This window comes from Carettochelys insculpta, chromosome 1 (assembly GCF_033958435.1).
Source record: "Carettochelys insculpta isolate YL-2023 chromosome 1, ASM3395843v1, whole genome shotgun sequence".
In the NCBI taxonomy this organism is placed as follows: domain Eukaryota; kingdom Metazoa; phylum Chordata; order Testudines; family Carettochelyidae; genus Carettochelys; species Carettochelys insculpta.
In genome coordinates, this window is record NC_134137.1 from 59,360,236 (window position 1) to 59,504,414 (window position 144,179).

The 144,179-nt window shown below is 42.9% G+C and overlaps 1 protein-coding gene and 1 long non-coding RNA gene across 2 annotated transcripts; one reads left to right on the top strand and one right to left on the bottom strand.

The window, feature by feature from the left end:
* The first annotated feature begins 263 nt into the window (after positions 1 to 263).
* Positions 264 to 88,951, top strand: COG6 (component of oligomeric golgi complex 6). Its single transcript, XM_074987057.1, has 19 exons — positions 264 to 448; positions 3,222 to 3,365; positions 4,236 to 4,307; positions 13,253 to 13,311; positions 31,555 to 31,666; positions 35,183 to 35,265; positions 35,503 to 35,573; positions 41,545 to 41,638; positions 48,677 to 48,805; positions 48,892 to 48,983; positions 51,878 to 51,942; positions 64,009 to 64,100; positions 65,773 to 65,890; positions 69,218 to 69,349; positions 72,974 to 73,141; positions 75,995 to 76,102; positions 79,868 to 79,921; positions 82,842 to 82,921; positions 87,777 to 88,951. Exons 1-19 carry the CDS (start codon positions 302 to 304, stop codon positions 87,922 to 87,924), a joined length of 1,968 nt encoding a protein of 655 aa, XP_074843158.1. The 5' UTR covers positions 264 to 301; the 3' UTR covers positions 87,925 to 88,951.
* A 47,407-nt stretch (positions 88,952 to 136,358) lies between these two features.
* Positions 136,359 to 140,952, bottom strand: LOC142004885 (uncharacterized). Its single transcript, XR_012643036.1, has 3 exons — positions 140,827 to 140,952; positions 139,756 to 139,924; positions 136,359 to 136,447 (listed from the first exon to the last, which is right to left on the bottom strand). It is a non-coding gene; the product is annotated as an uncharacterized LOC142004885 (long non-coding RNA).
* Between the last annotated feature and the right edge of the window lie 3,227 nt (positions 140,953 to 144,179).

Here is a 144,179-nt window from a genome sequence, read left to right on the forward strand (position 1 = left end):
CGCATCCCTCCCCCACGACGTCTTCGTGGAGCCCCGCCCCCAGCCCCGCCCTCTAACACCACGGAGCCCCACCCCCTCCTTCCCTCGCGTCACCAGGGTGCTCCACCGCCAGTCTCTCCTGGTGTCACAGGACATTCTGCTCCCCGGGGACCTCGGCAGCGGAACTAACTGCCTCGGCGGTGGTTGCCGGGGGGGGGGATATTTTGGGGGCGCTCCCAACAGGTGCGGGCGTCTCTGCTCCTTGTGAGGTGGCGGGGGTGGGGCTGGCGCAGTTAGCCGGGTTCCGCTGGGGGCGGGCAAGATGGCGGAGATCCGGGCCGAGGCGGCGGCTCCGGTGTCGGGCCCCAACCAGGGGCTCCTGGGCAGCAGCGGGACCGCTCCCCCCAGCAGCAACCCGCTGTCCCGTAAGCTCCACAAGGTCCTAGAGACGCGGCTGGACAACGACAAGGTGAGAGCGGAGCTCGGGGCCTCTCTGTGCGATCGGCACCGCCTGAGCGGCGGCAGGGCTGGGAGTTAGGCACCGAGGGCAGCAGGCCGCCCAGGCCAGAGGGAGAGTGGGGAGAAGCCTTGGCGGGGGGGGGGGAGTGGGAGGGGATGCGCGACAAGTGGTGGTCCAGGGAGGAGGTGAATCTTTCTTGAGCGATCTTCAGTGCATGGCACGGTCTGGTGGTCGGAACTTAGTGAGACGCTTTCATGCAGCTCCAGAGCAGGTATCCGCAGCTGTTCATACGCTGCCCCGCTGCACTGGGCCTGGCAGGTTACCGAGCCAACCTGTGGATAGAGTGCCTTGGTGTTGGAGTGAATTGGTGACGCTGACTGCCGTAGCACAGACTTACACTCTTCTTCTCTTCTGTCTCATTTTCTTACTGGAGTATCAGAGAGGTAGCTGTGTTAGTCTGTATCTTCCAGAACAACAAGAAGTCCTGTGGCACCTTATTGATTAACAGGTATTTTGGAACAATTCCGTTAGACATGTGGCGAAAGAAGGCTTCAAGATCACCACAGAATTGTATTAAGTTCTTGGAGGAAGTAGGGCAGAAGGAAAGACCTCAGAATAAGAGAGACTCTTCTGCTGGGTTGAGTTGGTAGCAGGAAAGGTTAACAGTATTGTTAGTTGAGCTGTCGTTATTGTGGTTGAAGTATCCTGAGGTATGAAGTAATGTAGAAAATGTATTCTCTTTTCTTTTTTGTAGAAAGTGGAAGTGTGTTTTATAAATTTCTTGTAAAGGCTTCAAGGTCACCACAGAATTGTATTAAGACATATTTTGGAGCATAAGCTTTCGTGGGCAAAGACCCGCTTCATCAGATGCATGCGTGGTGTGGTTTCAGAGGGGTATTATTTAACTAGTGGAGTCCCTGTAAAAGGGAGGGCCAGAACTGACAAGGTCTTTTCAGTCAGGGTGGAAAAGGCCCTTTATGGGTAGTATGCATGAAGAGAATCAAAAACAGGTCAGATAAGACAGGGGGTATATGGCCCATTGTCAGTCAAATGTGGAGATGTTAACACCTAGGTCAGAGAAGCTCCTTTTGTAAGGTGTGAGCCTCTCCCAGTCTTTGTTTAATACTTGGTTCATGGAGTCAAATTTGCAAATAAACTGCAGCTCAGAGATTTCTCTCTCCATTTGATTTTCGAAATTTTTTTGCTTCAGGACTGCCACCCTTAAATCTGCTATTGAGTGTCTGGGGAGATTGAAGTGCTCTCCCACAGACAGCCTGCCAACCTTAAACAAATCCTCACCAGCCACTATAGATCACAAAACAGTAACTCTGAGCCTGGAACCAATCCCTGCAACAAACCCTGCTGCCAGCTCTGCTCACATATCTACACCAGTGATATCATCACAGGACCTAACATCAACCATACCATCAGGATCTCCTTTACCTGCACATCTGCTAATATAATGTATGTCATCATGTGCCAGCAATGTCCCACTGCAGTTTACATTAGACAAACTGGACAGTCTCTACGTAAAAGAATAAATGGACATAAATCAGACATCAGGAACGGTAATGTACAGAAGCCTGTGGGAGAGCACTTCAATCTCCCTAGACACTCAGTAGCAGATTTAAGGGTGGCAGTCCTGAAGCAAAGAAATTTCCAAAAATCAAATGGAGAGGGAGATCTCTGAGGTGCAATTTATTTGCAAATTTGACTCCATTAATCAAGGATTAAACAAAGACTGGGAGTGACTCGCACCTTACAAAAGGAGCTTCTCTGCCCTAGGTGTTAACATCTCCACATTAGACTGACAATGGGCCATATCCCCCCTGTCTTATCTGACCTGTTTTTTCCTCTCTTCATGCATACTACTGATCATGGACCTTTTCCACCCTGACTGAATATACTTGTCAGCTGTAGTCCTCCCTTTTACTGGGAGCCCACTCTTTAAGTACCTCCTCTAAAACCACCCCCCACAACTCGTGCATCTGATGAAGCAGGTCTTTGCCCACGAAAGCTTATGCTCCAAAATATCTATTAGTCTATGAGGTGCCACAGGACTTCTTGTTGTTCTAGTGGAGTATAAGTACTCAAGTGAGGTGCAAATCTGCAACTCTGGACACTTCTACAGGCCAAACGTGGGATATTGTTGGTAAATTTCTCTAGGAGGCTATATAATGGCATCTACATCCCTTTCCAGGAGACCACCAATAAACTTTAGCTGTGAAGCAAATGTTTTGAAGTACACATTTACTCTTTTCATTGGAAAAATGTGTTATGAGGTATTGGACGGTTTAGTTTTAGTGAGGTATTGCAATATTTTCAGTTTGCAACGAAAATATTCATCAGGCAATTGTTATATAGCCCATCGGAGAAGCAAAAATGGTCTCTACCTTATGTGCTTGTATAATAACTTTCTTTTCTGACACTTTATTACTTGACCATTAAAATTCATTTGTATATTATTTTAAAATTAACCTGAAGAGTTACCCTCCATTTTTTGACAACAAGGAAATTCACACTGAAGAACACTTTACAGTTAATTATTTGTGTTAATGTAAACGTCATTTGGTGCATGGCACGTTCATATAAATATTAAGATAATGCTTGAAAGTGATGAAGCATGTGACATGAAAATCTGAAAAAATAACATAGCAATCATCTAACTGGTTGAGGAGTTCTCATTTTTAAGATACTGTATTCATGTAGATGGTTAAAGAATAACATCAGTGTCTTGTATGTCAGAACAGAAGTTTTAAATTAATTTTCTTATATTGTACAGGAAATGCTTGAAGCTCTCAAGGCTCTTTCAACCTTTTTTGTTGAAAATAGTTTGCGCACCAGAAGAAACTTACGTGGAGACATTGAGCGACGTAGCTTAGCCATAAATGAAGAATTTGTTTGCATTTTCAAGCAAGTTAAAGAGGTAATATTTTTGTAAATTACCTTAAAAATCTACAATTGTTTTAAGCTTGTTCCTCGCCAGTACAAGATGTTGTCTCACCCATCTTCTCCGTCTTGTATTGATTACATGAAAACCAAGCCTTAAAGAATTTTTCCTTTTCCAAAGCAAATTTATCTTCTTAGAATTGTTTCAGCATTTTCTGTAATTGAACCATTTTTTTCATGTAACATGTTCATCTCTTTGGCTTGTGAACATAAATACACTGGAGTTAAGGTGCTCAAAAAAGATATGATTCAGTGTATGTAAATATGTGGTTGGCTAGAGACTTCAGGTAACTGGATGTGAAATGAAATTGATTTCACATTAAAACTAAGCAAAACAGATGCTCTTTACTGAGTTGTCTCACTACTACAATTTTAAATTTGTATTAGTATGATAGAGTGACATTGAAGAACCAAAGCAATGGCTGACATGGTTCTGTAATAATAAAAGGTCCTTCATAGTCTGCTGAGCACTTCAGGAACTTTAGTGTACTGAACACTCTGCATGGATGCAGATACATCATGGAATATAAGAGTGCGTGCTGCTTCTTAGAAGCTAGCATGGCAGTTTTGTCTGTTCTTTAATCCCAAAATCCTCACTGGTATTCTTGTTGAGTGAAATTAAACAAATCTAGGAAAAGTACACCCTAGAAGAAAACTGTACAAGATAAATTATACTTCTGAGACAGTAAGGAAAGGGAACTATGGCTGAAACATAGAAAAATCACACGTCAACATTTTGGAAACTTGTGTAGATATATTCAAGCTGTAGGCTGTTGAGACAGCAGGACTGTTTAAAAAAAAACAACACCTCAATACAAATAAACTTCCAGTCTTATTCTGTTCTTAGGAGCTTGAAAGTATAAATGAAGATGTTCAGGCAATGAGCAACTGCTGTCAGGACATGACCATTCGTTTGCAGGTACTATAGGAATAGATGTCTGTTTTTCCTCTCTTTCACAAATGCGTCTCGACAGATTATTTATTTGTTACGTTAACACAGTAACTAAAGAAGATTATTCCATTGACAGTTCTGTTGAGTCATTGCTAGAATATTATTGCTATTATGTAACTTTTCTTAATTTAATAACTAGTGCATTTCTCCTTCTTAAGAAAAGCCATTTAACTACTCTTGGGGGAATTGCATATTACTGCTTCCATTTTAGTTATGGGTGTATGTTTGTTTGAATATCAAGGTATTCAACAGCTTTTTATGTGGTGAAAAACTGATTATATGAGGAATGCTGTATTTCAATTTTGAATTTAAAATTGTACTATATAGTATAATAATCTGGTCCCTTAATGAGTATATGAAACTATTATGAGGTTTATTAAATTCATGAGCAACAATGTTCTATCTTGTTCTAAGTCATTTCATCAAACACAGCTAGTGCTATCAGTAGATCATGGGGCACATATAATGCTAACTGTAACTCAAGCTGGATAATGTGGGAGGGATATTGACAGTGTGAACAACACAAATAGAGGGTATGGCAAGGAATATATTTTCCCTTTTAATTGAATGTCTGATAAGTTGCTAATAACTGAATGCTGTGGGATCCCTAGATGTTTAGGCAGTCACTCCTGGAACCCCTACATGAGCTACTGTGCCTGTGCTGGAAAGAGGGTGAGGTTCCACAGGATATGCGCGACGCTAACATTGTAACGTTGTATAAGAACAAAGGAGACAGAAGCAACTGCAACAACTACCGTGGAATCTCCCTCCTAAGCGTCAGTGGTAAACTGTTCGCTCGCGTCATCCTTGGCAGACTCCAGAAGATTGCTGAGAGGGTGTACCCCGAATTGCAGTGCGGGTTCCGTGCAGAGAGGTCTACCGTTGACATGGTCTTCTCTCTAAGGCAGCTGCAGGAGAAGTGCAGGGAGCAAAGGAAGTCACTCTACATAGCCTTCATTGACTTGACCAAGGCCTTTGACTTGGTCAGCAGGGATGGTCTGTTCAAACTGCTCCACAAGACAGGCTGTCCTCCATGGTTACTCAAGATGATCCAGTCGTTCCACGAAGACATGAGAGGAACCATCCAATATGACGGCGCATTATCGGATGCTTTCAGAATCAGGAGCAGTGTCAAACCAGGATGCGTGCTTGCTCCGACATTGTTCGGGATCTTCTTTGCACTCCTCCTGAAGCATGCCTTTGGATCTTCAACGGAGGGCATCTTGCTGCACACAAGAGCCGCGTCTACATGTGCACGCTATTTCGAAGTAGCAGCGGCAACTTTGAAATAGCACCCGTCACGTCTACACGTGTTGGGCGCTATTTCGAAGTTGAAATTAACGTTAGGCGGCGAGACGTCGAAGTCGCTAACCCCATGAGGGGATGGGAATAGCGCCCTACTTCGACGTTCAACATCGAAGTAGGGAACATGTAGACGATCCACGTCCCGCAACATCGAAATAGCAGGGTTCTCCATGGCGGCCATCAGCTGGGGGGTTGAGAGACGCTCTCTCTCCAGCCCCTGTGGGGCTCTATGGTCACTGTGTGCAGCAGCCCATAGCCCAGGGCTTCTGGCTCCTGCTGCTGCAGCTGGGGATCCATGCTGCATGCACAGGGTCTGCAACTAGTTGTCGGCTCTGTGTATCTTGTGCTGTTTAGTGCAACTGTGTCTGGGAGGGGCCCTTTAAGGGAGCGACTTGCTGTTGAGTCCGCCCTGTGACCCTGTCTGCAGCTGTTCCTGGCACCCTTATTTCGATGTGTGCTACTTTGGCGTGTAGACGTTCCCTCGCAGCGCCTGTTTCGATGTGGTGCTGCCCAACGTAGACGTTGAACGTCGACGTTGCCAGCCCTGGAGGACGTGTAGACGCTATTCATCGAAATAGCCTATTTCGATGTATCGTGCACGTGTAGACGTAGCCAAGATCTGATGGGAAACTGTTTAATCTTGCAAGGCTGAAAGCTAAGTCTAAGGTGTGGGAAGTCCTCATCAGAGACATGCTGTTCGCAGACGATGCTGCTGTAGTGTCTCACGCAGAAGACCAGCTTCAAAAACTGCTGGATCAGTTCTCCAAAGCGTGCAAGGACTTTGGGCTTACCATCAGCCTAAAGAAGACAAACGTACTCAGTTAGAATGTTGCTGAATCCCCATCAATCAGCATTGACAACTATATGTTAGAGGTCATCCACGAGTTCGTGTACCTCAGGTCCACCATCACTGACACCCTGTCATTGGACACTGAGCTAAATAGGAGGATCAGAAAAGGGGCCACAACTCTGTCCAGACTTAGCAAGAGAGTGTGGAATAACAACAAGCTGTACACTCACACCAAAATGCAAGTCTACAGAGCCTGCATCCTCAGTACTCTCCTTTATGGCGGCGAGACTTGGACCCTGTATGCCCGCCAGGAAAAGAGGTTGAATGTCTTCCACCTGCGCTGCCTCAGGCACATCCTTGGAATATCATGGAAGGACAGAGTGACCAACACCGCCGTCCTTGAGCAAGCTGGAATCCCAACCATGCACACCCTCCTCAGGCAGTGTCAGCTCCGCTGGCTTGGCCACGTCCACAGGATGAATGATGGAAGGATTCCAAAAGGCATCCTGTATGGTGAGCTAGCCTCTGGCAAAAGACCTCCCGGGCGCCCCCAGTTGTGCTACAAAGATGTCTGCAAGAGAGACCTCAGAGAGGTAGACATCGAGCTGGACAACTGGGAAGAACTAGCAGACGACCGCAGCAGATGGAGGCAGGGGTTACACAAGGGCCTTCAGAAGAGCGAGATGAGGATTAGACAGCTAGCAGAGGAGAAGTGAGCACACAGAAAGCACACTAAGGACTTGCCAGACACCCACCACATGTGCAAGAGGTGCAGCAAGGACTGTCACTCTCATGTGCGTCTTCATAGTCACAGTAGACGCTGTAAATGAAGTCCTCAATTGAAACTATAAAGGGCGCGATCCATAATCTATGCAGACTGAAAGATGCCTACTACAACAGGAGTGACAAAGATGGCCTTTTCCCCCCGCACCCCCCCCCCCCCCCCCCCGGGACAGAGGAATGTGACCCTTTTTCAGATACTGACATTGCTACCATAGTCTGGGACAGGGATACAATGTAGCTAGTGGCAGAATTGAAAAAGGAATAGGTAATGAATTAAGAGGTTAAAGAGTAAATAGGAATTTGAATTAGTAGGAGTAGATAGGGAGGAACTAAAAGCACTGAAATATTGAATCAACAAGGAACAAAAATCAGCTTGTTTTATTTTGTTGGAACGCCTCCTTTTACTTATTTTTTAGTTCTGTGTTACAGAAATCTGTGTCTATCATTCTGACCAATATTGACTCATTAGTTCCTGGTATTTCCCCATTGGTCTGTGTGAATTTGTTATCTACTCTACTCTTGTTATCTTGTCTACTCTACAAAGTTTGTCAGCAAAAGCTGTCTTGCCAACACAGCAGGGAAGGTGTACGTACAATAAAGCTACTTTTGGTGGCAAAACGCTATTGTTTTGCTAACAAAACAAAAAACCACCTCCACGAGAGGCATAAAGTTTTTTTTTTTTTCTTCCCTCTGCTGCCCTGCAGTATGTGCCCCCCTCATCCTTCAAAACTCCAGGAAGTATCTGACAGTTGGGCTTGCTGCTTCCTCTTGGGGAACAAAGACTGCTTTTCGCATTGCTCATCACAGAGAGTTTGCCAAACTGATTAGGATGCTGCTCCCAGGGAAATCACAGGACCATAGTTAGAAAGGCAGGCAGACCAGACTGCTGTGGGAGAGACTGCAGTGCAAATCATAGTTGAGGGCTGAAGGCGGGGCGGGGGGGGTGTCCCCATCCCCCTACCTTGGGATAGGCCAGTCACACCACCTCAGACACACCACTCTCCTTTCCCTGCCTCCCTTCCCCCACACTCTTAAGCTGCTGACCATCTATTAGCATGCTCCTGGAAGGATAGAATTGAGAAACCTGTGTAATGTGACACAGCGTGTGCCCCATGAGGCATTGTAAACTGTTCCCGAAGCAATCTGTGGCCAGTTGCACAGTGGGATAGGTACCACAGTGCACTGATCACTGTGTTGATGCAAGAGTTGTTAGTGTGGATAAACGCTGCTGACACAAGGATCTAGTGTGGGGACACAATGGTGGTTTTAATTAAAACAGCATAACTTTTGTAGACAAGAGTTTGTAGTGTAGGTAAATATAGTGTGATTAAAATCTTTGAGGCATCTGGTTTATTTGTTAACTAGTTACACTTCTACATTTCTATGGCTGTGTCTACACTACTACCCCCTTTTTCTCTATATTTTGGTGTTGGTATTGCTTTTAACAATTTAGATTTTAGTTCTAAAAGGAACCTTGGATCTTAACTTCTCCAAGAAGTGTTCTTCGAAAAGGAAGCTGATGCTTTCTCCTGTGTCTTGTGGGGTTCTTAAAATTAAAATATGTAACTTTGAGAGGAAAAATGTGTTTAAAAACAACAAAAAAACAAAAAAAACCCTGTAACAGTAGAGGAAAAATCTGGGTAGAATACAGTGTTTCACAAAATGATTTAGACTAAAGTCCTCATTCCTGATTTTCATTTTAATGACTTTTAAAATCTGCATTTTTTTATTGTTCTTCTATTCTGATCACATTTATGAAATGTCCTTCAGACATTAAATTTATAATCCAGCAATACAGAATTATATTTTGAAAATACTAATGAATTTAAGAAAAAATAAATGATTTTAAAGTGCTTTTTGGAATAAAATCTTTTTTAAAAAAAAAAAAAAAAAAAAAAAAAAAAAAAGTCATGCAGATTTTAAAAATTGTACTTTGCTTTATTATCCCCCCCCACCACCCTTTTTTCTCCCTTTAAGGCTTATCACACTTTCTCTACATTAGGGAGGATTGAATTCTGAAGGTCAGTTTTTAACAAGTATGCACTATAACCTTTTTGACAATGGCTAGTAGTACATTTAACTAATCAGATTGGAAGAAAATCTAATAGTGCATAGTGCAAGGATAGACAACATTATACAATCCGATGATCTATGCCTGGCCAAAGTCCTATCCCAGTTCAACTTCATCAGTAACTAAAATGTCTCTTTTTCCTCTTCTCCCCTTCCATCACCACTCCTCTGATGAAAAGTACCCATTGAGCGCATGATAAGTAAAGGTGGTTTGATGGTGGGGATTTAGTACACAGACTGTGTTACTTGGAGATTGAATGAGACCTCTGAAGAATATTATGCTTCATTTTTATATGTAATTTTTATATGTAATATTAGAGTACATTTGTACATGCTCTTGAAAATTTACTCCTTTTTTATAAAAATCCCGAGGCCTCTTCTCTGTAAAGTCCCTGCCTGCTGTCCCCAAGAAAACAATCTGTTGCTAAGACGTACATTATACCTTTGTGATTAGTTGCCCTTTACTTTGACACATGCCACATTGAGGTCTCTGGATTATGACTAATCTATTTCCATACCACTGGTAAAGTCTAGGAGCCGTTCTCACAAATCCTTTAGCTGATCTCAGTTGTTGTGGTGTAACTGTTAGAATAATTTTTATAGGAATGTGGGTTTGAAAAGGATCTCAGTATCACCTAGTCCAGTCTACTACACTGAGACAGGACTAAGTATCACCTGGGGATGGGTGTACTTTTTGGCCTGAGGGCTACACCAGGTGTGAAAATTTGTATGGAAGGTCATGAAAGCTCATAAAATTGGAATTAGGATGCAGGTGGGGGTGTGGGCTCTGTGGTGGGGCCAGATATGAGCTGAGGGTGTGGGAGGGGGCTCAGAGCTGGGACTGAGGAGTTCAAAAAATGGGAGAGAAATCTGGGCTGGGGCAGGTGGTTGGAGTGTAAGGAGATGTGAGGGAGCGTGCTGGCTGGGGACGAGGGGCTTGGAGTGCGGTGGGGATACTCTGGTGCTATAGGGTGTGGAGGATGGGAGGGGGATCAGGCCTGGGGCATGGAGTTCCTGGGTGGCAGCTCCAGGCTTTGTTTACTTCCTCAAGCGTCTGAGAAGCTGCAGCACGTTCCCTTCCAAATGGCTACTTACACAGAGGCGCAGGCAAACAGCTCTGTGTGCTTCCCTTGCAGCTCCCATTGGCTGTGGTTCCCAACCATTCTGAACTGTGGGGGCAGTGCTTGGGATAGGGCAGTATATGGAGCTCTCTTGCTACTCCTGTGCATTGGAGCTAGAGAGTAAATACGTTGCCGCTTTTGAGAACTGTGCAGAGCCATGGCATGTGGGGAAAAGAGAAAGCACCAGATACTTCTCCCCTTCAGGAGCTTGAGGGTCAGGTTAAAGCAGCACACAGGCCATACAGATTGCTCACCCAGTCTAGACCATCCCTGACCTTTTTTTCCAATGTGATGGTCCCCAACCTTTTATGTCCAAGATTAGCTTGTGTTTCTACCTTCACATATAATGTTGCTCTGTGCATTTCATCATGGTATTAATGATCAGTAAATTTATGAGTTTTTTGAAATGATACCTCACAAGGTATGCGTTGTACAAAATTATTACAACACTTTTTGCAACCTGAACACAGGGATATATTCTGTTACAGGTTTTCAGATTGTTTTTTAAATAAAGACCGTGGACCTATTTAAAAAAAAAATGCAGATTGGAGACTCTGAAAACTGGTAGGTAGGGAAAAAACTTATTGGTAAAGGAGTTCAGGAAACAATACTAAAGGCATGACAGCAAACTAGCCCAAAGAAGAGGAAAGAGAGGCAAATATTGGTCTGTCAGGAGCTTTTCAATGATCTAACACTCAAAAAATAGTGCGATTAAAAAGTGAAAACACAAATACATTACTAAGGTTGAGAACAAAAGAATAGGACTAGCACGCAGCAACAGCAGGGGAAAGCAACAAAGAACAAAGGGACTAAATGATTTAAATCTAGCAAGGGTCATAAAAAGGCAAGAAGACATTCATTAAACATATTGGGAGCAAAAGAAATATTAAGGAAAGTGCAGGTTCCCTACCTGTTGGTGAAAGAGAGTTAAGAGGTGGCATTAAGAAAGCTGAGATGTCTAATGACTATTTTGTTTCTGTTTTCACTAAAAGTAATAATTGTGACCAGATTCTTAAAACAATTAATATGTATAATGAGGAGGATAGACAAGTCAAAATAGGGAAGGAATATTAAGACTATTAATAAATTAGAAGCATTCAAATTGATAGATCCTGATAAACTGCTCCTGAGGGTATTTTAAAAACTAGCTGAAAGAATCTTGGAACCATTAACAATGTCTGAGAACTCATGATAGACAGATGAAGTCCTAGAAAACTGGAGAAGGGTAAACGTGCCTTAAAAAGTAAAATAAAGAGGACCTGGGAAATCATTACTTGGAACTCATTATTAAGTATTCAGTTTGTAAGCTCCTACTGAATTAATAATGAGGTGTTTAAATAAAAGCTGAACATGGAGCTGTTAATAACAGATCATATCAACCCAACCTGATTTCTTTCTTTTACCTATTGTGTAGAGGGGGCAGTAGATGTGACATCTTTATTTTGGTAGGATATTTACAGGGTCTTGCATGACATTCTCATAAACAAACTAGGTAACTGTGTTCTAGATAAAAGTTCTATGAAGTAGGTGCAAAAGGGGTTGAAAGACCATGCTGAGAGTAGTCATTGGTAGTTTTCTTCAAGGTGAGATGAACATACCAAGTCAAGTCCTCTAGAGGTCTGTCCTGAGTCTGGTTCTATTCATTTTATTAATGACTTGGGTAAGCATATTCTTCAATTCATTATAATTTGTGGATGATACTATCTGGGGAGGGGTTGCATGCATTGTGGAGAGCCAGCATTGGAACTGATATTGACAAATTGGAGAAGTGGTCTGAATTTAACACCATGTAATTAAATAAATGCAAATGCAAAGCACTGCATTTAGGAATTAAAAAGTCTTCAGATATGCAAAGGACTGTTAAAAGGAAGATCGTGATAATTTGTTCTTCATGTCTACTGAATGTCCTGACAATCTTCTGCAAGGGCAATTTAGATTAGATTTTAGGATGTAGAAGAGTTTTACTGTAAGAATACCTAACCATTGGAATAAGCTTCCAAGAAAAGTTATGGAATCCCTGATATATTGGGTATTTTGTAAGCACAAATTAAACCATCTGTCATAGGTTTCTGTCTAAGTACACTTGGACCTGCCTCAAAGCAGGGGACTGGACTAGGTGACCTCTTAAGGTCCCTTCCAGCTTTACGTTTCTGTGATTCTTTCCTATCATATCTTTCAAGTTCTTTTTTTCCAGTTCTTCTCTTGAGAGATTGTTCCACAGCTGATACATCCTCAGGAAGGTTTTCTAGCTATTCAGCCTAAATCTTCCTTTAGGGTTTCCTCTGTCACTAGACTGGCATCCACAATTTGTAGAGGGTACAACAGTAATGAAATACAGCACATTACCTTATGGCTCATGATCACATCTGTGTTCTGTTTTGTTTTGACATAGAGAAAGCAATAGGTCTGGCTGTAATCTGTGTGTGTAGCCCTAATGGATCTCTTGTGTTGTGACTGCCCAGCAGTCAGAACCTATGCTGGGCATACTATACCTGAAAGCTGGCAGGGAACAGGGTTGTACAGAGTTAGAAAGTACTGCTGAAGGCCCAAATAAAATAATTGAAACCAATTATAATATGTGATCAAATGGTTCTGTAGGAGAGCTCAAGAATGTTAAATGGAATTCCTTTTTTATGTCTAATCATGCTTAAATATTGAAAACTAGGAAATAATTGATTAATAGTTAACAAGGCAGTTCTCCTTCAAAGTACTCCATTAAAATGGATTATAATTAGAGGGCTTTTAAATTGAGATTTTTAATAAACAGTAGAAATTGAATTAGTTTGTACTATATGTACATACATTAGTTTCATATAACTACAGTGAATCCAATTATATTCTAGGCAGCGAAGGAACAGACCCAAGATTTGATGGTGAAGACGACAAAGCTACAAGCAGAAAAGTATGTATACTATCCTATCTGTGATTTATAATGTGTTTTGGATTGCTTTTTAGCTGGGTTCTGCCATCTTTATGTTCAAAATTCCCTTTTTCCGAAGGGGTCTCAATTGAAACTCAAAGAATTGAGTCCTAATTATTATGATAAGATAACAGGAGGCTCATTAACACACTACTATATGTTATCAAAAGTCAGCATTTCCAGTAGAAAAGAACAGTTTACTGTGGCACAGCGTGATGAACAATAATGTCTTTATCTGATGCTTAGCTGGTATCCAACACTTACATGTCAGTTTATGGTACATGTCGTCGTCGTCGTCGTCATCAACCATGGGCTTGGCACATGTTGGCATCTGATGCCTTTCTCGTTCTTTTCTTTTTCTGTCCAGTGTGGAGTGGCTTAATTTCTGTAGACTAGCTCTGTATCAATATACTATAATCTACCCATTCTCTGTGGTTCGTGGTACATAGAGGATTCATAAATTCAAAAAGTAGAGTGTCTGGCAAATTCCTTAAATTTTAAAATGTAAAGTTAGAAGAATTTTGATTTGGGCTCTGGCTGTTGGGAAGGGAGCCACTTAATCCTGGTTGGTAACGTGCAGAGCCCTTCTCCCAACTAGCCAATGTCTTACAGGCACACTGGCCCCGTTATTTGGATGTATAACTGTCCCTTGTGCTTGCTGCCTCCCGTGGTCATTCTGGAGCATAAATGTCCATGCTATCAGACTCCTTTCACTTTAGTCATGAACAATTGGATTCCAGGCACATCCCATTTTTCTGGCACAGCCAGACCCTGACCTTTCCTTAAGTTATGAATAGAGGCAGGTGTACATAGCTAAAACAAATTAGGAAGAACAGTGCTTTCAAAAGCAGGGCTTCCTTTCGAAAGAATCCCATCTGCACAGGTATTTTGCATTTCGAAAGCAGCACTTTCGATGTGGCAAGTGGCCACCATTATGGAAATGAGGCACTGAATATTCATATCAGCCCCCCATTAGCATTTTGATCTGCTGCATTTACACACCCCTTCTGAAAGGAGGGGATAGTATAGATGCAGCCAATGTATTAGGGAACAGGAAACCTGTTGAATGAATGTGAAATGTCTAGTTTTTGAAGAGACCTCAACCTGTCTTTAGATACACCTAATAAGCAATAATGCATGCTCATTTGGGGGGAGACTATATCACATGTATTAAGAAATATCTGGAAAATCTACTTATCCTTGACCTTTGGATCTAGTGTTGGTAATCGCTGTCACTTATGCATGCAGATGATTTTGCAAGTTATTTTCCCCACTTAATTTTGCTTCCTTGCATTTTCATCCTCTTCTATGAGTGGTGTGATTTTTTTTTTTTAAATGGGTTAGCATTGATACCGAATAAGGATATATTTTTTTATTACATTCTTAAGAATATTTTGAAGAAATGACAAGTAGAAACTCAGTGAGGCTTACCTCATGCCTGGTCTGTTCTCACTTACAAGCACATTTTGTTAACAGGTGGTATAATTTGTATTGTTTGAAATTGTCTGGCAATTAGATTTACTTTAAAACTAAAAAAAGTTAAACAATGGAATGGCAAACTTTTTAAATTGGGTCCCACAAATACAAACAAAATGTTTGTTTGAAGCATTTAGGTAAGACCTCTCACTTCCTCTTAATTTATGACATGTTGATGACCTCACAAGCATATAGACTATCTCACAAAAATCAGTCTTAATACTCTCCTTGAAAGGTAGCTGCTTAGGTTTTGCAGGACATATACCATGTTAGAAAGGGTAGGCAATTTCCCTAGCATATCCAGTGAACAAGAATGTAAAAGAGTAATAAAAGAGGAATCTTTGAGTCCTCCGAGACTTCAGCTGGTACTTTCATCTTCGCAGATTATTCCTGTTGATATCTTCCGAGTTAGTTGCCAAGAATATTGACTCAGTGCAGGGGCCCTGCAAAGTTATTCAGTTATGCTTTATAGGTTAGTTGTTTATTTTTTCAGTTTGCTTGAAGATGTTTTGACTTCATTCCTGATTAGTCACAAAAATTTGGAAGGCTTTTTACCTGACCATGCCACTTATTGATAACTAACTTTTTGACTTGAAGAAATTGTTGAAATCTGTAAATGAAGGGCCCTCCTCTTGAACACAGTGCCTAAGAAAAGAAGTTGACTCTTTTCCTTTATAGATTCTTCTGATTCTATGAGCTTGGCTATAGCAATGAGGACAATTGGAATTGTAGGCTGTTGAGCTCTTTTGAAATGTGAACAAGTATTTTAATCAGCTCAGTCGTAAAGATTAAGGGGCTTGTTTACACCTTACATCAACATGGCATTGTCTCGAGGGCCTAGGTTCTGTGGCATCTTTCTAAATCTGCTATTGTGGGTCTGTCTAAACATGCCATTCTAATAATTCTTCTTGTGTACTTGTTTAGTTAGGTATCCTTTTAATTTTGTTTAACTATTTTGAAGCAATTTCAGTTCAGATTTTCTTGGAGGCCTCAATACAGTGGTGAATCGTGAACATTAAATGTGTTGTAATGCCTAGATATACCTGATAGGCTAGGATTAAAATAGCAATACAGCAAAGAAATTCCTTAGTTTTGCATATACTTAAGATGTGTTTGGACATTTTAATGTAAAATATTTTTTAAAGATAGTAAGCCTTTCATATATTGCTGCTTGTTTTTTAGTGAACAACCCTGTATTTGTTTTAATACAATAAACTCTTTCATATCCAGCGTCCTATTATCCAAAAATCTCAAATAACCAGCTTTTTAACAAAAGTAAATTTTAATTACGTTTTCCATAAGTACAGTCTAGTGAAAGCAAATGCAAATAAATACAGCAAATACTGTACAAGTTAAAAGTGTACATTACTACCGTTGTTGGTAAATAAAGTACTTTGCATACCTTTTTTGTTTGTTTCTTAGTATCTGATCTTGTTTTTCTTTAGTGTTACACATGACTAGGTATACCTCTCTATTATCCAGAATATTTGACTATCCAGCAACCTCCAAGTCCCAGGGCTGCTAGATATGAATGAGCTTCCTGCAGTAAAATTCTGAAATTTGATGCCTCTGTGTGTTGTTAACATTAACCTTGGCTATCTTATAATCAACAAAAATACATTTTTGAGTCTGACAGTGTGTGATGATTATTTGAGTAGTTAAAGTAGTTGGATTCAGTTCTTCCTGGTGCTATATAGATAGAAAACATTTTTGGTCAGATAAAATACATTATGATTTTGTGACACCAGGATTTTTCAGTGCAGTATTATACAACATTGTATATTTATTACTACCCTGCATACCACTTTGAAATAAGTAGACTACGGGTACGTTATCTTCTCTTTTTCACAGAAAATTCATTATTATAGATGAGTGAGTATTATGAAAAGCTGTGTTCCATATAAGTGTTCATTGTAGCATGATTTGAATCAGACATGTCTGAAACAAGTTACTAAGGTTTTTTTGTTTGGAGATAATGCCTCTGCTTTATATTTTATCAAAATTTTAGCTTGCAATATGAATTACTGTAAGGGTAGAGGACAGTAGTACCTAGTGGCACCGTAAGTATAAGATAAAGACAAATAATGGTGTCATCCAAAAGATGACGGTGTCATCCAAAAGATGACAGTTACAGTAAACCCTTGATTCAGTGGACCCCAATTTAGCGGACTTTGGAAACAATGGCTGTCTGCCAGCCCCCATCCCCAAGAAAGTAAATGCTGGTGACTCACCAGAGCTGTTGCCATTGCTGGAACCGACGCAGCTGGGTCTGCGAGAGTGTCTAGGACTGCTGCATTGGCTTGGGCCACCAGAGCAGCTGGAGGAGCTGCCATTGCTGCTGGAGCTGCCACACAGTCCTCCCACCCGGGGTGGGGCATGTATGTGGGCAGGTGGCACTCGTGTGCACCCCACCCCAGTGGGAGGAGAGCATGGCGGCTCCGGCAGCCCCAGCTGTGGTGTCTCCAGTGGTGGCAGCAGCAACTCTGGTGAGTCACCAGCATTTGCTTAGAGGTAGGGGGTGTGTGCTAGGTGAGCCTGCGGGGGCGGGGGGAGGAGGTGCTGTGGTGAATACAGTAGGCCCTCGGATTTACCAGACTTTTGACATTAACAGACACCCCCTCCAGTAGTCGTTAACTCGAGGGTTTACTGTAATGTTGTAATTATGAAAATAGCTAAGAAGGTTAAAATGCATACTGCATTTATTTCTTTGTCAGCTCAAATAAATGTTTTATTACACTGGAGATAAAAACTGAAGAGCGCTGCTAATCAGATGATATACTTGTGGAAAAGCCTATTGGGCAAGATTGTTGAGGCTGAGCTGCTGAGATCATTTGGGAAACAATTGAATGCTTTCTTGGGAAAAACAAAATACTGAAAGCAATGAGCCATAATAAACTGATTGGCTTTTTCTTGTCTTGGTCTTTATGTCGCTTTTGTTTATAAGTTCCATTTATAGATTTGTTAGGAATCATGAAACATTTAATTCTTGGTTAAGAATGGCTAGAATCAGTGACAGCATAATTTTTTTCCACTGCCAAGGTGGATGTGTATTTTGAAATAAGCATCCTTAAATTATTAGCTGTTCAGTTCAAATATCAAATATTTCTTTAAGACAGTCACATTTACCATATAGATATACTTTTTAAACCTTGCCAATCTGATTTATACCTCAAAAAAAAAAACCATGTAGTGTGATTTTTGAAAGAATACCTTATTAATGTCTACCTGGGTAAAGAAAGTAACTATGTTCAGCAAAGTTACTATATAATATTATAACTGAAAAATCTAATGATTAGTTATTCTAATGAATAAAATAAGATTTCCTTTCCTTTTCCTCTTTTTAACGCTACAAAGCCAGTACAGCTATGGTAGAGTGAGCAGAATTCTTTTTTGGTCCATGTATCTTTAACAAAATTATTAAATTCCAAATGCAGAATCTCTTCTTATTAATGTTTAATGTGCAACCTTAAAGTACCCATCTTGACTTTCGTCAAAAGACCACACAAGCGTAAGGACTGGAAATAGATATGAGCTGATGAAAATGAAGGTCTGCTGAGAAGAGATTATATTTGCCTGAGTGCTAACTGAATGTTGGCAATCTTTATTTTAAGACACCTTTAAAGGGTATAGTCATAGAGACTGTTCCATCCTCCTTTTCTGCATACTGAGTTAACCTCCACTAGTTGTGGTTGCTCTTAATTCATTCTGGCTATGTCTACACTTGCCCCCTTCAGGGTCAGTGTAGACACAGCCTCTGGGATGCAGTAGTGGAACTTTGTGGGGATAACCAGGTCTTTTCCTATGTCATTTTTTACTTTAAAATTCTGTGCATCTCAGCCCGGTCTCAATTGTGATGAATTTTGTGTTTTGGCTGTGTTTGATCTTGAGGTTAACCAACAGCTGGACTTACCTAATAAATGTGTTGGATATAAACACTGTAACAGAATCTAAAATAAACTTCCATCTCTTATTATGGGAGAAAGTAAGTCCTGTGAAGTAGCAGAAGGTGGACAAACCTGTATCTTGCTTACCTTTACTGTGTGTTATGATTTGATTTCACTTGTCATGTATTTGTAATTCTGATGCATCTGCCAGTCCTTCTGATGCAAATATTGCAAACAATCTTGAGAGTGACAGCGAAGTCCATGTGACTGACCTCTTTTTTATGTATAAAGTGGTATATACAGGATGAAAAGTTAGTAGTATGTTGTTTTTCACCAAAATAAAGAATTTTTAAGAACTGAGCTACTAGAGGCTGACACATTATTTATACATTTTTTTTATGTTGGTTGTCAGGAAGTGACATAACTGTTTTGAAACTACAGTGTCCCTTTTTTCATTCTCCATACCTTCAGGACAATTTTTTTGGTCCGTCATCTTTTCTACTCAGAATACACAGGAAAAATATCTGCTGCAATATGGCTTTAACACTCAGTATATGAAGATAGGATTGAAGGAATTCCTTGAGCTTGTTTCTTTTTGTTTTGTTATTTGAACAGCTCTTTGTTTAAGGTAGGAAAATATCTAAGTCAGGACAGACTTGTAATTTACAGATTTTTGATATTTTATGAGATGTCTTTATGGGTGCTAATCTTTGCCTTATGGTACAAAAGCTTCATTTATGTGTAATGTTGCTACAAATTATCTTTTAGTTTGGCCATCTGTTTTTTTAAAAACATACTGTAGTGACCTACAGGATCCCTCACAAGAAAACCGTTCTTCCTGTATAAATCAGACAAAAGGGATGAACTAGAGCCTGGTTTCTGCTTGGATTTACTCCCTGCATAACTCAGATTATTGTCAATAACCATGAAATTCAGCTTTCCATTTTAATATATGCTAAGTGAGGGTATATTACTAACATACTGATTCCATCTATTGGAATACATTGGTAATGCATGATTAGGATAAGGAAGCACACATCGAACCACTCTAGTCTGGTACTCTCTCATCTGGCAACATCGGTAGTCTGGCATGATTTTAGTTAGCCGTACGACCATTCACCATGGCTGCGGCCAAGTGTCCTGTGGTCCCATAAAGTTTGTTTCCAGCCACCAATCCTGGTTTTCAGTGTTCTGTGGTGTAATTTAGCTGTAATTTGCTGCAGACGTCTTCTGAGAGAACAGTAAGCAGTGGAAGTGTTGGTAATGCTGCTAAGATGATACTGACTTTGTGTGGTCTGGCAAATTCTCTATTTTGGCACTGGTCAGGTCCCAACCGTGACAGATTAGAGAGGCTCAACCTGTAGGAAGAGAGAGAGCATGAGATAAAGATAAAGTATGAACAATTCCCACCAATTTACTAAAACAGCTCAACATACAAGCTTGCTGCTTAATCAGGTAAGGGACACATACATGACAGCTGCACGGTGACCTTGGCACCAAAGTATCTGTGTGTGTCAAAGAAGCAGCTCAGATTCAAAGTTGCTTCTGATCTGCAACCTGCTAGTAAGAAGATAAAAAGGGTACTGTTGATTCCTTTGTATTGTGCTTTTATTGTGTTCCATAGAACACTCTTTAAAACACTTCATTGCTATTTAGGCACATTTGAATCAGGCCAGTCCAGAAAAGCAGAACTAAATTTAACACAATAAAAGGTTTCAACCTTGTTATGTAAGTATAATTAAGTGACTTGAATGCTGTATTGTATTCTTCTACCCATCTCTTCTCTCACACGTCTAATATTTTGCTTCTCTTCTTAGTTTGTTCTCCAAATATTTTGGAGGAGACAGTGGGGGTGGGAGTGGCGAGCAGTGCTTGACACTGTGGTGACCTGAACCTGATTGGGGTTTCTGTGTGAAAGTACACATAGTTTATTATAAGAGGAAGTAGCAGCACTGCCTATAATTGTTTGCCCACCACCTCCTACTAGAAGACTAGTTTTCAGTTGCTTAAAACTTTACCAAACTTTTACCCTTTGAATGAATTTTTTTTTGTGCTACATTCCTGCTTTAGGCTAATTTATTTAACATTTCAGCAATTTTCAAGAATGAGATTAATTTAAAATATATTGTTTTCCCATGTGAAAAAAAAGTAATTAACTGTGTTGTAATGTATGCACCTACCGGAGACAAATTTAGACTGCCAGAATTAAGCATGTGGACTCAATAGCTAAACCTTGAATGCTTGACTTTGTGACCTTAGCATTCCTTTAATATAGTTTAATATTTTATGTCCTTTTACACACACACACACACACACACACACACACACACACACACACACACACACACACACACACACACACACACACACGAGGGAGAAGGGTTTCATAATTGTTGAGAAACTAATGGGACGTTCAGTGCACAGAGTGAGGTACACATCATATTGCAATAGGCCCAAATAGCAACTATGCAGGAGAAACCAGACAAGCACCACACTTTTGAATGAACTAGCGCATAAAAATAGGATAAAAACATCACATTACCTGTAGGCATACACTTACAACAAAATGACCATGCTATAACTCACCTCTGTCTTCATCTTCAAAGGAAATCTTTATGACTTCTTCAAAAGTTGAGCCTGGAAGCTTAAATTCCTAACCTTGCTAGACACTAAAAACACATGGCCTTAACAAAGATACTGAATATATGGTTTATTTCAACCATGTCTCCCTTTTTTTGTCCTATTATGACTGCAAAGGTGTTAACTGGGCACTTCTCTTTAAATGGTTGCATAAAATATATATATATACACCTGGTGCTACACTATACATTTACGTCAGTATGACTACATCACTCAGGGTGTAAAAATTCATATCCCTGAATGATGCAGGTATACAGACCTAACAGTAGGTGCAGATACCCTTTTGTCAATGGGAGGACTTCTCACCTCTCTTCTGGGAGACTTTTAACACTTGAGTTGGTAATGGCAGCAGTGACTGGAGAGGTTTGCTAGCACAATGTGGAGTGAGAAAGATAAACAGTAATGGATTCCTTCCCTTTGGTAAATATGCAGAAGAGCAGTGTGCTTATCACTAACACCATCTTTAGGCACAATCACATGGATGCACTTATGGTCAAACAATGGCACCTGGTCAACTGTGTTATCATTTGCCAACAAGACATCTGCAATGTCACAATTACCAGAGCAATTCATGATGCAGAATGCTGGACAGACCAGACTGGTAAGAGCAGTGCTGAATTAGTATATAGTCCCTTCACAGTGCAAGCATCCCAAATTACTTAAAACGACCATCAACATAGCAAAACTCAAGCAAGGCCAAGATACCAGAATGCTTACAAAAAAGAACTTATTCACTGAAATAAAAGCTGGTTCATGATCAGAAAAAGATTAATTTCAGTGAATTTCTTTGCAATGAATAATACACTGAATATAGAGCCACACTACAGTGGAAGATCAACCTGCTCAGGATAGATCTTCCACGGTTTCATTTCGTGCCAGGGGTCAATATCGACCACTGTACTCCTTGTGAGAGGAAAGGAATAATGGAGGTCGAAGGAAAGTTCACCTTCTGCCTTGTGAATAGACATGGAAGTCAACTGTGGATAAATAATTTTAACTACGCATTTAGCATAGCTAACGTGGCATGTTGGTGGTTGATTTCTAAGTCTAGTGTAGACATAGCCTCATAAGTTGTATTTCTAGACCTTTTTAACCATAGTGGAGAAAGGAAGAAGTTTTGTGACATTTCAATGCTGTTAATACCATCTGGAACCAAAAGTATTGCTTATGGTTTAGCTTGCTTCATTTCACCTTTAAAAATTTTATAATGGAAGGTTAGTTTCTTCATGCCAGTGCTTAAGCAGATCTATGATATTATAAATTAGACCTAGCCATCTTGCATTGTGTATGTGGTATTGTAGCCATGATGACAACAGGATATTAGTGAGACAAGGTGGGTGAGGTAATATCCTGTATTGGACCAACTCTTTTCAGTGATAAGAGACAAGTTGTTAATTTATGCAGAACTCTGTGTAAGTTCAAAAGCTTGTGTCCCACCAGCAGAAGTTGGCCCAGTGAAAAATACTGCTTCACCCATCTTGTCTTGTAGCCTCTTGCATGGAGGCTACTTAGTATGATTTTTTTCTGTTTTCACCTTTGTGTAGTCTTCTGTTATTCTTGGTGGTCACTTGATAATGAGTAGGATGTCTTCAAATCACCTTCCTGTTATGTCCTATGAAATTTACCTGGCATTGCTCTGGTTCTTCAGGGCAGGGGACTGGGGGAGTGGGTGGTGCAGGAGTCAGGACAGGGGCATGCATATGTAGGAGTTCAGGGCAGGGAGTGGGGAGTGCTAGAGTCAGGACAGTGGGGTGGAAGATGTGCTGAGGACAGGGAGTTGGAGAGTAGAGGATTCAAGGCAGCAGGTTTGGAGGCGTGCATGGGAGGGTCAAGGCAGGGGGGTGCAGGAGTCAGAAAAGGGAGTTGGGGATTAAGGGGCTCAGGGCAGGGGCATGGGAGGTGCCAGGGTCAGAAAAGAGGGGGTTGGGAAGTGTGTGTGGGGGACGGGCTGCACTGCCCAGCCAGAGGCTGTTCACTGGGGCAGCAGGGGCTGTGCTGCTGGGCTGACAAATGTCCCCTGGGTTATGCTGGTGTGGTGGGGACATGGAGCGAACAGATGGCACTCCTCACGTGCAGCTTTCAGGAGGAGCTGCATTTAAAGGCTCCAAGAGCTGCATGCAGATCAAGAGCTGTGGGTTGGCCACCCCGGTATTCGCATGTGGTGAGTAGCAAAGGTATTGGATGCTGCAGGTTTAGGAGGAGTTCTGGAACAAACTTTCTCATGGCTGGACTGACAGACACACCAACTCTCTGAAATATGTAGTAGGTGACTTACTACATGAATACATTCAGCAACTAATAGTTCTAATCTCTTATTTTGAAATATGTGCTTCATACGTGAAATAGAAAACACTGACATTAAAGGTGCATTACCACTCCACATTTACAACACTAATTTTCCTATTTGCAGTCATTTTCCTATTTACAGCTGATGTATACTTGAGGTGATGATTTCCTTGCAATTACTAGTGTATCTAGAAGAAGTCATATTATGTTTGTTTTTATATTTCTTCCAGTATATTTTCCCCTGAATAATCAGTGTAAAAAATGTTTCTAATTACTGAGGGAGTTTAAAAATCTCTTAAGTCTCTTTTCATCTTTTTTTCCCCTCATTTAAAAAACATCGATCTTGAAACCTGTAAATTTCAAAGCTTTAAAATATGATGAATCCTCAGTATGTTAAACATAAATTAATTTCTCCAGAGATAAGAATGTGCTGCTGTGGCTCTGCATATGAGGGAGACTAACAGAATACCTGAAAATGTTTGGTAGCAATATAAACGCGAACCTCCAAAAAGGCAGTCTCTCCTCTGCCTCATTCTTTGAGGAGTCTAGGGGATAATCCTAACAAACAGAGCACTTTTGTGTTTGGTTCAATGGAAAAGTGCATGAGGGGCATAATTTTCCAAGCAGTTTCAGTGCTCTCACTGAAGTATTCTGTTTCCATGGTAACTTGTAACTGGGAAATTGCTCTTCACTGATTTCCCCAAGAGCTTAAAGTGCAACACACAGTTTGGTACTTCCCCCTTTTGCATTGATGATATGTTCCCATGATATGTTAGTTTAGTTCTTTTATTCAGAGTTGACTTTTGAAAGAAGCCATTGTATTTTGTATGGCAGTACAGTATTTGCAGTCTCTGCTTTGCTGCACATGGTCAGCACACAATTTAAAAATCATCTTCACATTTAGATAAAACAGGAAGGCCTGAGATACTGTGCCAGGTACTAGACAAATCTCTTCTATTGTGTCATGTAAATAAAAGATGCTCCTCTGTCTAATTTCTCTTGTTGTACATACTCTGCAAATTGCATAGCACTTTTACTAAATGCACTGTTAACACATGCATTAGCATTATCTTTAATTGTTCTTGCTTGCTGTAGTGTGCTGAATTGACGGCACTTGGAAGTCTGATACTAAATTCCACATTTTATTTTAATTACAAAGTTCACGTGCATGCTCTTGTTCGAGAAAATATACTTACTTTAAAAAATTCAAAGACCTGTAAGTGGCTTTATATTAATGCTGCCATATGGAAGTCATTTGTTCATTTTCCAATAGGCTGCTGCCTAGGTTACGTTATTGTTACATTATTCATTTTGAAGTCACTTTCATAATAAAATGACCACTTTCATAATCAAATACTAGTCAACATAAATAAGCCTGAAAGGATTTAGATTTTTGTCAGTAACTGTCACTGAACATCTATTTTGCAGAATGCTACAACCCAGTACAAGTATTTCCATTGATGATTGAATTTTACAAATAGGCAAATCAAGAAAATGCTATTTGATAACCTCAGAATTCAGTGGTCTAGGCTTTAAATAGGTTTGTTACAAATGAATTAAAGAATGAATAAGTATATGTTCATTTATGGATGTTTACATTTTATATTTTCATATGTGATGTTGACAAGTTGTTTTCAGTTGTTTATAAACCTTTTAAATTTTTGAATCTCAACATCTGCTGCCATTGTCTGCCCTCACCATAATTTTGCACAACTGTGAATGTTTAATTAGGTACAAATAGGGGAAAAGTGCTTTAAACATACATCAGTGTTCTCCATTAAAATTATAAAACAAGTAAATATCAAAATCTGCCAATCCTAAATATGTGTGTCTTAGTCTGGATCTGGACCTAGATTTAAGAAACTCACTTAAATCCCTTGGAAAGGGAAGAAATCTTTAGTTACACAACAGTCCTTTAAAGCACAGTATTAACTTGTTTTGATGGAAGATCATCTTTGATGTGGGAAACAAATGTATAATTTAGAAAGAGGGATTTTTAAATACATTAAGTGAATTATCAATTGAATGTTCAGTCTAATTAACATAATGTGTAATCAAGAGGGTTTTAACAAAAATCAAATACACAAACTTATAGGATCTTTGTTTTAATGGTTTTCCACTGTAATCAATTAGCATATTGTAAAATAGGTAAAGCACTGCTGCCCCCTAGAGGCTCTTTCATACTTTGCTGAATACAGTATGCAATGCTGATATTCAATAACCCAAATCCATAAGTTTTACTGAAGGTGATTGTTAGTGTTTAAAGTGGTTCAGTTTCTTGTTTTGTCAGACAGTCACTAACGTACTGCTGAGGCTAGAGTGGACATAAAGTGTACTCTTTTGGGAGGAACATCACTCCTGTTCCTGGTGACCGCCCTGCAGATATGGGAAAGAATGGAGAGATTATAATATGAAATGAGGACATTTTGAAGGTGTGACGTTTGAGTGGGTGGATGGTTGCAGATGTATTGGGGATATGAATAAAAAGTTTATGAATGTGGTTAGTGAACCCTGATATCAGATGATTGCCACTTTCCCCATTTCTTTTGTAACTAATGGTGGCTGCTTTCACAGAGTAATTTTTATATTTTCTTTTGAAAGATACTGTAATTCTTTCCAGAGCAATTACATTTTGCATAGTGTCATGTGACCTATTTCTTTCAAATATCCAAGCCTTTAACACTGCAGTAATAATGGTGGCCTAAAACTTCAAATATGACTTGATTTTGAGTACCTCAGTTTTTCTTATTGGTCAGCCTCAGACAAGTTTGAAGGGGCTTTTTTAGTGACAGTGTGGGTATCGGTATTTTTGTAAATTAGCCACATAAAGGGTGTGTCTACACTAGCTCCCTACTTCAAAGGCAGCATGGTAAGTAGGGTGTCGGGAGATTATTAATGAAGTGCTGTGCTGCATATCCAGCACTTCATTCAGCTAATTCTCCCCCACAGCAACTTCGAAGTGCCGGCTCGCGTGTGGCTGTGGCTAACCTGCCAGTGCTTCGAAGTCCCTGGGCAACTTCGAAGTCCTTTTACTCCTCAAATTTGAAAAAATCTCAGTGGAAGATAGCCACAAACAGACTGTTCAGTCTAAATCTGATCAGCTTTTAAGCAGAAAGTAACAAAAAATTTCTTTAGAGCTCAGTGAACTCAGACCAGCCATAAAGTGAAGGCAGCTTAGTTTAAGTTCCCTGCCAATGCTAATGAATCTGCTGATTGACACTTTGTAGATTCTATACATCAGTGTTTCCCCACGTGGCATTCCATGGAACCCCAGGGTTCCATGAAGTGAAAATAAGGGTTCTGCGAGAGAAATTCCATTACAGTAGCATTTTATGATATAAAAAATTACTATTTAAGCATTTAGGAATTTTATTAAAAACAATTTTCATTCCTTCCCATGATAAATGTCCCTGTGTAATGCTAGCTGATCTGGAGTGATGAAGCTGCCACTACTCAGCGTGGTGCACACAGTTAGTCAGTGATGCAGTCGTCTGTTTATATATCTCTGTAAATCCCTGTATTCACTCAATTGCTTCAGATGGCCAATTAATAAAAAAAAAATTAAAGAAGTTTCTCTGCTTATGTTTTGGGGCTGCTTTTGTCAAGAACATTCAGCTTTATCAAGATGTGCAATTCTTCATTTGTTATCCTTCGCCAGGGCATACTGAGCAAAACTGGGTTCTCAAATTATGCAGCAATAAAAACGAAATACAGAAATCAACCGAATGCTGTGCCAGTTATATGAATTCAACTTTACAGTATTCAACTGAATATAAAAAGATTTTGCCAAGAAGAAAAACCACTCTTCACATTGAAAACTGCCAATATGTAATGCATATTAGTTTTTGAGCTTTATTTTTTGTACATGTTAAATGTGATTTTTGTTTTTGTTTTTAAATATGTGCAGTTAAACTAAATGTTGATCTCATGTCATTGTTTAGCATTTATTTATTATTATCCTTGTTTGTGGTCTACTTTTTAAGCTCCGTATATAAGACTGTTATCAGGGGTTTCACAAAATTCATTCGCTTTTAAAAGGGTTCTGTGACCAAATAAAATTGGGAAACACTGCTATAGATATACTTCCCAGGATACTGATGTGGAACAGATACTGTGTTGCTGGGAGTGCCGTCTTTTATTTAGATGAAATATAAAGCAGAAGTCCTTACTACTTGCTGTAACTGAAGATGCCAAAATTCCTTAAAAATAGAATAATTAACTAGTGTACCAGTCAAATTTCAAATACATTTTACATGCCTTCAGGGCTCTTTTGGGTCCTTTTTTTTAATTTTGTTATTTTGTAGTATTGTTGTCTTATTAAACTGCTTTTTTCATTAGATGCCGTGTTTCAGTATTGAATTGAATTATTTCTGTATATCCATTATCTCCCTACAACAATATTTTGAGGCTTAATATTTGCAAAGTTCTCAGACTCTTTGGCTGTGTCTACAGTATGAGATGATAAATTCTAATGTATGAAAATTGATTTTGTATCGCTGGATTTTGTAAATTTGAATTTGAGTATCCTTACCTCCCCACAGGCTCCCCATAAAGTCAACTTATTAATGCCACACTCAATTAGCAAACATCAACTGTTGGAGCATTGCATTGTGGGAACCTATCCCACAGTTCCCTCATCCCTGTAATATTCTGGGTATTTTTGCTGGAGCAGCATAGGAAAAAAATGCCCTGCAAGTGGTTGTGGGTATTTGACCTCATCTTCCCACATTACATTGCCCTCATTCCTCTCCCATGGAAAGCAAACATCCATTTTTCCAGGCCGAAGGAAGGAAAAGTAGAGCATCAACAAAGATTGCTAAATTAACAGAAATCTCTTGCTTCTATAACTGAATTGGTTCTTAAAACCCTCCCCCGCTCCTTCCCTGCGTGGAGGGGTCCAAAGTTAGAAGAAAGACGATAGAAAAGCTTAGAAAAAATGGCTTTTGTCTTCCCTCTTCACAATACAGACATTGTCGACATGAGGAGGATGGGGCTCACCAAATTTCATTGCCATAGTGGTGGGGGTTTGTATTTGGGAGGTTGAATGGCCAGTTGACATGGTCCCTGAAAATCTTTTTGGGCAGTGAAATGTGGGGTCTGGGGCTTGAGAGCCACTTGAACTGTTTCTCCCCAGGTGCCTGCCAGGCCCCACAATTTGTAGCTGATGGGGAAGGCTTCACCTCATGAACAGCTAGCTCCCAGTGTCCTCCTTGTACCAGGGGCACGGGAGCAGTTGGGTGGAAGGCCAGATGAGGTGTCCCTGCCCCCTCCACCCCACCCCTCGGGCGGCAGCTTGGCCCTGCAGTTCATAGTTGCCAGGGGAGATTCCCACCCCCCCACCCCCAGGCAGCTTTAAGTCCCTGAAAATCTTTCCTGCCCTTGAAGCCCTCACCGTGCACAAGCCAGGACATGGTGCTGCCTGGGAGCAAGGTCAACACTGAACAGCAGATGCGTCCTTTTATTGGGTTGGGGGCTAGCCATGTGATAGGGCTGAGCGTGGGAGCAACCCTGACTGCATGTCACCTGTGGCGGGGGAGCAGAAGTGGGTGCATACAAATGTTAACCACTGAGAAGAAGTTTCTCAACCTCCCATACAAGCATGACCCACCCCCCGCCCCCGAGCCTAGCTGCCACGTGGTACGGTGTGGTAGCAGCTGGCGCCAGGCAGCGCAGAAAAAAAAATAGTGAATGTTCAGCTAGCAGAGGTAAAGAACAGAACCACAAACTGCGTGCTGTGGCTATTTGTAATGGGTAGGTGCACTCACAGCGTTAATGGCAAAGAAGGGCAGACATTTCTCAGCCTCTCATGCAAGCATGACTCTACAGCCATAGGCTTCCTGGCCCCAATTTGAAATTCAGCTGGAGAACAGTGAAGACAGAAGTGGCTATAGCAGAGATCTGTGGGGCATTGTGGGGTATGTACGGGACACCTCTTGAGGCTAATAAATTTGATTTAAAGATATGGCGCTTCCACACGAGCTTTCATTTGAACTTTTAGATTCAAACTACACCCAGCCAGTTTCGGTGATGTGATATCGATATTAGTGCTCCTTAAATCAAGCTAATGGTATTTACGGTGAAGACAGTCACGTAATATCGAGCTAACTGCCTTAAATTCTAATTTACCTCATAGTGTAGACATAGTCTTTGACTCCACAGAGGAGCAAACTATTCTTAGTATCCCCCTTCTGTTGGTGCATTCCCACTGCTTTGTTCTTTAGATGTTTGCTTTTGTGTTTTTGCTCCTCTGTCTTGCAGCTCTCTTGTAGTATAGCTTATGATTGTCTGTCTTTTATTAAATACTACAGGTCTGTTCTGGTATGGCTATGGTCTGAAGAAGTGGGTCTGTCCCACGAAAGCTCACCTAATAAATTATCTTGTTAGTCTTTAAAGTGCTGCTTGACTGCTTTTTTTGTTCTGAAATGCTTGGCGCAACTGAAATAGCAAGAAGAGCCGTATTTTTTCAAATTTATTTGCAAAATCAATACTGCAAGAGTCACAATGTATGTGAACACCAGACAGTCGTTAATAAATAATGTCAAAGCGTACTTTTCGTAGCTCGTGTTTTAAGAAGACCTCATGCACAATGATTTGTACCAGTTAGAAAGTTGTTATCCCCATCTCCAGGCTTTATCCGCCTCAACTCCCAAATCCACCCCCTATCCCCAAGCTTTACCCCCATCCAGCAAACCTGCCCCCCACCCATCCCCAGGTTTAATCCCTCTCAGCTCCAAACCTGCCCCACCCCTGTGATTACCTACCTCAGCTGACAAGGTCTGCATGCTGCCACTGCTTGTCCTCTGCCTCTCCCCCGCTTCTTCCCTCACCGCTGCCGCTTCAGCATTGCTGTGCAGCTCCAGTAGGAGTAGGCTCAGCCACCACCCACCTAGATCTCCTGCAGGCTGAGCTCCCGCAGGTGGAGCACACAGGCAGCTTCCTCCCCGGCCGGCTTCCTCTTCCGGGGCTTCCTGCCCTGCTTGCTTCCCCCCGCCACAGCTGACTGCTCAGTGGCTCCGTATGCTGCCACTGCTTAAACAAAAAAACTAAATTCCACTTTAATTCTGGGCATTGTTTAAGTGGCGTCAGCTTCCAGAGTTGCAAATGAAGTCAGTGGCAGTGGCGCTTGGTGCCACAAGTGGCTCCTTAAAGAGCCGAATGCGGCTGCAGAGCCGCAGGTTGCTGACTCCTGTGCTTGGTCAATGGAAATTCTGTAGTGCCTATATCTGTAGAATCCAAGAATGTGAATCCTTTGCTCAAGTTTAGCACAGTTGCCTATTCCTGCAGAATGTAACTCCATGTGTTGTTGGATACATTCAAGGCCTTGTATTTTTGCCCCAATGTGCAGCTAGATACAGCCAACTCAATTATTTTTGCATTTAATTGCTTCTGAGATTTATTTTGAAGGGGTGGGGCAGGTAGGGGACAGAATATGGGAATGGCTAATATTTTTAAGAGTGTATGCAATTGGTTAAGTATTCTTGATCCTGTTTACTTAAATAGAAATTGGATCTGCTCTCCAGAAAAGCTTAATTGATGTATCAATTGGTGCAGTTCTAATATCCTCAAGTTCATGCATATTTCTCTCTTGATGAGCTTCTTGCAGGAAAATGACAGGCAAATATTGAACTGTGGTAGTGTGGGCTACCTCTGCCAGATAATCTATAGTCTGAATGCTAATGGATAATTTTAATAACTCCTTAGTATTTTCAAATACATGACTCGCATTGTTGAGTAAAATTAATGTGTGTGATCTTAATAGGTAATTATATAAGGTATATGCTATTACAGCTTAAGTATCAGATGTCAAGATTGCATTGTTAGAAGCGAAGAGAGCATTGATTTATAAAATGCTAATATTTTCAAAGCTCAGTACATGCAAAATAAGTTGGCGATAAGAAGCTAATATGCAATACTAATGTCCTTGACACTTTTATTACAGTCAGAGACTGGAAATGAAAGCACAAGTTGCAAATGCTTTCATAGAAAAATTCCAGCTGACGCCAGAAGAAATGAGCCTCCTTCGAGGCACAAGAGATGGCCCAATTACTCAGGTAACTGATAATGTTTTATATTTAGTTAAAACACATTAGTACCATTATAGTACCATACACAGAACCTTTCTTGCAGACCACTATTATGCTTTTCTGTAGAATGGATTCATCACTTAATTAAACAATGAGCTTCTAATAAATTTCAAGTGTGTGTAAGTGTTGAATTATCAAACCATTTGTAAAATTAACCACACTAAATTTTTCTGTTCTAGTTAATGACTTTGGTGAGGGGCAATAATGTGATATTTTAATGTTGTATTTGTCCTCCACCATGAAAAGATTTTTTTGAAGTCTCACATTTTGCATTTTTACTTGTTAAAACTGTCTTGACCAGAAAAAGAAGCTGAACAGTTCATGGTACTTTAAGGTCATGTAGCACCACTATTGTGTGTGTATATTTTGCTTGGCTACGACAACATATATATTGTTCATGTTGATTTGAAGTGGGATTTTCCCTTTGGTTCATTTGTTGTTGTTTGAAATATTAGGTGCTGACTTGCTTACTTTTAGTCACTTTCTAAACTAAGTTTTTAAACATATTGATATGTTTTTGCTTAAGCAGCACATTGTTCTGTGGTGAAAGCAATTAAAATATCCAGATAATTGAGTATATTTAATAACTTTTATTATTTTAGTTACATGGAAACTTACTTTGACATACAGTATACCCGCTGAGACTCAGTATCTCATTTCCACAGACATCCTGTTAGTAGTGAGAGCGTTATGAGAGACCTGGAGCAGATAGCTATAAACCATACTAATGAAAGCACAAATGAAAACATGTTAAATGATCATCATGCATTTGAATAATTGACATGTTCTCAATAAAACACCACGTTACCTTAAAAGAAACCTTTCACTTGTGACAGAAAACAGTAAGTTCAAAGTGCAGACATTTTCATAAGAGTTTTCACAAATGTTTACTTCTAATGGGCTTTAACTAAAAACTGCTTGGGCATGTCTACACTAGTCCCCTCCTTTGAAGGCATGTAAACGTTTTGGGAGTAAGGGCACTTTTGAAGTTGCGTGGGTACTTCAAAATGCCTGCGGCTACGGACCTTTCCGGTGCTTCAAAGTTTGTGTCTTCAAAGTTCCCGCAGCAAGAATTAGCCTAATGAGGTACTGCATATGCAGCACAGTGCAGCGCCTCATTGCTGTTCTCCACTCCGGCTCATTTATATTCCCTGTTCGAAGGATGAGGCTAGTGTAGATAAGCCCCTTGAGCCTTTTTATTTACTTTTGTGGATTTTGGAATTTCTCTGGTGCCTTCCTTGTTGTTTTCCTGGGAGAAATGTGTATTTCCTTCTGGCGAGCTCTCCATCAATGACAAGAAGATTATTTCTAAGTGGAGTACGGGCTGTGAGTTCATGCAACTCTTTTTAGGTTTTATCTCTTCTCTTTATGTAGGTAGGGATAGAGGAGAGTAAGGGACATGAGCACCCACATCATTGAGGCTATGTCTACACAAATGCTGAAACTCAAAATAGGCTATTTCAGCATTTTGGCACTGTCTAAACAATGCCAAATGTTGAAATAAAGCACTATTTTGAAACATCTCTTACTCCTCCTGCAATGAGGACTACAAGGGTGCTAAAATAGCACACCTGTTATTTCAGAAATATATTTCAAAATAACGGGTGCACGTCAAAGGCACAGAATAGCTATTTTGGGACGCTGAATTACCCCAAAATAGCTCCGCCATCTAGACATAGCCCGAGTGATTTACTCAGCATCTAAGTCAGGGCAGAGCAGGGAACATTCCTGTGTTGTGCATTCTTTTTAACGTGTGGAAGTTGGGAGAATTCAGTTGTAGGTGGGGTACTGAAGCAACAGACTTGATGATGTACAATTTGCTACAAGTCTGATAATATGTACCTGGACTGTACAATGCCAGTGTGTTTTAAAGTAATATTGTTTTAAGATTCTAGAATGCATTCCTCAGAATTGAAAAACACAGTTGGCAAAACTGTCTCAGAAGATCATTTTATTTGATTCTTACCTTTAACAAAGGTGCTAATAAACAACACTAGTTGGACATAAATCAATGATTAATTTATGTAGACAAAACTATTTTTAAATTAGCTTTCTTGTGCGGAAGTATAATGGATACATAGTGGACAACAGTGACCTCATGTGTCCTCCAGTAATAGTAGAGTTAATTCAGAAAGTTACTAGACCACTGCTGTGCACATTAGCAGAGAACTTATACTACATGTTTGCCTTGATTTCTTTGGTTTCATTATTTTCTGTCAGAAGTTTATTATTTTTATGTAGCTTACAATGTATGAATTTTCAATGCTGTTCGCAGATCCCCATTCCCCTACTCATGTGTTTAAAAACTTGAAAATACTAGCCTTTTTAATCTGAAAATATCTGTAAAGTAATTTTTAAGCTCTTTTCTAAGGTCATTATGACATGCATTCACTATAAAGTACTATGAACTTCTTAGGAAATAAAAAATTGACACACATACCCATGTGCTCTACTTTTTCAGATTTAGAGACAGTGACCTTTTTAAGTGACAAAAAACACTTCTGAAGTTGTTTCAAATGGCAGATACTTTCTCTGGAGGGACCTTGCAACTCAAAATTAATCAAAGGTTAACTTTGTCTTTTACTTTATCTAAATGAAAGCCTATATTTTTCTACGACATCAGTTATAAATCCTCCAAATCAGGGACAGTATTGGAAATATGGTGCATCTTTAATTGTAACATGAAATGCAACAAAATGCCTATTGTGGGAGGTATTTTAACTGATGATGATGTATATTATTGGCTTTTATTTTGATATGGAAATGATTTACAATTAAACCCTGGATTTTATTTTGTCCACTGCAAATATATAGTTTCCTTAGTGGATTATTATTCCTTTCATATGTGAAAAAGAATTAATGGACAGAGAAGAGGAATAGGGAGGAATGATAAATTTGGTTTTCCTCATACTTGATTTGCAGTTACAATGGGTTCTCCAAGTGCGGAAGCAAGTGAGGCTGTTGGAGATGTGAAATTGAACCTAAGGTGGGAGAGGTCAGGCAGTAGACATAAAAAATGTTTGCTAACTCTAGATATGGCAGAGGTCACATAGTGGAATGTGTGTAGAGCAAAGGTTTCCTAATTGTGATCCACAGAACATGTGCTGCTGTTCCAAACATGCTACTTATGTGCAGCTGGCTGTTGCCATTTTTACCACCAGAGAAAATCCAAACAAAAGAGCCAAAGAAGACGGTCCAATTATTCTGTTTCAAAAGAGACAAAATGTTCATTGCACAAAAGTCACTCTAGTGTTACTTTCCCATAATGTGGTTGCTTTGGATGCCGCATGGGCATCTGTGAAATCACATATGAAAGAAACACCTGCCCAGTTGCATACACCACTTCATCCAAAAATGTTGACTCCTAATATCAAATCGTTGTCAGTGCAACCCTCCAGTATAGCATTTTAATATGGTTATTAAGCTTATTTTTCTTCATTCGAAAACTGGAAATGCTTTAAATCATGAAATTTATTTTTAAAGGATTTTTTCAAGGCCTTAGGAAGAGTAAAGCAAATTCATAATGATGTCAAGATTCTTCTCCGTACAAACCAACAGAGAACAGGGTGAGCTTAATCTGAATTAACTGCAAAGTAGTCATTTTAATATTTAAAAAAGTAACTGTATGGAGATGCCTTATTTGTTCTTTCAAATGATGATGAAATGTGCTGCAAATATGGACAGATTGCATAACTAATATAACAACAATTCATTTTGAAATGTCCATGTCTTTATAGTGCTAACATTTAAATGAGATTTCATATGTTTCTAAAAACATCTAATAAAATATTTTTATTTCGTAGACTAGAAATTATGGAACAGATGGCTTTGCTCCAAGAGACTTCATATGAGCGACTTTACAGATGGGCTCAAAGTAAGGTTATGCTTCTTTTTTTGTTTTGTTTTTGTTTTTTCCCCCAAAGATTTAGATTTATGAAGTTGGGATTTATAATTTTTTAATTCTTTTTAAAATGGGGGTAAGCTCAGCTAGAACCCTTTCTTTGACTAACTCAGAAAGAAATATAAGCCATTACACTGTAGAGAATCCTATATGATCGGCCAACGGCTGGGAATCAAACGGGTCACTAATGCCATGTCTAAAATAATCTTTCATAAAATGATCTTCCAAAAGATCTTTGTGTGAAAGAGTGCATCCACGCACAAAAAAGCATATTGAAAGATCAATCTGCTCTTTCAATAGAGAGCCTCCACACAGCCCCTGTTCTTTCAGAAGAACAGGCCGGAGATCAAAAAAACCAGCTCCAAGAGGACTGCTTTTGGGGAAAAAGGGCCAGTGGCGCATCTACACATGCTGTTTTTTGAAAGGAGGTGTTCTTCCTGATCTAGGAGCAAAAGAGAGCTTCCAGAAGAAGAGCCGTGGTTTTTCGATTTTGGAGTGAATGAGCACATTTTGTGTGTGAATGTTCTGTGTGTTCTTTCAAAAAAGCTCCTGATTTTCCAAAAGAACTTACTAGTGTAAACATGGTCTAAGAGATTCCGTTCCTCCTTTTTAAGCTGCCATTATGTCAGAGGGCTGACTCTCTTGCTAAAACCAATTTGTTGTGAGTCAGACTTCCATTGGCTAGCATCCTAAATTAATAAAATTTGGCATTCCAGGTGGATGTGATATCCCTTGACTACAGCAAGGCTTTTGATACGGTCTCCCACAACATTCTTGTCCATAAGTTAAGGAAATATGGATTGGATCCTTGGTCTATAAGATGGATAGAAAGCTGGCTTGATGGTCGGGCCCAACGGGTAGTGGTCAATGGCTCAGTATCTGGATGGCGGTCTGTTTCAAGCAGAGTGCCGCAACGCTCGGTTCTGGGGCCAGTGTTGTTCAACATCTTTATTAATGAGCTGGATGAGGGACTGGATTGCGCCCTCAGCAACATAGTGGATGACACAAAACTAGGGGGAGAGGTAGATTCGTTGGAGGGTAGAGAGAGAATCCAGAGGGACCCGAATAAATTGGAGGACTGGGCCAAAAGAAATCTTATGCAGTTCAGTAAGGAGAAGTGTAGAGTCCTGCACCTGGGGCGGAAGAATCCCAAACATTGTTACAGGCTGGGGACTGACTGGTTCAGCAGCAGTACGATGGAAAGGGACCTAGGGTTTATGGTGGTTGAAAGGCTGGATATGAGTAAACAGTGTGCCCTTGTAGCCAAGAAGGCTAACAGCATACTGGGGTGCATTAGGAGGAGCATTTCAAGCAGATCAAGATAAGTAGTTATTCCTCTTTATTCGGCACTGGTGAGGCCACATCTGGAATATTGTGTCCAGTTTTGGGCCCCTCAGCATAAAAAGGATGTGGATTTGCTGGAGCAGGTTCAGCGGAGGGCAACAAAAATGATTAAGGGTCTGGAGCACAAGACCTATGAGGACAGTCTGAGGGATTTGGGCTTGTTTAGTTTACAGAAGAGAAGACTTAGAGGTGATTTCATAGCAGCCTTCAACTTCCTGAAGTGGAGCTCTAAAAAGGAGGGTGAGAAACTGTTCTCAGTGGTGTCAGATGGCAGAACAAGGAGTAATGGTCTGAAGTTGAAGAGGGAAGGGTGTAGGTTAGATATTGGGAAAAACTACTTCACCAGGCGGGTGGTGAAGGATTGGAATGCATTGCCTAGAGAGGTGGTGGATTCTCCATCCCTTGAGGTTTTTAAGTCCCGGCTGGACAAAGTCCTGGCTGGGATGACTTAGTGGGGGTTGATCCTGCTTGAAGCAGGGGCTGGACTAGATGACCTCCTGAGGTCCCTTCCAGCCCTGTGATTCTGTTATGCTATTGGTATACAGAATATCACATTCTGGCCTTTTTTTTTTTTTTTTTTAATGGTTGCAAGAAAGAATGAAGAAGTGCTGTGATATACCACAGAGTGTGTTTGGTTTTGGGATTCTCTTTGTCTCAATAGTAGTGTTGTACTCTTTCCTCAAATAAGTACTTTGCCTTACAAGAGTGAAGATTGCCCAAAACATATTGACAGTATAAAATGTAAATGTTCTGTATCTGTCTAAGATATTAACAGGGACATTCCTTGAACTAGCTGATAGTCAGTGAATTCTGGCTTTTCATCAACAACCTAAATTTATATTTATCTTAGGTTACATGAAAAATGAGCGTGAAATTTACGGCCTGGTCCTTAATGGAAGTTTATACATAAGAAAAATCAAACTATGCAATTTGACATATCTATTGACCTTTTTGCATGAATTACATAAGGCTGGAAAGCAATCGGTCCATCTGTCACTTAAAAAAAGCCACTGATGTATACTGGTGATCAGAACTAAATGTACTTTTGTTTTCCATTTTCCCAACAATTATCATGGAGTCTGGGTCTACATTATGGAGTTTTGTCGACAGAAGGGGCCTCTGGGAGCATCTACGCTCTTAAAGCATTCTGTCGACAGATTCTCGACAGAACTCTGTATTTGCCTCGACAGTATTGTCCCTCAAAAATTTGAGGCATAACATCTGTCAGCAGAGTACTGTCAACAAAAGTGCAGTGTAGACACTTCTGTCAACAGGGAGGGCTTCCAGCTGTCAGGCAGCCCTCTTTGCAGAGCGGCCATTCCGCTTTCTGGAACCAGAGGGCAATGCAGTCTGGCAGGTCTCTGGCGACAGAGTGAGTTGCGTGCAGATCTGTTGACAGAGGTTCTGTCGAGACTGCACTGCCGACAGGTGCTTCTAGTGTAGACATAGCCATAATGTTTCAGTTCGTTTTTAACAGATAGAGTTTTGCTGGTTGGAAGTTTGCCTACATCTTACCTACATAAAAAAACAAGGCTATCTGAAAGGCCCATTTGTGTCTCACTTCCTGGAGAACCTGATAACTTTCGAAGTTCCTAAGCATTTGCTGTTTCCATTTATTTTTGTTGGCAGTTGTGGGTGCCCAGAACTTCTAAAAGAACATAAGTTCAATACATACAACCTCAGGCATTCAAAATAAGTGGCAAGTGTGAGAATTTTGCCTGTAGGTGATATTTATTCCTTTTTGAGTTAGCCTTTTTCTTGCTGCATAGGAGTGCCTGGTTATCTTGTTGTAGGCGCTGTTTCATTTAAAATTGAGGTACAATGCAAAATCTAAAAAAACCTGTACTGTGGCCCCTTTTCATCTTGAGAGACAGTGGTTAGCAGTGGTGGTAACAATATATGGGCAGTGTTTGAGTCTGCAGCTTCCCTTGTGGCTTATCTGTCCAGTATTGGATTCACATAGTCAATTGCAATAACCACGTCAGTCTATTTCCGAATTCTTGTGTGTTAGAGTTTTTCCTTCTAAGACAAAGTTGTTTTGCATAGCTTGCACGTATACTATCAAAGGATGATGTGCTCTCATTGCAATCATCGCCAGGTATTATGATCTGATGATGTAGATTGACGCGATTTTGAATCAAAGTTGAATTTTTTCATGGCTTTTTGCATGTACCCTTGAATCTTAGCTTTGGTCTTCCTCTTGTTCTCAACCCACATGACAGGTCACCAAAAAGGATTTCTTTGGGAGGACATTTGTCACCCATTTTTCTCACATGACTAAGCCATCATAGTCTACTGGTGAGGATCGCTATGAGGCTGGGAATGCCAGATCTTGACAGGACATCTGCCATTGAAACTTAATATTGCCAGTTGATATTCATAATTCTGTGGAGGCAGTGAAAGTGGAACTGTACAATTTTTAGTCCTGGTTTGAGTAAGTGGTCCATGCCTCAGAACCATCTAGCATGATACTCAAGACACATGCCTGATAGATTAGTATCTTTGTTTTCACTGTCAGCTTAGGATTGTTCCATGCTCGTTTCATAAGTCTGTCAAATATCTAGCTGCCTTCCTGATTCTGATGTTCAATTCTTTGTCCATGGATAGGTTTGCGGTGACATTAATCCAAGGTAACAGAATTGTTGAACCACATCTAATGAGCTGTTATCCCAAATGACATTAAGTCACTGAGGTGTACCTTAAGTGAATACAACAGTTTTCTTCATGCTTATACCTAGGGAAAACAACTTGCAGGCTGTGGATAGAGAATCCATCAGTGACTTCCTTATGAGCAACAAGTGCTGCATCATCTGCGAAGAGGAGCTCCATGATGAGGACTTTCTTGACCTTAGTTTTGGCCTTGAGACTTGCCAGGTTGTAGAGAGAGCCATCTAATCTTGTGTGGAGAAATACATCGTGGCATGAGTTTTGAAATGTGCAATTTAGTGGAACTGAGAAGAATATGCCGAAGAGGGCAGGGGCAAGAACACACCGTTGTTTGACTCTGCTGTTCGTTGCAAGCAGTTCCGATTTAGATCCATCATAGTGTACTGTTGCTTTCATGTTTTCGAGAAAGGTGTTATGAGCTTGAGTAGGGTCGGTGGGCAGCCAGTCTTGGTTAATACTCTGTTTATTACTGATCTGTTGACTGTCAAACACCTTTAAGTCCAGATATGCTATGAGTAACAGCTTTTCTTGGTCTCTACATTTTTCCTGTAGCTGTCAAAGTGAGAAAATCATGCCCCTTTTTGACCTGCCAGCCCTGAAGCCACACTGTGTTTCTGGATAGACTCAGTCTGAGAGTTTTTGCAGGCATTTGAGAATGACACGGGTAAATGCTTTGCCTCTGATGCTCAGTAACAAGATGCTCCTTAATTGTTGCAGTCACCCTTGTCACCTTTGTTTTCATAGAGAGCAATGATGTTTGCATCCTTCATGTCACGTGGGACATCACCTGCTTTCCAACATTTAAGGAGTAAATCGTAGAGGAAGGGGGAGAGCACAGCCTTGTTTGCCTTCAGGACTTCAGCTGGAATTCTGTTGTTTCCAGATGCTTTTCCATTGGAGAAAGCATCAAGAGCTTGAGAAGGTTACTCCACCGTAGGGTCTGAATCTAGCTCAGACATTTCTGGAAGAGTTGGAATGAGGTTGTCAAGTTCAGGTTGTATTGTATTCTCATGGGAATAAAGACTTGAATAGTGTTCCACCCATCTGAACATTTGTAGCTATTTGTCTGTGATCACCTGTCCATTTAAATGCTTCAGTGGGGCGACTTTGGTCGAAGTGCTAATGTTTGGTCCAAGTGCTTTCTTCAGTCCATCATACATCACTTTCAGGTCACCCAAATCTGATGCCTTTTGAATATTAGAAAATAGGTTGGCCCAACACTTGTTTGCACACTGCCTGGATTCTCTCTGAGGAACAGATCTTGCATGTTGAAGTTGAACTCTTGTGCTTTGAGATGGGCTCTCTGTGTTATTCAGATGTGCCTTGTGTTTTAGTTCAAGAAGAGGCCTAAGAATGTCCGCATTTTCATTGATCCAGACTTTGTTAGAGAATTTACATGTTCCAAAGACAGATTTGGCACATTTGTATATTGCATTGCTCAGCATGGATTGTGTTCCATCAATGGTTTGTTGGTCAGGTTTTTGTTCCATTTTGGGAGTGAGATCATCTGTGAAGACAGAGCATTTCAGCACATCTCTGGTATTGAGGGTAACCTGTGTAATGCTCTTTATTTAAATACATATACAGCAATAGTCCTGGTTTAAAAAACAGAAGCTTGATGGCATGCACAAACCTGTATTCATCAAGTCTCATTTTACACTTCTTTAAAAAACTGTTAAGAATTGAGACTCACACCACTCACAGAAAAATAATGCTCTTGGGAAATTATAGTGCTACAGCCGTGCACCCACCTGTAACCTATTCTGAAAGTTATATTGTAAAATAAGGAGATTCTACGTGAAGCCTAATATCTTTCTGAGACTTTCTCGTCAAACTCCTTTCATCTCACACATGATGGCCATATAGAGATGTTACACAATCGTTACTGTCTAACTAGGATAGGTTTATCTGATAGTGTCTTGCTGTTTTATAGGTGAATGCAGGACTTTGACACAAGAATCATGTGACATTTCTCCCGTTCTTACCCAGGCCATGGAAGCCCTGCAGGATAGACCTGTTCTATATAAGTAAGTAAACATTCACATTATTTCTAACACATCTTTTCTTCTCTGAGGATTTAGATCCATGTTGAATGTGTAACACAGGTACATATATGTACAAAGCATTGTACTGAACATCATGTTTATTAGTTTGGCATCAGAATTTAAGAAAGGTATGTTTCAGCATCTCTAAACTTTCCATATCTTCTTTGTGCAATCACTGTCGAAGTCTCACTTCTCGTCTCCTGCAAATGTATTTCGGCTTTATTTCAAATAAAATGTTATTACAGCTATACCTTCATACCTTTAAAATGTGAATGTGTGTGCTTTCTTCTAAGGGTGGTTGGTTTAGTTTGGTTTGGTTTGTTTTAGTGGAGCTGATCTAGGTTTCCTTTGTCAAAATGTAAGGCATCTAATAATTACCCCATTTACAGGTAAAATGTAAAAATTTGCCAAAGCCACCTAAAATTTTATCCAGATTCTATCAATACTGAAAGTATTTCTTATAATGTAAAATATAAGTCTGTTAAAAGCACTGCCTTATCTATAAGCATTCTTTTCATATAAAGGAGACACTTGATGATATTAGGGCTTCCAGGTCAGTGCATTACTTAAAAAGATAATGTTGAAATGCAAACTACTATGTGTGGTTTAAAATGGAGATCATCTGATAGCCTCATTTCCTGCATTATTGGACACTCCAAGTCAAGGCCTCAGGATTTGATTCAAAATGCACAAGTGCATCTCCTTACTAGAACTGGTGGGGGATGAAGTTGAATTATGTGTACTCTCCCAGCTTTCATCTTGCCCACATACCCTCCTCTACTAGTCTATGTTTAGCAATTCCTACCAACATGAATAAAGTTAATTCTGTTTTTTCCTCCCTAGCCTTTGATTGCTTTAACTTTTTTAACATTTTCATAAAACTAACTTTTTAAATATACAGTTCTATGTTTTATAAAGAAAGAACATTCTGTTGGCAACTATTGATTATATGTGCAACAGTTCCATTGTCATCAAGAAAACTTAAATTGTGTGTTCATTTATGGCACTACAGTTAAAGGGTTGTACAAATTAAGATAACTATCTTCTGTGGTGAATGCTTAATTTGTGATCAGAATTTTCTAACAGGACTTTTCAAACCTAAATCTTAGCTGCTAACAAAGGTAAATTAACCACAAGATGGCGCTATTAGAACTGTCTTTGTTATTTTTCTTGGTATGCTCATGTTATGCATGTATTCCATTTAGCCTGAATAAAGCAAAATACTTCTGTGTGTCGAATCTTAAGTACGTGATTAGTTATTTTGACTTTAATATGACTACTTAAGTGCTTAAAATTAGGTAGAGGCTTAAATTCTTTTTCTGAATTAGGGCCTTTGAGCAGTATTATGTATTGGAGAACTGAAAGAAAATATTCACGCTAAATATCAAAGGCTTGAAAAACATCAGAAGTCCATTATCTTTTTCCAGCTTTCATGTTGTTGTTCGGTGACCCGAATGCAGTATTAATTTTCAGTAACTATGTGTAGAAGTAATTTGAAATGAAAGTAATTTTAAATAGAAAGAAAAAATATTTTCATCTCCCTTTAGCCCCCAAAAGAGAATAATTTGAAGGTTAACAAATGTTTTACAGTGCTAATTCCCTATACTTTTAGAAGCGTTATGCAGTATTTGTTGAATGGTGAGTAATGATGGTGGAATCAGACACTTATAATTTTGGCCTTTATTATATTTTAAAGTAACTTTTTGTGCTGTATTTTTTGGTAGTTTTGAATTTTTTTTGGCATCGCTGTGGTTAAATATATAGTGCTAGATTGTGTCTAAATTTTAAAGTGTGGTCATATGTTTGGGAGAATCATAGGTTTCAAGAGGATGTACAGCTCAAAGGGAGCTCCAGTAAACTTAGAAGGGAGTGCAGGATGTACAACTCCACATGCCCAGACAGCTGTGCAGGCTTACTTGAAGGAGGTATGGCCTTACCCTGTGCTTCCCCAACTTTTACTGAGGGCAGCCATTCATTACGTAGTGCTGTGCTCTCTAACTATATTATGGCTGGTGAGTGCATAAAAATGCAGCTGGGCACGAAATAGATTCCCTGCATCCTCTCCCCAATGCTGTTTTCAGGCCATGTTAGGGAAGCTACACTATTGCTCACTATATTTCATTAGGGTCATACTGTACAATACTTTTACAATGAATACAGGGTTGTATTTAAATTGTCCTGCTTCAGAACCTTGAAAAGTGCAGAGATGTCTTATTAACCTTTACAGAAGTTTTCCAACCTTTGTTAACGCCAGCATGACTGCTTGCGGAAAAGATATTTCTGATACCTTTTGAAGGTTCTTTGTGGTCAAGACAGATGTCTGATTTTGCTGCAAAATTAGGAGTGTGAAAGAAATTGTTTCAAATAAATGAAAAGCTAAACATTAATGAAATGCCCTATTAGTGCTTCACAGTATCTCAAAGAGTAAATGCTAACGTTTGCTTCAATTAAGAAACTCTGAATCTCTTCTAGAGACAATAGTAGGATTAGACAAAGAGAACAGAGCTGGTAGTTTGTAATATAATATACTGGCCATAAACTTTCTACCTAAGAATAACATTTTAATTATGGTCAACTTTTTTTTGGAGTGAGATCGTGTCTTTACTACAAAGGCATGTTGAGTTACAACAAGTTTTCCCACAAAATGATACATTAAGCTAGAGCTAGCTAGGTGGGGAAGAGGAAGGAAGGTTAAAAGGCAAGTTGGTAGTGCAATGGAAGTGTACTAACTCTAGATACCATAACTTTTCTGCAGCCAATTATCTGTGTTATCTGATTCACTTTGTAACTTGACTGTGATTTTAAACTATAGCCACTGGAACTGGACTAGTACACGTACCTCACAAGTGCTCATTGGCACCAACTAAGCTCTGAATAGGTAGAAAATTATCAGTTTTTTATTTCAAAAATGGCAATGTCTGTCATCATCATATTTTATGATACAAAGAGGGCACTAAAAATGTGTTTGGTTTAGTCTGTAAAGCCAATGTATTTTGGAAACGTTGTCGGTATTTTAGAGACTTGGTTGCTTGTATTCTAGTGTTCATATAATATTAAATTTGAGAAATATGTTAATACTTTCACCTTGTATTGTAGTTTTGATTTTGTGAAGCCAGGGTGATGTCAAAAAAGGAGAAAATGTACATAATGCGATGTACTATATTATGGTGACTTGAATTGAAGGTTATATTTTTTACTTGTTTGTTTCATTTAAAAACAAACAAAAAACCCCACAGCCATTCTTGCACACAACACAGTAGTGGAAGTAACACTTCAGAAGTCTTCAATCTGGTATTGTCCTCCTTGATGAGATATTCAGAGATTTAAACAGTACTGTTGTGCAAACTGAAAGTCATCTGTCTTACCAGAAAACTTGCCTTTGCATTTAATATAGCTTCCTCTTGAGACAAGCAAAAGTTGGGAAAATGGGGATGAGGCAACAGTTAAAAAAATAAAAACACTTTTGCTTTTAATATTTTGAGTTTTTGTTTTTGTTTTTTGTTTTGTTTTGTTATACTTAGTTAACAAAAGTTAAGAGCAATCCTGACGTATTGTTCGCTTCCTGGAACTGCAGCCAGTCCAGAGCAACTGAAATAAATGCTTCATCTGGGTATTCACTTCCTCCTCCCAACTAGAATAAAGATAGTTTTGAAAACTGTGGGTTTTGTAGATGACGCATGAGCAGCCACAGCAGGGAGGGACATTTCCCTGAAGATTTTTTCAAGGTTTTCTCCACGTTATTCCCTCCCCCATCTGCAATTATGGCTCCACTGGGAATTTGGCCTATTGTTGGAAGAGAAACTAAGAGAATCCAAATACTGTTTTCCTGCTCCATAATGAGTACTTATTATAAAGCTGTAGTAAATGCAGCTTTTTGAATGCAAATAATAATTAGTGCTGAATTTATATACAATGCAGAATTATGTCCATGATTATAATGTATTGTATTCTATAGAGGGTAAAAATTAAAATATAATTTTCTGTTTCCTCTTATAAACATATTTATCAGTATGTTGTTACAGCTCTGAAAACTGATGAGCAAAATTGCAATATCTTGTCAATTTCCCATATCGCTAATACTCCAAAATATTATTGCTTGTTTGGAAAAATGAATCAGCTTGGTTTGTGCAGAACATCTGTGGTCTAATGCTATTTTTTCAGGGTGAGGCACTGTTGTCCCGGTTCTGTGAGTAGACATTAGCTCTCTACTACTTTAATCAGATACTCTAAGTGACAAAATTCGTTAAAAAGTATACCTTTGACTAGACTCCTCAGCAAGCACTGACTGGCATGTGTTTTGTTTACATTTTTAACAATGGTGGGCAAACAGACTTAATTTTGGGGTTAAAATACAATGGATTATGCAGAAATTTAGGTATCTTTCAATGTGCTTATTTTTTGCAAAAAAAAAAAAAAACTAGTAGTTTATAGTCAAGATAAATAAAACTTTTCTTATTGATCTTTTCAGAGCAGGGTAGCACTAACCCCACCACCTGTGCAAAAGAATAATGGTTTGTGAATGGTAAAAGAAAATATTTTAAAAGCAAACGCTCTTGCAATGTCAGTGTTTATTAAAGAAAAAAAAAGCTTTGTACAAGTACAAGTCGTCCTTAATAGTATGGCATACAGAATATAACTCTTCTCAATGAACCTTTGAAGTATTCACATTTCTTGAAAATGTGGTAGAGATTTCTTCTGCAGGAGCAGTAATCATTGCCCCTATTTAGAACATTCTGATAATATGTAATCACTTTTTCTTTTTGCAAAGAGACAAGGTTTCGAAAATTTGTATGACATTTCAAGATGCATTTGTTTTCAGTGCTCACAAGTTTAGAGGGAAAGTAAAAGCAGATACATAAAAATAAATCTGAAAAAGAAAGAGGAAGTAGTAAATAATATAAACACAGAAGCTAAGAATTGTAGAAAATTATGAAACACACAAAAATATAAGGAAAAATCTACGTCGAGCTGAGATAAGAACCCTTCGGAGGAATTTATGTATACAAAAGGAATTATAATAGTGGTGTTAGTCTGTTGCTAGTTGGAAATGGTAGAATTGTCAATAATGATGCAGAAAAAGCTGACCTGTATTTTGGGGAAAGCTAGATAATATAGTCATACCATATTATGATGGCATACTTTCCAGTTGTAACTGGGGAGGATCTTAAACAGTAGCTACTGGACTAAAGTAAAACATCTTTAAAGAATCAGGTCTGGAAAAGCAGCCAAAAATTTTAGAAGATGCGGTCAAGGAGCTCTGTGGACCTTGAATGTTGATATTTAATAAGTATGGGAACACTGGGGAAGTTCCCAAAAACTGGAAGAAAAATAGAATGATTCATATAATGCTCTATTAATAAAGAATTTAAAGGAAGGTGTGTAATGGTGTGTCCCTCTTCCACATGAGCCTGGAAAGAGTTAATGTGGCCCCAAATGGGTAAGTAACCTGATAGGGAAACACCTGAAGAAGAGTCAGGCTTGATGAACAAGAATCGACTGAGAATGGAGCTCATCTGAGGAGGAACAGATGGGACTAGTAGAAAGCCAGGAAATATGTCACAGAGGCATACTGCATGAAGGCCCGTAGCAGTTCTGGATGTGGAGAAAGAAAGGAGGAAGTATGGAGAGAATAGAGCTCTTGGTTCCTGGTCCTTAGGGAAAGGTGTGCACTGGGGAGACTGCACAAGCATGCCTGATATAACTGGAATTAGGAAGGGCCCAGGAAAGCAGTAGTAATGTCAAGGATGGAACAGAGCTGCTGCCCTGATGCACCACATGGCAGCAAGGCTGTTATGGGGGTCGTGCTTGCATCAGAGGCCAAGAAACGTCTCAGAGGTTTACATTTGTGTGCACCCCTTCCCCCACTCCTCCATAGGCGCCATGCAGTCAGGGTCTTTGCCACACCCAGCCACATCATGTGGCTAGCCCCCAATCCAATACAAGGATGTGCCCACCATTCGGTGCTGACCATTCTGCCAGGCAGCACCATGTCCTGGGTTGCGCACGGTGAGAGCTCCAAGGGCAGGAAAGATTTGTGGGGACTTACAGCCACTGGGAGGGAGGTCTCCCCCAGCAGCTACGATTTTTGGGGCCTTTCTTCTGCCTAGGGGGACTACTTCAGCTGGTCCTTCACTGGAACCCCCCCTCCACATCCACTGCCCCAACAAGGACCTGGTGGGGCTAGCCACCACAGAGGGAAGTCTCCCCCAGCGGCTACGATTATCAGGGGCTTTCTTCTGCCCAGGAGAACTACTTCAACTAGTCCCCCACTGAAATACCGCCCCCCCCAACAAGGACCGGGGGGGGGGGGGGCGGCTAGCTACCGCTGCAGGGAAGTCTCCCCCGGTGGCTAAAATTTTTGGGGCCTTTCTGCCACACAGGGGCACTACTTCAACTGCCCCCCCCACCAATTAAGCACCTCCTATGCCCCTCCCACCCCAGCAAAGATCCGTGGGGCTAGCTACTGCCAGGGGAAAGTCTCCCCTGGTGGCTAAGATTTTCTAGGCACTGCTGCCATCCACCCATGAAGGCAATTCCTGTGTAGTGAAGAGAGAAGACACACTTTTTTTTTCTCTCTCCTAGCCTTTTCTATCCTCTTTCTTCTAACTTGGGACCCCTTCATGCAGGGAGGAGTGGGTGGAGGGCCAGATGAGAACACAAACTGTGCACAGATATTGTATAATGAACTCGGAAACCAAAAACCCTCCCCTCAGCAACTCTCTTTTTTCCAAATCTTTACCATCTGCTCAAATTCAAATTCATAAAATTCAGCGTTACAAAATCAATGTTAAAAATATTTGAATTTACCTCATCGTGCAGACGTAGCCTCCGATTTCTACAGCTTAAATCTCATGCCTCAGAGCTTGGACTGTGTATAGTGGAAACATTGACGCAACTTTATATATAGCCAAATTAATGGGCATTAGTGCATTGCTCTTAATTTAGGCTAATGTAAATTGAGAGAGAGAAAATTTTTTGTTGGTTCTTTTTCCCGTAAGTGTCTTCATGTTTCAATTATAGGTATACGCTGGATGAGTTTGGAACAGCTAGAAGAAGCGCAGTAGTCCGTGGCTTTATAGATGCTCTTACCCGAGGAGGTCCAGGGGGTACTCCCCGACCTATAGAAATGCACTCCCATGATCCTTTGAGGTAGGATATTAATGATATTGTGCATTACATAATCTTTTGGTCAATCATACAATAAATCCTTTGTGGAAATTCTTGTATTTATGCAGATATGTAGGCGACATGTTGGCATGGCTTCATCAAGCTACTGCTTCTGAAAAAGAGCATCTGGAAGCTATGTTGAAACTTGTAACTACTCAAGGTATTGTTAGATTTTAATGAATATTTTGGAGATCTGTAGAAACAGAAGTAGTGGTGAGCAATATGCAAGAAAACTACTACAAAACTTCTAGAGTGGGCTTCAGTTGCTCCACTGAGGGTGGCTGGAATCGTAAATACTTCAGAAAATGTATTAGTTCAGTATGTTAGGCAAAAAACCATTAATCAAAATGGATAGTCCAGAGCTCAGTAATGTATGTGTTTTCCTGCCCTCTTGGCATATTTAGAAGGGAACTTTCCATGCATGACTTCAGAACACAAGTTCATTTCTGAAAAAGGGCTTTGTAAAATTGCCCTTATAGGATGCCCTGCTTGTATCTTGGAAATGTTGATGTCGGAAGGCAAGGGGAGAGTGAGGAGGATGGAGGTTTCATACTGATGGAGGAAAAACTGTTGAAGGCTCAAGTGACACATTTGAAGAAAAATGTGAAAAGTCTAAGCTCCCATTTTAAGAAAACTGCCTTTTGTTTTTGAATAAAAATTGTCAAATAGTACATTATCCTATGGTTAAAATATTTTAAAACTATTTGAAAGCCTTGGATTTCAAACTCTTAACTTCTACTTTAGTCCAATGGCTGGGCTATTTTAAATTTTAAAGGGGAAATGGCAAGTACAAAGAAATTTAACCCCCCACATCACAGAGCCAGAACAGAAGCCAACTGTTCCTCCTTTGGATCTTAGTTGCTCCAAAAGAAAGAAATAGCAGGGACTGTCCTCTATTGCAGAGTTTCTGAGCTCCACAGGAAGGGAGAATTTCAAGGATTTTGATAAATGGAAGTAACAGAGACCCCCGCATCCTGTGAAGTTAAAAGGACTTATGGGAAAGCAGCAGCCAAAACTGAGTAGGAGCAATATACTTAACTTGTTCTTGCCTGTTACTCACATCTGCTTTCTGCCACTGTGCAGGTGCTAAAGCTCTGGGACTTTGGGAGTTATTAAAAAAAAAAAAAAAGTATTCCGTAACCTTTTGGGTCAGCGTGGCAGCTGTTGTGCAGTTAACAGAGCTGGAAGACTTAATTATATTAAATGAACATTGCCAAATGAAAAAATTATCTACATTAATGCCTGTCTCTACATGCAGCATGAACAGATCATTGTAGCTGTGTGTAAAGTATTACTACCTCGATTTTCTGTAACTGATTTTTTTTTCATTTTAACCTTTTTTTTGTACTAATGTGTATGAGGGAAAGTATTTATTTTTCTGCCGATGAGCACTAAAGTGTGCACTTAAAAGGAATAATGCAGAATTAGGTACATCTCTTTTAGATACTAATAGTTCCAAAGTAGGTGTACCATACTCTGTTAGTTGATTTTCCTTATTGTCAGTGTTTTTGTGTTAAATTTCTAAGTGACTGTTGATTTACCAATTTATGGCATTAAAGCTCTTTAATACAGTGCAGTTGCCTCGTTTTAGTTGCTTCTGCATCAGCAACCTTTCTCACATCAGTATCAAATGATGTGGTTTGTCTGTGTTCTTGCTTCCCAAGGATTGCAGTTATCACAATTTGTGTTTTCATTTTGTGGCTAACAGATCATCTGTTTTGGTGTGAAATAGGGAAGTAACATGTGGCCTAGGGTCACCTGATCTTTATCACATGGCTTAACCACAGTTAGTTACAATTTACCACATGGGCCTAATCTGAGGTTGAACTCATGTTGATAGGTTTTAAATTACAATTAGAGATGTTTTGACTCTGATAATATATTTTGAGTCGAAATTAAATTCAGACCTGTTGGGCAGCTATTTCTAGTTGGATAAATTTGTGACAGTACTGATTACTATGTTTCATGACAAGATAGGACGATAGGGATTTTTGTTGGCTTGTGATGAAAATTTGTTTGCACTGTTCACTCAAACTAGTTAAGGTTCCAATGAACAAGTATCTGTTATAAAACAAAGCAAGCAGTCCCAGTAGCACTTTAAAGACTAACAATATTATTTGTTAGGTAATGAGCTTTCGTGAGAAAGACCCACTTCTTCAGATTCTGGAGCATAGTATGCTATGGCAGGAAAATAAGTATGCGATTAAGACAGCCTATGCCTACGCTAGAGAGTTTTGTTGACAAAATTTGCGTGGTATCCACACACAAAATGTTTTGTTGACCTAACTTGGTACTTTCATCGACAGCCTTCTGCCTGTCCCCGAAAAGGCAGGACACCTTTCTTGACCGAATCGACAAAAAACCACGTGGCTGCTCCTGGGGGCCCTCTGTCAACAGACAGGACTTCTGGGTCACAATTCTGGCAAGAGAGGGTGGGGCAGTCTGGTCACACACTGTCAACAGAGCAGATTGCTTTTTCGATCTGCTTTCATGTGTGGCTGCACTCTGTCAACAGAAGTTTTTTGGAAGATCTCTTCTGACAGTGACTTGGTCACTATAGTGTAGACATAGCTGTAGTGTAGATGTAGCTAACGTTGATGTGGACTCCTGCTTTTCCAGTTCTTACCCTGCCACAAAGGTAAATTATACTGTTTTCTGAGCTTCTACAGCGGGAAGTTTATTTTTGCCCATTTTCCTCAGTAAGTTCTGAAATTTGGAGTGGCATCATGACAACTTCTTGCTAGATACCTTTAGTTTGATTTGTTGTGTGTTTTCTCAAGCCCTAAATATATTTCCAAAATTCTGCTGTGAGTATAGAGTACTAAAATATTCACTCAACGTGTTGTATTGTGAAGTAGGAAATTTGGCTTTCTGCATTGCTTGAATAGAGAATCTCAAAATTAACATGGACTAGTAGGTTTCATTGTTAGTAGGACACACACACATTGCTTTTAGTAGAGAGATATGACCAATGATTAAAACCAAAATCAGCAAATCTGAGGAAGAAAAGAAATTAATGTAAATTTGCATAATGCATGATTTTTTTAACTGTAGGCGTTGAAGAAAATATTCAAGAAGTAGTTGGGCACATTACAGAAGGTGTCTGCAGACCTCTGAAGGTGAAGTATTTTGTTTGTGCGTGTTTGTGTGTGACTGCCATTTATTATATTGTGTTTGTGTTGCAAAAAGCATCTTATCGTATATCTCAGCTGAAGACAATAACAGTGTATTGCAAGAGAAGGTATATTCCTCCAATATTCTCATAAGAATATTGAGAGATTTTATCAGGGCCCTGCCAATTTTATGGCCATGAAAAATGCATGTTAGATCATGAAATCTAATCTTTTGTGTGCTTTCACTTTAGCCACTTGAGGAGGGTGACCATCTGTCCCGTATTAGGTTTGACAGTCCCGTATTTGGGATGCCAAAAAGGCATCCTGACTTATTTTTAAAAAGGACAAAGTGTCCTGTATTTAGGCTCTCAGGGGCTAGGAGGGGGATGGGAGTGCCCATTGCTGCTGCTTCCTGGGGGCTCCAGGGCAGAGCACACCCACTGCCCCTGCTTCCCTGAGGCTCCGGGCCGGGATTACCCGCTACCACTGCTTTCCTGGGGCTCTGGGCAGGGAGCGCCCATTGCTGCCGCTTTTCTGGGGCTCCGGGGTGAGAGCACCCGTGGGTTCTGCTTTCCTGGGGAGGAGGGAGCGCCCCATGGTTGCCACTTCCCGGGGCCAGGGGGAGAAGGGAGTGCCTGCAGCTGACGCTTCCTCAGGGCTGGGAGAGGGGGAAGCACCAGCTCCCCAGGGCTTGGTGCAGCCGGGAGTAGCCACCCCTTCCCCCCACCCCCATCTCCCTTTCCCATTTTTGGGACAGGGCAATATGGTCACCCAACACTTGAACCTCTCTGGTCTGGTGGCTTTGAGAGGAGACTGGCTCGGAGTACAGCAGTAGAAGGCCAGTGGCAGGAGTGCAGAGCTGGGCTGGTGGGCAGAAGCCTGGCTGGGGCTGGGAGTGGAGCTGTGCTGGCAGCATGGGAGCTGGGAGCAGAGCCCAGTGGCCAGAACTGACAGGTGGGTCAGCAGTCAGGAAAGGTGCCTGGTAGTGGAGTTGGTGGCCAGGCGGGGACCCAGGGGCCCTGGAAGATCCCAGAGGACAGCAGGAAATGGGGCCAGCATTGACCTCTCCTTGTCTGACAAACTCCCTTTTCTGGGACTGGTCAGGTCTTGACAATGGTGGACCAGGAAGTGCCAACTGTACCATACAGATTTCATGGGGGAAGATCAGCTTTCCTCTGATTGGTGCTCCTGACCCAAAGGAAGTTCAAGGGCTATTTTAGGGGAGTCATGGTATTGCCACCATTACTTCAGCACTGCTTTCAAGGCTGGATGGCTAGAGAGCAGTGATTATTTGTTGTGTGCCGGGCTCCAAAGGCAGTTTAAGAAGCATTACCAAAGTAAAGGTGGCAATAACATACCATGCCAACTTTATTTTTATGCTGCTGCTTTCTAGGCTGGAGAGCAGCCGCTGCTGACCAAGGTCACAGCTTTGCATGCAGCAGAAATAAGGGTGTTAACAGCATACCGCACTATCTTCTGTACTGTAACAGAGAAAGCCGTGCTAGTCTATATAATATCAAAACAAAAAAGCAGTTAAGAAGCACTTCAAAGACTAACAAAATAATTTATTAGGTGAGTTTTCATGGGACAGACCCACTTCTTCACAACCTATCCTTAATCAAGATGCCACACTCCAGAAGGCCCTCGGTGACAGGCCCGTTCTCTCCTACAACCTCCCAACCATAGGAGGATTCTCACCCACAACCACAGTCTGTGCTGCAGGAACACCAGTCCTGGAACTTTTCCTTGCAACAAACCCCACTGCCAGCTTTGTCCACATATATATTCTGGAGATACCATCACTGGACCTAACCAGGTTATTCACAGAATCACAGGCACATTCTCATGTTCCTCAACTAACATCATATATGCCATCATGTGCCAACAATGCCCAGATGCTTTGTATATTGGACAGACTTCAAACTCTGTTAGACAAAGAATTAATGGGCACAGAACAGACATCAAAACACTCCTGATCCTCAGATCGGTCAGCTGACATTTTAATGGAGTGGGCCACTCTGTTAATGACTTAAGAGTTTGTGTGTTACTGGAGAGGAATTTTCACAACACTCTTGACAGAGAGGCTGCTGGACTCCTTTATATTCAAATTCGACACATTAACATGTGGTTTGAACTGGGATGGGAATTTTCTGGGTCATTGTAGGGGCTCTTTTGCATAGTTGTCTTAATCCAATTCTTGACTCCCCCACCCCACCCTTCTGCCCTCTACTCTCTGATTTGATCACCTTGATAATTTTTTTTCTGATTTGTCAATCTTGATTACTATTTTTGGTTCTTTGTGCCTTAAATATTAAGTCTGTTCTTGTATGGCTATGGTCTGAAGAAGTGGGTCTGTCCCATGAAAGCTCACCTAATAAATTATTTTGTTAGTCTTTAAAGTGCTACTTGACTGCTTTTTTATCTTCTGTATTGCTTCTCTCCAGGCTTCTGCCTGGCCAGCAGCTGCCAATCCCCAGTTCTTCTTCGAGTGTCCCCGTGGGTGCTCCACCATAGGTGACGGCTTGGCCAGCGCCGCAGATCGGATCTTCCAAGCAGTTTCTGCCGGACCGCGCATGCGCCGGCGCGCGCCGCTCCCTGGCGCGCTCCTGGCCATGTGCGCGATCCGGTCCCCGCCAGTTCCTCTTAACCGCCGTCGGCTGCAGACGGAATCCGACTAGGCTAAAGCCACATAGCGTATTCAACGCCTTTATTTGTTTTCTCTTTAAAGTTTTTCAGTTCTTTAGGATACCATAAGTAACCGGTTGTTATTTTGTAAAAAAAAAAAAAAAAAAAAACAAACAACAAACAAGCTACGGAGGGACAGCTCAAGCCAGTCCCAGTAACAAGCGCCGGAGGCCGGGAGCTAGGGCCATCAGCCCTCCTGCGGAGGCAGGCCATCGGACGGGGAAACAGCACAAAGAAGTGCTAAGTACCCACAAACAAACTCAAAGACTCACCAACAATGTCCTCCTCAGGCTTTAAAAAATGTGAGTCCTGCCGAGAGGCGATGCCAGTGTCCGATGGGCACAGTCTATGCATAAGGTGCCTGGGGGAGTCCCATGTGGCACAAAAATGCGCCTTCTGTGCAAAATTAACGACCAGAGCACGGAGAGACAGGGAGATGAGAATTAAACTGCTGCTTCTTGACAAGGCCCTCCAGCCAGACGTGCCGGAGCGGCCGCAGCAGGAGGGACCCTCCGGGGCCCTTAGAAGGAAAGCTGCCTCCCTCACTCCATCAGCGCAAAAACGGAGGAAAGTTTCTCCAACCCGATCCCTGCCGGCAGCAACAGTGAGCGGGACGGGAGGAGCGAGCAGCCCCCAGCCGCAGCAACAGCTGATCGGCGGCGGCACGGAGAGCCACGTGGAAGCGGCTCAGCCTCCGATGATCAGCCAGCCGCCCCGCACCGCAGGCAGGGCGGCGGCTAAGCAAGCGCCGGTACCAGCGGCACCGCAGGCAGCGGCACCGACCCCCGGGGAACCGGCGGTGCAGAGCGCGCAGGCACGTAGCCTGCAGGCGCAGAAGGACTCCGCACGTGCGGCACCGCCCTCCAGCGTGCCTAGCACAGTGCCGACGGGGCCGGGATCCCCCGCCCATCAGGGGGCGGAGTTACCTCCTCAAGGGAGGGGGAAGGCTGCACACAAGAGGAGGCACTGCAGCCCCTCTCCAGACAGGGCTGTGGAGCTCTTTTCTCACAGCCCTCCGCTCATGTTGCAGACTCCAACCAGAAGGCAGGGGCCCCCCCCTAGACTACCCGGAGCCCCCTTCTCCTTTCCTGCAATCAGCCTCCCCATGGCTGGCACCACCCTCGCCCTTCCTGGGATTTGAATCCCTGGACTATTATGCAAAATCGCTCTCTCCAGTGTCTCGACGATCCCCCTCTCCCAGACACACAGGGTACGTGGAAACGGAATGGTCAAGGTCACCTTCCCAGGAACAGTGCCTATACTGCCATGGTCGTCCCTACCACGCGGGGCATGGACACCATCGGCAATCTACCAGGGAGAGATCCCCACATACTACCTCGTACCCCCGAGGGCAATCGCGATCGGGGACGGAGACTCAAGCATCCCAGGGGGGACTGGCCGTGGACCCACGAGATTTTCCCTCGCAAACCTCCTGCGAGAGGGCGCACCGTCACCATCAAGAACCGGAAGGGTCCAAAGAAATGTACCCCAGCGGTTCCTCGTTTTCCTCCCCGGATGAGGCCACGGCCTTAGGGGACGTCCATCCCAAGGACGATCTCAAACAGTTTCAGGAGCTGTTTAAGAGGGTAGCTTTCACGCAAGGCATCCAGACAGCACAAGTGCAAGAGAAACATCATAAGCTCCTTAAAAATTTGAGCTCCCCGGCCTCCTCCAGAGTAGCAATCCCGCTTGATGAAGCGATCTTGGAGTCCGCCACTACCATATGGCAGACCCCGGCAACTATTCCGCCTGTCCAAAAGAGAGCGGATAAGAAATACTTCGTGCCGGCGAAGGGCATGGAGTTCTTGTTTAGCCACCCCCAGCCAAACTCCTTGGTGGTGGAGTCCTCGCAGCAAAGATTAAAAACATCTCAATTTAAAACAGGGGGAACGGACAAAGATGCCAAGAAGCTAGAGCTGTTCGGCAGAAAGGTCTACTCCTCCTCCACTTTAACCTTGCGAATGGCAAATTATGCAGCGCACTTGGCGAACCATAATTTCGACAACTATGCCAGATTAACTTCCCTCATGGACTCGCTTCCAGAGGACAAAAAGCCGGTCCTCAAGGCCATAGTGCAAGAGGGCTACGCGGCTGCGAGGATGGAAGTTCAGATTGCTTTGGACGTTGCAGACACGGCAGCACGTTCCACAGCAACTGCAGTGGTGATGCGACGGGAGTCCTGGCTCCAGACCTCGGGCATACCGAGAGATCTGCAGGCGAAGATAATCGACCTTCCCTTCGACTTGCAGAAGCTGTTTGCTGAATCAACTGACTCGGTCCTTCATTCCAGTAAAGATTCAAGAGCCACACTCAGGACCCTGGGGATTTACACCCCTCCATACTCAAAGAAAAGGTACTACCCACAGCAAAGGCGGTACCAATACCAGCAACAGCGCCCCCAGTATCACAGGGGTTACGAGCAAGGGCGGCATCAGCAGCACCAGCAGTACAGAACCCCCAGGCGACGCTCACAACAGGGCCGTACGTCCTCGGGGCGGGGCCAAAGGCCACAAGTTTGACATACAAATCCAGGGCTGCGCCATCACCACCATTGCACAAGATCATCCGAAACGACTTTTTCACCATCGCCTCCGACCATTCTACGACCAGTGGCAAAGGATCACCACAGACAAATGGGTGCTGGAGATCATAGCCACGGGGTACGCCATCCCCTTCCAGTCGCTCCCACCGCCGCGACCCCCGCCCAAGCCCCACCCCCAGGAGGCCTCCCATGTAGCCAGGCTCAGGCAGGAGGTGGCCCACCTAGAGTTCATAGGGGCGGTGGAAAAGGTGCCGGAGCAACTGCAAGGGAAAGGGTTCTACTCTCGGTATTTCCTGACGGAGAAAAAGACAGGAGGCTGGAGGCCCATCTTAGACCTTCGTGGCCTCAACAGGTATCTGCGCAAGCAACGTTTTCGGATGATCACTATTGCCTCCATCCTTACAGCACTGGACGATGGAGACTGGTTCGCAGCCCTCGATCTACAAGACGCGTACTTCCACATAACCATTCATCCGGCTCACCAACGTTTTCTCCGGTTCATGGTGGGCAACGAACACTTCCAATACAAGGTCCTACCGTTTGGCCTTTGCTCGGCTCCCAGAGTCTTCACCAAGACCTTGGCAGTGGTGTCAGCCTACCTGCACAGACAGGGGGTGTTTATTTTCCCGTATCTGGACGACTGCCTGCTCAAAGGGACCTCGAAAAGGGAGGTTCTCCGCATGATACGCGTCACAGCAAACATGTTCTCCTCACTTGGCCTGGTTATCAATCTGGCAAAATCAAAGATAGACCCCTCACAGGACATAGAGTTCATAGGGGCTCGCATAAACTCGGTCTTGGCGAGAGTATACCTACCAGAGGCTCGCTTTCGAGCCATCGGTTCCCTCGTGCAGGTCATCACCTTCAGCCCTACGGTGCCGGTCTTGACGTGCTTGCAGCTGCTGGGCCACATGGCAGCGGCTACGTTTGTGGTACAGAACGCCAGGTTGCACATGCGCAGCATGCAACATTGGCTGGCAAGTGTATACAAGCCGGCAGTACACACCGTTCACAGGGTGGTGTTGCCCCCACCTGGGGTGCGCGAATCCCTGCAATGGTGGGTAAACCCCGGGAACTTGCTAACAGGGGTACCCTTCCATCAGCCGCAAATATCGGTTTTCCTCACTACGGATGCCTCCCTCATAGGGTGGGGAGCGCACATGGGCGAAGAGGTGGCTCAAGGACTGTGGTCACCCACGGAACAGTCTGTACATATCAATGTTTTAGAGCTCAGAGCAGTGTTCAACGCCTGCAAACACTTTCGAGCCCGTATACAAGGCAAAGTCGTCGGGATTAGTACAGACAATACCTCCACCATGTTTTACATAAACAGGCAAGGAGGAGCTCGATCCCGTACCTTATGCGCGGAAGCAATCCACCTATGGAACTGGTGCATCGCCCACGATATAATCCTGAGAGCCTCCTACTTGCCGGGCACGCACAACGTGAAGGCAGACCAGTTGAGCAGACGTTTTGCGCTCACCCACGAGTGGCAGATCCGTCCCGATCTACTACGGCCGATTTTCCACGCATGGGGGTTTCCCCAAATAGATCTGTTTGCCACTCAGCACAACAAACAGTGCCCACGATTCTCCTCCAGAGCAGGGCTGGGCCGGGGGTCCCTGGGGGACGCGTTCGCGATCCCGTGGGGAGGCCCCCTGCTTTACGCGTTTCCCCCCGCAGTGCTGATCCACAAGGTTCTGCAAAAAGCCAGGAGAGACAAGGCTCGGATGATCCTGATAGTCCCAACATGGGATCGCCAACCATGGTTCCCCCTACTCCTGCGCCTGTCGGACCGCCCACCGATGCCTCTTCCGGTGGCGCCGGATCTGCTCACGCAAGCCCAGGGGTCCATAGTGCATCCGCACCCCCAAAGCCATCTTGGCGTTCAGACATGAGGAGGGAGGGCACACGGTGTCCGCCCACCCTATGGTTACCAGGTTCCTCAAAGGGTTGGTAAACCTATACCCCCCTCGGAAACCGATTCCACCTTCGTGGAGCTTGGACCTGGTGCTTACCACACTCATGGGACCACCGTTCGAGCCCTTGGCCACGGTTCCCCTTCGCCTCCTTACAGTAAAGACGACCTTTCTTCTTGCAATTACGTCAGCCCGTCGGGTGAGCGAGCTTGCGGCAGTCATGGCAACGCCACCCTGCACTGTCTTTTCCAAGGAGGCGGTAACCATACGGCTGCATCCAGCCTTTGTTCCCAAAGTTTCTTCCGAGTTTCACATCAATGAACCTATTGTTCTACCCTCGTTCTATCCAAAGCCTCATAACTCCAGCGAAGAGGCGCGCCTACACCTCCTGGATGTGAGGAGGGCGCTAGCCTTCTACGTAGACAGGACCAAGTCCTTCCGAAAAACGGATAGACTCCTGGTCTCCCTCGCTCCCAAATCTAAAGGAGAAGGTCTCTCATCGCAGAGAATCTCAAAGCACATTGTATCCTGCATAAAAATGTGCTACGAGCTCAGAAAGACTCCTTTGTCGGCCACTCCCAGGGCTCATTCCACCAGGGCGGTGGCAGCATCAACAGCCTTTTTCAAGGGCGTTGCATTGAAAGACATTTGCAGAGCGGCGACCTGGTCATCCTACGACACGTTCGCCAAACATTACGCCCTTCACAGGGTATTCCAAGAGGATACCCGTCTCTCTGCAGCGGTCCTCTCGGGGACCAGCTGCACATAATCCGATTACCAACCACCTATCTGGGTTACTGCTGGGTAGTCACCTATGGTGGAGCACCCACGGGGACACTCGAAGAAGAAGGAGAAGTTACTCACCGTAGTAACGGTGGTTCTTCGAGATGTGTCCCCGTGGGTGCTCCACTTCCCGCCCATCCTCCCCGCTTCAGATCTCTGTTAGTGTTTTGCAGGGGCAACCGAGGCGGTTGGTCGAGGAACTGGCGGGGACCGGATCGCGCACATGGCCAGGAGCGCGCCAGGGAGCGGCGCGCGCCGGCGCATGCGCGGTCCGGCAGAAACTGCTTGGAAGATCCGATCTGCGGCGCCGGCCAAGCCGTCACCTATGGTGGAGCACCCACGGGGACACATCTCGAAGAACCACCGTTACTACGGTGAGTAACTTCTCCTTGTCCAACTCTGAGGCTGTGTCTACACTTGCATTCCTCTTTCAAAAGAGGTATGCAAATGAGGAAAATAAAAATGCAAATGAGATGCAGACTTGCATATTTTGGCACCTCATTTGCATATTATTTCCAAAGAGCTTTTTTCGAAAGAAGACGACCAGTGTAGACACTGTTCTTTTGAAAGTAAACCCCATCTTCGAAAGAATCCTTCTTCCCTTTTTTATGGGAAGAAGGGTTCTTTCAAAGGTGGGGTTTACTTTTGAAAGAGCAGTGTCTACACTGTTTTTCTTCTTTTGAAAGAAGCTCTTTCAAAATAAGAAATGCAAATGAGGTTCCAGGTGCAAATCTGCAGCTCATTTGCATTTTTGATTTCCCTCGTTTGCACACCTCTTTTGAAAGAGGAATGCAAGTGTAGACACAGCCTGACAGAAGTGCCACCACCTGTAGCAGTACACAAGTAAGGTAGCAGTCTTGCAATCTCCTCCACAGTAACCTTGTAAATCTTGCCCCTCCCCACCCCCGGCACATAACTTCTTTCAGATCAGGATCCCTACAATTACAACACTGTGAAATTTCAGATTTAAATATCTGAGCTCATGAAATTTATGATTTTTAAAATCTTATGACTGTGAAATTGATCAAAATTAACTGTGAATTTAATGGGGCCCTAGATTTCATTAAGTTTTTGTTGCATAAGAAAAGAGATCTTCCCATTTTATATATAATTCTAAGGCATTCTGATCCATATCTGGTATCTTCCAAGATTCAAGGGTACTCAGATCCAGTGTTCAGACTTGAAACCAGTAATAAAAGCCTCCATTTTCTTTCTGGAAAGGAAAAAAGAGGAAACTTCTCCACTTGGAGTTAAATTGATTTACAATATTGTGTCTTGTATTTTGCATTCATAGGTACTTTTGGGTGAAGCACTGAATTAAGAATACATTTAATTGAGATTCCTAACATGTAAATATGCAACAAATGGGAGATTAATGGATTCCATATTGTTTTAAATCATCATTCTGCCACATTCCATGGAAGAGAAATAAACTCTGCTCATTAAGGCTGTGTCTACACGTGCCCCAAACTTCGAAATGGCCATGCAAATAGCCATTTCGAAGTTTACTAATGAAGCGCTGAAATGCATATTCAGCGCTTCATTAGCATGCGGGCGGCAGCGGCGCTTCGAAATTGACGAGCCTTGCCGCCACGCGGCGCGTCCAGACAGGGCTCCTTTTCGAAAGGAAGCCACCTACTTCGAAGTCCCCTTATTCCCATGAGCTCAGGGGACTTCGAAGTAGGCGGGGCCCTTTCGAAAAGGAGCCCCGTCTGGACGCGCCGCGCGGCGGCAAGGCTCGTCAATTTCGAAGCGCCGCTGCCGCCCGCATGCTAATGAAGCGCTGAATATGCATTTCAGCGCTTCATTAGTAAACTTCGAAATGGCCATTTGCATGGCCATTTCGAAGTTTGGGGCACGTGTAGACACAGCCTAAGTGTAATGAAAAATGTACAAATCCGATCCATGACAATGCCATGCTTATTATAATTAAGATTCCACACAAAGAAAACAATGAATTAGGGATAATTAACTTAAAATTAGTTAATGTACTAATAAGGCTTATTTGCATGTAATCTGTAAAACAAGTGTTTTTAAAGTAGAAAAATTAAAATAAAGTTCCTGGAAGTCACCTGTCTGAATAGTTGACTAACACGGTAAAGTAGCTCATAATATAAATATTAAAAGACAAGCTGTGCCTGACATATTGGCATGTTCTTGACTGAATAAGTGAAAAATGAAGGGAAGGATGCGGGGGTTGGGAGGGGAGATTAAAGAAAGGACAAAGAGGAAAGTACCGGTAATCAAGTAACAACAGACACATTTCATAACTTCAAAACTTGCTTCTGCCAGTATACCATGGCATCCTTCTTTCCCTAAGCGTTTGAGTGCTAGAACGTAGCACTTATTTTAAGATAGACTTACTTTATTTTCCCTGCTTACATCTGACTATATATAGGATTGCTTATGATTTTTGATGGTTTAGGCTTACTTGTAAAAATGTCTCATTCCTTGCAATTTCCTTACATGTAATAGGATTTGCCCAGCTTTACTTGATGATATTGTATTTGTAGATCTTAAAGGTTACAGTTTTTGGTCCTGGGTGCCTAAAATAAGTTGAGATAAAAAGTAAAGTGATTAATGCAAAACAGATGAACTAGATTTTAAAAAGTCACAACTGATCTGAGTTAGTAATTAAATCTCTCATTTCATCATAGAGGAGACTGTGGTTAACCATCACAATGTATTTTTCTTCCTGATTTAAGATGTTTAGCTATTCTACTAAGGACAATTACGTGTCGATCACATAGCATCCTATCTGACCTCCCAAAACACACAACCAGGAAAAAAAAAATCAGAAAGTGTGTCGATGATGGATGTCAGCCTGGCAAGCTTTGCCTATAGCAGGAAGAAGAGCTGGAACTCCCTTGTAACTTTTAACCCAGTATTTAGGTTACACACCTGGGATGTGGGAGACCCTGGATCCAGTCCCCCATCCAGTGATTTTAAGTATGGGCTTTGATGTCTCTGAGGAGTACCCTGAGTACAAAGGAGGGCTTCATCATAACTTCTTGCTCAAATGTGTAGCTGCTTAATGCCAAGAGAGGCTTTGCAGCTGAGACTCTCAAGTCAAAGAGATGTCTCATTGCAGACCAAAAATAAGCTCTTGTCCCAAAGAGGGTGAATTTTAGTATATGTCCTTCACCTGGTTCCTCCAATTGACTAGCTTAGGTGAAGAGCTGCCCATTGTGCTGGCTTTTGTAAATCCCATTCTAATGCACCTATCTTTTCCCAGTCATTAAATAGGGTTCCTACATGCCGAACTCAGGATTTGTGGATCCCAGTGACTTTCTAGGAACCTAAAACACGGGCCTGGTAACACTCAGTGTTACTATGCCTATTTTTATGTATGAATCTGGCCCTGGGATGCCACACTGAACAGCAAACAAATTATTTGGAAGGATGAGGAATGTTTTGCAATGTTTATATAGATTTGTCACGTATAAGCACTTGGGGAGTGATGGTCACTGACCACGATTGCTTCATAGATGCTTAAAAAACAAACCTTCTTATGACTATGGTTAGGCTGCATGCCATGAAGACAAATGAAGACTTTTTGTGCTCTGTAATTCAGCACTCTTGACCGTTTCAGCATTTCAATAAATATATTGGATTAGATTCAAATATATTTGTTTACCTACCATTAGCATCTCTTTTCAAGATGAACACTGGCTACAGCTCATCACTAGCAGGTGAGATTAAATTAGGTAAAATAACTTAAATAAACCCCTTCATATATCAGTTCTAATTATTCTGTGTCTTTGAGTGCTGCCATTGATAATCTGTTGTAGTTAGGGAATTATGCAGCTGTTTTTGCTATGCAGAGTTATGTGGAATTCCAATATATACTGATGCTAATCCACAAAATAATATTACGTAGAGATTTCCTGCAACAATTTACATACTAAACTGTAGGAATCGGAGCCATTTTTAAGGAGTGGCTTACACCTGCTTGTTTTCTGTCCTATAGCTTGCTACTAAGTGTGTGGTTCAAGAGGAACCCTTCAGCATAAGTGCAGAGTGTGATATCTTATGCTTCTTGCAAAGTTCATTTGTTGATGAATATCCCTAATGCATATGAGAGCATAGAGTCTGATTTTCGGAATATATCTATAACTAAAAATGATTATTTTTTTTCCACAGGTCAGAATTGAGCAGGTGATTGTTGCTGAACCAGGAGCAGTTTTGTTATACAAAATATCTAATCTTCTCAAATTCTATCACCATACAATCAGGTATATCAAATTACTAATCATATTAAGTAAACCACCTATATGAACATGCACCAATTCTGGGACAGTAAAACCACTGTCTGGTTTGATTTGGTTTTATTTTGTTTTTGGAATTATGCTTGTACTCGGCAGAATATGGAGCAAGGAGGAAGACACAACCCTGACCTGAGATAGTAATCAATGATTTTGGTGATTTTAATAAAAATCTGTCTGGAAATGGAAAAATTGTCCACATATAGTTAAAGTTCATTTCTATGTGGCATTGTAGAAATTAAACTGCACGCAAAACTTAAACACTCAGATTATGAAATGCCAGAACTAAAGTTACCTCTTCAAACCTTAGCATCAACTCAGATGCTTTCCAGCTGTGAGATTTATATTCAGAGGCTTATATCTTGGTAGTTTTTCATGGGAACGGTAAAAGACACATCCCTGTCCACCAACCTGCCAAATTTCATGTCCCTATTTTAAAGCATGAAGCAGTACAGTTTCTCAGTAAAACAGTTGTAAAATTTTGTTTTAACGTAGACTTAACAGCATGATTATCTTAATCTTGTTTTGAAGATGGCTGAACTATTTTTGCTAAAGCTTCCCAAAAGTAGGTGAGGAAGACAACTGGAATAGATTTTTTTTTAGACCAAAATCTTAAAGGTTTAGTAGTTAAGCAACTGAAAACACACTTATAATGAGAAGTATTTGACAGCCTTAAGTATAGGTACTGCTGCCTGTAATATATTGTTTAAAGATCAGAGATAATACCACTTATTCTATTAGCCAAATGGTTTTATCAAAAACAGAGCAAACAGGTCTAACTACTGTAGTATGGGCTAATTTGAGAGGTGGTGATTTTAATGGGGCTGCTGGTGCTTTGAAAACCAAACTGTTTTATAAGGAGATCATATATAATAGGTTTTTACTCAACGCAGTCTGTAACAAAGTCAGTTTTAGTTTAGACAACAAAATCCTATGCAAAAGTGGACAGAAAAGTTGTACAGCATAATGAGTATAAAACAGTTGTGGTAAATCTAATGAACAAATTTTACATTTCCAGTAGTGAAGTATGTACTCTGTAACACTTAAAAATATACAGTTTTGTACATGAAAAGAAACATTTCACCTGGAAAGTAGTGGGGGTGGAATGACACTAGCCATATGTTTTTTCTCATTTAGATTTTGTTCTCTGTAGCAAAACCAAATTTGAGTGTTTTTCCCACTATTTAAAGAGACAGTAGCACATTGAACGGGTAAGCATATTAACCTGTTGGGGGGGCCCGGAACCAACTTCATTATGTACTGCATTTTTGCTATATAATTGAAAATTTAGATTATTTTCCTTCCTTATTTGTTTTAAACATTAAAACAAATAAAAACCCCATCACGATATAAACCGAATTGGATGTTTAAGAAGTTCCCCCCCTTTTTTTTCAATGCTGTTATTCCAATATTATTTTTAATTAACATATTACTTTATATAGGCTATAGGTAAGATAGCATCTAATAGCCTTTTATCTTGGCTGGTCTTGCTTGTTCTCAGTAATCATCCTAACATACAAATTATTAAAATTAGTTAGACTTTTACAGACAGTGTTATATTTTTGATCATTATATTGCCTAAAGTATCTGGACCCTTTCTTTCTTTCTTGGATGTAACTAAATATTTTCTTTTTGATTTCAGTGGTATTGTGGGAAGTAGTGCAGCCACATTGTTAACCACAATTGAAGAAATGCATTTATTAAGCAAAAAGATATTCTTCAATAGCCTGAGCTTACATGCAAGTAAACTAATGGAAAAGGTTTGTTGCAAGAATATTAGTTTTCATAATTTAAAACAAATCCTACAGTTTTTCTTTAAAGTAAGAAGACTAATGTAGTAAAGGTCTGTTTTCATTTAGTTTCGTTATCTTAAAGTTGACATTTCATTTTGCTATGTTCTCTGCCACCCAGTTAAGAGAGCATGAGAGAAATTTAATATTATCATTATTTATGTTATTAGCCATATAGATTGCCCAACTGTAGATGTGTGCATGCTTCTATGCACTTCTAGCCAGATATTTTTTGTTAGCAGTGTCAAATAATCCAGTTACGTTGATTTACGTAAAGTAATCAACATCTGTTGATTATAACAGAGATAAATAATTAAAGACAATACAAGTAATATCATTTAAGTGTCAAGCAGTATATACACATCTTTGATCTTAAGGTTAATTGAGTACAAGCTACAGATAGATGAAAATAATAGCATCCATATTTTCCTTGATCTCTTATCAATACAAGTGAATGGGCTGGTGCCTGCTTAGCCCATTTAATATTCCTGTGAGACATATAGTTGAATCGGCCTGACTACGTTTCAGTGCACTTTGACAGGCCTTTAAAGATTATATACAGGTGAAGTGGCCTGTTAATTTTAATCTGAGCTGGTTTGGCAGCATCACACACTGGCTACATCTACACTAGCACACTATGTCGAAGTAGCCTAGCCTATTTCGACGTAAGAACATTGAAATAGGCTACTTCGATGCGTATCATCTGCATGTCCTCCAGTGCTGGTGCCATCGATGTTCAACATCTAAGTAGCAACGGGGAGTGTCAAAAGGAGCCGGCCCAAAAGGAAATGCAGAGTGTCCACACACACAAGCACTCCCCATCAAAATAAGAGGCCAGCAAAGCCCCAAGCCGCTCCCTTAAAGGGCCCCTCCCAGGCACACTTCACCTGCACAGCATGAGATCCACAGAGCCAATGACTGGTTGCAGACCCCATGCATGCAGCATGGACCCCCAGCCGCAGCAGCAGCCAGAAGCCCTGAGCTAAGGGCTGCTGCACATGGCGACCATAGAGCCCCACAGGGGCTGGACAGAGCGTCTCTCAACCCCTCAGCTGATGGCCGCCTTGGAGGACCCCGCTATTTCAACGTAGCAGGATACGGATCGTCTACACATGCCCTACTTCAACGTTGAACATCGAAGTAGGGCGCTATTCCCATCTTCGGATAGGAATAGCAATTTCGACGCCTCACCGACTAATGTCGATTTCAATGGCAAAATAGCGCACGGTGCATGTAGGCGCAATGCATACTATTTTGACGTTGTGCCAGCTACTTCGAAGTAGCTGACTAGTGTAGACGCACCCACTCTGTCTCAAGTTCCTCAAGCTTCGGGGTGACCATTTATCTGTGCCAAAGTTCTAGGCCTCGCATCCTATGCTAAATATCTTACAAGATACAGGGCTTTAGTTTTCTTGAATTACTACTGAATATAGTAAAAGCAGAATACAGGCTGAACCTGTCTAGTCCAGGACTCTCTGGTCTGGCAACATCCATAGTCTGCAACAATTTTAGTTAGCCAGATGTCCACTTCCCTTTGTTCCTTCCAGAGGCACAGTCAGCAAGAGGGAGAAAGAAAATCTAGATCAAAGGAGAACTGATGGGCAGGATATACCTTCTGGCTGGCAAAAGCAAGGAAGGTCCCTGGTGAGCCCATAGCTCAATGACTTTCACCTTTTTGGTTTTGCCTCAATGTATTGGATAACAAGCAAACCCCAAGGAAAGGGACATTTAAAATTACTAAAGTTTGTGGCTTTGTTTTTATTCCTTGACAGATGAAACAGCCAAACTTCTTACTGGCTAGTATTCTTCTGGATTTCTTTTGCTACTATATTTGTAGTTTGATAAGTACTTTCTTTCCTGCAGCTTTTATCTCCTCTTTGAGGTTGCGTCTATATTCACACGGAAAGTCAACAGCTGATACGCAATTTTAGGTACGCCAGGATTTTACAGGGCCTGATTAAGTAGGATTTGGGAACAACAGAGGGCTGGTAGACGTCGTTTGTTCCCAAAGTCTGCTAAATCAGGGTCTGTAAAATTCAGCGTTTACTGTATTTTTAAATGGAAAAGTTTTGCGATGTGGTCTAAGCAGGTTTATATTATTACCAATACTGGTGATATTCCTTATCACCTGAAAAATATTCTGTTTAAAGTAATCAGAAAATCAGGATCTGGTTGAAAGATGGTTGATTACCCTGAATGTTGTTTAGATTTCCATTGATAAATTCACAGAATCCCTATACATTTCTTTATAACTTTATTTGGAAAGCTAAAGTAGATGAAAATTTGGGCTATATCTTTCAAGAGAAATATGATCTAAATTTTGTGTTTGTTCAGTCTGTTACCACTAGCAGGTAGATACTCACAGTGCCCTAAATGTTTCCTAATATACGATTATGAAACCATATGTGCAAGATCCAGGGAAGAGGAAAATTGTCCTTTCTTAACCATGATACTCCTCTTCTTTGGTGCTGATTCTATTCAAGCAAGTTTTGTTATCACAGCCTCTGTGGAGAGATTTGTAGCACTATCATTGTGAGGGTTCCTTCCCACCCCCACACACACCTGATCATCTCTGTTTGTTTGATTACGTCTCTTCCCCTGGAGACTATACAAGATATCTAAATTATTTGCCCATTATGTGCAGGCCATGTGAAAGAACTTCGTCTTAGAAGGAAAAGCTCTAAGACTCAAGAACTCGGAAGTAGACTGACATGTGGTTATTTTAATTGACCATGCAAATCCACTGTTGGACAGATAAGCCACAAGAGAAACTGCAGACTCAAACACTGCCCCTAGATCCTCACCACCGCTGCTAACCACTGTCTCTCGAGACAAAAAGGGGACATAGCATCAAGGATTGTATAACTATATAATGAGCTAGTGACTCACTTCCAGCACTCCAAACTTCAATAAAATGACTTGAGTTTGTGTTATCTTTCCCCTCCGTTTTAGCTTACAAGCCCACTACAGATTTTAATTTTGCTAATTTCCCAAGCAGCCATGATGCCTGTTGCTAAATACTAACTTTAATGCTAACTGTGACTGAGATGCTCAGGGAAGGTTGGTTTTATTTATTGTCAGTAAGTAATAAGTGGTATTGTAACACTGCAAGTTATAGGCAAGTATATTTTAGAACAAGCTATTGATCTGTCCAGTGTCAAAATATTGAACCCCATCTCCGCTTGAGTCTGTTGTGACTTCACCAGCAGCTGATTGATTCCTAGTAACTTGGATATGCGCTGCTTATTATATCCTGTGGCTATCACAGAAGTAGGGAACAAACAATCTGTTATCTAGGTTGAACTTCCACCACCTGATCTTGGACCAAGCTCTGCATTGAATCAAACACTCACATTGCTACGTGAGGTCCTGGCATCCCACGATTCATCTGTTGTGCCCCTGGATGCTCGTCAAGCTGATTTTGTGCAGGTATGGTTTGTACAATTCATTTAAGCACTCAGAAACATGCATATAACCAGCAGATATACCTGGTGTTGCTCAGCTCTTTGTCTGAAGTAATTTTTTGAAAATAAATGAAAACTGTGCATGCTTTTTTTCAATGATAATATTTTTCAAAAATGAAGGCTGGAGCTGAGGGTTCAGAGGTAGAGGCTGGAGAGGAGGCACGGGGCAGGTGGCTTAGGGCAGAAGTGGGGGGGTCTCAAGGCAGGAGTGGGGGTACAGAAGTCAAGGCAAGTGAGAGGTGCAGAATTTAGGGCAGGAGTCTCAGGACTGGGGGCTGGGAGATGAAGGAGGGTACCGGGGCTACCTGTAGTGGTAAGGGTGATGCTGCTACAGGGGCAGCTCCTCCCAGGGGGTCAGAGCAGTGCTCCTCAGACAGCAGCTCCTCTCGAGAGGGTCGGGGCTGCGCTCCCCATCCAGCCACACCACCTGGGAAGGAGGGATCTGGGACTGCGTGCTTGTCAGGTGGTGGCTGGGGCTCTGCAGGCTGGCCCTGGCCTTCAGCTGTCCCCGGCAAGCAGCATGAGGAGGACAGCACTTCACTGCTGCCCCCCGGCCTTCAGCTTGTCCAGGGGGACCATGCTGTCCTGCAGCCTGTTGGAGGCGGGGCGGTGTTCTGTGGGCTGCCCCTGGCCTCCAGTTGCCCCCACCCTCTGAGCCTGCACTGCTTTGGGAGGCAGCACTTTTGGGGCTACTTCCAGCCTTCAGCAGCTCCATCCGTCCCGCAGCCTGTTTGGTGGGGCGCTCCAGGGGCTGTCCAGGCTCTGATGGCTGCCCTTCCTTCCAGCTGCCCGTTAAGATGTTGCAGTGGGGCTAAGCTCTGGAAGCTGCCCCCAGCCTGCAGTAGCCCCCATTCGGCTTGCAGGCTGTGAGGGGAGCAGGCTCTTGGAGTTGCCGCCAGCCGCCAGGGGGCTCCTCCTCCCGCACAGCTTGCAGACTGTCTGGTGGGATGCTGGGGTGGGGCCAGGCTCCAGATGGCTGCTCCCTTCCCCTGCCCCTAGCAGCCTCTAGTCTGGGGCTGCACCCTCTTCAGCTTCCCCTACTCCCACCATGGTCTGCAGGCTGTCTGAGTGGGGCAGACTGCAGAGGCTCTCTCTTCTCCAGTGGCCTCCCTCTGCAGCTTTCACCCCACCCCCCCATGGTCTTCTGGCTGTGTAGGGAGACAAGTTCCTGGGACTGGGACTCCTGCAGCTGCCTCCTATGGTCTCGAGCTGCCTGGGTGTGGGCCAGGCTTTGGTGGGCTGCTTGCCCTCCAGCTGACCCCCTTGGCCTACAGACTGTTGAGGGGGGCAGCGTTCAGGGAGGTGCTGCTCCTCCTCCCACGGCCTCCTGTGGCCTGAAGGCTGTTGGGTGGATGGGGCAGCATTTGGTGGACTGCCACCCCTTTAGCTGACACTCCACTCCCCATTGGTCTGGACTACACCCCTCTGCAGTTAACCTCCCTCTCCATCAGCACCCTCATGGCTTGTAGACTGGGGGCTGCTCCCCACTCTAGCAGCCCCTCTGCAGCTTTAAGCTGTCTGGGGTGTGCAGGCTTTGGGTTTAGGGCGGGCAAGCTACTTACCCAGTAGCTGTGCAGGTAAGATGGTGGAGCCCCAGCCTTGCTGGCTGCTCTTGGTGCTGCAGCTGTCCTCTGTGGCCACTCTGAATATGGTGCCCCTCCTGTCTGTGCCCCTCTCTTTCACCTGCCCCCTCCTTCTGCCCCTCCCCTTCCATGTTAGGAAAATTCTGGGATTTCAGGCATTTTCAAGGCACAGCCAAACCCTGAGCTTGGTTTAAGTTGCCTACAAAATGTTGTGGTCCTAGGTCTTACAGTTTTAGAGGGAAAAATTTAAGAGGAGTTCTTAAACAAACATAGCACTGACAGACAAACACAGGTAGGTAGGTCTTGATGTACAAAATCCAGAGGAGGCATGAACTTCTGTCTGCAACTGATTTCAGGATTCCTTCTGCCTCCCCTGTTCTCCCTCCAGATTTTAACACTAAGATTGCGCCTAATAGAAAGGATAGTAGTAGTACCCCTTGAGGTCCCTCACAGCCATACATTTCTGTGATTCTACACACCACCAGTTTTCTCTTCTGTTCCATCTCCTACTAGGGTAAAATCTGTTCTTTTCAGGTTCTTACATGACACCCACCATTCTGGTAGCTGGCCAAGAGTTATTTTCCACTAGATCACGGGAGGGCAAAATATGGCCCATGGGCCGGATCCGGCCTGTCACTGCCCTGCAGCAGCCAATGGTGGGGGGTCATGTGCATCACTGTGCGTTGCACACCCCAGAGGAGGAGGAGGGTCTTGAAATGGTGACCCCGTTTCTAGCACAACCTCTGTTTCCAGCCAATGGGAACTATGTGGGCCATGCCTGCCAGCCTCCCTCCCCCCCAAAAAGGGCACACGGTGTACAGAAACCACATAGCCCTGCAGCTGGTTGATTTGAGTCGCATGTGGGGGCATGACACAGAGCTTGTCTGCAGGTTCCACTGGGCTGCTGGCCGGGAGGTACCTAAGATAAGCACCTCCAATCTAAAGCCTGCACCTGGCACTCCACACTCTCCTGCACCCCAGCTCCCTGCCCCAAGTCACAAACCCTCTGTGCCCCTCTCCAGTACCCCTGCCCTAGGTCACAATCCCTTCCCAGACTCTGCACCCCCTCACACCTCTCTTCCAGATCAGAATCCTCCTTCACCCATACCTCTTCCTGGACCCTGGACCCCCAACCTCCTGTCCCAGTCACAACCCCCTCTTTCAGCCAAACCCTGTCCCAGACCCCACACCCTCATCCTACACCGCAGTCTCCTACCTCAGACTCCCTGCTGCACCCAGCCTCCATTCCAGTCCCTCCACCTCCTCCATTCATATCATGGAAAAGTGCAGCCCTTGACCGCTTACTAGATTCTTGGAGCAACGAAGGGTCCTGTGGCACCTTATAGACTAACAGAAAAGTTTAGAGCATGAGCTTTCGTGAGTTAACTCACTTCTTCAGATGCTGGTCCTGGAAATCTGCAAGGCCAGGTATAAATAGGCCAGAGTAAGGCTGGGGATAACGAGGTTAGCTCAGTCAGGCAGGCTGAGTTGTATTGTCATCAGTAGATCTGGAGGTATTTAAATACCTTTTGTATTTGTATTTGTATTTAAATACAAAAGCAGCTTTCCCTCTCTTGGAGTTCACACCTCCAGATCTACTGATGACAATACAACTCAGCCTGCCTGACTGAGCTAACCTCGTTATCCCCAGCCTTACTCTGGCCTATTTATACCTGGCCTTGCAGATTTCCAGGACCAGCATCTGAAGAAGTGAGTTAACTCACGAAAGCTCATGCTCTAAACTTTTCTGTTAGTCTATAAGGTGCCACAGGACCCTTCGTTGCTCTACAGATCCAGACTAACACGGCTACCCCTCTGATACTTAGATTCTTGGAGTGGCCATCAAAAATTATTGCCCACCCCTTCACTAGATTCCCACAGGGGACCTCACGTTTCTTTTTGTTTTGCTTTGGGAAATAATTAGATGATAAAGAAAAAATGGTCATTACCTCGAAAACCTAAAATCTCATGAAACATTTTTCTGTCTTATTCATATTTTCCTGTAGGTTCTCTCTTGTGTGCTAGATCCATTATTACAGATGTGTACTGTGTCTGCGAGTAATTTAGGCACAGCTGACATGGCAACATTCATGGTAAATTCACTTTATATGATGAAGACCACTCTGGCTCTTTTTGAATTCACAGACAAGCGTCTTGAAATGTTACAATTTCAGGTAAGTGTCAACAATAAGTAGAAAGCTGATTTCTCTCTTTTTTTCTTTTTAAACTGGTAAGATGTGAATACCGAACCAGCATTTTCAAATGTGGGGGCCTAATCGTAGGATTATAAATCCAGGCACTTAACTGAGACATTGTTTTCATGGGTGCTGAGCACCCCCTCTGCTGCTGTGATTAGTGACAGCTGAAAGTACATAGCATCTTTGAAAATTATACCTCTTTTATTTAGGCACCTAATTATTGATTTTAGGAGTTGCATTTCAGGCATCCAGGTTTGAAAATTTTGGCTTCTGGTTTTTATCTGAATGTAAATCAATATAAGTGAAAGTATTTATTATTCCAAGGCACTTATTTCTTAAGACAAATGATCTGAGATAGTTAAGTAAAACAAGTGTAAACGTCAGTAAACAAATCCCTAATGACCTGCACCTGCAGGGAATTCTGTACTTCTGTGTGTGCACATAATTAATGTGCTGTGCACATTTTTAGTGGATTTTTTTTTTCCAGAAAATAGCTTTTGCCTCTTGTCCACCTGATGGTGTTACGGTGCTAGAACAGAGCAGCCACTCCTTGCCAGCCATGGAAGAGAGGTCAGGGATGTGGGGAGACGGACACATGAGGCGGCTGGGCGGGGGGTGTCACAAAAAGAGGATCATAAAAGCTAGAGGGGGAAGACAGAGTGGGGCAGGAGCTGAATGGAGATAGAAGTGCAGGGCCACTGAGGATAGCAAGGAGGGGTGCAGGGCCACATAGGGGTGGGGGGGGGGTGGAAAGATTCATGGGTGGGTGAGTGTGCAAGGACACAGGCAGCACAGTTGCAAGGGAATTCTTTGGACAAGTTTCTTAGTGAGTTTCCTGTCATATTTCAGCTGGTTATGGAGGTTATCTGTTACTCTTGTTCGTTATCACCACTGTGCCATTAACAGTACAAACTGTGGCGCTTGAAGCTGGCCATTTAACTGATAAACAAATCCACTTTATTTAAAACGAAACTAGTGGTGGGTGTTCATCAGATACTTCTGGAATCCACTTATTCTGCAACTCAAGATCTAGAGACTAGGGTGGGAAACATTTGCTACCAATTCAGATTCACTTGCTGTAAACATTTCACAGTTAGAATTAAATTGGAAGGGATATCTTGAGGTCCTGCGAAAGAGGTTACTGATTTTGAGAGAGGCAAGTGTGGAACAGAAAGAATCGCTGAAGGTATTTATCAAGAATAATTAAATGAAGAGGAAAATGGAGACCTTTTGAAAAGTATTGAAATAACTACATTCAAATACTAGGCTTTCCTTAGAGATCAGGAGGAAGAGATGTATTTTATTATATTTCTAGTTTTCATAACTTCATTAGAAATTAATGGTCGTTCTCTTGAAATATGAAAGGTGTCTAGGATACCTAATGAAGTGTCTGTATCTATCAAATTGAATTGGACTCTGTGTGTTGTAATGGAAGTTTAAGTTTCTTGTCTATACCAGGAGAGAAATAAAGCAAATGGAGGGTTATATATTAAAAAAGGAAAAAAGTATATTTCTTCACCTCTCTGTAAAGCCACTCAACCCGAAGAAGAAAATTGCTGTTCCTTTGGTTCAAACTGATTGGATTTGAGTTCTTTATTTTTAATCTCAAGCAAAGTTGCAGTTATAAAAAAAAATTGTAAAATAATTCTATGAATATACAGCATTTTTGATGTCTCAGAGGCAGGGTTCCTGCTAATTTTTTCCATCCATATGCAGAATACTTTTTGTGTGCACTGAAGCATGTGTAGGTTTGCAACCACCATTAGAAACACTTGCAGCTGGTTCTGGGCATTCTGGTATTCAGCTGGGTGGCACCTGAATCTCTCCTGGGTAGCTGTCCAAGTGCTCAGCTTACAGGGGGAACACAGCTCAGAGGTAAAAAGGAACCTTTTTCTGAAGATGATAAAAGCAGAGCTGACAGTTATTCATTTCTTCATTGTCTGCATTGTCTGATTTTTTGAATAAGTGCTTCTAGTTACCTTTCTCTGAATACTGCACTGATTGTTCTAATATGGTTTAGGTGCCAGATTTATTTTCTTCATGAAACTTAAGGGTGTCATTTTATTTTTTGTTTGATCAATAGGTATGTCTTATACCAGAGGCAGGTAATAAAAAGTCAGGCCTGGCAGGCCACCACCTCTGTATTTACCTGCAGATGCCCAAGTAAATCTAGAGATGGGGGCCTACCAGGGACTAACCCGGGTGGACCAGATCTAGCCTGTGGGCTGTTATTTGTCCACCCCCATCTTGTGCTCTTCAGCATTTTCAACACCAAAATTGAGTAGATCTGTCAAGTAGCTGCAATGAATTATATCATTCTATTTTTGTTATATATTTTGATATAACTCTTCAAAATGTTAATTAAATCATTAGTGTTTTGTGTTTTCTGGCAATGCATTTTTCAGATTTGAACATTTAGGCCACAGTGTTACAATGTGGGCAGACCAGTGTGTCCAAATCAAGCACCACTGAAATTAGTGAGTTTCATCTGGGCGCAGGATCTGCCTCATGGAACTCACTGCAGCACCTCAGCATTGAGCATTACATTTTGTTTCACTGACCTCCCTGGTAATGCAAAATAGTCAAAGTCCAGCCTGGCTTTGCAAATTAAACTTGTTAAAAAGTATAAACCACAGTCTCTTTTCATTCGTGGCTTTCTTTAGTGCATGCGATTTGAATGGACAGATATGTTACTGTATTTGTTTTATTTAGGAGCTCATTCTTTTATTCTGAATTCATTTTATGGATGACTACTAAAACGTCACTTGGTAACTTACAAACAGCTTTTATTTAACATGTCTTAAAGTATTTCTTATCTCCAAATTTCAGATTGAAGCACACTTGGATACGCTAATAAATGAACAAGCTTCCTGTGTATTGACTAGAGCTGGTCTAAGTTCCATATACAAGTCTGTGCAACAGCACAAACCAGAGCAGGTATTTACTTTCTCAGCAGCCGTTTTGCTTGAAACGGTTGAAAGCATGGTGCTATCTGTTGTGGACCCTGAGTTCGAGTAGTGAGGGCGGGGAGATTGACAGGTTATCTAAGGTGTTTGTACACCAATGCCAGAAGCCTGGGTAACAAGCAGGAGGAATTAGAAGCCCTGGCTTAGTCCAAGAACTATGACTTGATTGGAGTAACAGAGATTTGGCGGGATGACTCGCATGACTGGAGCGCTGCCATGAAAGGGTATAAACTGTTCAGGAAGAGCAGGCAAGGGAGAAAAGGAGGAGGAGTTGCACTGTGTGTAAGAGAGCACTATGATTGCTTGGAACTCCAGTACATAGAGGGAGAAAAGCCTGTTGAGTATCTATGGGTCAAGCTTAGTGGTGTAGGCAGCACTGGAGATGTGGTGGTTAGTGTCTGCTACAGTCTGCCAAATCAGGATGATGAGGTAGATGAGGTGTTTTTTGGACAACTGAGAGAAGTTTCCGGATCATGGGCTCTCGTTATCATGGGAGACTTCAATTACCCTGACATCTGCTGGGAGACCAGTACGGCAGTACACAAGCAGTCCAGGAAATTTCTGGAGAAAGTTGGGGATCACTTCTTGGTACAAGTGCTGAAGGACCCGACCAGAGGTTGTGCGCAGCTTGACCTGCTGCTTACAAACAGGGAGGAACTAATAGGGAAGGTAGAGGTGGGTGACAACCTGGAAAGCAGTGATCATGAGATGGTAGACTTCAGGATTCTGACCAAAGGAAGGAAAGAGAGCAGCAAATTACACACCTTGGACTTCAGAAAAGCAGACTTTGACTCCTTCAGGAACCTGATAGGCAGAATCCCCTGGGATGCTACCATGAAGGGAAAAAGAGTCCAGGAAAACTGGCAGTATTTTAAGCAAGCCCTATTGAAGGCACAGAAAGAAACTGTCTTGATGCGCAGCAAGAGAAGTAAATATGGTAGGAGACCAGACTGGCTTAATGGGAAAATCCTTGGAAAACTTAGGCACAAAAAAGGAGCTTACAAAAAGTGGAAACTTGGACAGATGTCTAGGGAGGGGTATAAAGGTATAGCTCGAGAATGTAGGGTAGTTATCAGGAAGGTGAAAGTGCAACTGGAATTGTGACTTGTGAGGAATGTGAAGGATAACAAGAAAAGTTTCTATAGGCATGTTACCAAGAAGAAGGTGATGAGTAGGGGCCCCACGCCCTCTCTGTATGAGGAAGGTAACCCAGTGACAGATGTTGTAGGGAAAGCTGAAGTACTTAATGCTTTCTTTGCCTCTGTCTTCATGGACAAAGACAGCTCCCGGACTAATGCGATAAATGATGCATTGTGGGATGAAGGGGGACAGCCTTTGGTGGGGAAAGAACAGGTTAGGAGCTATCTAAAAAAGCTAAATGTACATAAATCGATGGGCCTGGACCTAATTCATCCTAGGGTTCTGAGGGAGTTGGTGTATGTTGTTGACGAGCCCTTGGCTGTTATCTTTGAAAAGTCATGGAGAACAGGAGAGATCCTGGATGATTGGAAAAAGGCAAATGTAGTGCCCATCATTAAGAAAGGGAAGAAGGATGACCCAGGGAACTATAAGCCAGTCAGTCTTACATCAGTCCCTGGAAAAATCATGGAGGGGCTCCTCAAGGAAGTCATTTTGAGGGACTTGGAGGAGGGGAAAGTGATCAGGAGTAGTCAGCATGGATTCATGAAGGGCAAGTCATGCCTGACCAATCTGATTAGTTTCTACGATGAGATAACTGGCTCTGTGGATAGGGGAAAATCAATGGATGTGATTTATCTTGACTTTAGCAAAGCTTTTGATACGGTCTCCCACAATATTCTTGTCAGCAAGTTAAAGGAATGTGGATTGGATAAATGGGTGGTAAGATGGATAGAAAGCTGGCTAGAAGGTCAGGCCCAGAGGGTAGTGATCAACAGCTCAATGTCGGGATGGCAGTCAGTTTCTAGTGGAGTGCCCCAAGGTTTGGTTCTGGGACCTGTGCTGTTCAACATATTTATCAATGACCTGGATGAGGGGTTGGATTGCACCCTCAGCAAGTTTGTGGATGACACTAAGCTAGGGGGAGAGGTAGATACGCTGGAGGGTAGGAACAGGGTCCAGAGTCACATAGACAAATTGGAAGACTGGGCTGCAAGAAATCTGATGAGGCTTAATAAGGACAAGTGCAGAATCCTGCACTTGGGCTGGAAGAATCCCAAGCATTGTTAAGGCTGGGGTCCGACTGGCTCGGTTGTATTTTTACAGAAAAGGACGTGGGAGTTGTAGTGGATGAGAAGCTGGACATGAGTCAACAGTGTGCCATTGTAGCTAAAAAAGCTAATGGCATATTAGGTTGCATCAAGAGGAGCGTTGCCAGTAGATCCAGCGAAGTGATTATTCCTCTTTATTTGGCTTTGGTGAAGCCACATCTGGAGTACTGTGTCCAGTTCTGGGCCGCCGATTATAGGAAGGATGTGGATACATTGGAGAGGGTCCAGCGGAGGGCGACCAAAATAATGAGGGAGTTGAAGCATATGACTTATGAAGAAAGGTTGAGGGAATTGGGACTGTTTAGTCTGCAGAAGAGAAGACTGAGGGGGGACTTGATAACACCCTTCAACTTACTGAAGGGAGGTTGCGAAGAGGCTGGAGAGAGACTGTTCACAGTGGTCACGGATGGCAGAACACAGAACAATGGTCTCAAGTTGCAGTTGGAAAGGTCCAGGTTGAACACTAGGAAAAACTTTTTCACTAGGAGGGTGGTGAAGCATTGGAATCGTCTACCCAGGGAAGTAGTGGAGTCTCCATCCCTGGAGGTGTTTAAGTCTCGCCTCGACAAAGCCCTGGCAGGGCTGATCTGATGGGTTTGGTCCTGCTTGGAGCAGGGGGCTGGACTCAACAGCTTTTTTAGGTCTCTTCCAGCTCTATTGTTCTATGATTCTAGTGTGCCAATTTTTGTTTGTTTGTTTGTTTTTACTATCTGTCAAAAACCTGAAATGTTAGTTCCTGTCCACTCATCTTTTTATGATGCTTATTTGTGATTCTACAGTTGTTATAAAATTCCTTTTTATTTTCAGTCAGATTTTTGTCTTTTGTCTTTGAAGTTCAGTGAACTCAAAATTTTTCTAATAGGTTTCAGTAATTAAGAGTGATAAATAAGTATTTGTTTAGAGAGAGGGTAGTGGATTTAGGGTTCGTGTTTCCTGAACCTGCAGAGAGAGCACATGCATTCATGAATCCCCCAACACAAGGGGGAAATAATGTTAAACACGCGCTTTTAAAACCTGGCTATCCCCCATTAAGACATTCATTTTGAATTTCTGATTCTCAGAGGCCCAAGTTATTGTAACTCTGTTTTCAAACTCTATTCTAGATTATACTGCGTCTGTGAAACAAATTATAATGCAGCAGAACAGTGGGAACTAGTGATGGCTGTGGTAATGAAAAGGGAGAACAAGGTGGTTTAGGAGGATAGATGAGGAGCTCAGCTTCAGTTATTTTTAATTTAAAGAAGGGATAGAAAATGATAAATGACCTGTTTCAGTGAATATGTTACTTAATGTTACATTACTGCTTTCCTATACCTGCATGTGTATTTGTTGACACTCATAACAGTCAGATGTGTCCCATGCCCCCAGGGAGTTTACAGTCTAATACTGGATTACAATAACATTTTAAACTAGGATTATTTTTACATTTTATCCACTTGTTTAAAATGCTTGTTTAAAATACTGCTTTATTTGATTACCTATTTTAGGGTCCCCTGGCAAACTTGCCTAGTTTGGATTCAGTGTCACTGAAGTCTGCAATGGTGAGCTTTTTGTAATTTCATCTTGAGCTGTATTGTTATGACTTTCAAAGAGATACTGTCAAAATATGTATCTAAAAACCTGCATTTTGTTTTTGGATCTTAATATCCATCCGTTCATCAGACTCTGAGGTAAAAAATTCTAAAAACAGTGCATAATATACTGAATGAAAGTTGTAGATATTGTGATGGATCCTGTTCCCCCACAGTGAGTCTACACTCCTGGTGGTATTAGGCTGAGTATTTCTCTTCCTGTGTGGGAAAACTGGCAACTCCCAGTCTGCTTGCTTGCTTCGGTGTCTCACTACAGCTCTCACTCTAACCCAGGGGCCTCAATCTCATGGCCCGCTGGCTATCTACAAGCCATTTATATCCACCAATCCCTACCCCTTCTTGTGATGGATTATTAATTTTCTTCAACTGATAGATGACCTGCAGACCGTGAGTTTGAGACCCCTGCTCTAACCTCCTTACTTGAGCAGCAAGCTGTAGTATGATTTAACCACTCTTATAAGCGGCTGTTGGGGGAATAGATCTGTTAGTCCCTTGGTGTCCAATTCATTCTTCACTTGCCATATGTGGCAAATATGTGGGTGGCCAACCCACAGCCCGTGGAGCCTTTAAATGCAGCTCCTGGTGAGAGAAGCACATGACAGCAGTGGCCTCAGCGGTGGCCCCCTGGCAGCCATGGTGACAGCTGCAGTAGCAGCTTCGGTAGCTCTTGTGAGTGAGTGGCACTGAATTAGAACTGGGGGAGGGGTTTGGGGGTGCCTGGATCTGGGGAAGGGAGAGGGCATTTATTTAGTGTGTGTATGGGAGAGGTGGGAGGCTGGGAATGCCTGGTTCTGGGGGACATAAGAAATAATAATTAGTAAAAGACAAAAATTGCAAAGTATCGCACTGATTTCTAATAATATTAAAAAATGAGTATTTGAAATTTTTTTTCTATTATTCAGTGTGAAATACCTACCAATAGTCTTATATTATTTAGTAAAGTTTTGGATAATATAATGTGGCAGATACAGAAAGACGACAACCACAAGTGTGGTGATCTTTGAATTCCTATTGGACACCACTGTCTTAATCCCTGTTGGCTTCTCTGAGCATGGATGCAACAGGCTAGAGTTTCTCTAGCAGGGGTTTACCTCCCTCAGACCTTCAGGTCCAGAAAGGGCTGTTCACTGGACAGGATTCTCTCTGCTCCTTGCCTCTGTACCAGCCAGGTTCCCCCTGATATCTGACTGTTTACTGTTCCTGTCCTCCAGCAGCATGTCCTCCTCCCATAGCTCCCAGCACACTACTGAACTGATTGAAGGGAAGGCTTTTTAACCACTTTCAGATAGGTTTTGAATGGCTGCAGGTGTTACAATCAACCTGTCTCAACTGGTTCTATCAGGTCCTTAATTGGCTCCAAGTATCTTAATTAACCTAACTCCTCTGGTTAATGCAAGTTCTTGACTGACTCCAGGTGTCTAACCTGGGGTAGACCTTGTTTGGTTACCAAGAAAACAGGGACTTGTTTAACCTGGGGCTATATACCCACTTTCTGTTCTTGTAGCCATTTGGCCTCACTACATCACAATATGAACTCTGCATTTGGTTTTGGTTCCGTGACCCTTTAACTTTGTTTCCATCCACATATAGGTCTTAATAAATCATACTGTTTGGAAAAGAAAAATGGTCATTTATCTTATTTAGAAATTATGCAAGACTAAACTGAGTTATTTGATGCAGATGGTAATATGTTGTTGCAAAACTGATTCCAAGACACTAAGAATTCACAATACTTTTCAGCTGTTTCCATAGCAATCATATCACAAAGAAATTTTGTAATGTTGTGTTGCATCATTACTGTAGTCCAGGAAGTTATCTTGCATCACATAACAGAAATCATAATACTCTTTGAAAAGACTCATATTGAAATTTAAAAATCCATTATATTGTGTTTTGGAATATTTTCATTGTTTCTAATTGTGGGTATTTAATCTGCTGAAGTAGTATGAATACAAAATTATGTGTGACGTTCTAGTAAGCCTTGCAAGTTTCTAAGTCTTGAGACCTAAAGTTTTACTTCCAATAATGTTACACAGTGAAATATTTTGGATTGTTGAGAGTAAATAATTCTAATGAGTTCTAATCACTGAGATTTCTTTTGTCTCAGTGCTTTGAAATACATGAATTATAGCTCTAAAAAAAAGGAAGAGTAAAGCTTTAATTTTATACAAGTAGTTCAATGAAGCGGAAAAGGTAGGACCTGGGCATATGTCACAGTTGGTTTTTTGTTTGTTTGTTTTGGTTTTGGGAGTTAAGTTTCATTACACTGAGTTTTAAAAACAAATTATCATTTAATGCTTTTCATCTTAAAACAGCATGCAAAAGTTAAATGGCACAGATGCAATCTCACAGTTCAACAGCTAGGTGTAAATGAACTGTCAGTCTCAATAAACTTTTAAAGTACAGTTTTCTGAAAAGGTAACTGTATAAGCAAATGGCCATTTAGAGTTCCACAGCTGCTTGGATTCAGTAATTTCCATATAAAACGTCCTGAATTCATAAATGAAAAAGTCATTTTTCTTAAGTTCTATCTAGCCTTAGAATATTCATTGTCAATATTACTAAAGAGTCTGCAGACAAAAATCTACCCTCTATGTCCATGTGGCCCTTTTGCCTCAAATTATGCTGTAAATTAACACCTGTTCAACTCAGTTCATTAATAAGCAAGGGGAAAAAAATCAGTCCCTCATAACTACGTTGTATCTGCAGAGCTAATACGTGTGTGTGGTACCCTTTTACTACAGTCACTTTTCACAGGAAGACTGTTTTAGAGCAAATTTGTGTGTTTCATTTATTGGTTTTTAGCATATACTTGTTGCTGAGGGATGGTGCATGTTGCCAAGCTCTTACTTTTTATTACTATTTTTAGGTTCAGTTTGATCGTTACTTGTCCGCTCCTGACAATTTGTTAATGCCACAACTGAATTTCCTGCTAAGCACTACTGTGAAGTAAGTATGTTGACTGAATTTTTATGTTCTGTACCTTTTTAATGTGCCAAACTAGAGACCTGAGTGGAACAAAGCAATGTTAGAAGTAGAATTATTTGACTGTAAATGCTATTCAGATATGCTTTTAGGATTTACTTTAATTTGTTTTGGTTACACTTTCTTGAGCAAACAGGTAGTAAGGGGTAATTTTATAACTTTCTGGCGTAGGTCCTCTGGAGTCCATGGACTCACTGACATGACAAATGCAGATTGGATATAAAGCATAAATTTTTAATGGAGAATATAATTACCCATTGTGACAATTTACCAAGGGCTGTGATGAATTTTTCATCACTGATGATTTTTAAATCAAGATTGGATGATTTTTCTAAAAGATTTGCTCCAAAAATTATTTTGGCCAAGTTCTGTGGCCTGTGTTATAATGGAGGTCAGACTAAATTATCACAATGATCCCGTCTAGCCTTGGCAAACCAATCAGTCATACTAATCTATGTCAAACACATTCCCTGCATTGTTACCAGTTTTTGATCTTTGTTGGAAATTGCTTTTGTTATTTTATATGCCTTCCAAAGACATCTGACGTGTAATTCCCCATAGAAGAGTTTTCTTCTATCAATATTCCTATATCAAATTTACAGAATTCTACAATTGAGTTGCACTGCACTCTAGACTATTGATATTCTTGTCTCATTTAATATAGTGCTGCAGTTATTTTTTGCAGAATTTTTGTGACATCTTCTTTGAAGTGTTAAAGTGAGGATTTTTCTATGTATCTCTCTCCTCTTCTTTCACAAATATATCTTAAAATATGACAGCTATGGGCATACTCAACCCAGAGGCTAGAATATGTCAAACATTTCTTTGCAATTAAATGTGAAGCTCATGAAGACATTATATAACATTTATCTTCCAAAAATTAAATATGTTACACGATCAGAAAGTCTCTTGCCACTATTTTGGCACTTTGTGAAAATACACGGATGATTTTATATATAGAACCATATGAAAAACTGTTATTAGGACACCGAATTTATTATTTTAATACAGGTTTGATCTCCCTGGCCCAGCACCCTCGTGAGCTGAGTAGTGCTGGACCAGGGGAGGTTAGTGCCCCTCTGCTGACTTGCCGCCCCAACTCCTCGGGTCTCCTCCATTCTACCTCCTGCAGCTTCCTGGCTCCACAGCTTGTTGACCCCTGCTCCATGCCTTGGCCCTCAGCTGCTGGCTTCCCTTCTCCTGTCTTCTCTGACTTCTCCAGCCTCAGCCCCTCTGATTTCATGGGCCTTCGGTTTCCCAGTCCCAGCCCCAGCTGCTGGCTTCCCAAGCCTCTGGCTGCCTGGGCTGCCGGCTTCCCTTACCCCAGCCGGCAGCCACCAGTTTCCCAGCCCATGCTGTCCTCTTCCCTGGCCCCTGTTGCTCTGACTGTGGCTCTCCAGCCCCGAGCCACCCACTTCCCTGGACATTTAGCTTTCCCAGCCTCAGACACAGCTCTGTGGTCTTGGCTGTTGGCTTCCCCAGCAGCTCTCCAACCCTGGACCATCAGCTTCTCTGACCACCAACTGCCCTGGCTGCAGCTCTCCAGCCCTGGGCTGCCTAATTCCCCATTTAAGATGAGGCTTACCTGTTAACTGATTAAACATTAACACCCTATTATTGAATAGAGTGCATTCTAGGCCTTATGTGCGACAGAAATTTCATGATGAGAGCTGACAAGTTATCAGAACATCCACAGTAATGACAGAGCATGGTCAGGAGACAACCTCAATGATCTGTTCATGGGGAGCTAGACAAAGAAGTATGCACTCTCCTGGCAGCCCCCTGAGAGAGAGGGCCAAGACTTCCCCCACTGGAAATCTAAAACCTCATGAATACTGCTGCTCTGAGCAGTTACGGTGGCTCTGTAATGGAAGTTAGTTAATGGTGCAGCTGTGGAATCTATTAATATGGCGTTAACATGGCACCAAGCGGCCATCAGTTTGTAGATGTACGCAGGCCCACCACTGAGAGTGGCAAAGAGTGCAACTACCACAGAGCCCAATGATCAAAGAGTCTGGGGCTCCCAGTCACTGCTGCTAGTACTGTGGCAGTGGCAGTAGCCAGGCCTTCAGCCCCTTTAAATTGCCAGCAGAGCACTGCACTGCACACATCTTGGAGGTCTGGTCCCACTGTCACAGTCTGACCTGCCCCTGGCTCCACCCCCTCTTCCAGTGGCCTCGCCTTTCTGGGGCATGGAGCCACCCCCTCCACAAAATACCCCGATATTTTAAAATGTGTTCTTAATACACCAAATTACATGGTAGCATACTAGGCTCTGGAAGTTCACGACGAGCTGGGGTGTAACTCTACCTCATGTCAGCTTTACTGAACACTAGTTCTAGCCTCATGGGAGCTGAAACCTGATTATCTTGCTATATAGATTCAAAAATTTTTCTTCACAGGCAACAGAATGATGTCATCATGCAAATGTGTGTCTGGTGTCTGGGAAGGCTTGGGGGGGTACTTAGGAGGAGAGGTGGAACTGGGCCACCTCTGGCCATGAGTGAGGAAAGGAGCTGGGAGCAGCCACCACCACTAGGCTGTCGGGGGGGGAAGGGAAGGTGCTGTTCAAAGCTGAGCTCCAGCTGCCACTGCTGACTCCCTCTGCTCCTGGGCTGGGCAGCAAGAAGCGGCTTCCCAGTCAGTACTGACAGATGGAGCTTGATTCTGAGCTGCACTTTCCCTTGCCTACAGAGGAGATGGAGGGCCCACTCAGAGCCGAACTCCAGCTGTCGCTAGTGACAGGAGCCACATCCTGCTGCCCAGGCAGGGGCGGGGCAGGTCAGTAATGGCAGCTGGATGTCACCTCTGAGAGGCACCTTCCCTCTCTGCTATGCTCTATTGGTAGTAGCTGCTCTCAATTCCTTCCCTCACAGGTGAGTCCCAGGGCCAAAGGCAGGAAGGTGGGGAAATGGGCTAGGACTGGGGAGGCCCTGGAAAGACCGAGCTGACCACATGGCTTCCTTGCCACCTGCCCATGCCCCCCCCGAAGACAGGGCGGTTGGCAAGCACAGCAAACAGGGCGCAGCCTCTGGTATCTGTATATAAAGCAGGTCATGTACTTTGTATGAAGAGATTCTTTCTGTTAATACATTTGTAAAATTGAAGTGATGTAACCTGGGAAAATATTTACAAAACTCTCCAATTAATTAATGTGTACTGTTGCCCTTCTTTCAAAATCAAAAATTTCTTGAATTATTTGAAAGCTATGCGTCAATATTTTAGTTATGGCTGACATAAAGCTCCATTTTAGTTTGAGTAGGAAAACAGAAACTGAAATTCTGTTCTGGTATGGCTATGGTCTGAAGAAGTAGGTCTGTCTCACGAAAGCTCAACTAATAAATTATTTTGTTCTTCTTTAAAGTGCTACTTGACTGCTTTTTTTGTTTTTAAATTAAGATGCAATTTTTAGAAAATGCAATGGTTTATATTGATAAAAATTGTATCATGTTATGACATCTGAAATCCGAATGTAATAAGTAATGACAGGTGCACGACTTGACACCAGTTGTTGAAAAAGCTAAAGTGTTGACGCAGTTCTGTACGTAATAAAAAATATTTTAATGAACTGGTTTTCCATGAAATTATTTTAAGTGGCTATTATCTTATGTAATTCAGTTTGCCAGCTCCAGATGAATTGCTTCATGAAATATTTGTTTAATGATTTTCACGGTGGCAGTTTAACATTTTTAGGTTGTATTGAGAAGAGAGTTGTAATCTATTGCTACCCAGAAAATGTGAACATATTTCTTTACTTGCACTACTTTTAAATTTGCTATTATGGGTCTGGTCCATTTTGAAGTATTGGAGTAGTCAAGAAATTTAGAAAATCCAAAGTCCAGTTTTTTAGAAGCCTATCAAAAGAAAATACAATTTGATAATTTATTTCTAATACTTTTTGCTATAAATTCTGTTGCTTAGCATGCAAATAGTTAAAAGTAGGGAATTTTGCTTAAAAATAGTTAGACTTACAGAGTACGTCTTGAGATCTTATTAACTTCTCAGATCCTACTAATCCAGCTGACCTGGTGCCAAACTGAGGTATGGTGTTAGTAGATACAACTCTGCTGTCGTCTTTGGAGTTGCTGCATTTTATACCAGAGATGAATGTTACCCAGGGTCATCCTGATGTTTCTGAACCTACAGAGCAGAAGTTACAGTGATCTGCCTCTAGTTATCTACTGTAAATATGCATAACCATAGGCAAGTTGTTATGGTAACCAAAGCAAAGTGAATGTACAAGTAGAATGAAATTGTATAAATTGCTAAAATGGTTTCAGGAATTCAGAATGTTATGATTTTAGTGTCCGTAGTCGTCTCCTTCTGGTAACTCTCATTTTGTCCAGAATATAAAAACACATGGAACAGAAATGGGAGCCATCTTATGTGGTAGGATATCACAAAGGGAGGAAAACATTTGGGCAGTAGATTCTTTTTATTAAAAAAAAAAATAAAGTCAGCTGACCAAAAATACACTTGAAAGGATTTATATTCTTAAAGCACATGTTAAAAGAACATGTATGCAAATTAAATTCAATTTATTCCATTCTTTGTAGTTTTTCATTTTGCAGAAATAGAGGCTTATTCTGTGCTTATAAATATCACATATATGATCTTATGTGTGTATAGTACCCAGATGCAAAAACTGTTTTCTGTTATAAAGTCTAAGCTGGTTATTATCTCTGTTGAAATGAAAGACTTGTGATCTGTTCAAGCTTTTTGGATTCTGGAAAATCAGCAACACATTCTGTGACAGATTTAATATTTTGTTCATAACTTTACTGTACAATCTGTTCACGTAACATTTTTCATTTTTTAGAGATCAGATAATAAAACAGTCTACAGAACTGGTCTGCAGAGCCTACAGTGATATATATGCAGCTGTGATGAATCCAGCCAATGAATATAAGGAACCAGAAACCATTCTACACAGATCTCCTCATCAAGTTCAGACACTTCTCTCATAATTTATTTTCCAAATAATTTTGTAAATCTCTCTTATATTTAACCCCCTCAATATTAAAGGCTTCAATATTTGCAGTCTCTGTTTTTTTTAATTTTGATTATAACCATACAGTTGTGTGCAAAGCAGTAATAGGGTTGTGTTTAATATGTTTAACAGAAGTCTGACCATTTCTGTGCACTTTGTGTTCAGCGCTTAGGATAGAGAAGAACAAGGAAACAGAATATAGATAAATAATTATTTGTAACTTATTATGGAAAGGGAAAAAAAATTGGCACCACTTCTGGTCAGAAATGAAAAAGGATAGCCTGGTACTTGCAACTAATCCTTTGAATAAGATGTAGAAACACTGTCTTCTGACTGCATTAGTGAGCAAGCCAACAGTCTTTTAAATTACTCATTCCCCTAGCTATTTTCTCCATTGTGTTACTAGGCACTTTATTCTGTGGCCTATTGTGAGTAAACTTAATTTTGTTATTGTTGTTTATATTGTCATATCATTTACGAATGCTAGTCATAAACCAAGACCCCATTGTGCTAGGTGCTGTTCAAACACAGAACAAAAGATTTTCCCTACTAATACTACATAATTTTGATATAGCTGATAAACGTCTGACTATCTAGAAATCAGTTTTTCACCCTGTGTGTAGTTTCAAAATATTTGACACTGTGGCATACTAAAATCTTTTAAATATCAAGTCTCTGGAACAAAGTAAAAAAATCTGTTTGATTTGTTGTTGGTTTTGGTGCTTTCTTGATCCCATTGCGGCTGTACCGAATAAATAAATTCAGGGAACAAATGGAAGGGAGAGTTTAGAAGGCTAGTAGCTTAAATGTGAATTGTATTTCATTGTTAACATGGAAAATAATTCAGACTGTTAGACAGTTAAAAATTTGTAACATATTTCCAATAAAAACAGGAAATACAGTAGATTCCACTTATTAGCAACCTGTCATGTCAGCAAATACTTGTTGTTATTATTTATCTTTGAAAACTAACAATTGGGCAGGGACCTCCCAGATGATTGGAAAAAGGCAAATGTAGTGCTCATCTTTAAAAGAGGGAAGAAGGAGAATCTGGGGAACTACAGACCTGTCAGCATCTCTTCAGTCCCAGAAAAAATCATGGAGGGGGTCCTCACGAAATCCATTTTGAAGCTCTTGGAATAGAGGAAAGTTATCAGGAATAGTCAACATGGATTCACCAAAGGCAAATCATGCCTGACCAACCCGATTGCCTTCTATGGTGAAGTAACTGGCTCTGTGGCTATGGGGAAGGCGGTGGATGTGATATACCTGGACTTTAGGTAAGCTTTTCATACAGTCTCTCACAGTATTCTTACCAGCAAGTTAAAGATTGGATAAAATGGACTGTAAGATGGATAGAAAGGTGGTAAGATCATCAGTCTCAACAGGTTGCGATCAATGGCTCTTATGTCTGGTTGGTGAGCAGTGTTAAGCAGAGTCCTCCAAGAGTAGGTCCTGGGGCCAGTTTTGTTCAACATCGTAATTCATGACCTGGACGACAAGGGGATGGATTGCACCCTCAGCAAGTTCGCAGATGACACTAAGCTAGTGGGTGAGGTAGATAATGGTAGAGGATGGGGACAGGGTCCAGAGTGACCTAGATAATTTGTAGGATTGAGCCGAGAGAAATCTGATGATGTTTAACAAGGAGAAATGCGCAGTCCTGCATTTAGGACCAACTAACTAAAAAGCAGTTCTGCAGAAAAGAATCGGTATGTTAAAAGTGGATGAGAACCTGGATATGAGCCAAACATTGTGCCCCTGTAGCCAACACGGTTAACAGCATATTGGGCTGCCTTAGTAAGCATTGCTACCAGATCTAGGGAGGAAACTATTCCCCTTTATTCAACAATGGTGAAGCCACATCTGGAATATTGTGTCCAAATCTGCCCCACAACCCCTCTCCTTTACAAAAAGGATGTGGTCACTTTGGAGAGAGTCCAGAGAAGGGGCAACAAAATGATTAGAGGGCTGGAACACTTGACTTTTGAGGAGAGGCTGAGGGATTTAGGTTTATTTAGTCTACAGAAGAGAAGAGTGAGGGAGAACTTGATAGCAGCCTTCAGTTTCCTGAAGGGGGATTATAAAGAAGATGGAGAGAGGCTGTTTCCAGATGTGACAGATGACAGGACGAGGAGCAATAGTCTATAAATTGCAATGGGAGAGATCTAGGTTGGATATAAGGAAGAGCTATTTCACCAAGAGAGTGGTGAAGCACTAGAATTTGTTGCCTAGAGAGGTGGTGGAATATCCATCACTAAAGGTTGTCGTGGCTTGACAAAATCCTGACAGGGATGATTTAGTTGGGATTGGTCCTGCTTTGAGCAGGGGGTGTTGGGCTTGATGACCTCCTGAGGTCTTTTCCAACCCTCTGATTCTGTAATCCAGCAACTGCTAATAAGTCGAAGGTAGGTTTGCCAGGAGAAGAAGAGCTGGAATGTGCCTTCTCTGGCTGCAGGCCTGCAAACCTTCCTGCAGGCAAGGCAGTAGCAGGGAGGAGAACTGCAGCCAGGATGCCAATAATTTGTTTCTACATGGTGCTGTGGGGCTGCACCATACATCATCCTGTACTCTCCATGGGCTGGGTATCAACATGTGCCAGCACTTCCCATGCGGTCCCAAGGCAGGATGCAGCAGGTGGAGAAGTAGTGTACAAATGTGACATCTAAACTGTCATCCTCTTCCCCACTACTGCCTGTTCACACCATCCACTGCCAGACTGCAGCCCCTTACCTCTTGTGCAAGGCAGGTTTCCAGAGCTGCACTTCCAGAAGGAAGTGCTAGATTGGTCTGATCACTGGCCCCAGGCATGTTTCTGGGACTTCAGCTAGGGTAGGCACATCCAGCACTTTCTTCTAGGGTGCAGCTTTGCAAACCTGCCTGCAAGTGGTGCTTTTCTTCTAAAAAAAAAAAAAATTGGTAAAGCTATGCTGCTTGTTAAGAGTCTCACAATCCTGTTAATATTAAAAAGTACATGAGTTGGGATTGGCTTCTGGCAAAATGTTGCTAATAACTTGCTGCTGTTAATATCCTGGTTGCTATTTAACTTCAGCTGTTGTACTTCAATTACGTTTCCTGTACATGTAAATATGGTTCACACAGTCTCTCCACTTATGCAGTCTGTAGTGTCATTCACAATATGGATTGGATGTTAAATTCTGAAGAAACCTTGCAGATATCCCCACAACTCTTGCATGATCCAAAAACCTACTGGCGATATAGTTTTCAATCAGTTATACTTCATTTTTCTCTTGCTCTGGAATCTGGGTTGATAAACCATCTGTGTTGGATTACATGATTTGTCTTTAAATACAAGAAATCATTAAACAAAGCAAAAAAAAATTGTTCTTATTTCTTGCTTGAAAACTATACTGTTCTAGCCAGAGTGTCAGCAATGGCTTTGGACACTATTGGAGAATGCAAAGCTGCTTTGTGTGATGGACATAATTTCATTTTGTCTTTGCAAGCAGATGGCATCACCATTGATATTTCCAGTACATAGCAGAGAGAATACTTGCAGAATACATTGTTATTAACAATTTGCGTTTGTAAGGAAGTTACTGGTGACACATACAGGATTTTTACTCTGCAATCCAGAACTCAGTATTTTTCTTTCTTCAACCTCTTTGCTGAAAAGGGATTTTGTTGGAAATAATTATTCTGTATGCATCCTTATATTAATTGAAAATTACAGGTCTGTTGAAGGATACCCAGAAATCATATGGATTTAGTGAATCATCTCTGTGCAGACATTTTTAAATGTTTAAAAAAAAAAGTCTATCTGACTTAGTACTAACCAATTTTTCTATTCATAATGTACCAAGAGATTTTATTAGCTAACCTGTCTGCAGTGGTTCTTATAAAATACAGTTGGGACTAGTTGGGACAGTTAAACATTACAGTGCATCACTTCAGATGGGTCGGTAAATGAAGTGAGCAAGGGAGAGTCTCTGCTTCTCTCTCAGCCATGTCATTAATACTAATTCTAAATAGTCCAAAGCAGGATGCAAGAAATTACAGAGCTCTCACTAAAGTGAGTTAATGGGCAACAAAATGGCAGGTGACATTCAACACTGTTAAAAGCAAAAATGGAGAAAAAAAAATACATCATGCCAACTATGCACGTAAGAATGGTGAGTTCTAAACAAGCAGTTACCATAGAGGAGGCAGTCAAAATGGATAGTTCTCTGGAAACTTCCACTCAATATGCTGCAGCAGTCAAAAACGCTAACAAGATGTTAAGAACTATTAGCAAAGTGATAGACAATGTCTCAATGTCACTGTATAGGTCCGTGGTACCATCACACACTGAATACTCTTTTTGAGATGGGCCAACCAGAACTTGACAGAGTACAGTGGAACTGGAAAGGGTGCAGGGGATGTTGTGATGGTCAAAAGTATAACTGGGTTAAAAAAAGAATGGGTAAGTTCATGTAGGGTACGCCCAGCAACATACTGGGCAAAATGAACCATGGTTTGACCCCAAATGGCTCCACCATTGCCAACAAGACATACTGCAAGCACCCAGACTGCAGACTGAGTACAGTGGGGAATACATAGCATTAATGATAGTGCTTTGCCAACACAAATGTTATGATAAAAACTGCATCCTAAAAGGAGAAAAAAATTCTTCTCTGAGGGATGTTTTGGAACAATGGCAGATTGCCAAACACAGAACAAATGATAACAGCCAGATGACCAGACATGATTTAAATGAGGAAACCCACAGGAGCAAAGGGGTTCACAAAAGATGCTGAGGGAGAGGGTGAGCTGGAAGACTGAAAGAGACGTCACTCAGCATGCAACAGCCTGCATGAGTTAGGGAAACATTGCCTTGTCTTCCTGCACTCAGGTGGCTTCCCAAGGAAAGGGAGAGCTGAGAGACATTGCAGTTAGCATGTTTGTTTTCTAGCTGCTTCATACTTTTCTGTTGTGGATTAGGTAAGTGAGAATTGCTTTAGGCTCTGATCAAAGCATCTGTTGTGTGAGTCACAATTACACATGCCTCCTGAAAGAATTAAATTGTAATCCACGTTTAGGATCATGTTCTGTGAAATTCTGGGACAGGGTGTGTTTAAGCAGTTGGTATATCTTTGGGGCCAGTGCTGGTCCTGGGGGCCTAGGACTTGGGCTGAGAAACTCTATGTGGGAGTAGCAGACGGAGCTAGTGCCCAGAGAATGATCCAGAGAGGCCAAGGAGGGACATAAGGCTACAGCTTGCTGGAATCCAGGAGACCTTTATTCCATGCAGAGATCCAGATTTGGATTCCCCTCACAGCAGTTCAGTTGGTGGCCTACAGGCAGCAGCTGACTGAATCTGTGAAGACCTGGGTCTTTAAAAAAAAAAAAAAAAACAGTCCAGTAGCACTTTAAAGACAATACGAATCCTGGAACTTTTCCTTGCAACAAGGCCCATTGCCAAGTTTGTCCACATATCTGTTCTGGGGATACCATCAGTGGACCTAACCAGGTTATTCACAGAATCACAGGCACATTCTCATGTTCCTCAACTAACATCATATATGCCATCATGTGCCAACAATGCCCACATGCTTTGTGTATTGGTCAGACTTCAAATTCCCTTAGACAAAGAATTAATGGGCATAAAAGAGACAAAAAATACCCCTGATTCACAAACCTGTCAGCCAGCACATTATAATGGAGTTGGCCATTTCACTAATGACCTGAAAGTCTGTATTTTACTGAAAAGGAATTTTCACAGTCATTTGGAAAGAGAGGCTGCTGAACTCTCTCTTATATAATATTCAACACATTAACCTATGGTTTGAACCAGGATGACAATTTTCTAGCTTGTTATAGGGGCTCTTTTATATACACTGCTTTATCTGATTCTTGACTTCCCCACCCCTTCTGCCCCTGTGCTCTCTGATTTGCTCACCTTGATATAATTTTTCTGATTTGTCAACCTTGATTACTATTTTTGGTTCTCTGTGCCTTAAATATTGAGTCTCTTCTGGTATGGCTATGAGCTGAAGAAGTGGGTCTGTCCCTCAAAAGCTCATCACCTAATACGTTACTTTGTTAGTCTTTAAAGTGCTACTGGACTGCTTTTTTGTTTTCATAGCATATAGACTAGCACGGCTATCTCTCTGTTACTATTCAACATGCATGGGTCTTAAAAAGTTGCTCTATCTCACCAACTGAAGTTGGTTTGATAAAAGATATTACTTCAGTCACATTGTCTCTCACTTATTATCTGTAGCCACACCAGTAGCATCCTTCAGTCTACGTAGACTATGGATCGCGCCCTTCGTAGTTCTGTTTGGCATCCTCATTTGCAGCGTCGACTGTGACTTTGAAGACCCACACGAGAGTGACAGTCCTTGCTGCATTTGTTGCATATGTAATGGGTGTCTGGCAGGTCCTTGCTGTGCTTTCTGTGGGCTCGCTTCTCCTTTGCTAGCTGTCTGATCCTCAACTCACCCATCTGAAGGCCCTTGTATAGTTCCTGCCTCCATCTGCTGTGAGATCTGTAGCCATTTATATAAATAATATACCTCCATACCATTTAAGTGCTAATCGGTGGCCACATAGATTTCTCTGTGTGTCTGTAAAAGAACCAGTGGCAGAGAATAGCAGCAAGTCAGAAGTTATTAATTCCTAGTAAAATAACCCAAGCCAACTCTATTAGGAATCAAGTACAGTGTTAATGTCACATGACAGCGATCTTCCTTTTCTATTGTGTATTTTCTAGCATATTTTACCAATATAATGTAAAAGAACTAGAAGATTTACGCATCCTCCAATCTCTTAAAATTACTCTGATCAGTTATAAACATGAATGCTGTGGGTGTTTTGGATCCTTGAATAATTTAAAAGGAATGTAAAAAATCTTTGATCATTTTGAACTTTTAACATCATGCAAGGCAAGAAGTCCAGCAAGCCTGGTGAAAGTTTCGTATGGAGAAGCCAGTCTCATTTCATAAAGCATGTTGTAATTGAGAGCCTCCTAAGGAAAACAGTTCGTCAGTACTTTTCATTCATCCGTTACCAAGTAAGACACCTTAAATTATTTAATTTTTGCATTACCATGGTATGTATGGAAATGACTTTGTTGAAGTTGTATAATGTACTGTGTACTGTTGATTAATCAACATATTAAATCATGGGAATTTCCTAAACAAGTAGCAAGAGAATAATAAACATGGGATTTACCAGACACATGAAAATGAATAATTTTTGGCTTTGAAGTTTAGAAAAGACTAGATGAGTATTTTCTCCCATCCCAGGAACTGACCACAAACTTCACTAAGCAGTCAATAGCTTGCAAAAGGATTTGAGAGCACTTATTTACTATACTTGAGGCCATGCTGGGACTTATCCATGATGTGCCTCAACTAACACTTCCTTTCCTGTTAGTAATGGAAAGGTCATTATGTTGTTACTTTAGAAAATTGCTAATTTTGGCTTGATCAGTGTGGGTGAACAACAAAGGATCATAATTGAGAAAATTAGTCAATAAAAGCTTGAGAGTAACTGATTGTGTTCTTCCTTAGTGCTCATGCCTGTTTTTTCCTCTTACTCTCTGAAAGGAAAAAAAATTAAAGACTAGATGAGGTTTTTTATTTGTGAAATAAATAAAATAGATAAAAAAAATCCCCATGTTGCTGCTATGATACACATGCATCAGAAAATGGGAAGCAGTGTTGCTCTTGCAAAGAGATGTCATGTGAATAGAGTAACAAAAGAAACTAATGGTGAGGAGAAGAGCAAGCTTTCCCTTATTGCTGCTCTAAGCAATGTTGCTATAGCCATATTGGTCCCACAGTATTAGAGAAAAAAGGGCATCTTTCATGGGACCAACTTCTGTCTTCTATCTCATAGAACTGGAAGGGACCTTCAGAGGTCATGGAGTCCGGTCCCCTGCACTCACAGCAGGACCTATCACCATTCCTGACAGTTTATTTATAAATAAAATCTATTTGCCCCAGATCCCTAAATGATCCCTTCAGAGGCTGAGCTCACAACCTTGGATTTAGGTAAGTCAGAGATCAAACCACTGAGCTATCCCTCCCCTGATCAAGAGGAGGGAGAATCTTTTGACCTTACACAGTGTTAATGAGCTTATACCAGTTTCTCTGTCTCACCAACAGAAGTGGGTCTGATAGAAGATGTTACTTCACCCATATTATTAGCAGAATCAAAGATGGCATTTGTTGCAGGCATCCTCAGTGAAGTAGGGATGAGGTTATTCATCTAGTACTGTTGGCATGGCCTGGAGGTGCGACTTTTCACACAGGTTTTGCTTCGTTAAACATACAGGCTACGTCTACACTAGCCAAAAACTTCAAAATGGCCATTTAAATGGCCATTTCGAAGTTTACTAATGAAGCGCTGAAATACATATTCAGTGCTTCATTAGCATGCGGGCGGCCGCGGCACTTTGAAATTGACGCAGCTCGCCACCGCGCGGCTCATTCAGATGGGGCTCCTTTTCGAAAGGACCCTGCCTACTTCGAAGTCCCCTTATTCCTATGAGCAGACAGGAATAAGGGGACTTCGAAGTAGGCGGGGTCCTTTCAAAAAGGAGCCCCGTCTGGACGAGCCGCGCCAATTTCCAAGTGCCACGGCCGCCCGCATGCTAATGAGGTGCTGAATATGTATTTCAGCGCTTCATTAGGAAACTTTGAAGTGGCCATTTGCATGGCCATTTCGAAGTTTTTGGCTAGTGTAGAGACGGCCACAATGTTTACAGTAAACAGATTTATGTGTTGCTGCTTATTGCCTATAATGATGTATTTGCCAAAGTGGTGTTCTGAAATTACATAGGGTGTGATGTTAAAGTGTTCAGGTTTTTAGGAGTAACTTAGTTTTAGGCATAGAGCTTTAGGATGAGATTTTGAAAATTGGCATACCTATGTTTTAGTCTTTGGGTTTCAAATTTTGTACTTTGATACAGTCCTGTCAGTGTTGCCCAAGCACACTTTTTGGCATTATGCATGTTGAAATCTGGTCATTCAATGTATAGATTCTTAAGGTCTCATAATATAACTATTTCCAATTTCAACAGGTGTGGAGACACTCCTGTTATTAATAGTCTTACTAGTTTATCCAAACCAAATTGGAAAAGCCAGTGAATTTAAAACATGATGTTAAGAAGATTCTGTGGACAGAATAGAACCAAAGTAAAAGCAAACGCAACAACTTAGCTGAATTCAGAAGAAAACTACAGGTTGAACCTCTGTAGTCCAGTCCCCTCAGGTCCTGACTGGTGCTAAAGGAGAGAATTTGTCGACCCACAGGAGGTCAATCTTGTCAATATTGTCTAGCAGCATTACCAACAATTTGTCTGCCTCCATTTCTCTAAGAGAATTGGGGTAAATTACAGCTAAATAACAGAACAGAACACTGATAGCCAGGACTGTTGGCTGGAAACAAAATTTATGGGACCATTGGAAACCTGGCCACACCCATGATAAGCGATCATCCAGCTAACTAAAACCATGCCAGATTATGGATGTTGCTGGACAAGAAAGTTTCGGATTAGAGAGATTCAAGCAGTACATATTTTCAGCCCCTGACTGCGCATAGGTTAGTGGTCTGTTACCAGAAAATAAATTTACTTGTGTTTTGTGTGTGATTGCTGATACACTACCATGTTCCAGATGTCTTTACCATAGTGTATTCTTCCTCCACATGGGAGTCTAGCACACTTCATCTCTGTAGTCAGAAGAGTCATCAGTTTGCCAATAAGAAAATAAATCCTGCTACTGTAACGTGACACCTTCAATTATGGGAAAGTAGATAAGCACCAAGTGTTAGAGCTGAAACAAATGCACCACTGCGTGAACTGACGCACAGCAAGAGTAAATGTAGAAACTAGCTGTCCACCCCCAATGGCTTCTGAATCCAGCATTCCTCTATGGCACACCTGTCACCTCCATGTAACATGAGGACATGCATTTTCCATTTATTTTTTAAAAATGGAACACAACCAAAACCAAAACAAACCAATGTTGGCTCAGTTATGTCAGTTTTGAGAACTGTGTTTGATTTGGTGGTTGTCTCTTTTCTGTTTGGTTTTATGAGAGGCAATTCCATTCCAGGTGCATTCCATTTTCCTGGCACAACCAAAGCCCCACATTGTTTTAAGCTATGATAAGCAGAAGCCATGTACTGAGTTGGGTGGCCTGCGTGCTTAGAATTTAGGAGGAGTTCTTGATCAAACAGGTAGACGAACTCTCTGAAATATACAGTAAATGTGACGCATGGGTTTAAATGCTTTTCTGAATGGGCCCTCAGTGTCTACTGGTAATTAGAATGTTCACCACACTGCCGTATTTATTGTACAGGAGCAGAGTCAGGTGAAACTGGTGTACCAGGTCAGATCCTCCACCTAGCTACTACAGTTTAGTGCTATTCCAACATGAAAAGTCTTCACTTCAGTTGATGTATCCAGCTATTTGAAGATTACTGCAGAGTCCTGGCATGGCTAGAGCCATCTTAGTGGCTCTGACACAGGTTTGGTTGGAGTAGTACAGCTAGAGCTTTCCCTATAGATTAGTGATCCTGAGAGAAAGAATCAGTCCCTCTGTAGGGTGACCCAACGTGAAGCACTTTTCCAAGGCTAGGGGACCAGAGTGGTGCATAACCTCCTAAGAGTCGGGTACACAAAAGGCATCTTTGCAAATGCTTATGCGTACACACTGCCTGAGCTGCAGGAAGTAGTCCATGGCCACAGCTGAGGGTCTGCCCCATTAACTAGACAGACCACCCAGAGGCATTTGATGCGTGTTTGAAAGGTGAGTTGTACTCACATACATTATATTTTTGACTGCTTCATTCAAGTTTTAAAGGAAACATAAATGATCAGGAAAGATGCAGTTGGAAGACAGGAGGTGTCATTAATGTAAAGTAGTTGAATAAAAACACCATTAATCTGTTGAGTGCTTAGTGTGCAATTAATAAAGTTCTCATTTCTAGCTAGATCACAGACGTGGTATTGTCCAATTAGAGGAAAATGCCTGCGAGGCAGGATCACTGACTATATTTAGGGAGGAGACCTTCAGAACATGCTATTTATAGAGCCCACACAGATATGCACAAAGTTCTTAGTCTGCCAAAGATAACATTAGTCGTGATTTATCAAAGTAATCTTTATCCATTTTCAGTAAAATAGTGTAATTTAATCCTTTATGAATGTAATGTGCATCTCAGTGTTCTTGTTGTTGACAGAAAGCCATTTGTTGCACTTGTTAAACCAATTAGCCTATTTCTGGTGTTAAGAATAGAATAAAAAAGATGCTCATGAATGGATAATATGGGGGGGGGTTTAAAGTTTGTGAAAGATATTCACTGTGCTTTGCAAATCAATATTCAGCTCTAAACATTTTCTGCACTTAAATGCAGCCCTGAGTCAATTTAGATTTACAGACAAATCAAATCTATTTTCATTTCCTTAGTTCCTTGCTGTACTATTTTAAAACTGCATTTTTTCTCTGGTTTGATGAGTGGTTAGGTGGACTGTGCTTTCCTCTCACTAGCTGTGCTGCAACTAGGATGAAGAGCAATTAAATGATAGGATTTTCACACTAAAAATCCCCCTTCCCTTATCTCACTGGACTGAGCTTGCCTCTAAGCAAGGAGCAAGAAGAAAAAAAAAAAAAAATCACTTCTTCGAGTGGGTGCGCCTCTGTGGCTGTCAGTGCATCTTTGTGCCAGTGCTTAGAGATTCCTCTGTAGCCATGGTTTCGTGCCTTGCGCGTGCACAAGAGTGCCTCCTTGTGCTATTTGGTGCATGTACAGTACTGGCCCCTCAGTTCCTTCTCTACCATCCATGGCAGCAGATGGAACTGCGCTCTCTCTCTCTCTTTCTCACTGTCTAAGACAAAGAAGAGTTACTGGTTTTAGCCAAGTTACCTCTCCCATTAAAGTTTAGTTAGGTTTAGTGTTAGTTTAGTTGCTGTGTCATTGCCATACTGAGCTTTCCAGGCTTCAGTCAATGTGCAGCTTGCAGGGAACCCATGCCGGCCTCTGACGGCCATGCGTCGTGCATTAAGTGCCTGGGTAAGGGACACCAAACCCAATCTTGCACCCATTGCTCCAGCCTCATAGTGAGGGCCAGGAGGGGCTGAACCAATAGGCTCAATAGTTACCTTTATGAAAACTCCCCCCGGACAACTGGCCCTGGAGCAGCCTTCTGCTTAAGAACTGGCACAGGAGACCAAGGGTACAGACTGTGCAAGTCTCTTCCTCAGTCAGCACCCCAGTTGCCAAGATGAACACTTCTACAGTGTTCCTGGCCTCTGGCACTGTCTTCATGGGCTGCGCCAGTCAAAAAGGCCACTGTGGTGCCCTGGCACTGTCTAAGCTGGCACCACTCAAGTGGATGCTTTCAGAGCCAACCCACCAGCTTTTGGTGCCTCTGACACCTTTGGTGCCATTGGCACCACCGGCTTTGGGCAGCTTATACTCCTAGGCATAAGAGGCCATCAAAAACTAAGACCCCGCCTTCGGTGCCGAAGACGGAGCATGAGTGGCACAACTCCACGCATTCCAACTGGGGATATGGGTCATCAACAATGGCTTACCCACAGCTGCCCCACCATAGTTCATGCATCACTATCCATACCCACAAGAACCTGCTCCTCAGTGGTTACTCTGGAAGTCACAATCACTCCACCTCCATGATCCTCCAGCACCATTGACTATGTTCAGAAACGGTCCTGTGTTGTTGACACATCCCCCTTCGCGGTGTTCCGAGGCAGAGGGCTCCCAGTCAGAGGGCGAAGACAGGTCTCCACTGCACTATTCCTCTTCTTCATCTGATGATTTGGTGATCTCGGTCTCACCTCCCCCTCCGGATGACTCACAGGCCTTTTAGAACCTGTTTTGGCGGGTGGCCTAGGCTCAGGAGAAGGACCTGCAGGAGCTACAGGTCAAGCAATACAGGCTTCTCCACACCTTGCAACCCCCCACCACCTCCTCCAGAATTGCAATGCCTATGGACGAGAGCATAATGGACCCCACAAATGTCATCTAGCAGGCACTGGCATCCATTGCTTCCACCACCAAGAGGGCAGATAAGTATTTTGTGGCCTCCAGGGAGGCAGATTTTATTCGCCTATCCACAGCCAAATTCGCTGGTGGTCAATGCAGTCTGGAACATGTCCAAGTCCTTCCATTCCACTCCTCACGACAAAGCAAGTAAGACATCATGGGGCATAAAGTGTTCTCTTCAGGCACATTGCTCCAGTGTGTGGCCAACTATGCAGCCATGCTGGCTGACTATAACCACCTTAACTATTCTAAGTTGCAAGAGCTGGTCCCCTCCTTGCTCAAGCAGAAATGCCAGGCCCTCGTAAATGTAATAGAGGAAGGGCACACAATGTCCATATGCCCCTCCAGTCTGCAACAGGTGTAGCGGACATGGCAGCTGGAGTCACGGTCTCCACTGTGGTTATGAGGTGCACTTTGTGGCCCCAGCCCTCAAAGTGTCCCTTAAAGCCTTCAGCAGAAGGTAGAGGACCTGTCCTTCGATAAGCAGCACCAGAGTGCAGAAAAGACTGATGAGGTCTTACATTCAATGAAGGACTCATACCATCCTGCGTTCACTAGAAGTGTACCTCCCATCCCCCATTTAACTGGGCTCAGTTCTCTCCCAACCAAAGACCATGGGAGCAGTTCCAACAGCAGCCACGTCACTATAAATCCCACAGGTCTCAGTGGTGTAAACCCCACTGTCAGCAGCCGCTGCACGAGTCTGTGGCATCCCACCCTCAATAGCCTAAGCAGCAGTTTTGAGGGTTTCTCGGGAGCCTGAGGGATTGTCCCACTCCAGCCACACCAGAGCCTGATTGCTATCTGTTTCACCAGTGCCTCTGCCCCTTCTCCCCCTCCCCCTGCCCCCATCATTGAGTCACCATTACTTTGGGCAAGTGGGTCCTAGAACTCGTGGCCTGGTGGTATTCCACCCTGTTTACCTCTACTCCCCCACCTGGCCCCCTACCCTGTCCCTCCTTAGGGCCCTTCTCACAGCAATCTGCTCAAGCAAGAGGTTCAGCACCTCCTCTGTCTTGGTGCTGCCAAGCCAGTCCCAGCAGAGTTTCAGGGCACGGGGGTTCCACTCCATGTACTTCCTAACGCAGAAAAAGAACGGGGTGGAAGCCCATCCTCAACCTCCAGAGGCTCGACAAATACATCCTCTATTGACATTTCAGGATGGTGACCCTTGCGACCATTATCCCAGTGCCGGACAAAGAAGACTGGCTGTCAGCTGTCAACCTACAAGACACCTATTTCCACATCCCAATCCACCCAGTACACAGGCACTTAGTTTCACAGTGGAGTCCCACCATTACAATACAGAGTCCTTCTATTTGGACTTTAAAACACATCCAGGGTGTTCTCCCAAACTCTGGCAGTCATGGCTGTGCACCTACAACATCATTGGTTTATCATCATCTTGTATCTGGAAGACTGCCTCATAAAAGGGCCCTCATTTCCAGAGGCACTTTGCATGGTACAGGTCACCAGAGACCTCCTGCTTAGTCTTGGCTTTCACATAAACTATGAGAAGTCCATGCTTTGCCCCATGCAATCTCTAGAGTTCACCAGGGCCCACATAAACACTACCATGGCCACTCTTCCTATGGAAAGTGTCTCAACCTTGCATAACCTCATTCTGGTCGTGTGACTGTCTCCCACCATCATGGTGTTACCCTCATGCCTCCAGCAAGAGGTGATCTTGCTTGGGGTAGCTGAGAGTTACCACCCTGAGGCTACTAGCACTTGGTATGCCCCAGGCCCTGAACACAAAAGCATCCCCTTTCTAGTATCCAAACCTTGGCACTCAGTAAATACCAGGTAAGATATCCCCAAAAGAGACAATGGGCCCATAGCTGGAATGCTACAACTCAGGATTGGTTGCTTTGTAGCAACCCAACACTGGACTCTACATATAGAGAAAAAAGTTTATTTGCAAAGATTAAGACTGAAGTGTTCTTCTTTGAGTAGATGCAGGCATTTGTCCCACTTAGGCGTGTATGCACAACGTATTTTGCCTAGTAGTATTCATAGAGGGGTGGTGCCTGTACCTTGCGGCTGTAGCCGCTCCCCTGGCTAATTGAGACAGCAGCTCAGCAGTTCTGCTTTCTCCAGTTCCTTGTAGGAGCTCAGTGGTTTTCATCTCAGTCCCTTCTCAGTTACTGAGCATTTTCTCTAGATTTAGCATTAGTTAGTTGTCCTAGGTGACGTCCTCACTGGGATGCAAATGGTTTCCTCTATGTGAAGGAACAGTTCTCATCAGTGATTTTTATGAGATTGTAAGCCAGTTGCTTCAGGGAGCGGCCACACCTGCTCCCTACACAATTTAGTCCTGGGGCTCAGTCCTGTGTTCAGGTCTCAGTGGGCCAATGTCTGGCTCCTTGGGTAGGCACAACAGTTAGTCTAGTGCCAAAGTCCAACAGCCCAAGCCCAGGTGCAGGCAAGGCAGCAATCAAGCAGTCCCTATACAAAGCAGGCCCAGGCCCTCGCAAGCAGTAAGAGCGAGGAGTCCCAGGCATGTGCTCGGACTAGTGAGTGTGGGAAGACTGCCACCCACAGGTTAGGGGTGGAAGGGGGGGAAGCAGGCCAGCCCACTCCACTGCATCCCGGCCCTGGGCCCTGTTGGTAGCAGTGGCCTGCCGCCAGGGTCAGCAGGGCTCCAGGCCAAAACATGCTGACCCCAGGTACTCCTGGGCCATTTCCACATCTCCCCATCTCATACCTGGTGTAATGCAGTTGGCTTCTCTAAGTCAGGTGATGTACCACGGTGAGTAGTTCCTTCTCCAGGTCTTGCAGCAGGGGTCCCAGTGGTCCAGGCCAATCCTCAGCCTCCTGGTCAAATACGGGTTGGGTATCTCTGGGGGCTGCAGTGCCTCAGCCGCAATGGGGAGCTCGTCCTCAGGGTTGTCTAGCAGGGGTCTCAGTGGTCCAGGCCAGTTGCAGCCTCCCAGAGCAAAGGTGTGGTCCTCCCTCCTCCCAGCCCAAGAATTCAGAGCTTTTGATCTGGTCTCCCCAGTGGCTGGGCTCTTACTTAGCTCTGGGCTGGGGTTTTTATTCTGGTAGCCCTGCCCCTTGCCTTCTGGGCAGGTAAGGGAGCGGGGTTAAATTCCATTCCCCCAGGTACACGGAGACATTCTGCCTCTTCTACATCAGTAAGTGGCCACACCTGCTCCCTACACAGGTGCTTGCTCTGTTTGGGTGGGAGTCATGTCAAGGAACAGTGTTTTGATCTGTAAATGGTTCACTAAAATGACTCTGGTGGTTACAGACTTTCCCATTAAGCAGTTAAGAGGCCTGTTTCAGCTCCATGGCTCATGTCAGATCAATGGCTACCCTTGGGGTTGGTGACCAACGCCTCTTTGCATTCCAGGGCTGGCATCTCTCCCAAGAAATGGTGTATCCATTTTCCTTCCTCAAGTGCACAAAGGAAAAGGTCTCCAGAATCCAATCAGGACAGCTACAGATCTAGAAAGACATTTCTTCATTGTTTGAAAGAAGTACAGACCAGCACCACTCCAGGCAAAAGGTGCAACTGTGATGGATTTGGCACAGGCTATGCCAGTTCCATTGTTGGTACCAGTACCTCTTCCCTACAGCATAGAAGATGAGTCAGATAAGGTATTTGTGCCATTGGACCTAGTTCTGCCACTGCCCCCAGAGACTTGGGGCAACATGGGACGCAGATTGACTCCTGCTCTTCCTTGCCCCATTGGTGCCAAGGGCTGTAGGGATAGGAGCATCTGGCATGAGGCCTACTGGCCACCAATGTCCTAATTATATCCTTAACGACTCCCTGAAGTGAATGTGATGCTCCATTTGTCTCCTCCTCCTGCTCCTCCGTGCAGTACTTCTTCAGGAAAAGGAGGGCAGGGAGAGGGTGTGACATGGACATAGCAGTGGTAGGAAGGGTGGGGCGGGGGCAGGGTAGAAGCACAAGGCTGGTCCCACCCCCCACCTTCCCGGAATCCTCACACTAGTCACCTCTGAGTGGAGTTGTGTTGTGCATAATGACTTAGATTAGCTTACCTTTCACATGAGGGTGGAAGGTCTGAGTCGCCAGTGAGTGGGCCTCAATTCTTAACTATGTTGTTTGTGTGGCTTCTTCGCTATGTGACTCCAGGACCATGAATTGTTAGATTGTTGAGGTGGGCCCTCTTTTACATATGGGAAGTTTTAGAGGTGGTAGTTGCTGAGGGCAGAGTGGTTAAACACTACTTCTTTCAGGACAGTTAGACACTATATCTACCGTGCAGGGACAGGAGCACTTCTCTTGGAGAATTGCTGACAAGACCATACTTTGTGAATGTGATTGGCTACCCCATGTTGCTGAGTCAATTACAGAGGTTACGTATGCAGCTGAGGCCAAGAGGCCCCCTGGTCTGAAGTAGAACTTAACTCTCTGGCCCTGGGTTCTTCTGAAGTCTGAGCACCGTTGACTGAATTTTTAGGAATCTTCACAGTGAAAGGTAGGTTCTACCATGTGAGTGTCCAGAGTCACCCCACTAAAGGGGGGTGGGCAAGGTGTGTGTGTGTGTGTGTGTGTGTGTGTGTGTGTGTGTGTGTGTGTGTGTGTGTGTGTAAGGAAAGTGTAAGGATTTTGTTATTTTATTCTGAGTCTTAATGCTAATTTTGGAATGGAGGCAATCCAATCACCACACTTCCTTTGAAGCCTTGTCTTCAGAACATGACAGCAAAATTTTCAAGAACAGGGAGAAGAGGGGTCACTGTTCTCAGAGGTGTCGGAGAGCAGAACAAGGAGCAATGATCTGAAGTTACAGAAGGAGAGGAGTAGGTTGGATATTAGAAACAGCTACTTCACCAGAAGGGTGGTGAAGCACTGGAAAGTGTTGCCTAGAGCAGTGGTGGATTCTCTGTCCCTAGAGTTTTTTAAGTCCTGGCTTGATAAGGTCCTGGCTGGGATGACATAGTTTGGAATTGATCCTGCTTGAAGCAGGGGGCTGGACTAGATGACCTCTTGAGGTCTTTTCCAGCCCTATGATTCTATGACACTCCAGTGAACTCTTCTACATACTCTTTCACTCTCAGGTCTGTACTGGTGGCACATCCCAGGCATATGAATGTGCAAAGTCCATTCAAAGAACTCCAGTTACAGGTGATAGTCTCAGAAGGGTAGCAGCGTTAGCCTGTAGCTTCACAAATAACAAGCAGTCCTGTAGCACCTTAAAGACCAACAGATGTATTTATTAGGCAATGAGCTTTTGTGGGTAAAAGACACTTCTTCAGCTCTAGAGTAGACAATCAGAACCCAGTGTTTATATAGGAGAGTCATTAACAGGACCAGTAGAAGAAACATATTAAGTGTGCATATCAAAGGTGGGGAAATTGCACATGTAGTGTGTAAGATAATTGAGATCCCTGTTAAGACCTGATTTTAAAGGATCAAATTTGTAAATGAATTCCAATTCAGCTGTCTCCCTCTGTAATCTTGTGGTAAAATCCTTTTGTAGAAGAATGGAACTTCACAAATAAGCAGTGCTGTCACATTTCTTACTAGGGAAATCAAAATCTAGGACATGAAATCCAGTGGAAATACTAGACCAGAATTTTGCTCATAGAATACATAAAAAAATATGTTTTGCTGCTATTCATTTTTATTTAAATATCAAATGACATGGGTCATAGTTAAGAGACCAAATATAAATTGGCAAAATAGTAAAAACCAGATGCAATATTTTGCCTACCACTAAGCACACCCAAGAAATGACAGGGGTAAACAGGTGGGATTTCTGTGATGCAGAACATGTTCTTTTTCTTCTTGGAAAATCACACTCAATTAGTCTGGAACATTGAATAAACTGATGCTAATGAAGTAAAAGGGTTCATTAGTTCCACAATAATATATGCTATGGATAAGGGAACAAAATTAAATATTTACTTTGATTCGCTGTAGAGTCAAAATAGGAGGAATATCATAGGTAAAAAGGTTTGAAATGTTCAAAAAGTCATTCAGCCTCCAACAGTAAACAGCGGTTAGAGTATGGCATAAAAAGAAGTGGAGCTGCATAGATATTGCTTCAGTGGATTTTCTCTGACCCTTCCCTCCCAATGTACTTCTTTGTACAAGTCACTGTTCCAGCTCAACGCCCCATGGTATGTGGCCTAGAGGGATTGTCTACTCTGCTGTTGGAAGTGTGCCTTTCAGTCTGGGTAGACAGCACTATAACTACCAGTGTGGCATGGTGGCTCAGATGCTAGCATGGGTTTTCACGTCTACCCAATCCCCTGGTTCCAAGCTGGTTGGCTAACCCAAGAACCGCAGTGTGCACACTGCTATTTGTAATGCTCCAGCTCAAACTGAGCAAGCACAAGTCTGCCTATTGAGGCTGAGAAACTTGGTCCGAACCGCAGAGTAGACATGCCCTCTAGGGCCAATTCGTCAAACCATCACTAACTCAGCAGAGCAATAAAACTTGTGCATAAGTCCCATTGACTTCACTGAACTTAAAGCATGTGCTTAAATTTAGGATGAGAGACAGAAGATCTATTTAAGCGAAAGGCCAATGCTGGCACAAGAACAAATGGGTATAAATTGGCCATGAGTACATTTACACTGGAAATAAGAAGGTGGTTTCTGACGACCAGAGAGGCAAGGTTCTGGAACAGCTGCCAAATAGGATTGGAGGGCAAACACCCTAACTAGTTTAAAGTGGGTCTTGATAAATTTATGAGCAGGATTACGTGTTGGAGTTGCCTGTAATAGCATGGGCTGGAGACAGTGACTTCCAATCCCATGTGTCTCCATCCTGTTATGAATCAGGGCCTAGGGCCCTGAGCCATATTCTATAGAAATCAATGACACAGCTCTTAGTGACTTGGGATCTGTCTACACAGCAAATAAATCCCTGTGCCAGTGAGTCTGAGACCAGGTCCACTGACTCAAGCTCTCAGGACTAACAGTAGCTATATGAATGTGAGGTCTCAGGCTGACTCCAGGGAGAGGTTTGAAGCCCAGGCTCAAGCACCAACATCTGCACTGCTGTATTTAGTCCCACAGCACAAGCCCCATAAGCCCGAGTCAGCTCTGAGATGCTCCGGTGCTGGTCTTGCTGTGCAGGCATACCCTAATGGATGTGATATCAAGCACAATGTACAGCAGTGTTCTGCCAGTGACAGAATTTACTCTTTCAATAATAGTAATTTGCAACTGTACACCTCATATCTCTGAGTTATACAAAAATACAAATAATTCAAACAAAACTTGCAAAACTGTGCATGCTGCATCACAAGCCATTGCCCCTTTTCTTCTTTTTTTGAATAGTCTTGCAGGGTAACAGCCCTGCGCACTTGCTACCACAGCTTCTGTTTCACTTGGGGGTGGGTAGCACTGAAACACAGGACATCTCTCAGACTCTCTTCAGACCAGCCTGAGCCAGTTTGAAGAACACATAACTGAGCCCGCGTTCCACCTGGAACCCAGATTGGCCCCATTTATCATAGAATCACAGGGCTGGAAGGGACCTCATGAGGTCATCTAGTCCAGCCCCCTGCTTCAAACAGGATCAATCCCAACTAAGTCATCCCAGCCAGGATCTTGTCAAGCTATTTAGATTATTTGGATTTAAGACCCCTCTCCAAAGCTCTAGGTGCCATATGGTACCCTTAGCACCACCATCAACTCTCAGCAGCAGAAAAATAGTTCAACAGGAACCCTCATTGCCCGCTTGTCCCATCCTTGCTACACAACTGGGGTGCAGGCTCTGGAGTGCAGCTGGAGATAAGAGGCTTGGAATGTAGGAGGGGGCTCTTGTCTGAGTGCAGGAGTTCAGAGAAAAGGAGGGGAAGTTGACTATAGAAGGGTATTGGGGTGTAGGGAGGGGCTCAGGGCTTGGGCAAGGGGTTGACTTTTGTGGTGAGTGCAGAGTTGGGATAGAAACTTAGGGTGCAGGTGGCGCTTATCTTAGGTGGCTCCCAGACAGCTGCCAGTGGCTCTTAGGCTGGGAGCAAGGAAGGCGCCGCACACTGCCTGTGCCTGCAGGCATCACCCCCACAACTCCCATTTGTTGTAGTTCCTGGCCAATAGGAGCTGCAGAACCGATGCTCAGGGTGGAGAGTGCACACGGAGCCTCCTGGCCCCCTATAGACCTAGATGTCTCAATGAACCTGTTGGCCACTTCCCTGAATCCTGCAAATCTATCAGCAAACATGGGGCAGCTAGGTGTGTTTCATGGCTGTGTCAACACAACATGGACAGAAGTGTTCTCATGGAGCTCAATAGTTACATTAACAAGAGTGTATAATGTTGCCTTTCCTTTGGAACTCAGCTTCTCAATAGTTCTAACACTTTGTTGAAGGTGCACACTGTGATTAAATTCTATTTCTGCATTGTACAGCCTAAGTTATTTATAGCTGCAAATAAAGATGATTATGAGGATGTTATCTCTATAGAAACAGCTGGTGGACTAACTCCAAGAGGTCTCATACAAGAAATCTCTTTTCTTTATTCTCTTCCTCGAGAAGGTCAAGAGCAGATTGTTTTCTTAGTTGGAGCGGGTAGAAATTGATACATTTGGCATTTAAATGTTTTGAATTTCTTTCATGAATAACAAGCTAAATGTTCACATTTGACAGGATTTACTTAAAAATTGTACTCAGTTAAAATCTTTGTATTCCTTGCATTAAGAAGTCTTTTGCAGCCCACCACAATTGCAAAGGAGAAATTCCAAAATTAAAAAAACCCTGTGTTAACAGAGGTTAGGTTGCTGATGTCCATCCCTATATAATAGAAACAATGACAGCAAGGGACCAGCTGAGTTGTAATCAGAGTCAGCTTATCTTCTCAGCATATTCAGCTCTTAAAACTGGGGAAAATTCTATCTTCTGCTTACCCCACAGGGAGGTTAGTTTATCAAGTGCTATTAAAGAAGTACAGAAAACATATAAAACTGCTCGAGTACTTCCACACACACAACCTGTGGTCAATACTGCACATTCGATGGCAGGACAGAGTTATGAACCTGGAAGTCCTGGACAGAGCAGGAACCACGAGCATCGAAGCCATGATTCTGAAAGCCCAGCTTCACTGGACAGGGCACGTCGTACGAATGGAGGAGTCAAGAATCCCTAAGGAGCTCCTCTACGGTGAACTCCCAGGGCAAAAGGAATCAAGGTAGGCCTCGTAAGAGGTATAAAGACTGCGTGAAGGCCAACATTGCTCATGCTGGTTTAAAACCAGATCAGCTAGAGCAGCATGCAAAAGACCAAACAGGCTGGCGTGCTCTCGTATGACACACGTATGACAACTTTGAAGAGCAGCGATGATGCCTCATTGATGCTCATGAGAGGAAGAAAGCAACAGCAGCAGCTGCACCAACAGAGACAGGACAATTCCCTTGCCCCCACAGTGAATGCCCATGCCGTTCAAAGCTTGGACTCCTCAGCCACGTGAGAGTCCACAACTGATGAGCCTGAGCAAGCTCAAGACGTCATCTTCGGACACGACGGACTGCCTACAGATGCAGAATGGTTCTATTTAGGTTAACCTCACCAGGCATGCTAAATCGAACTCTGGAAGATCAACCGCCACTGCATCGATCTTCCAGTAAGTGTGGATGTACCCTGAGGCCCTTATATAGCGAGGTACTGAAGTTGATAGGAATAGGAGACCCATATAGGATGTAGATGATGCCTCATCTGCCTACTGTGGGTTGTTATGCCTTCCTCTGAAATGTCTGGAGTGGGCCAATTTCTGCAGCATACAACAGACGAGCTGGATCTTGAATATGACCCAGTCTGGCAATTCCTGTGTTTCTCTTTGTTACTCATAGAACTCTGCAGTTTGTTCTTGTTGAGACGCTTTTGTTGAAAAAGGCATCTGACAATTAGAATCTGACATAAGAATCTGACAATGGGTCACCTCCCCCTAATTAATCTGACTTGTTTTCTCCTCTCTTGATGTGTACTACTGATAATGGGCCATTTCCACCCTGACTGAATACACCTTGCCAGCTCTGGCCCTCCCTTTTACTGGGACCCCACTGTTTAAATACTCCTGTGAACTCCCTGCCCCATGCATCTGACGAAGTGGGTCTTTGCCCATGAAAGCTTATGCTCCAAAATATCTGTTAGTCTACAAGGTGCCACAGGACGCCTTCTTGTTGAAAAATGAGCTTTCTGCACTTCTGCATATTACAGCTATTTACCAACACTCCTGTGCTTCACGACCCAGCTGAATCAGGGCTTGATTCAGTTCAGTTGTAAGGCCATCAGTGTTGTCATTTGCCTTATGGGAAGTCAGATGAGTCCTGAAACATCAGTGTTCTATGGAAGCTCATGTTTCTTGGATCACGAATCCAACAGAATGGGAGCGATGATGCAGGAAAATAGTTACTGATGCTATTTAGAAGTGGGGACGACAGCCACCACAGGCCCCAGGGAAAGGTGGAAGGGGGGCCTGGCTCTGGGCCTTCAGAAGGGGTGGGGCCAAGGGAAGAAGGGGTGGGGCCTAGAGCAATCAGCCCTTAGCACTGCTCAGATGGTGGTTCCTCCTCCCCCCCACACACACGTCACAGAGTTTCAAAGGGGCCCAGAGCTTCAGCTGCCACCATCACTGAAGTAATGGTGGCAGCTGGAGCTCTGGACCCCTGTGCAACTGCCTCTTTTGCCCATCCTCCTCCCTGCCCCCACCTTGTCAGGCCCACTATCTAAAATAACCACATGAAGCTACTTGGAAAATGATTCCAATCTTAACGAGTGTTTTGGTCAGGCTTTGTTTATTAAAAAAGTGGTTTTTTTCTTCCTCGGCAGGTGAACTTGGTGACTTACATAGGGCAAGAATCAGACTGTACTAATACAGGTAGAACCTCAGAGATAGGAACAGCTAAGGAATGGAGATGGTTGTAAATGTGAAACGTTCATGACTCCAAAAAAAAATTAGATGTTTGCAACTGAATATTGATGAAGGTTAATAAAAACAAATGTAAAGTTCTCCAGTTAGGAAGGAACAATCAGTTTCACACATACAGAATGGGAAACAACTGTCTAGGAAGGAGTACAGCAGAAAGGGATCTAAGGGTTGATTCTGTTGCAAAAAAAGCAAACATGATTCTGGACTTCATTAACAGGTGAGTTGTGAACAAGACACGAGAAGTCATTCTTTCGCTCTACTCTGCGCTGGTTAGGCCTCAGCTGGAGTATTGTGTCCAGTTCTGGGCACCGCATTTCAAGAAAGATGTGGAGAAATTGGAAAGAGTCCAGAAGAGAGCAACAAGAATAATCAAAGGTCTAGAGAACATGACCTATGAAGAAAGGCTGAAAGAATTGGGCTTGTTTAGTCTGGAAAAGAGAAGACTGAGGCGGGACATGATAGCGGTGTTCAGGTATCTAAAAGGGTGTCATAAGGAGGAGGGAGAAAACTTGTTCTTCTTGGCCTCTGAGGCTAGAACAAGAAGCAATGGGTTTAAACTGCAGCAAATGTGGTTTAGGCTAGACGTTAAGAAAAGGTTCCTAACTGTCAGGGTGGTCAAACACGGGAATAAATTGCCTAGGGATGGTGTGGAATCTCCATCTCTGGAGATACTTAAGACCAGGTTAGATAGATGTCTATCAGGGACTGTTTAGACAGTACTTGGTCCTGCCATGAGGGCAGGGGGCTGGACTCGACCTCTCAAGGGCCCTTCCAGTCCTAGTATTCTACAATTCTATGATTTAATACAGCTTTGAAACTTCACTATGTAGAAGAAAAATGTTGCTTTTAATTTAAATGAGACAGGCATCAACAGTTTCTCTACCCTATCAAATCATTTTTCCCCATGTTTTCTTTACGTGTAGCAATCTGTGTTTAACACAGGACTGTCCTGTACATAGAAGAGGAGAGGGCTCTGCTGCCTGATTGCCTACTTCTGGTTCCAAACAAGCTGTGTGGTTAACCCAACAGGTCATAACTCTGAGGTTCTACTGTATTTTAAAAGTTCTCTTTTAAGTGACATCAAGGGAAAGCCCTCTGTGATGCTAGGAGCTGCTGACCCACTTGGCACATAACACGGTTACAAGGGTAAACTTGGGATATTGAGCGTGTCTAATGTACAGAAAATCTGTGTGGAGATTCTTGCTTTCATGTGTTAATTACAGGAGTTATGCTTAAAAATGGAAGCTGAGGTGTTTCAAAAGAGTTTATTCCCTTTTGGCTAGCTTTTTGCCGCCTTTGTCTCTTGTGTGTAGGACTTATCTGATTCTCAGAGCTGCATTTTAGTAAAAAAAGGCACCCTCACAGAGTTCTGAAAAGGCAGTACTAGTTAAAAATTGTGACTCAGAGTCAGTGCTGACCTAACTGGTGTAAAACAAAAAGCAGCTGTGTAGCACTTTGAAGACCAACAACATAATTTATTAGGTGACGAGCTTTTGTGGGAGAGACCCACTTCTTCAGATCTGGAAAGTCTGACTTTTCCAGAGCTTTCAGATCTGAAGAAGTGGATCTGTCCCATGAAAGTTCATCACCTAATAAATTATTCTGTTAGTCTTTACGGTGCTACAGGACTGCTTTTTTGTTTTGTGAAGATACAGACTAACATGGCCACTTCTCTGTAACTAACTGGTGTAGATCAGAAATGAGGTAGGTGTAAGTTGTTCATCAAGTGTAACCAATTTGACTTTCAAGGCACAACTAATGTAATTTACAAACTGATGGGGGTAAAAAAAGGTGGTTGAGAGAAAAACAAATTAATAAGCAGCTATCAAATCAGGCAGCATCAATAGTAGGTTACTTCAGAACTTCACATTAGCATCTTTCCCCCATACATGAACATCTTTTGTTCCCATCTGCTTATCTGCATGTCCCTGAATGCCAAGTTGGTGAAAGTTGGATTGTTTTACTATTGAGTCCCTTTTATACTTGTTTCCTTACCAACTTAGTTAGCCTCTGGCTTTGAAGTCAGAGCAGAATCTGTCCCTGTCCCAAACATCTCTAGATGAGCTGCAATCAACTTTCATAAATTTGGAATTTGGTTATTTCTGTTTTAAAAACCATTGCACTCACCAGGCAGTCATAGTAAGATGTTTCCTCACTGTGCAAACTGTCAGAACACAGCACGAAGGAAAGTGGATGCTGTTAACTTTGATAATGGAGAACCGCTGTTAACGTCTTTTCACATCATGGCTGGGGACTTAAAGTGTTGCTGAGGCTATGCCTACACTTACCGGGAATGTTGAAGGTTGCTGCGCAATTTTAGGTATGCCAATTGTGTACCTAAAATCGATTTTGCAGCTATCAGCTTTGGCCCCTGTCCTCACTGCAGAATGTCAATGGGTGTGCACTTACCATTGAAATCCCTTAGCCCTTGCAGCTCGCAAGGAGTTCCAGGGCCAGTAATGATCCCAGAACACTCTATCTGGCACATGTGTGAAACTGCACACCAGAAGGTTGGCCTTAATCATTCGATCTTCCGCAGCCAGTGTAGCCCTGGCAGGTGACTGAATCCGCCAGAGATGCTGCAATTTGCCACAACAGATCAGGCTTTTCTGAAACTTCTGAAGGACCTCTATATAAAAGAGTTCCCTAAAAAAACAAAGTCACTCTCAGATGCTGGTCTGCACACTCTTCTAAAATTAAACTGCAGTCAATTTATGCTTGGACACCGGGGATGGAAACAACCACCATGCCCAACAGGTTTCTATTACACTTAAACCAAAAATGTAAAGCATGCCCTTGCTGTACGTATTTGTTGTGGTGGTTTATCTAACTAACCTTGGCACTTTGAGCTAGAGCGCTTTGTTGTTGCTTGCCTGATTTTGCTTGGCATAATAATTTATAGTTGTGCCTCGTCTTTTGATTACTACCTGCAGAGCCTTGGTAATTTCCAATTGTTTGAAGAACATTCTGCTGCTGAGATACAGTTCAAATATGCAAATACGCACTGTGGGAATGCCCACAAAACACACTTTCCCATATCACGTTCTATTTTGGTAAAGGGAGATAAACATTAAACAGGGGAAAGAACAAAACATCACGAGGCTGTGAATAGCAACCGACATGAGATGATGGAGCAGTTTTCTAGATGAGAGTTCTGCAAAACAGCAAATATACTATCCTTGAAAGTCAAGAACATTGTTTTCATTTGAAACCACCTCTTAAATGAGCTACCTGGAAGGTTAAAGAAATCTGATTAAATATTTAAGACTACATTGTTTGATTATTATTATTATTAGCAGCATGTATAACCCCAAACACCCAGCACGTTAATCTGTTGACGACTTACCTAATTTATAAGAGGTTCTCCCTACCCCTGAGAACATAAGCCAGGGCTTCTGGCTCTTACACGTAAGTCTGAGATCTCATTTGGCCCAAACTAGAAGCAGGGGGGCAAGACAGAGGCAGTGGTATGGTCTGTAAAGGAAGAGGAGACCCATGGAGTTCCAGGTTAACTTCAATCAGCCCCAGTGAAAAACAAAACAAAACAAAATAAAAAATTCTAAGTTCATAAAGCAAAGGAAAAAATGGTACAGTTCGATGTTTCTGCTAATCTTTTCCATCTGTGTATGGATTTTTCCCATCCATGTGCAGAATAATTTTTTGGATATGCACCAAAGTATGTAGAAGTGCACCAACATAGAAACAAAAGCTTAACTAGTAACAGAGAGTAAGCCGTGCTAGTCCATACACTATCGAAACAAAAAGCAGTCTTTGAAGTGCTACTTGACTGCTTTTTGTTTTAAAAGCTTGTTTTAAAAGCTTGAGAGCTCTGATAATCAGCTGGGCAGCACGGAAATCTCTTCTGGGTACCCATCCAAGTGCACAGCTTACAGTTCCATTCTTCCTTCTGACCAGTCCCAAAGATGCCTGCAGATGGAACGTGGCCTTTGAAAAGGGCACTCTTTAGATATCCTGCAAATGTCTGTGTATGAAATTATTTCTCACTTAAATTCTGACCTGTTGCCGGCACCAAGGGATGGAGCTCTGTTGGTTAGACTTTGCTACAATTCTACTTTATCGATCAGGAGAGATGCTTCACAACACAGTGTAATGCAATAGCATATTGGGTCTGACTGAAGATGAATGCCAGCCCTCACTGAGGGGAGACGACTTCAGTGACTGCATTTCAAAAGTTCTCTAAAATAGTCACCCGTTTCTCATCCACAGCACAACAGAACTTTTTTCTCCAGTTTGTGACCAGAACTGGGCACCGCTTACCAATACAACTGCAATAGATGGATATGCAAATTGTTCTCTAGCCAGCATATGTATTGGCTATTGTGATACAGGCCTTATGGGTTACAATTCCAATATGAATTTTGAAGGAAGAAACAGCCTGGATGGAAGATAACTAGAAATGACATAAGGAGCCTTTCTTCTCCAGGTGACCAGCTCAAAGCCGGGTTGCTTTGGTAGTTGAAAGTTATCTGGCAGCTGTTCAGTGGTCTATGTGACATGAGTAGAGTTGCTAGCAAACAAGGGGGCTGCCTCATTAAAACCAACATCACAAATGAAACCAGCTGAACCATATACCTAATTTAACCAATGTGGTATTTTTGAAATGCTCCTCACCTTGGTGTCTAGATAGGACACCAAATCATGGGGCAGCGTAAGAATCAAAAAGATCTTAAACATACGGTGGCTAGAACCTGTTGTGGTTCTCTAATCCCTTTGTGGTACTCGGGGAGCACCAAGGGATGGATTCCATCTGTAAACAGTGGCTGGAGGATTCCCCAGCTGCTTGAAAACTCCTAAATTGCATAAAGCCAGCCTAGCTAGCTCCTGTGTCAGGATTCTTCTCTTTCTCTGCTCCCACCCACTGGTAGAAAGTCCCTAAAAGTCTATAAACACAGCAAAAACGATTGCAGCAGGTCTGAGCTTGGCTCTACAGAATAGAGCACAGTGGGTTCATGCTGTGGCACTAAAAACAATCCTGTAGATGCTCCAGCTTGAGCTTTGAATCCCATCCTGCTCCCCAAGCTTTGCTCAAGTGATGTAATTTAGAGAGTCCCACAGCTGTTCAGACACCTCCAGAGGTAGGCTCCTTCTTACCCCTGCTATTTCTACACCACCACAGCTCCAGTTAGAACTGAGATGCAGGTGAGAATCAGGGTCTGATGTGACATGAGTTCGTATCATGTGTAAGCAGGGTCTAAATGAGCTCTCCCTCTCAATGTGTAGTGATGAGCAGAGAAAAAGCATTTCAGGAGCTGATCTTGTTTGCATGGGCACACACACCCTGCCTAGGTGCTGGGTACGATGGGATTGCTTGCCCAAATGATCAGTTTGGGTTCAAGTTGAAATGCCAGTGTCCTTGTTACTGGCGCAGTGTTAAAAAGTACTTGTTGTCGTTGTGTGGATGTAGGGCAGCGGAACTTTGGTGGGCATACCCAGAGTGAGGCTCTCATCCTCAGCTAAACAGCACTTGCTGACCAAGAGGCAGGGGTCCCAAAACCCAGCCTGTTGAGAGGGTTGGAGACGGGTATTTGTTCCTGGTTGTGTGGGTTCTAGACACTCTTTCATTCTTCTTTTCTCTCTCCGCACTGTGTAGTAACAGAGCTAAGTGAGACTGTTGTTACAGGCTGTAGGGCTGAGATCACTGATATGTAGGTCTGAATGTTAGACTTGTTTGGGGAGAGTGGGTTTTTTTTTTATGTGAGAGACTACCTAGTGTGCACCAGCCGTGAGGTGTCCCTTCCATCAGGTGAAATCATTAAGAGCTGTGTTAAGCGGTGGAATCTGAAGACATCCTGGTGGATTGGCCTGCAGAGCAGCTGGCTGAGAAGATCAGAGAGGGGTGTGGTGCGGCAATCTGCCAATAGGGTAGCTGGCAGAGAGGGTCAGAGTGGGGATGTGGTAATCAGCTAGCAGGGTGGCTAGAGGAGAGATGTAACAATGGGCCAGTAGGGTGGTTGGCAGAGAGACAAGGTGATCTGCTGTCAGGGGCTGCTTAGGTGAGAAGTCACTGTAGTAGCACACTAATGAAAGTCCACTATGGAAAGCACTTTATGTGATCCCAGATTTCAATGAAGAACCATAAATTAATCATTATAATGGATATTGATCTCCAGTGAGGAATTGAAAAAATATCTAGTTGGAGGAAAGCACAGTTCAGACCTGTCTATTCATATTCTGCACAAGGCATATGCACCATCTCCAGGAACCAAAGCTGGTTTCAAAGAGCTCTGTTCACTCTAGACTGCCACTGGAGCTCAGTGGTACAGTCACTTAGCAACAGCCATTGCAGTTACAAAAGGACAGAAACTTATCCACAGCTGTGCCATATCAAGCTATGGAGCAAATCTGTCAAATGTCTTAAGGTAAACAGGCTGAGATGTGGCCAGCACTGGGATGAGATGGGAACTTCTAAGGTGCTTCAGGAAGTGGTGATTAGGTAGGTCACATATTTTAATCTGTGTTAATACTGAACCAATGCCTAGACATATTGTTAATGGCACTAATCCTCATGGAGACACCATCTTTTAGACAAGACTCTGAAACCAAGCTCACTATCTATGCTCAAAGATCTTACCATACATTCAGCAGAAACAGAAGGGTTAACTCATCAAATTTTGATGTAGATAATGGCATTGTGGTTACACAAATTGCCTCTGTAATTTCAATTTGTATTCTTACTTTTTTTGTTCTAAACTGTAGCATAAAATTCTTATATGATCAATATCTACTATCTTCCAGCTCAGGATCTGTTGCATTTGGTGACCTAAAAAGAGACTCCTCTGCATGGGTACAGATTATAAAGAGTTACACAGTGTACATGGCTTTAGTTCTTACTGTAAGAAGACATATATTTAGATGTCTCTTGATGTATTGAGAACAACTAATTAAGTTAGTAGATAGTAGCCTCCCCTAGTAGATAGTAGCCTCCCCAAAGATTTTTGTAATAAAATGACCAAAAAGTTCTAAATTAATATAATCCATCTTTTTTGCCAAATATCTGTAAATATAAACTCTGTGTGTGTGTGTGCACACTCACGTGTGTGTATTTAAAGTCAAAACAATAGAGATAATTTAAAGGAGGATGTTTAAACTGTGTTCCCTTGTATCTGTAGTTTTGTGACTTTACTATTATGTTTGTGGGTGTTCAAGATATATTTAAAACTTCTGAAAAATTACTCTGCACTATGTAGAGTTTAGCAGTGTATTTGTAACTTAATAGCAGCCTCTTAAATACATTTATTTGCTTACTTCAGGTTGTAAGAAAAACCCACATTTGCCATACTGCCTGAAGACACACAAAAGATTCTAAATTTTGACTTAAGTGGTGATGATCTGGAAAACCTATGTATGACTTCTGAATTCTGATAGCTGTTACCAAGTTGCTGCTATACAACCTGCTGTATCATTTTGTGAGCATAGCAATATTGGTCGGGGTTCTAAAAAGCCACTAATCTAGAGCAGATGTAACTATGCCAACAATGGTACTTCTGTCAGCAGAACTAATGTCATGAAATCATAGAAATTTAAGGCTGAAAGAGAGGCAAATGGTCATCAAGTCCATCCCCCTCTGCTGAGGCAGGACAAAGTAAACCTAGACCACCCTCTGGTGATTGTCCAAACTGTTCTTGAATGGGTATTCTACAGTTTGCCTTGGAAGACTATTCTGGATCTTAATTAGCTCTATGGTTAGAATAGCTTTGCTAACATCTATCCAGAATACATATTGCCAAACATTAAGCTCCTTACTTATTGTCCTGCTTTCAGCAGACATGCAAAACAATTGTTCATAGTCCTCTTATAACAGATCTTAACATATCCAAAGACTGTTATCAGGGACCACCTCCGCTGTCTTTTCTCAAAACTGAACATGCTCATTTTTTTTTACCTTTCCTCATAGGTCAGATTTTGTAAACATTTTATCATTTTTGTTGCACACCTCTGGTGTCACTTCAGTTTGTCCACATCTTTCCTAAAGTGTGGCCCCCAGGACTGGACATGATACACCAAACATGGTTTCACCAGTTGGAACTAGAAGTAGAACAGGACAAGGACCTCCCATATTTTATGTACAACACCCCTGTTAATGTACACCAAAATAATAATAGCCTTTTTTCACAACTGCAGCATATTTTTGACTCCTATTCAATTTATGATCCGCAACACTTCCCCAGATCCCTTCCTATAGGATTGCCACCTAACCAACTTCACATTTTGTAGTTGTGCATCTGATTTTTCCTTTCTAAATGAAGTACTTTGCACTTATAAAATGGAATTTAATTGACTTGTGGTCAAACCAATGTGTCATGGTTGTTTTGAATTCTAATCCTTTTCCTCCAAAGTGTTTGTAACCCCTCTCAGGTTGGTGTAATTTACAAATTTTATAAACCTACCCTCCACTCCACTATATGAGTCATTAAATAGTGTTAGAACCAGGACTGACCCCTGCAGGACCCCACGAGATTCATCGTCCCAGTTTGATAATGTACCATTGATAAGTGTTCCTTGAGAATTGTCTTTTAATGAGTTGCGTACTCACCTTGTAGTAGTTTTGTCTAGACCACACATATTAGTTTGCTTATGAGAATTCATGTGGCTCTTTCAATAGCCTTACTGAAATCAAGATATCTTATGTCTGTAGCTTCCAGCCCATTCAAGTGGGTAGGCTCTGATCCTGTCAAAGAAGGAAATCAGGTTTGTCAGCATTGTTATTCTTGAGAGATGCATGCTGGCTATTCCATATCACCCCGTTATTTTCCAGGTGCTTACAGCCTTCTTCCATGAGCCCCCTGCCCTGCACCTCCCACACCCAGCCGTCATTCCTACGCCCACCTCTGATCCCAGGCCCACCATATACCCAACCCACTACCATGTGCAATCCAACCTCCTACTGACAACCTGCAACCACTGCCCTCTCTCCTTCCTCCCCAGCCCCTAACCTGACCCTCCCCCCGGCATTCTCTGGAGACCCCTCAGCATCCTCCATTCCTCCAAGACCCTACCCACACTCCTGCATCCCTACTCCCTACTGCATCCCTTATTAAAAAAGGGATCGATAATAAGACAAAAGATATCATACTTCCCCTATATAAAACTATGGTACGCCCACATCTCGAGTACTGCGTGCAGATGTGGTCTCCTCACCTCAAAAAAGATATATTGGCATTAGAAAAGGTTCAGAAAAGGGCGACTAAGATGATTAGGGGCTTGGAAAGGGTCCCATATGGGGAGAGGCTAGAGAGACTGGGACTTTTCAGTTTGGAAAAGAGGCGATTGAGGGGCGATATGATAGAGGTATATAAAATCATGAATGGTGTGGAGAAAGTGAATATAGAAAAATTATTTACCTTTTCCCATAATACAAGAACTAGGGGACACCAAATGAAATTGATGGGTAGTAGGTTCAAAACTAATAAAAGGAAATTTTTCTTCACACAGCGCACAGTCAACCTGTGGAACTCCTTGCCCGAGGAGGCTGTGAAGGCCAGGACTCTATTAGGGTTTAAAAAAGAGCTTGATAAATTTTTGCAGGTCAGGTCCATAAATGGCTATTAGCCAGGGATAAAGTATGGTGCCCTAGCCTTCATAACAAGGGCAGGAGATGGATGGCAGGAGATAAATCACTTGTCTTCTGTTCTCCTTCTCTGGGGCACCTGGCATTGGCCACCGTCGGCAGATGGGATGCTGGGCTTGATGGACCTTTGGTCTGACCCAGTATGGCCATTCTTATGTTCTTATGTTCTTATGTACTCCCTTGTATAGTTTAGGAGGTATTGAACAAATGGGCACACAGATCATTGAGGGACCCATGGACAGACAGATACACTTTAAATTATATATTAGATTCATTAATTGGTTCTTTCCGTAATACGTCTTGCATTCCTTCTGCCTTGCTGTTAATTATCATCAAAGAACTCATCATGGAGACATGTTGGTCTCTCAGTGCTCTTCATCTCTTTTTTTTGCATCTGAATAGTTGGTTGTTGTGAATTTAATAGTCTCCTTGAGAAACTGCCACCCCTTCTGAACTCCTCTGTTCCTTGGTTTGCCTCCCATGGGATGTTCCTCGCCTGTTCTCTGAATTTGTTGAACTCCATTGTCCTTATTCTGTTATTCTTATTCTCTCACTTCTTCCTTTCCTTAGAAATTGTGAAACCTGTCTGTAACCGTGTGTGACTTACTGCCACGGCACCTCCCACTGATCACTTGGAATTAGCTCAATCCAACCTTCAGAGCACCATCTTCTGGGTGGTGTCTCACCTGCTGTTACCTACTGCCTGTTCTCCACCATATTGCATCTGGACCCACATCCCTCCTAGACGTTGGAGCCATACCCATCTTGCCTCAATGACCATACTGCCACTCTGAAACTGCAGTCTGAAACAGCTCTCATCACAGGCAAGGGATACCTGTGCCTTCCACTACCCTGGAGTACCTCTGAGGTCCCTGTCACGAGGCCTCATCTTGGATTTACTCAGCCCAGAGCTCCCCTGCCTTTCCCCACCACTGGTCTATCCAGGGTACCTCACTGAAGCAAGCAGCTAAGTACCTGTCCCTCCAGAGCTGAAGCAAGAGAGTGTTCCTGTCCTGCAGTAGTCCTTCTTACAGGGCCAACCTGAGCCCCAAGGTGGGAGCTTAGCCCCACCCCTCCTCCATCACACAGCCAGGAACTTGCTCAAAGCCATACCAGCTGTGACTTAACAAAAGACAAGCTAAAGCCACCAACCACCAACTAAACATAAAGCTTTGCATCCTAATGTATTTAAAGCTGTTGTAAGTACGACTATTGGTGACTTTAAAAAGTATCACTGGCACTTGGACCATACATAGAGGTCAAAAGGTCAACATTTGGCCCTCTGGCTCAGAAGGATTGCTGACCCCTGTCCCAGACCCCATATTTCCCTATGTACTAGCTCAGGAGTCAGCAACCAAAACAGCAAGAAGAGCCATTTTTGCAACTTCAGTAAAACACTCAATAATTCAAGGGCTGGAATGCATGTGAGTAGGGGGGAGCTCTAATAAATAATGCCAAACCATACTTTTTGTAGCCCTTATTTTAAGAATAGTGCAAACACAATGATTGGTAATGCAATACCTGTTTACTGAAGGATGCTTACAAACTTTCTATGTATTCTATTTCCCCTCATTTTACATGTGAGTTCGTACCACTGTTTTCCTGACTTTCACTCTTGAACCTTCTCTGTCTCCAGAAGATGCTAAGGGGAGTTATTCAACATGTTGAGATCACATATTGTTTGCTATTTAGAAATGAGTTGTTCTTCTTCAGGCTTTTAAACATTCATGATTTATTGAAAATAATCAGGAGGTGTTTTTCTTTTCTTTTTTTTTTTTTTTTTTTTTCACTTTGCAAGTGTAGCATCGGGAACCACAAAGAAGGCCTTAAAGAGTATCAGAGAGGTAGCCATGTTAGTCTGTAGCTTCAAGAACAACAAGAAGTCTTGTGGCACCTTATAGACTAACAGATATTTTGGAGCATAAGCTTTTGTGGGTAAAGACCCGCTTCATTGGATGCATGAGTTGGGGGGTGGGCAGAAACCTGTGGGAGAGCATTTCAATCTCCCTGGATACTCAGTGGCAGATTTAAGGGTGACAGTTCTGAAACAAATAAATTTCAGAAATCAAATGGAGAGAGAAATCTCTGAGCTGCAATTTATTTGCAAATTTGACTCCATTAACCATGGATTAAACAGAGACTGGGAGTGGCTCGCAGCTTACAAAGGCAGTTTCTCTGCTTTGGGTGTTGATAGCTCCCCATTAGACGCTGACAATGGCTCACATCCCCCTGTCTGATCTGACTTGTTTTTTCCTCTTTTGATCCGTAGTGTTGATGCTGGGCCATTTCCACCTTGCTGAATAGACTTTGTCAGCTCTGGCCCTCCCTCTTACTGGGACCCCACTCTTAAATACCCCTCTGAAACCACCACCACCCCCGCTCATGCATCTGATGAAGCGGGTCTGTGCCCATGAAAGCTTATGCTCCAAAATATCTGTTAGTCTATAAGGTGCCACAAGACTTTTCATTGGCCTTAAAGAGCTGCATGTGGCTCCAGAGCTACAGGTTACAGACTCCTGCATTAAGTGCCCATGCTTCCCTGCACTCCGTATCAGGTTTGACAAAGGTACAGCTGTTCAGGCACAAGATAAGCCTGCTTCCTTAAAGGGGCTAGACACACTCTAATAGGGGAAAGATTGCGGAGGGTACACAGGCCGTTTGGGGAAGGAGAGGTTATGAGAACAGAAACGGACTGGCCAGGATTAGGGACAGCAAGCTAGTGGAGGCAGGTCCATGTTTCACCAGAGTATCCATGCATGCAGCAGACGGAACATGGCTAGCCACAGACAACTCTGATTCTACCCAGAAAGTGCTCTGGAAACTGATGCAGGGAAATGCATGCAGGTTTTATTTTTATATACCTCTCTGTATTTCTCATGGCTTTAATGCTATGTACAACCTCTGTGTGTGTGTGTGTGTGTGTGTGTGTGTGTGTTTTAAGAATTGCCGTGCTCATGTGCCACTGAAAGAAATAAAGCACTGGGCTGGAATGCCCCATGATCGGAGCTCTGAGACAGCGTGTAGTTAAGATTGATGGGAGAGTCTGTGGGGTCCGCATTGGTTTGAAGGGTTGGGCAGAGTATTGTGTGGTCACAGCTCTCCAGAATGGGTATCAGATAGAACCAGAAGAGTGTCCAGGTGCCCCAAGACAGCAACAGTGTTTGGACTTTGTTTAGACAGTGGGGATTTAAAACATCTGGGGATTCAGCAGCTGGATCTTCTCACAGCTGGAATGGATTGACGCTGTGACATGAGTACCATAAAGCCTAAATAGTGTGTATCATCTTATAAATTTGTCCTTCAGGATCATACCAAACAAAATACAGTCAGGTAAGATATTAATCATGCGTGTTTAAAGTCTCTCTCAATGGTGTTATTTTATGAAATAGCTTTTAAGGCAGTTATAAAAACGATTCTTTCCCCGTTGCCACCTACACATGTATTTCTATTTCACTCACGTAATTTTATCACTCTGGGTGAGGCTGAGAAAGCCGTAAGCATGCTCCTCAGTTTATTCTCCTCCACTAAATAGTGAAGGTTATGGGCTCAAACATGGAGCCAGTTGGGTGACTGCTCAGCTGGTTCATTTTTAAATGTTCAAGACACCAATTAATTCAATGTAGCCAAATTTATTACGTAGAATGGTACACACCAAAAGGGAGACATTCATACCCTCCTTCTTGAACAATGTTCCTCTTATACAGGAGGGCTTCAAAGAGCTGCATTTCAGTCAGTGGCATAGGATGATTTCATAGGTTATAAAACTCTTTAATCTTCACTAAAATCCAATCCCCTCCATTTCATAACAATTCCTTGCCTTGCTTTGTTCTTTTCTTGTGTCTGTTTTGGATATTATTTTCCAAACGATGGGCACAAGCAGACATCCCAGACTGTGCTTGGACATACCTTTCATGTATGTTGGCTTTGACAGGCTTCCTATTTTCTGATGCCAAAGCTGATTTCAGCTTTACAAAATATTGTGGGATACTTGACTTGGGTGAATAGACCTGTGGAGAGTAAATAGTGTATCGGTAACATAATTTCCCAACATCCAGATACACAGCTTGTTATATTAATACCATGCACATGTAATACCCAGAGGCACTGAGTCCTCATGCTAGGGTGAGTGAAGTTTCTGCTCTGCAGCCTTGGCTCAGTGGCAGCTGGCCCTTAGCTTATGCAGCAGGGTACCGGGCCTTTAGCCCCTAGGCTCATGGGTTCAATCTGCAGTGCTAGTGACCTGGGTCTGTTGGCCTTACACACATAAGACCCATTCATGTGGTTTATACTCTGCCTAACAAATACTTATTGCTTAACAAGGTAACCTCAAAACGTCCATTTCCCCTGTATAAATGCAGAGACTGGTAAGATAGAACTGTGTCGAGCCAGAAGATGAGGCAAAGTCAAACAGATCTGGTGTGGTTCTTTGGGACGCAGTAATGTTGAGACTTTGGGTGCAGGTTCCACAGAGCTTTGACAGTGCCTGATTTGTCCTATGATGGGAGAAACGGTGCTTATTCAAAGGCTGTTTTCAGATTCTCTACATGGAATTCCATTATGTTACATTATTTTTGTCAAACTTTTCTTCCAGTGTGACTTCTTTCTATTATAGCTGGGGAGTAGGAGACCAGGAGCACAGTTTAGCTGACCACGCATTCATGTGCAAAACTGAAGCAGGAATAGCCTCACTGAAGTTCTCCCTCATTCTCCTTTGGGGATCTGTTCTCTCTTTGTTTTTCAGTTTCACCTTGCAGCTCATTATCTCAGCCAGCCAACCAAATTTGGATACACTCATTTTTCTGTTATTATCTGAAATGGTTTGTTATTATTTGATTGACATAAGCACCAACAGATGGAGAGTCTTTTTCTTGCGTAGCTGCTGAGGCAGAGAGAAAAAGAAATTACTTGTCACTCTGTAGTGATTAGACCTTTAAATGGAAAATGAGAACGTCCACAATTATATTAGATAGGCTAAGAGAAAGAGAGGGATATAAAAGCATTCCAGCTTCAGGGGTTAAATTGATTGTTGACTGATGGAAGCTTGGAAGAAACATCTTCTCTGGATGACAACACCTTGCCTGACAGGGTCTGACACTGGAGGTTGTCAGAGGCAGAATATTGGAATACCTGAATCACTAGTGTGATCTAGTACAGCAATTTCTTTGTCCCTGAAGGAGAATAAGGATACGTGTGACTAGCCTCAGAATGCTGGAAGGACGGATGGAGGAGAAATAAACCATACCTAAGACTAATTCCATAAAAAGATTTGATCTGCACAGATTTAGCAGTAGTGGTATAGTGGGGTGGGAGGCATAATTGCAGATTTAAAGTACAGTTTTGTTTGTTTGTTTGTTTGTTTTTTTGAAGTGGTGCTTTTATTTCGGCACACTGGTTAGACAAAAAGAGAGCAGTAGCTTCTCTGGTGCAATACCATCTAGCATTCTTTTGCTGGAATGCAGGAATATTTAGAACATTTAGAAATTTGGCTTTGCTTCGGTGAATGCATCATTTGTACAGAAAGAAAATGCCTGGGTCTGACACTGATCTCTTCTTTAACTCCAGAGTCAGGCCCCAATTCACCAAGGCTCTTGAGCATTTGTGTAACTTGATACAGAGGTCACTGAAGTGGAGTCAGTAGAATTACATCCATGTGAAAACTGGTCCATGTGAGAGCACTTTTTGCATTTTTGGACAGAGTCAAATTTTTACTTTGTCTTCATACCCCTGCCTGCAAAATACATCAGCACACATTCCTGCTGCATGTTGGAAATTCTGCATCCTCCGTCAGAGAAGCCAGTTAAACTTTTGGCCACGCAATATCCAACCGTGGGTTCCCATTTACACCATTACTCCTCTTATTTATTGATCAATATTTGTGTTACTGGAGCAAGTAGATGTGCCAAGATATGAGTCCATGGTGCTAAGCCCTGCACAACAACGTATTACGAGGCAGAGCTGCCTCCAAAGAGTTTGCAGTCTGAACAGATATGACAGAGGTGTGGTGGGAAAGAGAACATTTTTGTCCCCATATTACAGGTGGTGACCTCAGACACAGAGAGGGGTAGGCCATGATTCAGCAACACATTTAAACACATGCACTGAAAGTTAAGTACAACCCCAAGTGCTTTGCTCAGTTAGGGCCTCAGTGACATACCGAAGGTCACAATGGAAGGCATACGGTTGTGCCAAAAACTGAACTCAGAGCTCATAAATCCCAACCCTATGCCATTGTTGATTAATTTTTAGCTTAAAATACTCTCAACTGATAAAAAACATTCTATAATTAATTGTAAAGATTGTGAAGAGTTTTTTTTAAAAACAACTTCCAAGTTTCAGAAGAAGATGATAAGAAATGCTGGGTCTTTTCCAATTTAGGAAGTAAATAAAGAGCTGGTTACATTTGCAGGAAAACTACATTAGCTTTCTAAAATTGGTCCTTAAGCTTCTAGGCAGCCCAACTGACTTACAGGGGTTTTTCTTGAAGAGACGTGTGTGACTGAATTTCAGGCCATTCAATTGAAAGAATTCTAAAACAAATATTTGCCTGAACTTTGAAGTAGAATCAGGAAAGAGTGTTTATAAACACACACTGACGTTATTGATGACATACTTGGCTCAAATCACAAAAGCTTATCAGCATTCAGGGGCTCCAAAAGTAGTATTTGTAAATGTCTAATATGTGTGTAACTGAGCAATTTCCTCTAAATCAATGTACCTTACTTTAGATTTCAGCTTAATAGCAAACCTGACCTTGAAAATAAGTGGCACTATTACTTTTGATCTGTTTATGAAAAATGGCACATACCTTTTGCTATTTTCTCTTCTTCTCCTACCAGAAAATTTGTAGCCCCAATAAGCCTCAATTAAATTAAATGAGCAATATAAATTTGGAATACCTAACTGTATAATCAGAGAACAAAGATGGAACCCTTGAATTTTTTTTATTAGAGGATGTGCTTTAATAAACAGACAACTACTAATGCAATAGATAACCTGCAAGGGGCCTTGGTTGTTGTTGTTTTTTTTTTACAGTTTCAAGAGTAACCTATTCTGGTCATTAAGAAGAGGGAAAGTAAACATAGGAAGCATATTGATTTAGAGGACAAACATATATCAAGCAATCAAAGAGAAAAAGCACATTCATTTTCAGCCATAATATTGCATATGACAGGTAGTTGGTGGTTGCATTTTCTACAGATCTAGTATTAGCAGTGTTTTGATGGGCTAAATACTCCACTGAGGTAAATAAACCTCACTGTGTTTGAAGTAATTGCATCTATACTGATCTACAGGAGACTGAGGATATGGTCAGATTTTCTTCATATTTGTCTTTCAAAAATATACCATACCGTCAGCAACAGAAGTCTAAATTCGCTGTACCTATTGTAAGTGGCATTAACTGTGTTGCTGAGTTGAGTTCAAATGTCTGTCTTGCCCTTCATTTACAAACCAACATATAATCTCATGCACCTAACCTGTCCAACAGAAAATTTAAAGTAGACTCATTTTGTTGTTTCTTACCGATATAGTTCATGGCAAGCCTGTTCTGAGAAAGTGAAAGGAATGTAAAACCATATTGCCACAAAGAGGCGGCCTTCAAGGACACAGTTCAACAAATGGTTTCTCTTTTATAAAGAACTGTAAGTAAACAAAAACTGCAGTATCTTTCCCTCAGAGATGTCAAATTATCAGGATGTCTTTCAAAGAGCTGTCCCATTGGTTCAGCCAGCAACTATCTTTGCCAGGTGGCGTAGGTAAATATGTAACCCTCTGTTCTTTGAACTGGCACTGTTTGCAAATCTTTGCTCTGACAGAAGAGATCTAGGCTCTGGTTTTGTATGTGATTTGAATTTTTAAACAAGAGGGAAAGAGTCCTTCATTTTAGTATTGTGCAGGGGTAATAGAAAATATTGCCACCACTATATGGCTGTGTCTACACTACAAAGAAATTTCAAAAGGGGGAACATCGAAAAAGAAAATGGAAATAAGGGATTTCGAAATAGCGCGGCTACACACACAAAACAGATCACTGTACCGCTCCGCTATTTCGAAAGAACACCCTCCATTTTTCGAAAGAGAGTGTCCACACAGCAAAACGGGCTATTTCTAAATAAGCAGCTGGGAAACATCACGCACGGGGTCACATGGCTGACAAGCCTTTCCGGGTCACACAGACAGCAGCGCCCTTAAGGGGCCCCTCCCAAACACATCCACCCTGCACACACAGAGCCCAGCAGAGCAGGACACAGCGCTGCATGGACTGTGCACCCAGAACCAAGAGGAGAATGGAGCAGCAGCAGCTGCCAGAGTCCGATGCTGCCACCGTCACTGGGACCCAGGCGGTCATCGCCATCCTGAGCGTGATGGATGCCCTGGAGCCCACCTTCCCACCCACATGTGTCCTGCAGGCCTGCCAAGGGGGCCACCACCGCTCCCCATCCCCCGTCCCCCACGGTGCCTCTGGAGCCACCCCAGCAGTGGGGACTGGTGGGACAGGCTGGTCCTGGACCAGTGGGACAACAAAAGGTGGCTCGCAAACTTTAGAATGATGAGGCAGACATTCATGGAGCTGTGTCAGTGGCTCCCACCTGCCCTGCAGCACATGGACACCCACATGCGGCCCGTGCTCCCAGTCGAGAAGCCTGTGGGGATCGTCCTGTGGAAGCTGGCCACCCGGACAGCCATCGGTCAGTGGGGCACCAATTTGGGGTGGGCAAGGCCACCGTGGGAGCTGTCCTCCTGGAGGTAAGTCAGACAAGGGCCCCACACCCTCCCCAGGAAGGGGCGGGGGCCCCCAGGTGAGGAGCCTGCAGGGGCAGGGGGCCCCCGAGTGAGGGGCCGGCAGGGGGGCCCCCCCAATGTGCAGGCCCACATGTTGGTGCCTCCCCACAGGTGGTCCAGGCCATCAACCGCCTCCTCCTGCGGAGGGTCGTCCACCTCAACAACCTGGACGACGCCATGGCAGGATTCGCAGTCCTGGGATTCCTGAACTGCTTCGGCACGCTCGATGGCACGCACATAGCTATCCATGCTCCAGACCATAGTGCAGGACGCTATATAAACCGTAAGAGGTACCACTCGGTGGTGCTCCAAGCGCTTGTACATGCCCGGGGCCGGTTTAGTGACATATGCATTGGCTGGTCTGGTCGAGCCCACGATGTCCGTGTATTCTGCAACTCCTGGCTGGGGTGGCTCATGGAGGAGGGCACCTACTTCCCTGCCTGGGAGCTCCCCGTGGGGGACACAACGATGCCACCCTGTATAGTGGCCGATGGGGCGTACCCATTAAAGCCGTGGCTGATGCGCCTCTACACTGGGCAGACCACCGCCAGCCAGGATGTTTTTAACGCCTGCTTGAACCAGGCTCGCAACACTGTTGAGCGGCCTTCGGATTCCTCAAGGGGCGTTTCCAATGCCTCAACGCGTGGCTGGATGTCAACATGCCCAACGTCCCCGGGGTGGTTGCGGCCTGTTGCGCGCTGCACAATGTGGTGGAGGGCAAGCAGGAGCGCTACATGCCCGGGTGGGCTGAGGACAGCGGCCCTGGCTATGAGCAGCCACCCACAGCCCCGTGTCGCCAGGCACAGCGTGAAGGGGTTAGGGTCTGGAAAGCCCCCCGGGAGGCCTTCAAGCAGGAGCCATGCTGACCTCCACCTGGTACATGGCTCACACCCACCCCGCAGCACGGCCCCCCTGACACACAGGGGACACTGAGGTGCACAAAAAGATTTATTAACTGGGAACTAACTATGTAAATAAACGGCTGTTAAACAATGGCGTGGGGTCTTCCTATCGGGGCTCAATACGGGGGGAATGGGGGAGAACTATACACAATGGGGCAGGGGCATGCCCCCATGGCCGGGGCCACAGGCATGGGCAGGTCTAGGCCCCCACAGGGGTGGAGGGGCGAGATCCCCGGCGAGTACGGGTGCCACTGCCGCCCCTGGTGCGGGGGCCCTGTCGGGGCCGGGAGGGGGCTGGAAGGACGGGGAGGTAGGGTCGTTCAGGGGATGAAGAGCAGGGTGGGCTGGGTGAGGCAGGGGGAGGGGCTGGGGGGGCTGGGGAGGGGATCCCCCTCCTGGCTGGCACTGGCAACCAGCCAGTTGGCCAGGGCAAGACAGGTGGATGGGCTGAGGGTGGGTGGGATGAGGGCAATGTGTTTGGGGGCAGCAGTGGGAGTGGGTCCAGGGGCAGCAGGGGGGGAGCGGGTTCAGAGGTAGAAGGGGGGCAGGTGGGGGGGCCATCTGGGGGCTCCAGCTGTCGGAAGGCTGCCACTGCCTTGGACCAGACCTCCCTGCACCAGGCCCTGTCCTCCTGCTCCATGAGCAGCCACTCCCGGAGCATGGCGGTCTGCTCCCGTATGGCTGCGGTGTAGGCCTCCACCGCCTCCTGGTGGTTGTAGCGCCACCGGCGTCGGACCATCCAGGTCTGGGCAGGCAGCACCTGGGGCAATAGGGAGGGGGGCTCTCTGGCTCCGTCCGAGGGTGGCACGGGTGTGGTCCGGCCCTCAGAGGATGATGCTGTGGAGACTCAAGGGGAGAGTGGCCACCCATCAGTGCTGTCGCCTGGGACCGGGGTGTCCACCCGTGCCATCCCCAGGCCATCCCCTGAGGTGCTGCCTCCCCTGCCAACCTCGCTTGGGGTTCCCATGTGCCTGCCGGGACCTCGTCTGTGGGGCAATTGCTGGCTGCAGCCTGGCCCCTGCATCCCTCCCCGGTCGGGCAGGCTAGGGTGCTATCCATTCAGGTGCTGGATGGCGCCGTGCTTGGGTCTGGGACGGGGCAGGGCACTGTGGGATAGGCCCCCCCACCCAGGCCACCCAAGCCACCTGTCACCTACCGGAACCTCCGGAGAACGGGTCCGGGGACACCGGCCTTGAAGGCACCTGGCTGGAGGTCCCGGAGCTCACTGCAATGAGTCATGGGCCCCCCCTCGTCCAAGTCGCTCCCAGTCCCCAGAGGTGTGGTCTGGCTGGAGGATCCCAGCTGCTCCAGCAGGTCTATCTCTGGGCCGTATGTGTCCACCTGCATTGACGGCTCTGGGACATCCTTCGGGCCGAGGAGCTGTTGCAGTGCCCGGTAGTGTGGGCACCTCAGGCCGGCCCTGGCCCCTGATCGGCTGCGGGCATCCTTGGCCCGGCTGTAGGCCTGCCTGAGCTCCTTTACTTTGCAGTGGACCTGAGCAGCCATGCACTCTGAGCCGTGCTCAAAGGCAGCTGCGTTGCGGGGCCTCCCTGTGGTGTGCAGCAGCACCTCCTCCTCCGCCCAGAGGCCAAAGAGGTCTTTTACCTCGGCCTCCGTCCAGGATGGGCCCCTCCTTCTCTGGCCCTGGCTCTCCTCTGGTGACCTCTTGGGTGGGGAAGAGGGGGCCTCCTGGGGTGCCCCAGAGTGCGGGGTCTCGCCATCCCGCTGATGGGCTGGGTGGCACGGCCGTCTGGCTGCTGGAGCGTGTATAGGGCTGAACTCATGCTTCTTGAGCCCTAGGCACGCTCTCAGCTTCCTGTACAGGGTTTCCAGAGTCTTGCGGCTTTAAGGGGCTGGCCCAGGGACATAGAGCCCCGCCAGGGCTTGCTAGCACATCTCCCACGCTCCCTGGAGCCGCCGCCATGGTTGACCCGCAATTTCGAAATTGCGGGCCGCGGAGCGTCTATACATGCCCTATTTCAAAATTTTATTTCAAAAGGGGCCGCTCTTCCAAATCCTGGATGGAAGAGCGATTTTGAAATTCAGACCCATTTTCGCTGAAAACAATTTCGAAAGAGGCTGTTGAGCATGTAGACACTCCGCAGCCTCTTTCAAAATTGAGGCCACTTTCGAAATTAATTTTGAAATAGAGTGCTAGTGTAGACACACCCTATGAGGCCTAAATTGATAGGCATTTTCAAGAATCCATCTCCACTATTAATGAAGAAGAGTTATAGAGAAACCTCTTTATCTGTGAAGAAATGGATATAGAAGGAGATAGGATTTAGTGATGGCCTTTCCAAACAGAGAGTAACTACACAAAAAGAGAGAACACCACATGTATTTAAAGCATTGATGGAGTTAAGGGGAGGTAGAAGTTAATATGTTTGAGCAGGCAACTGGGCGCTGGGACTGCAGAGATCTGTTCTTAGCTCTGAGATTTTGAGCAAGTCCTATAGCATGTTTATGCCACAGTTTATTCATTTGTAAATTGGATTTTTTTTTTTTTTGCAACTTCCCTTTACGTCATTCTCAGAAAATAAACGGTGATTTTGGGTCATAATGTACATGGGAATGATACGATGATGGTTTCCCCTTGCCTTCCATCGGTTATCTTTGGTTGTCTCCGTTAGCCTTTGGTAAACCAATACCTTCCCTCAAGGCAGCAGGTTGAGTTGCATTTCGCCTGGCCCTGAATGAGTCTGTTTTGATTGAAGCACAGTGTAGGAGACTGTTACTAGTGAGAACAAGGACAAGACAAGCAAAATTTACAGGACATGTAATGAAGAAATTGGGACTTGAACACCTAGTAATGACTGGGAAATTAGATGGTAAATGGGGTAGGGGTCGGCAGTGAGAGAAATTATGGGATAGTATTACTTCCTGGTTACGATGTGGAAGCACTGTAAAAATGCTGGAATAGATAGGGTGAAGGGCCATGATTGCCTACGCCAGTTGGCGTGGCACTTAAAGAAGGCAGGAAGCTGAATTTTAGTATATACTTACCCTTTAAGGTGTTTGTCTTCTGACAGCCACATTTTTTCTGTGGCTTTCTAGATACAGTATCATAAGTCTGAGCTAACCAGCCTTTTTGTTTTCTTAATATTGGGCTTCAAGAGGCCTATATCAATCTGGGTTTATTTCAGACTGGCACAACTGTTCACTAATGTCCACTTATACTAATTTACACAAAATCTGAATGTGTCATGTTTCAGCCCTGATCTTGAAAACATTGGAACATAGAAGTAACTGGGACCATAGGCATATGGGAACTTGGTAGGCTTGCTCTTCTAAGTAAAAGTTTGCAGGGTAGGGGGCCTACATTTTGCTGTTTGAATATTTAACAATACTGCTAATGACTATTACAGTATTTATCTGAAATGGCCACTATTTCTCATTTTCATCATTTCTATATAAAGCTAGGATCTTAGCACCATTTGATCCAAGAGACTGAAATTCTGCAAATACGGAAAATCAGAAATTATTATATTAACAGCTTGAACAAGGACATCTAAGAATACCACTGACTGTATATTCTAATATGGTGCAGAGGGCTGCACTCATCTCAGTAATGAATATAGAACTAAATCACATCTGCTGGGTCAGGCTTTCATTGAAATTGAAGAAGAAAAACCAAGCAAACCATTGACCTCCACGGGAATAGGAGCAAGCCTCCCTTATTGATAGCTTTGAGGAGTTCTTCAAAGTAACCTTTAATCCTTTTCTAATTCAGATGGTTCCTTTTAAACTCCTCTACATACAGTCTCTGTTGTGGACCTCTGTCCCCAGAACGTTCATTGCATTTTTATCTATGGCCCATTAAACTGTATTTTTTATGCCGCAGGCCAGCCATTGTAAGGACTCACATCCCTCATCTATGCTGGCAGTGTGGTGTATTATTTTATGCAGGTGAGCTGGTCTTTGAACGTGGTATTCAAAATCCCAGCTCTGTTCTCCCCAGAAATTGACCTTTGCACAATTAACCCAGCAAAGCATTATTTCCATGCAGCACCCCCACACAATGGCAATAAAAGCCAGAAGAGTATTTTTTAATGTGTGCTTCTGCCCTGCCACTTACCCGCGACATGCTCTCCTTTGTTCCAGCTACTTTTCTTCTATGAAACTAGGCCAGCCTCCAGTCTTCACCTCATTTTCCCAGCCATGATTTAACAAGCATTCTCCTGGGTACCGAGATGAAGTCTAGCCCAGCTATCAAAACAGCAGGCTCTGGTATGGTTATGAATACAGAAATAGTGCGGAAAGCCTCAGATTCTAGTGCATCAGCAAAGTGGTGAGTTCTGGGGCAGGTATCAGATGTACTGCAAGACTTGGGACTCACTCTGTGGGAGTGTTCCAGTAGAGACAATGTCTTGCCTAAAGTGTTTGAATCCCATTTTTAGAATGAGAAACTAATCACATTAATCAAAAGCTCAGTGAAGCTGACAAGGTAGATAGTCTGATAGCCTCACTGCCCTACATAAAGAGAAAACCAAAGAATCATAGAACACTAGAACCGGAAGGGACCTCAAGAGGTCATCGAGTTCACTCCTCATGGCAAGACCAAACTCTGTCTAGACCATCCCTGACAGATGTCTATCTAACCTGCTCTTAAACATCTCCAGTGATGGAGCTTCCACAGCCTCCCTAGGCAATTTATTCCAGTGTTTAACCACCACGACAGTTAGGAAGGTTTTTCTCATGTTCACCCTAAACCTGCAGTTCAAGTCCATTGCTCCTTGTCCTATCCTCAGAGGCCAAAGAGAACAATTTTTCTCTGTCCTCTTTGTAACCCTCTTTTAGGTACTTGAAAACCACTATCATGTCCCCTCTACGTCTTCTCTTTTCTAAACTAAACAAGCACAGTTCTTTCAGTCTTTCCTCATAGCTCATGTTCTCTAGACCTTTAGCCATTCTTGTTGCTCTTCTCTGGACCGTCTCCAATTTCTCCACAACTTTCTTGGAATGTGGTGCCCAGAACTGCACACAATACTCCAACTGAGGCCTAATCTGCACTGAGTAGAGCAGAATAATAACTTCTCATGCCTTGCTCACAACACTCCTGTTAATGCATCCCAGAATCATGTTTGCTTTTTTTGCAACAGCATCACACTATCGAGTCATTTTTAGCTTGTGGTCCACTATGACCCTTAAGTCCCTTTCCACAGTACTCCTTCTTAGACAGCGGTTCCCATTCTATATGTAAAAAGCTGATTGTTCCTTCCTAAGTGGAGGACTTTGCATTTGTCCTTATTAAACTTCATCCTGCTTACCTCAGACCATTTCTCCAGTTTGTCCAAATCATTTTGAATTCTGACCCTATCCTCCAGAGCAGTTAAAACCTCTCCCAGCTTGGTATCATCTGCAAACATACAAAGCATACTCTTTATGCTAATATCTAGGTTGATCTATAGCTGCCCACTTGCTCTGTACTGTCCACCTCAGGCCATGTTTGGATAAAATAACTATCTTGGGCTTTCTACCTGCGTAAAATAAAAAAAAGGGCTCAAGCCTTTCCATTAACTTCAATGGGTTGTATGTGTTTCATTTGAAAATGTACAGTTATGAAATGCAGTCCCTCTGATGGTGGGTCAAAGGGGACAGTTGCCCCCAGACCCAGTGCTTCAAAGGTGCATGGAGCTGCCACCACCACTGCTACTTTGGCAGTGATGGCTGAAGCTCTGGGCCCCTTTGAATTGCAACAGGACCACTGCTCCAGCTGTGTGCAGCTGTGGGGGAAATGGTGCAAGCACTGTGTCTGGGCAGCTTTGAAGGCCAAATATCTTAGGCCCCACCCCTTCCATGCTTGGCCCCGCTTCTTCTGAGGTGTAATATCAGGCCTCCCTCCCACTTTGTCCTGGGGCTCCCAGTGGCTGTTGGCGCTGCTGATGAAACGCACTGCACTTATTCGCAGGATAATTCAATAGAGTGCATGGAGGACTATTCAGATATACAAGGGCTGCAGCAGCAGGTCCATTATCTTAGAAGCATATACGATGAAATAGAAGAAATAGAATGCAACAGTGCTGCTGCTTTTGGTGTGGTGAGTCTCATTTCCTAGTAAAATCCCCTCACATTTTTGATATTCTCTCAAACTAAAAGTGAGACACACATGGGCTCAATTTTACTTGAATATTTGTCCTGGAACTAAATTTCTTGTTCAGTCCTTTCCTGTTACAGGCAGAATAATTTATGTTTGTACACTAATAGCTACCATGTCTCTGTTGCCAGATATAATGTTTCCCTCAGTTGTCAGCTTTCCCCATAGCACAGGTATAATATATATATATATATATATATATATATATATATATATATATATATATGTCCCATAACTTTGTTCTGTTAAGGTTGCAAACCAAACAGACGTATTGTGAAACAATGGTGCAATACATCATTTTATTACATACATCCCTTGAATGCATGGAGCTCCTTATCACAAAGTCAATAAAGAATTGGGCCAAATAGGTTGAGTGTGAAGTGAGAGCTCTCTGATTGGTCGCAGTTCTCCCTCTCCTTGTCTCACCAACACCCTGCCTACGCAATGTTCAAATATGTAGTGCTCCTGTCTGCTGCCTCTGTTGAATGTCTCTTTTAGTAGGTCAGGCTGGGATTTTCAAAGGAGCCGAAAGGGACTAGATGCTCAAAAGCTATTGAAATTCAATGGGAGTTGGGTACCAAAACTCTTAGACTCCCCCACCCAAAATCCCAGATTAAGGTTTCATTTTCCAGTGTGCTGCAAAATACACATGCCCAAAGAACCACAGCACACAGCACCTGTAGAGAGGCCTCTTATAGGACAGGGTTCTTTTAGGGTCTGAGCACTATTTCAGCTCATCTAAATATATTCACTATTATGTAAGTGTGTCCTGTTTGCTGTGTTCTGTTGTGATTCTTTCCCATGGTCTTCCTGGTAATGGAGTTGTGAAAAATATCTCCTTTTCCTGATTCACTTTCCTGCTTCTGCACACGTCTGTTTCCAATCAGCACTTCAGGTAAACCACTGTCCTAGAATTTAAATTTTCACATGGCCGTTAGTCAGGTCCCAGCAACCCCTGTACAGACCTCTCATTTCTTAGGTGCCCACTGAGATACCATAAAGCAGAAGGAAAGCACAAAGTTTCTCCCAGGATGAATACACATTGTTAGCAGTTGGAAGAAATCTCATTTAATTTGTGAATGAAGTTGAATTGCCCCAGGGGCAACAGAATAGTCAGGGAATGCCACGATGTCATCTGGAGTTATTTTTAAAAATAGAACCACACTTTTCAGGAAGGAGGGAGCCATGCTAGGCTATAGACTACCAAACGAAAAAGCAGTCAAGTAGCACTTTAAAGACTAACAAAATAACGTATTAGGTGGTGAGCTTTCGTGGCACAGACCCACTTCTTCAGACCATAGCCATACCAGAACAGACTCAATATTTAAGGCAAGATTACTGCTTTTGGTTCTCTGTGCCTTAACTGTTGAGTCTGTTCTGGTCTGGCTATGGTCTGAAGAAGTGGGTCTCCCCCCACGAAAGCTCACCTAATAAATTATTTTGTTAGTCTTTAAAGTGCTACTTGACTGCTTTTTTGTTTTGATACTTTTCAGGGAGGATTTTCAAAAAAGGCAGCTGTCCAGTTACGTGCACAAAATGTGCATGCATCCTGGTGCATATTTCATGCAGTGTTCAACCGAAACGGTATTTATGTCAGCAAATGATTGGGTACACTTAGCTCAGACCAAGATTTTGGGACAACTTTTATGGGTTTCACTAGCTCACTCTGTGTAGGTGCACAAGCACATCTCATGCTGCCTTTTGGAATGGAGCTTTAACTGGGTTCCTTGAAACAGCACCAACTTTCTCTCAGGGCTGGATCCACAAGGGTACTGAGATGCCTAACCCACAGATTTTGACACCTATCTCCCACTTCAGCCTCAGTGCCATCCACAAAGGTGGAGAAGTAGTCAGAGGAATGTGTAGCTCACCTGTTGGACTTGATCCAGTAGATATGCTCAAAGACAACTTAACTCCAAAAGCAGCTGGTAGGGTAGAGTGCAGGACATGATGAATTTTGTGCCTGATTCTCCCCAGTCATTGTATAGGGAGCCTAGATCTCTCTCTTAGGGTTTTAAATCCCATTATTGTTCCCATGATTTTTTTCCCTAGGCTTGTTGCAGCACCATGCCAATGTCCCTTTGTAAATCCAGGCCTCGCTCCACTTCGAGCAAGTCAATGACTTGCCCTTTTTGTCCATAGCATACATTTTCTGCTTACAACTGAATCTTATTCCTCAGCAGGGTTGCTTTGATGAACCTGTTGAAACACTGGTAGTCTGCCAAGCCAGCTTGCTAACACAGAAACAAGTTGGGGCATTGAACAGAGATTTTTCTGAAACAAATTTGTGTTCTTTGGAAAGAAAATAATTTCTGACTCCATATCATGCAGAGAGACAGAACACATTAGGTATATGCTTGCAGAATTAGATTTTTATGTTTTGACAGTTTTAGTGGACAATAGCACAATTTATTTAGTATAGGAGTCAGCTACCTTTCTGAGGCAGAGCACCGAAATTTGACCTTTTGACCTTTATGTACAGTCCAAGTGCCGGTGATACTTTTTAAAGTCACTAATAGTCCTACTTACAACAGCTTTATTCATAAATAAGTTAAGATGCAGAGCTTTACCATTCAGATGGTGGTTAGTCCCATTAGCTGGTCTTTTGTTAATCCACAGCTTCCTAAGGGAGGGTGGGTGAGATTCCATGTCGTGTGCGCATAAAAATCAGCTTGTGTGGCACTCTTGCTGACCCCGATTTAGAAGCATTTATTTTCGTCTTCATTTAAATCTTCGTAGCTGTGGGAAAGTTATAGGAGGTTAGAAGATTATTATTTAATGGCAATGGATGTGGAGATTGAAACAGTGAAAGCTTTATAACTAATAAGACACAAATGGTCAACTCTACAGGTTAAAATATACAAAGTTAGTATCTCTAAGAGGAACATGTTCTCAAGAAGCACATTTCCTACTTTACCTCAATGTAAATTTTTATTGATGGAAATATTTTTTCATCAGTTTGTGGGTGGTCATATCAGCATCTACTGATTAAAAAAAAACTAATCCTTCCAAGCCTAATTACATGGGTTCAATGATGGGGTTTTATTTAAATGCACACACAAAAGGGATTTTGAATCCAAATCTTTTTGACATTCCCATCTTTCAGCCCATCAGTCTCCTATTTGCACGCTATTGTCTCCTATTTGCATGCTGTTGTCTCCATCCTCCAAGATGCAAGCCTTTTAAAGAGGAAGAATAGTCTAACTTGGTCCTAGCCTGGGACTCATGACAACTGGTGTCAAATCCCTGTTTTGCCTCTGACTTCCAGTGTGTGTAACCTTGAGCAAGTCATTTTTGTCTCTGCACGTCATCTGTGAAATGGGGATAATCCCTAACCCTAACAGAGGTATTGTGAAAAAGACTACATTACAGATTGTGCGGCATTCAGCTACTATAGCAAAGGTGGTAACATATGCAATATATATTAGAAAGAATCCCACTATTTCACAGATATATATGAGTAACATGGGTAGATTAAAGCAGTGGAACTGCTCTGACAGTGTTAATTTTTGACAGGCGATTTACACTGACACACTTATTATTACCAATAACATCAAGGGCTGACTTGTAGATGAGCTGCCACGAGTGCTCGACACAAATACTTGGGCAGAGAGGACTGAGGGCAACACAAATAAACTCACGTGCTTGCACAGTCTGTTGATAGATGATACTTAATCTGGTTCTGTTTCAAAGGAATTAAATTAGTTCCGCTTCTGCCCAGTTCCATTTTTATATTTCTTTTGGTCCTTTTCCTAGTTGCCTTTTGGCCTTGTGCCTACTCCCAGTAGATTTACATCACCAGTTCAGCCTGTTGGTTTTAATCACATACAATGTTAAGCCTCTTTCACTGCCTGGGTTATGATTAAATATGCAAAAAAAAAAAAAAGCCCCAAATTAATGCAATCAGCTTTCTGATTACCTCCTTCCTCCCTTCCTGTGCCCTCTTCATGGGTCCAAGCATGGCCACCCCTATCCTCACTTCAGGCAGACAGTCTCCCTTAACACATTTGCTCCTAGGGCCATGTCTACACTAGCCAAAAGCTTTGAAATGGTCATGCAAATGGCCATTTCAAAGTTGACTAATGAAGTGCTGAAATACATATTCAGCGCCTCCTTAGCATGCGGGCGGCCGCGGCACTTCGAAATTGACGCGGCTCGCTGCCACGCGGCTCGTCCAGAAGGGGCTCCTTTTTGAAAGGACCCCGCCTACTTCGAAGTCCCCTTATTCCTGTCTGCTCATAGGACTAAGGGGACTTCGAAGTAGGCAGGGTCCTTTCAAAAAGGAGCCCCATCTGGACGAGCCACGCAGTGGCGAGCTGCGTCAATTTCGAAGTGCAGTGGCCACCCTCATGCTAATGAGGTGCTGAACATGTATTTCAGCGCTTCATTAGTAAACTTCGAAAAGGCCATTTGCATGGCCATTTCGAAGTTTTTGGCAAGTGTAGACATAGCCTAGGTGAGTGTCAGGGTTTCTGAGGCACTAAAGCATCTTCTTTGCCTTAGAAATAGGGTCTTCAATGAGACACTTGTAGGGGGTGAGGAACTTTCTCCCTTTGTGGCAGGCAGTAGAGTATGTTCAGACTCCTCTCCCTGACCTCTAGCTTCACTCCAGTGGAACTTTTTTTCTTGATTAGGCTCCCCTGCCTCTTGTTGCTGTCCTTTGCATTCAGCACCCTCAAAGGGAAATCTAGGGCCTTTACTAGACATGCCCTGGGAAAATTGAGGATTCTGGCTCCATGTAGAAGGTGATAAAAGGAAGTTTAGGACTCATGTCACCATAGTTTCTGTGCAGTCAGTAATGGGAGCGTAGTGGATGAAGACGGGGAGAAAGGGTCGCCAGTTGCTACCTTCTTCTCCCTTGCTACACTGTATGCTCTTCAGGGCAGAAATTGTTCTTTATTCTGTGTACCAATAGGCTGCGTCTACACTAAAACCCACCAGCTGTCTACACACAAAATGCACTCTTTTGGTCTAATATTGAAAGAATGAGGCCCTTTTTCTGGTGGCCCTCTTCCTCTCCCAGATGAGGAAGAGCTCTTTTTTCCAAGATTCTTTCAAAAAGGAAAAAAAAGAAAAGAAAAGAAAAAGTGTGTGTAGCTGCTCCACGGGCCCATCTTTCAAACAAGCAGGACTCATGGTGCCAGATTTTTCAACCCCCAGGCCCATTCTTTTGAAAGTCTGGGTGGATGCTCTCTAATTAAAGAGCAGCACAATCTTTTGATCTGCTTTTCATGTGCAGATGTGATCTTTCAAAAGAAGTTTTTTTGAAAGAGCTCTTCCAGAAGAACTTCTTTGAAGGATCTCTGTGGTATAGATGCAGCTATAGTGAGTAAATACTGTACGGTTTAAGGCTTGGCTGACTCTTGTAGGTGCCACTGGAATACACAGAAGAGTGCTGAAGAGGCCTATCTTTTGTAAACTAAGTTCTTTTGTAAACTAAGTTTATCTTTTGTAAGTTTTTTTTTCTGTAAACTGGCCTGAAAGCTCAAGTATTCAAAAGTACTTGAAAGGTGAGTGAAAAGCATCATTATTTTCTTCTCAAAGACCCAATGTGGCTTCCATATACTTGACACTAAAAACATGTTTTTACAAGTGTCGTTGTCTGGCATTTTTTTATTGCATGTAGTGTACCCAGTGTGGCAAAGTGTCTTAGTTAATGGTTTACTTGTACAGTAGCTTTTGTGGGTTCAGTGAAAATAACAAACACATGCTACATAACTTTATCACCACCTATATCTTGAACTTCAGCTTGTTAGGACCAGGTTGTTTTGCAAAGAGAGATTTTGCAAAGATATGTGCAAAGCAGAGGGTATATTTATTCTCTTATGGATAATTTTTCCCAATTACAATGATGTGTGTAACAAAGAAGAGTTAATTCCTGGTTGATAATGTAAGTGTTACATGGTGTATTGGTGGCACAATTCTGTTTCAGATGCTGCAGTGCCTTACTAGCTAATGAGCTACTAAAAAGGTGAGTAAAACGTGGTTTACTCAAAAAAACAAAAAATCACACCAAACCAAACCAGAACAAAAACAAACAAAAAACACAACCAAAAATCCACCCAGCCCCCAAAACTAATCACATACTCTAGTTAACGGTATAAACAATGCCTCAAACTTTTGTGGCTAAACAAGAAATCAGGGTACCATAATCCTAGACTTAGATCATGCTGGTAGTGATGTGTCATGTGAGCTTGGAATGCATTCATCTTTTCTCCCCCCCAGTTTCATCGTGCTATGGAACATTGCTTTGCTGTGCTTGAAGGTCATGGAGTGAGTTCACAGCTGGCACACCAGCATAAGGGCACCCACACGCTAGGCAGGGTGATGGTAGCCTCATGTTACCAGAAGGTGTGCACGTGTGTTTGTTTTGTATGCTGTGTCTGGAATAAACTCGCTTTACTCCCCACCCCTTTTTCTGGCAGTCTACTAAACTCTGCAGCTCCTTGCTGAAGAGGTTCATATTGCCTGAGTCATAACAAAGCTTGTATTATTATGTAAAGCTCTTGTGTTGTCATAAAACCTCCGCCGAAATTATTTCCTGCAGGGTATAGCCCATAGCTACAGTCTGCACTGTGGACAAGTACATCTCCGTCATGCTATGTTTCAATGGAAATCTTCAACAAGGCTATCAGTTCAGAAAAATTCTGGGTGGGAGAGAGCCAGATTGTCACTTTATAAGACATTAAGGCTGTAGCTACACTATCCCATCAGCCAATAGAAATAAGGGGATTTCAAAGTTGCCGGAGTCCTTTTGAAAAGGAACCCCATCTGGATGAGCCGCGCGACGGCGAGCTGTGACAATTTCGAAGTGCCCTGGCCGCTGGCATTCTAACGAGATGCTGAATATGTATTTCAGTGCTTCATTAGTAAACTTTGAAATGGCCATTAGCATGGTCATTTCGAAGTTTTGGGCTAGTGTAGACATAGCCTATATGTGATTGGGTTATATGGAAGTCTGCAGGGAGTAGGGGGTGGGAAAAGTGGGAGATTC

Coding starts and splice junctions, on each gene's coding strand:
- COG6 (XM_074987057.1), top strand. CDS start 302: ATGGCGGAGATCCGGGCCGAGGCGGCGGCTCCGGTGTCGGGCCCCAAC. Junction 35,266..35,502: donor ACAAACCAACAGAGAACAGG/GTGAGCTTAATC, acceptor TTTATTTCGTAG/ACTAGAAATTATGGAACAGA. Junction 48,984..51,877: donor GAAACTTGTAACTACTCAAG/GTATTGTTAGAT, acceptor TTTTAACTGTAG/GCGTTGAAGAAAATATTCAA.